The sequence below is a fragment of the Haliotis rufescens genome, unplaced genomic scaffold, assembly GCF_023055435.1.
Source record: "Haliotis rufescens isolate VD_foot unplaced genomic scaffold, xgHalRufe1.0.p SCAF_7, whole genome shotgun sequence".
NCBI classification, from domain to species: domain Eukaryota; kingdom Metazoa; phylum Mollusca; class Gastropoda; order Lepetellida; family Haliotidae; genus Haliotis; species Haliotis rufescens.
In genome coordinates this window covers 15385216-15529394 of record NW_025964361.1, presented here as the reverse complement: position 1 = coordinate 15529394, position 144179 = coordinate 15385216, and the positions used below count along the sequence as shown (strand labels likewise).

Here is a 144179-nt window from a genome sequence, read left to right as displayed (position 1 = left end):
CCGAGACACAAGACATGGTGGTCTAATCAGCAGTATATATCTCACCGAGACACAAGACATGATGGTCTAACCACCGGTATATATCTCACCGAGACACAAGACATGGTGGTCTAAACACCGGTATATATCTCACCGAGACACAAGACATGGTGGTCTAACCACCGGTATATATCTCACCGAGACACAAGACATGGTGGTCTAACCACCGGTATATATCTCACCGAGACACAAGACATGATGGTCTAACCACCGGTATATATCTCACCGAGACACAAGACATGGTGGTCTAACCAGCAGTATATATCTCACCGAGACACAAGACATGGTGGTCTAACCAGCAGTATATATCTCACCGAGACACAAGACATGGTGGTCTAACCAGCAGTATATATGTCACCGAGACACAAGACATGGTGGTCTAACCAGCAGTATATATCACACAGAGACACAAGACATGGTGGTCTAACCAGCAGTATATATCTCACCGAGACACAAGACATGGTGGTCTAATCAGCAGTATATATCTCACCGAGACACAAGACATGGTGGTCTAACCACCGGTATATATCTCACCGAGACACAAGACATGGTGGTCTAACCACCGGTATATATCTCACCGAGACACAAGACATGATGGTCTAACCACCGGTATATATCTCACCGAGACACAAGACATGGTGGTCTAACCAGCAGTATATATCTCACCGAGACACAAGACATGGTGGTCTAACCAGCAGTATATATCTCACCGAGACACAAGACATGGTGGTCTAACCAGCAGTATATATGTCACCGAGACACAAGACATGGTGGTCTAACCAGCAGTATATATCACACAGAGACACAAGACATGGTGGTCTAACCAGCAGTATATATCTCACCGAGACACAAGACATGGTTGTCTAATCAGCAGTATATATCTCACCGAGACACAAGACATGGTGGTCTAACCAGCAGTATATATCTCACCGAGACACAAGACATGGTGGTCTAACCAGCAGTATATATCTCACCGAGACACAAGACATGGTGGTCTAACCAGCAGTATATATCACACCGAGACACAAGACATGGTGGTCTAACCAGCAGTATATATCTCACCGAGACACAAGACATGGTGGTCTAACCAGCAGTATATATCTCACCGAGACACAAGACATGGTGGTCTAACCAGCAGTATATATCTCACCGAGACACAAGACATGGTGGTCTAACCAGCAGTATATATCTCACCGAGACACAAGACATGGTGGTCTAACCAGCAGTATATATCTCACCGAGACACAAGACATGGTGGTCTAACTACATCTGATGCAGTGTTGCACCCTCAGGGCAGACAATAACATTGCAGTTCTTTCAATTATACACGCTTCGTGGAACCTGTAAATGAAATCATTATGGCAATTGTAACTGTCATCATAGGGCAAACAGTGGTAATAACAGCGCCATCGTGAAACAACTTGAAATTGACCTACATATTGACTTGAAATAGACAAGTAGCCCGGGAGCAATGGACATTTTTGGCTGGGTACAACGACTTGTGTTCCCTAAAGGGGGTCAGCCCAAACAGACGCCCGGCACAACCCTTGCAACATGGGGGCCAGTGCCTTGAGAGCTTTCCAAAAGGAGATGAAATCAACGTCAATTAGGCATAATACGAAGTGGAGCACATGCGATGGAGCAGACATACCACATGCAAGCACTGATTATAGGTGATGATCGAACTGTTAGCGACTGATGGGGAGGTATCGATTCCTTGAAGAAATAGCTGTGCTACTTGAAAGCGTATGACCGCTCTGGAGAAGTCTTAATAACTGCAAATTGGAGTTTAGGATTCGGGGCAGTGTATGCTGGGCAGGCTTTAGAGAACGGTATATTGTCTTGAAACCTCGACATTACAAAGTCAAATGAAATGAAGTCGTACATAACGATCAAACAGACCCTGATTTTATTTGGATTTTATGTCTGGATGTATTTGACGCTCACTGATGCTTTATGAGTTTATCATCATGGCGTGGAGATATGAAGTAATAGACTAGTTATTTATGGTTATTCGCGTTAATAACATTAAGAAATTGGGAATATTCAAATTCATAGCACTCTATAAAAGCAGTTGAGATTGGATATATTGCTCTGGAAATGACTTTGAACGATTATGATATCAATACAGAAAATAAGGTTAAAAAGGACGAAAGCTGCTACATGGACTTTAGTTTGCAAACTGGAATTGCATCACGCATTAACAGTATATTAATGATCTCGAGTCACATAGAACAAGCAGAGAAAGTATCAGTCACTGTCTGTTAATGCTGAACAAAATGTAGATTTAATGATCTTAACGGCGTTTACATTGCCTCCTGTCTACATGAAGTTTTAAATGTCTAATGATCACAGTTATGACGTCAGACTTTTTCAAATTACATAATGAAGCGATTCTGCTAGATCACCTTACATAGAAATCAAATCAAATCAATAATACACGGAGTGTCATAGTTACGCTACTATATCAATCCTACATTTTTCACAATAATTTGACCCACATCCGACATCAGGGACGTAATAATCAGATCAACATTGGCGGACTCGGACGTCACCACGACATAGATCCGAGCCTGTTTCGACCCAAGCAACTGCGTGAAAGCGTTTCAAATACGCCAGAACATGATTGAGTGAATTTGGTTATACGCCGCCTTTTGCAACATTTCAGCAAATGACGGCGACGGGTACTCGAAATTGGCTTCACACATTGTACCCATGTGGGGATTCGAACAAGGGAGTGAGTGAGTTTGACTTAACGCCGCTTTTAACAGTATTCCAGTTATATCACGGCGTGTCAGCTTAATGTGGGAGGAATGCCTGAAGTGATGCAGGTCTCAGACGTTTACCACTTCGGTGAAACCCACGAGCACGGGTATGTTCCGACAAACCTAGAAACATAATCGAGGCGAAGCGGGATTCGAACCCACAATCATTGGTTTCTGGCGTGCCTAAGGGACGCAACTCTGCACAGCGAATCGCGGCGCCTTAGACGACTGGGCCACCCGTGCCCCCTCGAACACGGGACATGGACGTGGTGGGCGAACGCTTTAACCACTTGACTACCCAATCGCCCCGAGAACATCGAGGATTTCGGATTTATTGTATCAATTTACTTTGAAACATTCTTGTGAATTTGGTCATTGTTTTTTCAATTTTGTTTTTGAAGTAACTTGGCTAATACAAGAATATGAGTTTACTCGCATACACGTACATTTCTAACTGAATGGAGTAATGGGATTTCACTGTTGAATGATTGCACGCTTCAAATCTCTTCTGTGATCTGGACCAATGCAACGAGTTAACAAACACATGCTAGCAATCTGCTTCTGTGTATATGTTCTCATGAGTACAGTTACTCACGGAAGTCAAAGTGAATGAGTGAGTATGGTTTTACGCCGCTTTTAGCAATATTTCAGCATTATCACGGCGGGGGACACCAGAAATGGGCTTCACACATTGTACCCATGTCGGGAATCGAACCCGGATCTTCGGCGTGACGAGCGAACGCTTTAACCACTAGGCTACCCGACCGCCCTGGAAGTAAAAGATACGTATTGTACGTTGCATGATGTCAACGAAAGGTGAGTGTTTCATCTATTCAGGCGTGCTTGTAACTGTTTCAGTTTCAACATAAATCTCAAGTTGGAAAGGTTGTCGTACCAAAGAAAAGTAAGGCTGTATATGGATGCACGTACAGCTAGACTAACCCATAACACGACTATCTCGTAGAAAGGCAACCAACATGGCGGGATGATTTCAACAGAAGCCAGGACATGGACGGATATATACTTCTCTAATGGACAGGGGTGTGTTTGATTCAGTTTGTGATAAACTGTCGAAGTATCTTAAGCCAAAGGGGAAAAGGGATAGCTTGCCATTGTAATCAAGAAAACGATTGGCGATAGCCAAGTACCTAAAGGTCGACAAAAGCAATGTGGACAGGCTCAGAAGCGGGTAGCAATGATCGATTTTGTCAAGACTTACAAATGGAATGGCACAATGTGGAATTTGAAGTATTAGGAATTATGTTTAATGCAAACTTAAGTAAACTCTGGGTAATCAATACAAAAAGAAAGCTAGAAGAAAGAAATATATTGCTACCAAATTGGAGAAAAAGAAATATAACGCTAATAGGGAGAAATTACAATCATATTATTTTTAGCATTTTAGACACTACCAAACCCTCCTGAGGACTTTGTTTTATCACTTGACAAAATATTTTACAATTTTATTAAAACGACCACTTTGACAAGAAAATATGAGGAAGGTTGATTACGCATGATTATCCTAAGAGCCTACATTGACGCACTAAAACTACTTACCCTCACTACTACTTATAACACATATAGAAACCGTGTAATATCTTTATCAAAGATACACTCTCTGTGGGTGCTAATGTTCACAAGCAATCTTATGTGAAAGAACGCCAACTGGGAAGATGTATTGAAAGCTTGGAACAACTTTTGTAGAAAAAATATTATTAGAGTTGATAATTTAGAAGACATTTTCATCCTTGCTCTCTGTTGATACATGCTATGTTTGAGTCTGTTTGTGTGTTGCAACTTTTTTAGTATGAAATGAGACAATGTTTGTTTCCAAACGTTTTAATTTTAAAGAGTGTTTTCTGTCTTTTTATGCAATTCGAAGCATGTTTTGACGGAATACTGTATTACTCTACGACCCTGGGAACAATAACTATAAAATAAAGCACTTAAAGGTCAAACACAAATACACACGTGAGTAGTGTTGCGAACAGAGATTAAAGAGCTTCTGTTTAAAAAATACTTTTGCAACCTCTCCTAACTAGGTAAGTAATCTCGCATGACAAATGTACTTAACCAAAACAAACACTTACTTACTTGAATAAAGCGGTCCATGTGTTTGGGGCATACATACAATACCGTTAGTTGTCAGCTTGACAAAAGGTTGGTGTGGGTGGTAGGTACGTTTGTAAAAAGCAAAATATCGTCGGGTTAAGCCATTGGCTTCCAGTATTTCGTCAAACGGCCAACCACAGCCTGATGGCGCTGTAACCACGCTTACCTCTATTACATTTTCAAACAAAAGACAGGCAAGTTCAGGCGAGCAATTTTGTAAATCTATTTTGTGAGAGTGATTGATAACAGTATCAACCTATCATGTTATCAATCTACTCTGTCACATCACATGATCTCCGATGAAAGTCGTTACTTCATTTAGTGACATGCCATCGTGTGTAAGCCTTCACTACATGACCGAACCAAACATCGTTAGCTTTCAGGACGGCTGCCCAGAGAACTACAGCAGATCGCGAACACACTGAGGTGCTGAACCTTTGTATAACAAATAACTTCACGGTCAGTAAACTCCCACTATAATCGTTCACAGGTACCTATTGAGGTTTACACGAACATTGTTTTCTGGAAGATAATTAATGTTAACGACTCGAACCATAGCGATCTGTATATTCCATGAGGGTCAAGACAGGATTGTCATCTACTGCGCGCGTTTGTGTGTAGTTTCGCAGTGTGGCGCACGATATGTCACGTACGACATGTTTTTTTTATTATGTACGTCATATATACTGTATAAAAAGACCAATAAATCGACGAGGTTTAATGCTGCTTCTTTATATGATATATCTGAGCATGCGATATATTGTACTGTTGGTATTCTCATTTCCTTCCTACTTTGGTCCACATGGTGTTTGTTTAAGGCCTCGTCGACCATACCATTCGTATATATACATAAACCAGAACCAAATTAAGTCTCTGAATGGCATTTAGAAGTGATACACATAAGGAAGAGAATATAATTCATAAACCCATAAAGATCCATAAATTCTCTTCCTCAGAACCAAATAAACCTAAATAGGAAGGAAAATTAAGAATACCAACACTATGACATATATTATGCACGTATCTCTGTCCCGTCGTGATATTGCTAGCATACTGCTTAAAGCGGCGTAAAACCATACTCACTCACTTGCTTATCTGACTGCTTCATTGTCGGCACAAGTTATTCTTCTGAAGTGCCTACAAGAATCCGCTCACATGGACCCTCGTGTGTTCTGCGACGGTATTCGAGTTATTTAAAATGCACTGACAACATTACAACACGTCTTGGGATAAGGCCATGCAAATCACTTAAGTACAATTGTTCTGGGAGCGACATTTGGCGGGAAGAGGACGAGGGATATTAACCTTTGCAATAATGTGTGGAAGCACCATCACAGAAATGAGGTGATCCGCCTGTATGACGTTGTTGGCAAAACTGCTGCTCACAGATTCACGCAGGCCACATTTACTGTGATGTACCAGGGATCTCGTGAGTGACAGCGGGTAATGGATTCAATAAACCAACTTTAGGGAAACGCAGCCTCGGGAATCTCTGTCAGAAAGATGAGCTTTAGGGCCTCAGCCCGCCTCGCATCAACCAAGCATATTACTTTGTGCGACTGTAATTGTTCGTCTCAAAGCCTGATATTTGTTGTATGGGTTTTCACTTCTGTGTTTCTGAGCTGACTCGTTTCAAGGTGATAGATACATGCAGATTTTTTCTAAATACTCCGCGTCTTTTTCAATAATGAAATGATATGTACATGCCATATAACGTCAATTCTACCATGAATTTGAAATTTACTCGATTCTGATCGGTCAGTCAGAGGCTATTAAATCACAATAAATCCCCTCTGACTGAAACAGCTGGTTTGACGGCCGCATCACCGCGGGAGCTAATATTCATAGAATAGAATTGGGATTAATGTTTTTCAAGACAACTGTATATCTCCCGTCTACTGTCACATATGTATGTCACAATACAGATGAAAAAACTTGAAGAAGCAGCCAATTTTATTCCATTCATATAACATATCCAGATAAACATACTGACCCCTGAGTAATCAGTAATATTTCACAAGAATTGATTTCACACCGAGTGTCAACTACATCCCCCAAGACCCACCAGGGACGGCGAGGAGATCACCCGCGCCGTGGCAGGGTCGTAAATTGGAATATTCAATGGAGTGAATGGTCTAACGGCACAACCAGTAATGCTTCATGTGCAAAGCGTAATCAACTGAACGGAATTAATGGTTGGACTTGCTGCATGTCTTTAAAAAAATTCGTTTGGGCGTGAAGCTACATGAGGTGGAGCTGTTACAGTTTGGTGCGGGGATGTTTCCAGGACATATGGACACGTTGTCACCTGGCTGCCTTCAGAGGGAGAATCAGGCAGAAAAACTTGCACTGAAATGTACCTTCATCTAATTCATGATTACAGGCTAAGACAATATCAGTTAGGTTAGGTATATTTGTTCTAGTTGGGAAAACCGTTTGTTTTAATCAGTAATTAACGTCAAGATCTGTCTTATTCCGAGGGAGAGAGAGAGAGAGAGACAGAGAGAGAGAGAGACAGAGAGAGAGAGAGAGAGAGAGAGAGAGAGACAGAGAGAGAGAGAGAGACAGAGAGAGAGAGAGAGACAGAGAGACAGAGAGAGAGAGAGAGAGACAGAGAGAGACAGAGAGAGAGAGAGAGAGAGAGAGAGGAGGGGGGGAGGTGGTCAATCTTATGCTAATCTGCTTACTCACTAAAGTTGCGTTGTTCCATCAGGACAATACACCTGTGCACAAGTCGGTTGTCACCAAGGCTGCAGCGCAAGACTGTGAACTTATTGACCATCTTCCGTATTCACCAGACCTGTCACTGTCCTATTTCCACCTCTGCCCAAATTTACAGTTGGTGTGTGTGTGATGGGGTTGGCGTGTGTGTGTTGATGGGGTTGGTGTGTATCTGTGTGTGTGATTGGGTTGGTGTGTATCTGTGGGTGTGATGGGTTGGCGTGTGTGTGTTGATGGGGTTGGGGTGTGTGTGTGATTGGGTTGGTGTGTATCTGTGTGTGTGATTGGGTTGGTGTGTATCTGTGGGTGTGATGGGTTGGCGTGTGTGTGTTGATGGGGTTGGGGTGTGTGTGTGATTGGGTTGGTGTGTATCTGTGTGTGTGATTGGGTTGGTGTGCATCTGTGGGTGTGATGGGTTGGCGTGTGTGTGTGTTGATGGGGTTGGGGTGTGTGTGTGATTGGGTTGGTGTGTATCTGTGTGTGTGATAGGGTTGGTGTGTATCTGTGGGTGTGATGGGTTGGCGTGTGTGTGTGTTGATGGGGTTGGGGTGTGTGTGTGTGATTGGGTTGGTGTGTATCTGTGGGTGTGATGGGTTGGCGTGTGTGTGTGTTGATGGGGTTGGGGTGTGTGTGTGTGATTGGGTTGGTGTGTATCTGTGGGTGTGATGGGTTGGCGTGTGTGTGTGTTGATGGGGTTGGGGTGTGTGTGTGTGATTGGGTTGGTGTGTATCTGTCGGTGTGATGGGTTGGCGTGTGTGTGTGTTGATGGGGTTGGGGTGTGTGTGTGTGATGGGGTTGGTGTGTATCTGTGGGTGTGATAGGTTGGCGTGTGTGTGTTGATGGGGTTGGGGTGTGTGTGTGATGGGGTTGGTGTGTATCTGTGGGTGTGATTGGGTTGGTGTGTATCTGTGGGTGTGATGGGTTGGCGTGTGTGTGTTGATGGGGTTGGGGTGTGTGTGTGTGATTGGGTTGGTGTGTATATGTGGGTGTGATGGGTTGGCGTGTGTGTGTTGATGGGGTTGGGGTGTGTGTGTGATGGGGTTGGTGTGTATCTGTGGGTGTGATGGGGTTGGTGTGTATCTGTGGGTGTGATAGGTTGGCGTGTGTGTGTTGATGGGGTTGGGGTGTGTGTGTGATTGGGTTGGTGTGTATCTGTGGGTGTGATGGGGTTGGTGTGTATCTGTGGGTGTAATGGGTTGGCGTGTGTGTGTTGATGGGGTTGGGGTGTGTGTGTGTGATTGGGTTGGTGTGTATCTGTGGGTGTGATGGGTTGGCGTGTGTGTGTTGATGGGGTTGGGGTGTGTGGGTGTGATTGGGTTGGTGTGTATCTGTGGGTGTGATGGGTTGGCGTGTGTGTGTTGATGGGGTTGGGGTGTGTGTGTGATGGGGTTGGTGTGTATCTGTGGGTGTGATTGGGTTGGTGTGTATCTGTGGGTGTGATGGGTTGGCGTGTGTGTGTTGATTGGGTTGGGGTGTGTGTGTGTGATGGGGTTGGTGTGTATCTGTGGGTGTGATAGGTTGGCGTGTGTGTGTTGATAGGGTTGGGGTGTGTGGGTGATGGGGTTGGTGTGTATCTGTGGTTACAGACGGTAAATAGCAACACGTGGTGTATTGATGGTGATGTGAAACATGGTGCCGGGTAAATAACAACACGTGGTGTATTGATGGTGATGTGAAACATGGTGCCGGGTAAATAGCAACACGTGGTGTATTGATGGTGATGTGAAACATGGTGCCGGGTAAATAACAACACGTGGTGTATTGATGGTGATGTAAAACATGGTGCCGGGTAAATAGCAACACGTGGTGTATTGATGGTGATGTGAAACATGGTGCCGGGTAAATAGCAACACGTGGTGTATTGATGGTGATGTGAAACACGGTGCCGGGTAAATAACAACACACGGAGTATTGATGGTGATGTGAAACATGGTGCCGGGTAAATAACAACACGTGGTGTATTGATGGTAATGTGAAACATGGTGCCGGGTAAATACCAACACACGGTGTATTGATAGTGATGTGAAACATGGTGCCGGGTAAATAGCAACACACGGTGTATTGATGGTGATGTGAAACATGGTGCCGGGTAAATAGCAACACGTGGTGTATTGATGGTGATGTAAAACATGGTGCCGGGTAAATAGCAACACGTGGTGTATTGATGGTGATGTAAAACATGGTGCCGGGTAAATAGCAACACGTGGTGTATTGATGGTGATGTGAAACATGGTGCCGGGTAAATAACAACACACGGTGTATTGATGGTGATGTGAAACATGGTGCTGGGTAAATAGCAACACGTGGTGTATTGATGGTGATGTGAAACATGGTGCCGGGTAAATAACAACACACGGTGTATTGATGGTGATGTGAAACATGGTGCCGGGTAAATAACAACACACGATGTATTGATGGTGATGTGAAACATGGTGCCGGGTAAATAGCAACACAAGGTGTATTGATGGTGATGTGAAACATGGTGCCGGGTAAATAGCAACACGTGGTGTATTGATGGTGATGTAAAACATGGTGCCGGGTAAATAGCAACACGTGGTGTATTGATGGTGATGTAAAACATGGTGCCGGGTAAATAGCAACACGTGGTGTATTGATGGTGATGTGAAACATGGTGCCGGGTAAATAACAACACGTGGTGTATTGATGGTGATGTGAAACATGGTGCCGGGTAAATAGCAACACGTGGTGTATTGATGGTGATGTGAAACATGGTGCCGGGTCAATAGCAACACGTGGTGTATTGATAGTGATGTGAAACATGGTGCCGGGTAAATAGCAACGCGTGGTGTATTGATGGTGATGTGAAACATGGTGCCGGGTAAATAACAACACACGGTGTATTGATGGTGATGTGAAACATGGTGCCGGGTAAATAGCAACACGTGGTGTATTGATGGTGATGTGAAACATGGTGCCGGGTAAATAACAACACACGGTGTATTGATAGTGATGTAAACATGGTGCCGGGTAAATAGCAACACAAGGTGTATTGATGGTGATGTGAAACATGGTGCCGGGTAAATAGCAACACGTGGTGTATTGATGGTGATGTAAAACATGGTGCCGGGTAAATAGCAACACGTGGTGTATTGATGGTGATGTAAAACATGGTGCCGGGTAAATAGCAACACGTGGTGTATTGATGGTGATGTGAAACATGGTGCCGGGTAAATAGCAACACGTGGTGTATTGATAGTGATGTGAAACATGGTGCCGGGTAAATAGCAACGCGTGGTGTATTGATGGTGATGTGAAACATGGTGCCGGGTAAATAGCAACACGTGGTGTATTGATGGTGATGTGAAACATGGTGCCGGGTAAATAGCAACACAAGGTGTAGCATTGTTATGCTGTACAAATCGTGACACTCTAATAAAAACATCTTCTTCTTCTTCTTGTTCAGGTATAACCAATCGGAATGTCGTCGATCCTAAATGGGAAGGAGTAATATGCTTCGGTATTCGACACTGACTGTCATAATCGAGCAATATAACACATCGCCAAACATTATTTCGGTTATATTAGGATAAAGCCCCCGACCACTTGCACATGTACCGTTCTCCACGTGGACACCCATGTAGCATCCCCTGTGTTGTGTAAATCATCCGTGTTAGTGTTTGATGTTTGTCAAACAAGGGATACACATTCACAATATAAGATCGTATTTGTTATAAGATTTGGAACAGCCGAGTTCGATTCATATCCTTTGGGAGAAGTGAATGCGACGTTTGTAAATCAAAGAAATTACTTGCACATATTTGGAAAATGTAGACGTTACAAAGTGTCACTTCTAAAGGAGTAATTATTTTCTAATTTGAAAAAATATATATTTCACCAAAAAAAAACCAACTGACATATAAAACAAGCTCTAACACTCTGCTATCATCTGAGTCCGTATGAGACGACCATGCATTTTGAAAACTTCACAAAGTGGGGTGAGAAGGGTGGTACGCCGCTTTTTGCAATATTCCAGCAATATCACGGCGGGGAACACCAGACATGGGCTTTACGCATTGAACCGATGTGGGGAATCGAAGAGTTCGGTGTGAAGAGCGAACACTTTAGCCACTTGGCTACCCCACCGCCCCAGCATCACAAAGGACACACCACATAGTGTGAGCGTGTGAACTCTAAGCAAACTGTAGACTACATATATCTCAGCTGTTGGATCTGTGCCAAGTCAACAAATAACGTACACATTTTTATATTCTTCGGACACGCCTGATATAGACGACTGATAAGTAAAACAACTTTCACTCACACCTTCAAACCTATATTTACACATTAACCTCTGTTATCTCTCTATATGTACATGTTTATGGTCAGTGTGTCCTATACATCTATATAGTTCTTACAAAGAACGTTATTGTTTTGTTACCTTTTCACACGCATCAGTATAATAGTGTCAAACACGAGTAGAGCACTTATCATGAAACGAAGCCGAATCAATGGAATCAGTTATGCATAGAACACAACATTGTCCCCAACAGTTGCAGAGCAATAGGTGATAACTTGTTCACACGTCTTTCATAGGTGAATAGAACGCAAGCAGACACATGCACTTCGTCTGGCAAAGCGCTGGTAATAAAGCTCAGTTATAAACGTTCTCAGTATACCGACACCCACAATAACTTTAAATGCCGTCTGCGAACTTTGTCAGTGCGAGTACCACAGCTATGCACGAGGCCCCGGGTTAAGTACATCAAACACGACTTTAATATGTATAGGATGTTTGAGTATATGTATACGGGTTAAAGCGGGTTGTGTATGGACGAATGCCAAATCTTCACAATAGACGCCGTCTTGTGTAAATAAACCTTTAACAGGCATTAAATAGAGGGATAATGCCATAATGTGTTTTCGCCAGGGCTTATGTTTTCTGGAGATTGTCATGATTTGACATATGACAGATATACTATTTATGTATACCACGGGCCATAGTAAGCCATCATGGGCGGTCTCGGGAACCACGGGCCATGGTAAGCCATCATGGGCGGGCTCGGGAACCACGGGCCATGGCAAGCCATCATTGGCGGTCTCGGGAACCACGGGCCACGGCAAGCCATCATGGGCGGTCTCGGGAACCACGGGCCATGGCAAGCCATCATGGGCGGTCTCGGGAACCACGGGCCATGGCAAGCCATCATGGGCGGTCTCGGGAACCACGGGCCACGGCAAGCCATCATGGGCGGTCTCGGGAACCACGGGCCATGGCAAGCCATCATGGGCGGTCTCGGGAACCACGGGCCATGGCAAGCCATCATGGGCGGTCTCGGGAACCACGGGCCATGGCAAGCCATCATGGGCTGGCCCGGGAACCACGGGCCATGGCAAGCCATCATGGGCGGTCTCGGGAACCACGGGCCATGGCAAGCCATCATGGGCGGTCTCGGGAACCACGGGCCATGGCAAGCCATCATGGGCGGTTTCGGGAACCACGGGCCATGGCAAGCCATCATGGGCGGTCTCGGGAACCACGGGCCATGGCAAGCCATCATGGGCGGGCTCGGGAACCACGGGCCATGGCAAGCCATCATGGGCGGTCTCGGGAACCACGGGCCATGGCAAGCCATCATGGGCGGGCTCGGGAACCACGGGCCATGGCAAGCCATCATGGGCGGTCTCGGGAACCACGGGCCATGGCAAGCCATCATGGGCGGTTTCGGGAACCACGGGCCATGGCAAGCCATCATGGGCGGTCTCGGGAACCACGGGCCCTGGCAAGCCATCATGGGCGGGCTCGGGAACCACGGGCCATGGCAAGCCATCATGGGCGGTCTCGGGAACCACGGGCCCTGGCAAGCCATCATGGGCGGGCTCGGGAACCACGGGCCATGGCAAGCCATCATGGGCGGTCTCGGGAACCACGGGCCATGGCAAGCCATCATGGGCGGTCTCGGGAACCACGGGCCACGGCAAGCCATCATGGGCGGTCTCGGGAACCACGGGCCATGGCAAGCCATCATGGGCGGTCTCGGGAACCACGGGCCATGGCAAGCCATCATGGGCGGTCTCGGGAACCACGGGCCATGGCAAGCCATCATGGGCGGTCTCGGGAACGACATGCATTATCAACGTAGAGGCAAACACTGAAGTGTATGTATGACTATTAAAGTATAGTATGCAACTCAGTACTATGAGGTATATGCTATATAGGGCTTTAAGGGGCGTGTTGACAAAGACTTGTACACGGAGTATACTAGTATATGAACGTAGGCGTCACCATCCTGAATGCCCTCAGAAGAAATTAATGTCAACGGGTATAGGCAGAATATGTCCAGTGGAAGACTTACAACCCCGATATGGATGGCCATATAACATGGCCTCTCTCAAGGTTCTCTTTCATGACACTGGAATCTGAGAACAATACATCCAAATATATTGCATGCTTAGTCCTCAACTAACTAAAGAGCCTCTAGATGCACACGAGACTCGCATGACAGAGTTTGACGAATGACGCCGACCATGACATAGTTTCCCGTTATTGTCCCGTGTGTGGTGCTAGTCTCCATTGTCTATTGTTAAGGACCGATTTCATGATGAGCGGCTATAATCCCCAATGTCCTTGAACTAATTATTTCTGCTTCAGTAGACTGAAGTAGTGGATGTTTACATACACTGCCTCTAAGTCAGTGTCCCTACCCTGCAGTGAAGCCCGGCAATGTGTACATTAAAGCGAAGGGTTATTTCACATTATAGTTTCGATTACAAATGTAGGATTGTTGTGAAAATTCTAAAACCAACCAAACTGCGACTAATTTTAAGGCATCGTTCACTGTACGTTCATTTAACCTGTGGAAGTTGTAATCGACAACAAACCATGTTTACAAACACATCCAATTTATACTGTTTGGGTTAACTTGATTATATCTCCAACCTGTTATCCGTTAGAACCGGATACAAACTGTAGGTGTTCTGTAAATATTGTCACAATCCAATATTATAAACACAAATCTGTTCCTTATTCTTAATAACGTTCTGAACAGGGCAACTTGCATCATAAAACACACCATGGGTACGTTCCTTGAAGAAGAAGTGACTTACCCTTATACCAAAAGGACGCCGTTTCCTATACAACCTCCGGTACATGGTTTACTTTAGTTTGGAAGACCTGTGCTCCCAGGTGTGTGTCATGTATAGCTAGGATCCCGGGTAGGTCTGGCACAGCGCCGCCACTTTACTAGGGGTACTGGAGATTATTTGATATGCAGATATGGCTCTTTGAGTCAACCGTGAGAGGAGTTATTTAGTGAAGGACCGATCACGCAAGCAATCCGCGTCAAGCTTAAGCTTTGTATGAAGGACTGTAATCCATTTCACTCTATCTTGACACTTGTAGGTAATCAGGTTATCTCCAAAGTGCTGACAAATTCTGATCGGTATTAATTACAATCAATATGAAATCACTTGCAAAAAAGTGAAATCTGTATGTAGCTTCTCAATGCCTATGTTACACGATGCCTTTTTACAGTTACATGTAATCTGTAAGTAGCTTCTCCATGCCTATGTTACACGATGTTTTTTTACAGTTACATGTAATCTGTATGTAGCTTCTGCATGCCTATGTTACACGATGCATTTTTACAGTTACATGTAATCTGTAAGTAGCTTCTCAATGCCTATGTTACACGATACCTTTTTACAGTTACCTGTAATATGTATGTAGCTTCTCCATGCCTATGTTACACGATACCTTTTTACAGTTACCTGTAATCTGTATGTAGCTTCTGCATGCCTATGTTACACGATGCATTTCTACAGTTACCTGTAATCTGTATGTAGCTTCTCCATGCCTATGTTACACGATGCCTTTTTACAGTTACCTGTAATCTGTATGTAGCTTCTCCATGCCTATGTTACACGATGCCTTTTTCCAGTTACATGTAATCTGTATGTAGCTTCTCCATGCCTATGTTACACGATGCCTTTTTACAGTTACCTGTAATCTCAAAGTATCCCTCAGAAAGAACCCTTCACAAACTTTGAAGCGGGAAACTATATACATGCCTCAATAGTCTAGGTAACAAAATAACGACGACGATTAAAGGGTGTAGGAAACATCTAAAAGATTCCACATATGGTATAAACAGATTCCTATAATTACCTATTGATTTGAGAACAATGGGATAATCTAAAACTAACACGCTTTATACCTAAAATATAACATTTGTTGACAAAACGAAAATCGGGTGGAAATTTCCGCTGCAAGTATATTTACTTGCTCATTGCCCTGAGCAATCCATCTGACAAATTCAGTAGTGTAAATACATCGATAGTGGAGACATTGCTGCCTCATTACGTCTCTCACGCCGTCTCGGTTAGAGTCCCATAGGGTCAGAGGTGTTCATTATAGAACATAGAGGTATAGATCATACACAGATTACACAAACATGCAAACAGTTCCAGTGATAAAGATGGTAGATCTTTACACTGATCCTGTATCGCTAACGGGGCTTTAGAAAAAGCTGAAATTGTCTTCATCAACCAAACTGTTTCAGAAACAAAAGAGACAAAACGTTGTATTGAGTACAAAGATCTTGTTGGTCATTGAAATGAACGTATCGTTATGCTGCCACACATGTCTCCGAAATTGACGTGACAGGCCTGTGACGAGCACTGGTATTTCAGACGTGACAGGTCTGTGACGAGCACTGGTATTTCAGACGTGACAGGTCTGTGACGAGCACTGGTATTTCAGACGTGACAGGTCTGTGACGAGCACTGGTTTTTCAGACGTGACAGGAGCACTGGTATTTCAGACGTGACAGGTCTGTGACGAGCACTGGTATTTCAGTCGTGACAGGTCTGTGACGAGCACTTATATTTCAGACGTGACAGGTCTGTGACGAGCACTGGTATTTCAGACGTGACAGGTCTGTGACGAACACTGGTATTTCAGACGTGACAGGTCTGTGACGAGCACTGGTATTTCAGATTGATGATTAAAGCCTGCTTGCACTCCGCGAGGTGTAAGTGAGTGAGTATGGTTTTACGCCGCTTTTAGCAATCTTCCAGCAATATCACCGCAGGAGACACTAGAAATGAGCTTCACATAGTGCACCCTTGTGAGGAATCGAACCCGGGCCTTCGGCATGACGAGCGAATGCTTTAAATCACTAGGCTACACTACTCCCTCACCCCCGCACCCCACCACCCCTCCCACCCCAGAGGGGTGAGTGGTCTGGTAATGATTTTACTGTGTTGGAATATTGAGTTAATAAACTGACGTCCAAAAGAAACTTTACCAGAGTTTGAAATCACCCTTGCTCAAAAACAACAAAACATACATGCATGAAGTAAAGTGTATTGAGAAGATCAATATATCAACATAATCAACACTGAAAATGAAAATCATACTGCGACCGAGAATGACGTCAGAGCCCCCCAAACTTGGGTGTAGTACAAAACTCGAGCTTTCAGAATCATGGACAATAGGCAGAGTACATAAACAATCGCTCACGTTCAATAACAAGTCATTAGTAGCGTGTGTGACCACCAAATGCCTCAATAAATGCAAAAACTCTTCGACGCACAGAAAAAGTCAGTCGTCTGATGAGGTCACGTGGGATTTGACGCCATTCTTCTTGGAGGGCCAAGATCAGTTCTTGCCGGTTGGCTGGAGAGTGTGGTCGTTGTCGAACACGACGATCCATCAAGTCCCAGAGGTGTTCTATGGGTGTTCCACGGCAGGGCGTTGACGTTGTTGGCTGCGAGGAAGTTAGTGACAATTCTGGCTGTATGGGCTCTAGCGTTGTCATGCTGATAAATGACACCACGTGGCTGCTGTTGGAGAAATGGTAGGACAACTGGACGAAGAATGTTATCCATGTTACGCTGAGCTGTCAAGTTTCCGTCAACGATGACCAGCGGTGTCCTCTCCTGTCCACAGATCCCACCCCACACCATGACACTCCCTCCACCATATGGTACGACCTCCTGCACGCAACACGCCGCCGTTTGCTCACCCCTTCGGCGGTAAACACGTTGTCTTCCATCAGCCCTAAACGTACAGAATCGACTTTCGTCAGTGAAGACAACCCTCTGCCAGTCACGTCGTTGCCAACGTCGTACTGTCCGGGCCCATCTCAATCGCAGACGACGATGTTGCGCTGCCAATAGCTGTCCTCTGTATGGTCTAAAAGCCCTGATTCCATGAGCCCTGAGTCTCCTGGCCACTGTCTGTCGACTAACCCTGTGACCTAAGGCATTTGTCGCCGATGACGTCACTGTCAGGAAGCGATTTCGGAGGTGCAAGGTACGCAAGTACCGGTCATCATGGGGCGTGGTCACCCTGGGTCTGCCTGTTCTTGGCCTGTCAGCGGTCCGCCCTGTCTGTCTGTAACGTTGCATCAAGTTGGTAACGGCAACACGGGAGCAACCTAAGGTTCGTGCAATATGGGACAGGGTGGCTCCCATCTGTGCCACACCCAAGGCTCGTTCACGTTGTTCGACTGTGAGTCGTGGCATTTCTTTTGTGTTTTTTTTATCACTGTGGATGTCTGACTTGCCGTTGCAATCGTTTTATACCCTTAGCCGCACGTGCATTTGCAGTTGTCCGTGGTGCACGTGTTTTTCACTTTTTCGGTGTTATCTCGCAAACATGTAACAGACGATTAACGTTTTCTGCATACACTATTGTTGTATTTAGGTTATGTATTTTAGATAGACTTCATCGAAAAACATTTTATACTTCGTCTGAAATTTATATTTTCAGTTGGTAAAGTTTCTTTTTGACGTCAGTTTAGATAAGTATTCATTGTTAATTGACATTTTCTGAACATGGATGTGTTCCCCATAATATTTGCAGCTTTTTAGCAGATGCTTGGAGAGAAATATAGTACATTGCATGTAATATCATCTACACATTGTGTTGACATGTAATATTTATCCCGACAGTTTAGTCTTTCTCATCTGGACTCGAGAAGCTGACCGTTGTATAAATCCAGTGATTTCAATGCCCTGTGCCCTGACATCTGATGAGTCGTTATACCTCGTCAATGTTTGTCCAAACAAATATCTGCACCCCTGACACAGTGGGTATAAAGATACCGACACGATATCGGTATATCGTAACGTTTGAGAATGTTACTATAACGAGATCTGAATGCAACCAAACCATTGTACCAAACTAAATCTATAACCAACCACATCAGAGGAATTATTGACTACCTCTTACGATGAAACACTATCTATTTCAAATGAACTTCCACTAGGTACATATATTTCCACGCACAAAAGTGAAGCAATCTTGACGATATCCTCCAGGTTTCATTTCCGCTGTACATATGAGATGGGCCAGCGTGGCGCCGCGCCAGTCAGGTTTGCACAATCAGACCCGGACAGTTCTAGCCCTTCCCCAGTCTACCGGCTAAATCTCCTGAGCTCTTGGGACACGTCAAATGTCAAAATACCCCAGCCCCAAAGAATCCCTTGAAAACTTTCAATTGATTTTTGCCCTAGCATTCGTGCTAGACAGCTTCAAGTTGGGTTGGTTGTGATAAGCGCTCTTTGATGTTCTGCTCCGGAGTTGCACAGCTCTCAAGAAGGCTTTCTGGCAAGAACATTCACATTGTACTCATCTGAAGTTGACAATTACCTTTAATTGTATTCCTGAAATATGCTGCTCGTCCGACTGGTCTATGGATTAGCGGTTCTGTAACATGTACCATTTGTAGTTGTTGGATCTCCAAGGGAGACCAAACATGCGAAATGATAAGATCATGCAATCCATTCAGCGTTACAGGAAATTGCATTGAAATTGTCTTAATGAGACATCTTTTGTGAAGAAACAATCTGTATCCAAGGCCCTTTAATACAAACAGATTGAAAAGAATTTTAATAGGTTTCCATTAATTGTTGATTGAAGTATAATTACAGCTCACATATGAAACAATGCCCACAAGATAGCCATGACTTTACATGCACGAAGATTGGAAACAGTGAAAGTAAAGCCATAGCGGGTTCCATGTGGGGGTGTGTTGGGAGGGGGAAGGGGGAAGGGGGAGAGGGTGGTGGTGGTGTTTGTGTGTTTGTGGGGGGGGGGGGGGGGGGGGGGGGGAAGGGTGGTGGTTGTGTGTGTGTGTGTGTGGGGGACGGTGGTGGTGTATGTGTGTGTGGGGGGGGACGGTGGTGGTGGTGTGTGTGTGGGGGGAGGGTGGTGGTGGTGTTTGTGTGTTTGTGGGGGGGGGGAAGGGTGGTGGTTGTGTGTGTGGGGGGGGGAGGGTGGTGGTGGTGTTTGTGTGTTTGGGGGGGGGTGTGGGGGGGGGGGAGGGGGAGACGGGTGGGGGTGGTGTGGGCTGACATTTTGTATTGAGGCATATATTTTCTCAACTACAGCTGCAAAGCCAGATGTTTTTTTTTTATTAAAACTAAAAGGCAAAATATTTTTTCTAAAAAGCACATTGCAACAAGGTAATTTTGGTGCCAGACAATTTCTTTTTTCCCAGCAATATGAAACTACATGCAAATATTTTTTTAAAGATTCTTCGGGGATGATTTATTTTTGGGGATAAAATCTCAGCATGTGGTGTAACACATACACGGTACAGGCTGGCAAATGAAAATGAAAAATGTTTTTATGATAAAATAGAGTTAACGACGGCTTTGTGTCGTACCATAAAGCAGTTTCATGTTTGGAACCGGGACTGTATTTTCAAAGTCTTTGAGTTAAAATGACAAATTGTAGCATGTGAGTGTACATCCTGGCATTGTATGAGCGATGTCGACAGTGATTGCGCCAAATTGAAACTGATACACCGCCTGTAGCGAATGAATATTTAGACGCACCAGCTAGGATGCTGCTGGTGTTGTTGAGGAAGATAAAGAAGATGCACGCCCTGAACCACATCAAGATGAAACACAAGCGCATCCTTCACATCATGTTGATAATTTATTACGCACATATATTCAGAGTCTGACCCATTTCCCTCAAGCGTCTCCGATTTCGTATAAACCCCAATTAAATCTAGTAAATCGCTATTTTCTCTGAATAATTGATTTTGTTGAAGTATCAGAGGAAGTGCACTGGTAGCGTGGAGGATGCAGGTTTTAAACAGAGGAACAATTACACGCAGCATCTGCAACCTTCTTCTTTATGTCCAGATCTGTTCATGCAGATTTGACTTTAATGATCCATCCAACCAACCATCCATACATACAAACACTTATCTGATAATAGTTCAACTTGACAGTCTCACATGAACAATCCCGTGCTTGCGTTCGTTCGCAAAAAAAAACTACTGCTGCGTGCTTATGACTCCATTAAACCAGTCTACCCTGGTCAGTATTCCTAGTTGCCGTGACCTTGTGTCTGGCGTTCTTCGACAAAGTGCGTGTTTCACATGGAGACCTTGGTGCCTTGAATGTAAAAACGAAATATGGTAAAGGTTCATTTCAAACTTAATAAACATAAATAAACAATGTATGATGTCACGATGGTAAACTGTCCTTAATCTGTGGTCTATTTCCTACATGACGCGTCAAGAGCGGGGTTAGAATAGGTCTTCAGCAACCATGCTTGTCGCAATAGGCGACTAACGGGATCGGGTGGTCAGACTCGCTGACTTGGTTGATGCGTGTCATCGTATCCCAATTGCGTAGATCGACGTTCATGATGTCAGTCACTTGTTTTTCTGGTCCTCGATTATTAACAGACCGCTGTCATATAGCTCTAATATTGCTGAGTGTGGCGTTAAACAACAAACAAACAAACTACTTCATACATTATTATTAGCATCTTAAGGTTTACATATGATCACGTGAATATAAGGCTGCATTTACTGAACAATTTAGTTGACATAAAGTATGAATAATCTATGAAATTACGTCACTGTTGGTATTTGCTTTCTGGAGCACTAGAAACTCCTTTGAATTAGCACTATCAAATAAACCGATACGATTGATGTCGTCTGTGGTAGAGTTTTGTAAGGTCGTCAAAGATGATTCCTAAAAGTTTCTCAACTGGTTCAACATTTCGCCATGACGCAGCAATTTCCTCTGATGACAAACCGTGACGATAAGGAGTGAGGATACCACGTTAGGATAAGCATTATAACTAGGAAACGATGGCTTTAGTGAGTCACACCTATGCGTGAATACAGTGTATGTATACAGACAATGTGTGGAACTATCGCAGACTTGAAGGTTGTCAGAAACATTGCACAGTAATCTGACTCCTTGTTTATTCCGCGCATGATAACAACAACAATATACGAGGGGATATCAAAAAGTTTTGAGCCTCACATAGTATTCCTGGTCGAATGGTACAATGCGCTACACCTGATGTACATGAATGTCTTAGCTACTGATGCAATGTAGAAACATATTGCTGGCTGCAATTATTTTGTCACAACACTTCGTGGAAGAGACCTAGCCCTAGTGAATTGGCAAAATGGACAAATCTGAGTACAGAGCGGTGATAAAGTTCCTTGTCCTAGAGGCTCAATCTGCCAAACAGGTGGAAGAGCGATTGACTGCAGTTTATGGAGAGTCTTCCCCATCGTCTGCAACTATCAAACGGTGGGTGAAGGAATTTCAGCGAGGCAGACAGAGCTTGGAAGATGATGCTCGGTCCGGACGGCCATCAACCAGTACCAGCCCTGAAAACATTGACACTGTACACACACTAGTGATGGAAAACCGCCGTATTACTCTCCATGAGCTAGAAGAAACAACAGGCCTATCATATGGATCCATTCATAATATAATTCATGGCAAACTCCACATGTCCAAAGTGTGTGCCAGATGGGTCCCGAGAATGCTTACAGATGACATGAAGCTATCAAGGGTCACCATCAGTGGAGCCTTGCTAACTCGGTACAACGCCAACCCAGATGATTTTCATTTTAGGATTGTAACCAGTGATGAAACCTGGGTTTATCATTATGATCCGGAGAGCAAACAGGAGTCGATGAAATGGAAACACGCCACTTCTCCAAAGACAAAGAAGTTTAAAGCCACCAGATCCACCAAGAAGGTTATGATGACCATCTTCTGGGACAGCAAAGGAGTGATTCACATCGACTACCTGCCCCATGGCACCACAATGAATGGGGAGTATAACGCCAAGTTATTGAAGCAGGTGCGCCAATCCATCAAGGTGAAACGCCGTGGAAAAATCCGTCGTGGGATTCTGCTTCACCAGGACAACGCACCAGTACACAGGAGCCGTGTTGCAATGACAGCTGTGCAAGAATGTGGCTACGAACTCCTCCCTCACCCACCCTATTCTCCAGACCTAGCCCCCAGTGACTTCCACCTCTTTCCCAGGCTGAAAAAACACCTCCGGGGCCGGAGATTTGAAGATGACGATGAGCTAACTGCTGCTGTGGAGGGTTGGTTATGGGGACCAGAATGTTGACTTCTACCGATCTGGCATCAGTGACTGGCAAACTAGGTGGAACAAGTGTGTGGAGTTGGGAGGGGACTATGTTGAAAAATAAATTAGTAACAATCCAATTCTTTTACTTTTTCTGTGTGAGGCTCAAAACTTTTTTATATATATATATAGTGGCTAACGGATCAAACAAACGCTCCGCCGATCCTGGAATCTGGGAAGATGCATGTCGAGTTGCGAAGTACTATGTTTTTCCCATGTCATATCTATATACATATGGTCTGTGGGTGGTGCCGCCGTGGAGATATAACCCATACATAACCCGACTCGGCAGGAACATCTGCTTTATTCTGACGTCAGCAAGTATGGATGCTAAAACCCTGTCATGTCCTACCCAAATGAATGAACACTTCCAGCATGACACTGTGTAGTTCACCAGGGTTATTCACTTCGGAGGGTGGATGAACACTTCCAGCATGACACTGTGTAGTTCACCAGGGTTATTCACTTCGGAGGGTGGATGAACACTTCCAGCATGACACTGTGTAGTTCACCAGGGTTATTCACTTCGGAGGGTGGATGAACACTTCCAGCATGACACTGTGTAGTTCACCAGGGTTATTCACTTCGGAGGGTGGATGAACACTTCCAGCATGACACTGTGTAGTTCACCAGGGTTATTCACTTCGGAGGGTGGACATGGAGGCACCAATGGGTTCATGTTTAACTCAGTTTTAAGGTCAGTGCGAATCTCAACTCTTGCCTTACGAAAGAAGTTTGAAGTTGTCTGACACATCATGTACCAAAGTTTTAGCAACTCTCGCACGCTGCTCTATTCATCACCATACAGTATTTGTTATATAGCTTTCAACGCATTAATTTTCAAATCAGAGAGAATTGTTCATGTACTCCAACATGTCATCAGTTGTGAAATGCCAAAGCGCCCAGGGGTTGCTGGAGGGAAGATATAGCTGAACAGTTCCGTTCAGAAATTCCGTTCGCCATATGATCAGATATAACTGCTAACCGTGACCCCACCCCCCATACACACAAAGGAGAAGGTGTAAACTTGGCCAGCACAACAACGAATTGAAATTTATAACGCCTATCACTATCTACAAAGCTGCCATGAATAGATTGTCATTAAACATAGTTAAATAATTCAACGGTGATTCTGATAAGTTCCTAAAGATCAATAGCACTACAATGATGACGCGTGGCGATGTTTCAAGGGCCCCGTTACAGGAGAGGCATACAGTGTGTGACACGCCCACACAGCAGAGTCGTAGTTTTCAGGACACGCTCCAAGCAGACTTGAGGGTTTGTTCACCCGCACAAGTTATGAGGTCAAGAAACACAAATTGCAACATTCGTCTTGTTCTGTGGACTTTAATCAGCCTTAGGCTGGCATTATCACGCCAGATTCCTGTAGAACAAACCGTGGAAACTGATTGGTGTAAATTACATTGAGGAGTCTGACAAATACATGTGCTACATTGCCAATCATACGTCCGTCACTGTTGACATTCCGTGTGACGGGCAGGTGAAATACACATTACAACAGCTACTTCAGTAGCTGGCATACAAAACCTTAATGCAATGTTCAGGGGAAATCAATACTGAGTATAATGACGTGTTTCTCTCAATTCTGCAAATTACAAAGTGACGAGATTCTAAAGAATAACGTATTCCACTGTTTGAAAACATCAGATGATATTCGCTGGGGAGATAAATTGAATACAGGTATAGGAATATCGCCCTCGCAACATTACGAAGAAAATAACAACAATAATAACAACAACAACAACAACGACAACTACCCTAACACCACAAGGTCTGTCCACGGCACTAGAGTGCACGAATACAATCAGGTTATCGATCTGTGAGAGGGAACGGATGTGAACGATTCCACGATATGATGCAAGATAGATTTAGATTGATTTTCATCATCAGAGTCTGCATCCGCACCACTTCCGTGGGCTAACGACCGTGTTGTTCAATACCCACGTAACTCGCATTATTGGGCGAGGTCGAAGCGTCGTATGAGTTAAAATGTGATGTTGTACTGCTGTGGTGAAACTCCCCGAGCTCGGGTAGGGTGTTGACAGATCTAGGGTGTTGACAGATCTAGGGTGTTGACAGATCTAGGGTGTTGAAGCAGGACTGATAGAGACATATGTAGGTAGTACTTCATGATTCCAGCCCAACCGTCTGAGACACTGCAGCCATGAATATTCGTTATTTATCATAAAATACTTATCTCTCCCTTTGTTGGATATGCTTAAAAAGACGACTTCACATAAGCGATCTCTGTTTATGGTAATAGGGTTGTTTTTTATTTAGTTATTACAGACTCTTGACGTTTACCTATTTAGCTAAAAACAACTGGCGTTTAGCCACGAGCAGTGCGCCGACCAAGCTTGTCAAATGGTAGCAGCGCCATCACAGGGAGCAGCGTCGTGCACGGCACGGGCAGCTCGGAGGCCTTGGGTCACACAGATATCGATCCCCCTTACAAAGATTGTCTTCACTTCCATCTGACCTTCCCTGTCACATCTACATCACACGACCTCTCAGCGACACCACACACGACGACTCGCAGCAGTGTAGTACATGTTCAACAGTGTGAGGAGAGTTGACGCAATATGATACAAACAGCTTCACTTCCAGTAGTTTTAGCGACGCCTCGCAGGAAAAGTCGCATCATTGTCAGTAGAGTGTAACAGTGTTTGCAGAGTTAGTGCAATGAACAACGAGTTTTACCTCAAGTTAGTATTTCCGAGACTCGATTGATAACTCGCAGCAGTGTCAGTTGCTTTGTAACACTGTAAAGAGTCGTGGTGGACCACGCATTGTACTTTATGACAAGTAGTTATAACGATGAAATATAACTCACAGCAGTGTCAGTTGCTTTGTAACACTGTAAAGAGTCGTGGTGGACCACACATTGTGCTTTATGACTAGGAGTTATAACGATGAAATATAACTCGCAGCAGTGTCAGTTGCTTTGTAACACTGTAAAGAGACGTGGTGGACCACGCATTGTACTTTATGACTAGTAGTTATAACGATGAAATATAACTCGCAGCAGTGTCAGTTGCTTTGTAACACTGTAAAGAGTCGTGGTGGACCACGCATTGTACTTTATGACTAGTAGTTATAACGATGAAATATAACTCGCAGCAGTGTCAGTTGCTTTGTAACACTGTAAAGAGTCGTGGTGGACCACGCATTGTACTTTATGACTAGTAGTTATAACGATGAAATATAACTCGCAGCAGTGTCAGTTGCTTTGTAACACTGTAAAGAGTCGTGGTGGACCACGCATTGTACTTTATGACTAGTAGTTATAACGTTGAAATATAACTCGCAGCAGTGTCAGTTGCTTTGTAACACTGTAAAGAGTCGTGGTGGACCACGCATTGTACTTTATGACTAGTAGTTATAACGATGAAATATAACTCGCAGCAGTGTCAGGACACGTACAACTGTGAAAAAGAAATTCGATACAGCATGCAAAGAGATATAGGAAATAGAAGACAAAAATTAGAAATGCATTAATGTAATATTGCCAAAATACAAAGTGTGCAAACATTCAGTAATTGGCAACACCAATATGCATATAATTTGTTATGTCAACAACATTCACTGACAAAGTACAGTAGTGTTCCCCCAAAACACACTGCTACCAAACCTGAAACTTAATTTCATCAACATTGTATCTATGAAGTGACCCCTTTTGTCGACATACTGGTTCAGCTGAACCCAGGTGGCAAATTGTTCGGTTGGTGGGACTTAAGCAGGTCTGCCGTCAGCATCAGGAGAGTGAGTGAGTTTGGTTTAACGCCACTTTGAACAGCACTCCGGTTATATTAAAGGTGGGAGGAAAGTCCGAAGTGATGCAGTTCTCAAACGATAACCACTTCGGTGAAACTCACGACATGGGTATGGTGCTAACAAACGTGGAAACATAATCGAGGCGAACCGGGATTCGAACCCACGATCATACAGTGATCTACTGTGGCCCCGGCATCAGGAAACTTTATTCAAGGTGTACATACAGTTGAAGAACAACAACTCATTCACTGACCACTGGCCAAAATAAAACACCCTTTCCATGTAACGTCTCAAAGACCCGAAGTTAGATTCATATAGTTATTCATATATTAAAGTAATTTTCACGGAATGTGATGGGTACACTGCAGACAAATACAATAACGCATATGGACGCAACGCGTTGACCTATGTAATAATATTTGAATATTAAAATATGGATTTAGGTACACGTCGTTTTCTAAATACTTTACATCGACGCTAGAGAATAACGTCTCTTTTATTCGCCGAAACAGATTCTTTGGGCGTAAAAAGCAAAATCAACAATTCACACTTTCAATATGACATGCTGTTCGTCTCTTACATTCTTTTTCACATGTTTTTCAGTAAGTTCTAATTTAGAATCAGCGAGACTTTGTTGACTGAGTTCTGAGTACGACATTGCAATTCTAGCTATAAAATGAATGTATTTCCTGTTGTGACGCACATTCGATGACTCTCACCGTCACGAGGGTTGGTCAAATCGATTGGTCTCAAAGAGAAGTTTATACATTTCCAAAGGAAGTCAAATCATTTGGTTACACCAGATGCAAATCGAGAAGAAATCCAATTGGAAGAAGAAAAGGGAGTTTAATTGAAACTGAGATCACAACCAGGTAATACCCCCAGAGTTATATCACGTGACTTCATTGCTCTCCGGGATCGTGAGCTTGCCGCGGAAGTGGCGTGGGAGTTCGGTTTCAAAGACGGATCTCGAGAAATGGTAAAGGTGCCTTAAACTCCTACCCCAGCGTTCTAATTACATTGTGAACATAAACACACCAAATGTCATCTCTGATAGTGAGTGTAGGTAACCAGGTAGATGAAATGGTTTGGCTGCTCTCTGTTTTTTATTTGACCTCCATACGAGTCTTAACGATTCTCTCATAAACAATTGAAATGACATTGGCAAATTCAGTTGTATTAGCGTCACAAAGACACTTGTGTAATAAGCGAGTTAATTGGGATTCACGCCGCTTTAAACAGGAAGGCAGTTATATCATGGCGTGTCAGTTAAATGAGGGGTGAGAGCCCGAGGTGATGCAGCTGATGATAACGCTAACTGATGCGTAAGCCGCAGACAGGTATGGTGCTGACAGACCAAAGCCCCTAATCAGGGTTAAACCGAGACTAGAACCTAAGACCACCTTGTCACACCATCTCAGCTCCGCGTAGCGACTGCTGGCGCCTTGACGTTGACTGCAGCTACTGGTGGCTATCAGTGTATGTAGTTAACACGGACGTTGGATCAGATATAGTTTCTCATGACATTTTATCTATTCATTTATTTAAATAAACATATAATAATCTATGGATAAGGCTGGAGGTATTTTCGGTAAGTTCATGAATACTTAAATTAAAATTTGAACAAGTAGTCCTCCAGATATAAGTGACACGCCACACACAGTCACGGGACGCTTCCTTATGACCTTAAATACATCTCTTTCCTCGTGCAGACATTGTAATTAGTGCTGTGTGTGAAACATGGTCAGTATCTCTGTGTAATCAGGGTAAAAAATGTCTGCCAGATTAATCTACATCATGATAGTTGAGCTAGCAGACTTGGAGTGACTTGAGTATATGTTAACTGAGGGATTATTTCCCTTTCTGAACATTAATAATTTATGTACATGGTTTCACGAACTGAACTTTATGTGATGCAAAAAGTTGGAGGCACTGCGTGATATGTTTGATGTGTCCCTGCAGCCACTGAGGGCATGTCTGACTGGCTGACTGAGTGGGTGTTGTACCTGCAACAGGCGCTGCTACAATCAGGGTCGACGTACACACACCCTTGATTCGGATTATGTCAGTTAATTGTTCAATAGTCACACTTACGCCTTACAGGTGATACACGAGCGAGGGCAGGTGATAGCTGATGTGTCAGTGTGTCGCCAAAGAGCACAAATGTCTGGGAATATGGTTTTACAAAATACGCTGGGACTTGCTCTGTATGGGAATATGGTTTTACAAAATACACTGGGACTAGCTCTGTATGGGAATATGGTTTTACAAAATACACTGGGACTAGCTCTGTATGGGAATATGGTCTTACAAAATACACTGGGACTTGCTCTGTATGGGAATATGGAATAACCAGCCTGATAATTCAGATTTCTTTCAAGTATTTGTTTGTATCCATTGTACACTTTCTTTGGGAATGATAACTGAATGAAACCACCTACTATTGAGGAAAGGTATGCCAATCAAGAACTTTAGGATAAAAAAAAATGTCCGTCGTATGCACCATAAAAGTCTGGTTGCCATATCTACAAAGAATTTACACAGTCGTAGAATATGAATTATTTACTCATAAGCAAATATAATTTCAGCGAAACAGTTTAAAATTACATTAAAGTGACTATTTTTAATTTTATCAATGCAAAACGTCTACCGCAGAATTCGTAATGATCTCAAAGCGCACGAAGTACTGTTCACCTCAACACAACGATGACAGTGAGATTACCACGAAGTACTGTTCACCTCAACACAGCGATGACAGTGAGATTACCACGGAGTACTGTTCACCTCAACACAGCGATGACAGTGAGATTACCACGGAGTACTGTTCACCTCAACACAGCGATGACAGTGAGATTACCACGAAGTACTGTTCACCTCAACACAGCAATGACAGTGAGGTTACCACGAAGTACTGTTCACCTCAACACAACGATGACAGTGAGATTACCACGGAGTACTGTTCACCTCAACACAACGATGACAGTGAGATTACCACGGATTTCTGTTCACCTCAACACAACGATGACAGTGAGGTTACCACGAAGTACTGTTCACCTCAACACAACGATGACAGTGAGGTTATCACGAAGTACTGTTCTGCTCAACACAGCGATGACAGTGAGGTTACCACGAAGTACTGTTCACCTCAACACAACGATGACAGTGAGATTACCACGGAGTACTGTTCACCTCAACACAACGATGACAGTGAGATTACCACGGAGTACTGTTCACCTCAACACAACGATGACAGTGAGATTACCACGAAGTACTGTTCACCTCAACACAGCGATGACAGTGAGATTACCACGGAGTACTGTTCACCTCAACACAACGATGACAGTGAGGTTACCACGAAGTACTGTTCACCTCAACACAACGATGACAGTGAGGTTATCACGAAGTACTGTTCTGCTCAACACAACGATGACAGTGAGGTTATCACGAAGTACTGTTCACCTCAACACAACGATGAGAGTGAGGTTACCACGAAGTACTGTTCACCTCAACACAACGATGACAGTGAGATTACCACGAAGTACTGTTCACCTCAACACAACGATGAGAGTGAGGTTACCACAAAGTACTGTTCATCTCAACACAACGATGACAGTGAGGTTATCACGAAGTACTGTTCACCTCAACACAACGATGACAGTGAGGTTACCACGAAGTACTGTTCACCTCAACACAACGATGACAGTGAGGTTACCACAAAGTACTGTTCACCTCAACACAACGATGACAGTGAGGTTACCACGAAGTACTGTTCACCTCAACACAACGATGACAGTGAGATTACCACGGAGTACTGTTCACCTCAACACAACGATGACAGTGAGGTTACCACGAAGTACTGTTCACCTCAACACAACGATGACAGTGAGGTTACCACGAAGTACTGTTCACCTCAACACAACGATGACAGTGAGGTTACCACGAAGTACTGTTCACCTCAACACAACGATGACAGTGAGATTACCACGAAGTACTGTTCACCTCAACACAACGATGAGAGTGAGGTTACCACGGAGTACTGTTCACCTCAACACAACGATGACAGTGAGGTTATCACGAAGTACTGTTCACCTCAACACAACGATGACAGTGAGGTTACCACGAAGTACTGTTCACCTCAACACAACGATGACAGTGAGGTTACCACGAAGTACTGTTCACCTCAACACAACGATGACAGTGAGATTACCACGGAGTACTGTTCACCTCAACACAACGAAGACAGTGAGGTTACCACGAAGTACTGTTCACCTCAACACAACGATGACAGTGAGATAACCACGAAGTACTGTTCACCTCAACACAACGATGACAGTGAGGTTACCACGAAGTACTGTTCACCTCAACACAACGATGACAGTGAGGTTATCACGAAGTACTGTTCTGCTCAACACAACGATGACAGTGAGGTTATCACAAAGTACTGTTCACCTCAACACAACGATGACAGTGAGGTTACCACAAAGTACTGTTCATCCTCAACACAGCGATGACAGTGAGGTTATCACGAAGTACTGTACTATCAGCATGACGATGTTCACCTCAACACAGCGATGACAGTGAGGTTATCACGAAGTACTGTACTATCAGCATGACGATGTTCACCTCAACACAGCAATGACAGTGAGACTAGAACATGTTATTATGCTATCAGTCATACGTGGGTTTATGTCATATGTAGACTTGGACATGTTCTTATGCTATCAGTAATACGTGCGTATATGTAACATGTAGACTTTATCATATTATAATGCTCTTAATAATATGAGGGTCTCGTGTAGACTGTGCCAGTACGTGAGTATCTATTCCACACTCGGTTAAATCGGACGATGCCATTGAATGATGCGTAAAAAAACAAAGTGATTTTAGTATTTGTTTTTTTCTTCAAATATGACCACATGATTTTTTAAAATTATTTCCTCTCGGGTCACCTACACGAAATATACGTTGCTGTCGCATGTCGAGATCTAGGCATGAAATGGACACGTCTATGTTTCAGTAACAGGTTGAAACAGCGTATATCAGCTGCCCAAGCAACACGAGACGTGCATTGCATGGACAATCTACGCGTGTTCATGCCATCATACCTGGTACACAATGTCGATACACATATCATCCGATGCACGTTCACATAAACACCTGCTTGTGAACATACACTATGTGTGCTATATACGCTGTACGGGAAGCCACAGACATGACTGGCAGTTGGAGATGGCCACTTGAAGCCCCCTCAGTCGTTATACTTAATGCATTCTTCAGGCTACCGTTATGTTGTATTAATATTCCTATGTGCTCTGGATGGCACTCTCATATAGGAAATCAATCGTGGACACAGTTTGAAGGAGGCTGACAGTCTGGGAGGGTTGTCAATAACATGTAATGACATGTAAATAGATAAAATTTACATCTCTAGTCCGCAAACAATATGTGTCTGGTCGTTAAAACGTGTGAGATTTGTAAATACAAAAGCGAGAAAATCTCATTACGGTCAACATAATGCTAAAAGTTAGTAAACAGCACAAAGTGATCCCGCAAGTTGGACCCTTCGCGTCAGCGTTAGGTCACGAAATTAATGTAAAATTTCGTTTTAGAAGGCTGTCAATTTCAGGCGCTTGTTGAGGGTGAAATCAATTCAGGAATCTCGATGCTTGGGCATCTATTGATATTCGGGACAGGACGTGATCTTTCGATATTTGAGATCAATTTTACCAACAGAGTTGTCTCTCTCAATGGGAGTGCTTGTCTATTTCCCCGAGAGATGACAGGAACAAACACTGTTGCTTACGTAAAGGCACGCTTGATCTTTTCTGTGGCACATTATCCTTTGACTTGGGTACCGAAATGTCAGTGATTTATGATCAATGGAAGCAGCGGTACTTGCTTGTCTATTTCAAGCCTGGTACCCGCTGTTTATCGAAAAACGATCCAGGAATTTAATTTCTCCCACAGTTGGGTTTAATTTCACGGGATACGGCGTTCTGTGTGATTATTGCATCTTTAATTGAGGCAATAGTCCATTAATCGAAGGCAGAACGACGTCAGAGGGTTCCGCTACGTTAGAAGTCTCTCCATGTCGTGCTGACTGTCATGTTGCCATACATTATGCATATCAGATAGACACATTTTCCCTTCATTTTGTCTACAGCGTTGAAATACGCAACAGATGTCACATTCATATAGTCCATGGACACCGATAGCATGCGTTTTGCAGGACCGTTGACATTCAGTATAGTATTTCATGCATACCTACATGGCAAAAACATACAGATATGCTATACGACATAGTGAATCGACATCTAACCCAACCCCAAAACATGAAATCTGCAACTGTACACTCATAATGAAATGTGCCCTCGGCTACGGATGATCATATTTCAATGAGCAAACTGTCCATGGAGTAACGCTGGTCCGTTCGGAACCAACGATAAGTGAAATAACAGCTTGAGGTTGAAATAGACAAGCTTGAGGTTGAAATAGACAAGCTTGAGGTTGAAATAGACAAGGCTTACCGTGTGTTGCCCGGAGAGTGACGGGATATCCATACTTATAGTCCTATACACAACCGACACGAGGACCAGTCGGCGACAACTGCCCTGGGTGGAAGGCAGAGGCTTTTGATAAGAGTTCAATGAAATTCCTCTGGCTGAATGAGCCTGGGTTGAAGGCAGCGCTACAACCGAGCACGGACACAAGCTGCCTGGCACAGAGATGGGATGTGTATTCAATAAATTAGAGAGCGGGGCTTCACGAAATGTGCGAATCAATACTAATAGCGGCAACGAGAACTGTATGCCATCACAAAACTATATCGGGTTGGCAGGAGGATTAATGATAACATTCACCACTGATAAAGTATTTAGAAGTACACAGTTCGCACTGGTGTCGGTGGTGACGAATGAATATTAATGCAGAATCTTCCAGGTTTAACTCATATGTACATATTCATGGTGGTCACTGTTTATCGCTATATGCAACTGTTTACAGCGTTTGGCTTTCATCAAGCAGCACATGTTATTGCTGTCTTTGCTGCAGATACAGATCATTTGGAAATCGAAGAGCGCTACATGTCTTAATACATAATGTTCCGTGTGGCCGTGCGCCGCGATATTCCAAAAAGCGTTTTGAATAGTCGAGCTGTGAAATAGTCACTTCACGCGCATACACCTGATGATAATACACTTCCTGTGTATGAATGAATTCAATACAACTGACAGACGTTTCGATGTAGTAACCATTTGTTTGTGATTTGAATTCAAATTAATCCTTTTGAATCTCCGTGTGTTCTGTCCCGCTCGCCTGCTGGTCCATGGTGGTAGCTGGTGATTCGTGGTTTATCTTATTACTGCACATGATCTACAGGGACGTTACTATGGTACATCAGTGAACAATCTGGTAGTGGTGATAACCACGGTCGACACTACGGTACGGCGCCCACCCTGCATCTACTGTTGTTAACAAGGTCGACACCACGGTACGGCGCCCATCCTGCATCTACTGTTGTTAACAAGGTCGACACCACGGTACGGCGCCCACCCTGCATCTACTGTTGTTAACAAGGTCGACACTACGGTACGGCGCCCATCCTGCATCTACTGTTGTTAACAAGGTCGACACTACGGTACGGCGCCCATCCTGCATCTACTGTTGTTAACAAGGTCGACACTACGGTACGGCGCCCATCCTGCATCTACTGTTGTTAACAAGGTCGACACCACGGTACGGCGCCCACCCTGCATCTACTGTTGTTAATAAGGTCGACACCACGGTACGGCGCTGACCCTGTATCTACTGTTGATTACAAGGTCGACACCACGGTACGGCGCTGACCCAGCCTCTACTGTGGATTACAAGGTCGACACTATGGTACGGCGGTGAACCAGCCTCTACTGTTGATTACAAGGTCAACACTACGGTACTACGGTGAACCAGCCTCTACTGTTGATTACAAGGTCGACACTATGGTACGGCGGTGAACCAGCCTCTACCATTGATTACAAGGTCGACACCATGGTACTGCGGTGACCCAGCCTCCACTGTTGATTACAAGGTCGACACTGCGGTACTGCGGTGAACCAGCCTCTACTGTTAATTACAAGGTCGACACTATGGTACGGCGGTGAACCAGCCTCTACTGTTGATTACAAGGTCGACACTATGGTACGGCGGTGAACCAGCCTCAACTGTTGATTACAAGGTCGACACTACGGTACTGCGTTGAACCAGCCTCTACTGTTGATTACAAGGTCGACACTACGGTACTACGGTGAACCAGCCTCTACTGTTGATTACAAGGTCGACACTATGGTATGGCGGTGAACCAGCCTCTACCGTTGATTACAAGGTTGACACCATGGTACTGCGGTGACCCAGCCTCCACTGTTGATTACAAGGTCGACACTGCGGTACTGCGGTGAACCAGCCTCTACTGTTGATTACAAGGTCGACACTATGGTACGGCGGTGAACCAGCCTCTACTGTTGATTACAAGGTCGACACTACGGTATTGCGGCGAACCAGCCTCTTCTGTTGATTACAAGGTCGACACTGTGGTACTACGGTGAACCAGCCTCCACTGTTGATTACAAGGTCGACACTATGGTACGGCGGTAGATATGTAATATTATAGTGTAGTCCTCAAGCTAGATTCTAATAGTTTTACAGTGCGATCCAGTTTGTCCGGACGTCCGCTAGCCGTCCCGCCTCCATAGATAAAGAAAACATCGTATACTGTATTAATTTCTGAATACAGAAACAGAAATCCACTGACATGTTATGTAAGTGTGGAAATAGGTATTTGACTTCGGGTTTAATTGCTTCTCTGCTGCCTTGCATCATATGGCGTGATGCAGCTCATCCTGGCCGCGAATTGCTGCAAGAATGCTGGTGCGCAGTTTAACAATAATCACTCACTCATCCTTGCATCCAACTTTGAGAGTGTATCGATGGTATGTTACACATATATCAACATGGATCAATGTCATATGTATATATCTGTAAACGATACATCTAGCTTCGGGATATACGAGAACAGATTCAGATTCAGGCCCATAATACATGCTTGATTTTATTAACATGTACTGCGCTTACGCTAATATAAAGGCAGATGTACAATCATATGCAAGAAAGTGTGGTACATGTTTCAAATGTTGACAACAGTTGTTTAACATTGAGACCGTATGTTTCATTGAACTATAAATATCACTCATCAGTTAAGAGTGCAGTTCCGTGTTTATAAACTTTATGTAAATACTGACAAGTATCATGAATAACATAATTATCTGATGACCTAATACTTTTGCAAGAAATGGTGGTACATGTTGTGTAACATTATAAATAGTGTGTTTGAATGAACTATAAATATCACACATCCTTTAAAAGTGCAGCTCTGTGTTTATAAACTTTATGTAATTACTGACAAGTATCATGAATAACATAATTATCTGATGACCTAATACTTTTGCGAGAAAATGTGGTACATGTTTCAAATATTGCCAACAGTTGTTTAACATTATAAATACTTTTTTAGTATGTTTGAATGAACTATAAATATCACTCATCCTTTAAAAGTGCAGTTCTGTTTTTATTAACTTTATGTAAATACTGACAAATATCATGAATAACATTATAGTTATCTGATGACCTAATACTTTTGCAAGAAAGTGTGGTACATGTTTCAAATATTACCAACAGTTGTTTAACATTATAAATACTTTTTTAGTATGTTTGAGTGAACTATAAATATCACACATCCTTTAAGAGTGCAGCTCTGTGTTTATAAACGTTATGTTAATACTGACAGGTATCATGAATAACATAAGTATATGATGACAGAATACTTATGCAAGAAAGTGTGGTACATGTTTCAAATGTTGACAACAGTTGTTTAACATTGAACATTATGTTTAAATGAACTATAAATATCACTCTTCCTTTAAGAATGCAATTCTGTGTTAATAAACTTGATGTAAATTCTGACAAGTATCATGAATAACATTATAATTATCTGATGACATAATACTTATAAACGCCTGTAATGAGGCTGATCTAAAGTACTTAACAATGTACATACTTCTTAAGGTATCATACTGTTTACACACAAGTAATACATGATGTTCATCTTCAATAGATGAAATACCTTCCTTGAGACAAAAAGGGCACAATCGCATTAAGTATTCAATATTATTATAACGTCCCGTTTCTGTTGCAAGTCCATAATTACCGCATCTAAATCTTGACATGGCTGTCCTGATAGATAAAGGTAGATTATAGGATAGATGCAATTCAACATTGAGTAATGACCTAAACTGCCTATAATAATATGTCTTTGAAGAACTACCTAGTTCTGCAAGCCATTTTTGATGGAGATTATCAAACAATCTCTGCTTGAATGTTGAAATAAATGTACCAACATTACCCACATACTGTGCAACCCAAACAAATCCAAACAAATCCAAATCCCGAACAAATATTAATGAACTTATTCCCAGATGTAATTGGCAATAAAAAAATAGAAGGCTCATTCATCCGGAAAATGCGATTATATCCGTCAAAAATAGACACATGTATGTTCCTTACGTTTTACACTGTCGTATAGACCCTGGCATACCAGCTGCTTTTAGGGGTTAGTATATGCCTACCCTTTTGAAGTTCACGTGTCGATCTTTGCTTTTCAGTAGAAAACTCCGCCAGCACACACCCACAGTTTATTGTAGTAAAGATTGGAAGCAAGGAATGTACTATATTTAGCCACTTTTGAACCTTACGATACCCGAAGGACTTGGCAAAAAGTGTTCAGAGACAAATAGCTCATCTGCTAGCATCGGCTAATGAGCGCTGAGGCTCAAAAGTGGGAAATACCCTCCCACAAATTCATGTCCAATCATTCTACATCATCATCATCATCATCATCATCATCATCATCATCATTACCATCAGCCTCATCAGCATTAGGGGGCGCGGGTGGCCCAGTCGTCTAAGGCGGCGCGATTCGCTGTGCAGAGTTGCGTCCCTTGGGCACGCCAGACACCTATGATTGTGGGTTCGAATCCCTGTTCGCCCCGATTATGTTTATAGGTTTGTCAGCACCATACCCGTGCTCGTGGGTTTCACCGAAGTGGTAAACGTCTGAGACCTGCATCACTTCGGGCTTTCCTCCCACATTAAGCTGACACGCCGCGATATAACTGGAATATTGTTAAAAGCGGCGTTAAACCCAACTCACTCACTCACTCATCAGCATTAACACCATAATATTCCTGTACTATTTCTATCAAACTTGCTGCAATAGATACTGTGATAGAAACGCATATTCATCAATAAAATAGAATTTTCTCAATAATTAATCAAGACAATATTGATATGCGCATGTGTGTTTGGACTATAAGCAGATTATCATGATTTATTTATCCTTGCCTACGTCAATACGGGAATATGTGTGTTCGCCAGTGTAGTCCCTCTTCAGTGCGCGACAAGCGTCAGTCTGATGCCAGCATGGCTATTAATACCTCTGGTTCAATACCCTTTTCATCACGGTGATTGACACGTGTCAATTTCAAGTTGATCTTGAAAATTTTCTTGTGCCTTCACTCTTAATGAAAGCATCTGCCCTTTTTGGTGGGCGAAATGTCTTCATTGATTTCACTGTAATCAACATGGTTTAATTCGCGTCTAAACTGACGAGACCTCACATCGTAACGTCAAAAAGGATTTTTTTAGCTTTGCAAGCTGGGGCAAACTGATAGCGGCAGGAGTTTTTTTTCAGAAATAAGACCAAGATAACCCACGTTTCAATTCCAAATTGTCTAACACGAATGGATGTTTACTGAAGTGGAAATGTATCAACACATTGTACGTCCAGTTAATGGTATTGATCATTGATACCCAGAACCTGACCTTAAGTCACGAACAGCAAAGATGTGGATATTGTATCATTCTACTATACGGTATAGAAAAAGCATGTTAATTAAAACCAAGATTGCACTGTTGCTGGTATTGTTTATATATTCACATAATCGAGTTCAATGCTTGTATTAATTCATACGTAGCATAAGTATTAAATTCTGAGTTTTTTTCGAGACGCTGCTAAATGTATACACATAAATGTGGCAGGGCTATCTATATACGAGGGAACGCCGTGCCTCATCGAGGGGCAGCTTCTGACATCCACTCGAAATCTCAAGCAATGCTTACACCAAAGTCGGTCACGTGTCTACGTACATATATATGGCATTAGGTGATGATATAGCTATGGAAGTGTTGTATGGCCGGTAACCTGTCAGTCACATGTCACGTACATATATATGGCATTAGGTGACGATATAGCTGTGTGTAGCTTGTATGTCCGGTAACCTGTCAAATATCCGATTTATTCAAGTATTGAAATCTGTTTTTGTGAAAACGATTAAATCTCCCTTTCCTTGCATCTGGGACTGGATGTTGTGTGACTGGATATCACGATGACGTCATCTCGGCGCTGGTTGAGCACACATCAGTGATGTAGCAGCTGGTGTTTATTCAGACTATAAAGTATAGACACAACTCTCTACTTATTTCCCATGACGCAAATAGTGCCGATATCAACTGTTTAATACCACCTGTCTATTTGCATTCCACAGAGACTACTGGTGCCCCAACCGTCACTGTCTGATCAACAGTATAATGTAAACGCTGGGATCTGTGACAGGTGGACATCTCCCGTGTCTACCCGCTGGATTAGGTTTTTGTGTCGATTCGGATTCTAAACTAACCAGCGCTCAATGCTATCTGCCATCAATCTTGTTGTTTCTGACACAAACTGTCGCTTGCATGATATCTGCATTAGGATTAGTGCAAGGCTTTGTCGTCTTCATCTCCGCCTTTCATTGTCGGCTTCCGGCTCCTCATGGAAATCACAGAGGAAGAACCCTCCATGTTGGCTGTTATCTTAGATGTATACGAGCTGCCATTGGTCAACACGGGAATGCCCTACTGGCCGCCGTTGTTGGTGGTTGTGGGGTATCGACCACACGGGAATTTAATGTGTTGTTTCTGATTGAGGGTGTATCGACCACACGGGAATTTAATGTGTTGTTTCAGGTTGTTGGGTATCGACCACACGGGAATTTAATGTGTTGTTTCTAGTTGAGGGTGTATCGACCACACGGAATTTAATGTGTTGTTGCTGGTTGTTGGGTATCGACCACACGGGAATTTAATAGGTAGTTTCTGGTTGTTTGGTTTCGACCACACGGGAATTTAATAGGTAGTTTCTGGTTGTTGGGTTTCGACCACACGGGAATTTGATGTGTTGTTTCTGATTGAGGGTGTATCGAACAGACGGGAATTTAATGTGTTGTTTCTGGTTGTGGGGTATCGACCACACGGGAATTTAATGTGTTGTTTCTAGTTGAGGGTGTGTATCGACCATACGGGAATTTAATGTGTTGTTTCTAGTTGAGGGTGTATCGACCACACCAGAATTTAATGTGTTATTCTGGATGTGGGGTATCGACCACACGGGAATTTAATGTGTTGTTTCTAGTTGAGGGTGTATCCAACACACGGGAATTTAAAAGGTTGTTTCTCGTTGTGGGGTATCGAAGACACGGGAATTTAATGTGTTGTTTCTGGTTGTGGGGTATCGAAGACACGGGAATTTAATGTGTTGTTTCTAGTTGAGGGTGTATCGAACACATGGGAATTTAATAGCTTATTTCTGGTTGTGGGGTATCGAAGACACGGGAATTTAATGTGTTGTTTCTAGTTGAGGTTGTATCGACCACACCGGAATTTAATGTGTTGTTTCTGGTTGTGGGGTATCGACCACACGGGAATTTAATGTGTTGTTTCTGGTTAAGGGTGTATCGACCACATGGGAATTTAATGTGTTGTTTCTGGTTGTGGGGTATCGAAGACCCGGGAATTTAATGTGTTGTTTCTAGTTGAGGGTGTATCGATCACACGGGAATTTAATGTGTTGTTGCTGGTTGTGGGGTATCGACCACACGGGAATTTAATGTGTTGTTTCTAGTTGAGGGTGTATCGACCACACCGGAATTTAATGTGTTATTTCTGGTTGTGGGGTATCGACCACACGGGAATTTAATGTGTTGTTTCTAGTTGAGGGTGTATCGACCACACCAGAATTTAATGTGTTGTTGCTGGTTGTGGGGTATCGACCACACGGGAATTTAATGTGTTGTTTCTAGTTGATGGTGTATCGACCACACCGGAATTTAATGTGTTGTTTCTAGTTGAGGGTTTATCGACCACACCGGAATTTAATGTGTTATTTCTGGTTGTGGGGTATCGACCACAATGGAATTTAATGTGTTGTTTCTAGTTGATGGTGTATCGAACACATGGGAGATTAATAGTTTATTTCTGGTTGTGGGGTATCGAAGACACGGGAATTTAATGTGTTGTTTCTAGTTGAGGGTGTATCGACCACACCGGAATTTAATGTGTTGTTTCTAGTTGAGGGTTTATCGACCACACCGGAATTTAATGTGTTATTTCTGGTTGTGGGGTATCGACCACAATGGAATTTAATGTGTTGTTTCTAGTTGATGGTGTATCGAACACATGGGAGATTAATAGTTTATTTCTCGTTGTGGGGTATCGAAGACACGGGAATTTAATGTGTTGTTTCTAGTTGAGGGTGTATCGACCACACCGGTATTTAATGTGTTGTTTCTGGTTGAGGGTGTATCGACCACACGGGAATTTAATAGGTTGTTTCTGGTTGTGGGGTATCGAAGACACGGGAATTTAATGTGTTGTTTCTAGTTGAGGGTGTATCGACCACACCGGAATTTAATGTGTTGTTGCTGGTTGTGGGGCATCGACCACACGGGAATTTAATGTGTTGTTTCTGGTTGAGGGTGTATCGACCACACGGGAATTTAATGTGTTGTTTCTAGTTGAGGGTGTATCGAACAGATGGGAATTTAATAGCTTATTTCTGGTTGTGGGGTATCGAAGACACGGGAATTTAATGTGTTGTTTCTAGTTGAGTGTGTATCGACCACACCGGAATTTAATGTGTTATTTCTAGTTGTGGGGTATCGACCACACCGGAATGTAATGTGTTGTTTCTGGTTGATGGTGTATCGAACAGACGGGAATTTAATGTGTTGTTTCTGGTTGATGGTGTATCGAACAGACGGGAATTTAATGTGTTGTTTCTGGTTGTGGGGTATCGACCACACGGGAATTTAATGTGTTCTTACTAGTTGAGGGTGTGTGTGTTTGTGTGTGTGTGCATGTGTGTGTTTGTTAAAGCTGGTTGTGGGGTGCGGGGCACACGGGAATATATTTGTTTTTGTTGACTGTTTACGGCACAGGGAGTATACGTGTAGCTACTGGGTGTTGGGTCCGTGTTTCTGATAGTCTGGAGATCCCAATGCTTCACCTGGTTGACTGTTTATCGCTGTACCTCGAGGTTTGGCTCGTTATTCATGCCTCATAAATCCTTATATCGGATTGGTGTACATAAATCGTGTTTGGATGTTTGCGCATCGACCCATGCCTGATCACCCGATACATTCGGGGCATGTCTGAACTCAGGAGTGGATTTCTAGACCAGTAGCCCTAGCACTGCTGAATTTATTCCAAATTGAGCTGTCGGTGAAGCTGTATCATACGTCAATGACGGTCCTCGTCCAGGTGGACACTTGACCAGTGCCAAGATTAGCCAGTCTGAATCACCGATAAATGATGGATGGATGAGAAACTCGATGCAAAGCCTGGAGTTCTTAGCAACTGATCGCCCCGCTTAGAGTCACATTATAACACTAATAGGTGACTGTTGTAGTTATCCAATCATGGGACGTAACTATATATTTATTTATCGGACTGCTGACAGTAGTAGTATAAGTGACAACACAGATTGTAGCAGTATGAGTGTCAACACTAGTTTAAGACTATCGGAATCAGTGATAACAGTAACGGTAGCAGTGTCAGTTGTATTAGCGATGTGTATAGATGATGTATGCGGCAGCTATCAACACTCACTGTAGCAGTGTCAGTTGTTTTAGCGATGTGTATAGATGATGTATGCGGCAGCTATCAACACTCACTGTAGCAGTGTCAGTTGTATTAGCGATGTGTATAGATGATGTATGCGGCAGCTATCAACACTCACTGTAGCAGTGTCAGTTGTATTAGCGATGTGTATAGATGATGTATGCGGCAGCTATCAACACTCACTGTAGCAGTGTCAGTTGTATTAGCGATGTGTATAGATGAAGTATGCGGCAGCTATCAACACTCACTGTAGCAGTTTCAGTTGTATTAGCGATGTGTATAGATGAAGGATGCGGCAACCATAAGCACTCACTGTAATTTTTATTCATTATTATCCCCGGGATCAGTTATGTCGCTGCATATATTTGTGATACTTGTGTCGTATATTTGGGACAGGAGCAAATGACAACAAAAGCCTGTAATGGCGGTTCAATCATTTACTGAGGATGGCGTCATCCACATACATTGATGACGTCATGCATGACAACAATACCACGTGCTTCTACAGTACTCAATAGCTCGCAGTGATAATATACGACACTCCTTCTACCCTAGTTAGGAAGTACCACACAAAATGTTATAAATGCAAAGCAACTTGGATTGAGCAATAATGAACTATTAAACCAAAACTATGGTGACTATTTGTAAATGGCTTGCAGCAGATTGTCTCTAGAGTGTGATTATAGTCCACTTCATATCGTTATCACGTTTTGCTGGACATTTGTGTTTTTTAGTCTCTACTGCAAACACCGGAAATAACACGAATTAAAACACACACATGTTGTCATGTCTGTACTGAAACGCTGAACACATCCTCCTCCAAGATAGAGGTGTTATGTAAAGTTATTACACCTATAACCATGATACCCCATCACGTAGATCATCCTGTGACTGTGTGTGGTGTGCTCCTGTACTGGAACAGGAAATCCTCTAGAGCTTGACTGTCAAACTGCTGCCTTGTTTATAGACTCATCTTATGGGCCTGAACAAATCTGCCCGCTGCACCATTTGAAACTTGGTGATATGGCCCAACTCTCAAGTGTTTCACTCCGTCACTCAACATGATTTTTGCAAATTCATCTGATGAAAACTGTGGGCCACTAGCTGACACAATGGTTTCCGGCAGCCAAACGCTTGAGAACATTCAGAGTGTTGGTAGTTGTTATGGTTCTGACCGCGAATACTTTTGTCTGGCCACTTCCTGTGAGCATCCACAATCACAAGTTGATACTGACCCTGTCACTCTGCATAGTCAATATGCACCCACTCCCAGACCCTAGTAGGCTATTTCCATGGATGGAGTGGAGCAGCAGTGGGCTGATTTCTGACCACTAAACAAGACGAACAAGCTTGAACAATCCCTTCTATACTTGTCACACTGTGTCCAATCTAGGCCACAAAGACAACTCCTAGCCAAGGCTTTCGTTCTGCACACACCAGGATGGTCTTCATGTAAGTCATTCAACACTCCCTGTCTTAAAATTGTTGGGATATCTACTCACTGACCCCATAACAAACATCCCTGTTCTGAGGAGAGTTCGTGTCGTCTAACGTGGTATGGTTTGAGACCACTCATCTCTGCTGGTAGTGTCTCGGGCCATGCGTTCTGAGTGGGATCAAGGGCTCTTGCTGTGACAGGATCCTTTCTTGTAGCAGATTCAATTTCTTAAGATGCGAGGGGAAAATCATCCAGAGGCGTGCTTTAAAACAAATCAGCAGAGTCTTCATTATGCGAAACTGATGAAGGTGACCTTAAAATTGCATCTGCATTTTCATGCTCTCTTGCTCCTCGAATTTCTTTAGCACGACTTCACACTGTGGACTCCACTTCCAGACCTTGTCTGCCTGTAAAAGCTCGTGAAGGGGATGAACAGAAAACTCTGCTGAATCCCTGCAGAATTTTGTCCATAGCACACTGGAATATGCTGGGGGCACCCGCAACGCATAATGACAGTTGGTTGTAAGTGTATAACCCACGGTGTGTATATAAATGGTCAAGTATGTTTTTGAATTGTCATCAACTTTCATCTGTTGCTATGCATGACTCAGATATGACTTGGTGAACACTTTGTCTCCTGCCATGGTAGCCAACATGTATTGTGGATTTGGCAACGGATAGGGGCTAACATCAAGGAATCTGTTCATGGTGTCTTTATAATCTCCACAGAGTCTAACTGATTTGTTTCTTTTTCTGACCACCACAATTGGAGTCGCCCACTCACTTTATTCCACCTTAACAATGATGCCATCTTTCGGACGACGGTCCAGCTCTTTATTCACTTCATCCTTAATTGCATAGGGGACAGGACGTGGTCTGCAAAACACAGGTTGTGCATTATCATGTCCCTTAAGCTTAGCAGTCTGATCAGTCATTGTGCCCAATCCTTCTCCAAATATCCACTGAGTACTGTCCAAGCACTGTGTCTGAGTCGTCTCGAACACTCCAAGGTGACATCCAATCTGAGTTTATCTTATATAACCAATTCCTACCCAACAATGGTGGCACACCATGCACTCTAGCTACAATGAGAGGTATTGTATGTTCTTTCCCTTCAAATGGAACTTGTACAGTGGTCCTACCCAGTACAGAAGACTGTTTACAAGCGTCATCTAACTTGAGGTGTCCAGAATTCTTACGGAAATGTTCCTCAGGCATTTTGGTCATTCTTGCTCCAGTGTCAACCTCCATTTCAACAGGTTCACCTTCAACATACACACGAATGAGTCCCGAAGACTCTTCAACTTCTTCGCTATTGGGCTCATTCACTTCACCAACAGAATTTCAATTCAGATCAGGGTAATCTGTACCGACATAATTTGTTCTTCAAAGAGGGGTATCCAAAGAACATAGCCTTGACACATGTCCAATATTTCCACACTTAACGCACCTTGTACTTCTGTAATAGCACTTCATTTCGCTAAGCCATTGATTAACACAGCAAATACATCTATCGTAACGCTTATGTTTTCCACGATTTCTCCCTTCACAAACTTCATAAGACTGACTATGTCCTCCAATATTCCTGATTTCTATCCTTTTCACAGACTCCATGTGTAGATTCCTGAGCCACGTGACCACCACAAACTTATCAGGAAGAACTTCATTCAAAAACGTGCCAAACTCACATGTAGCCGGCAAACGTCTGAGCTCTGCACTACACACACTCAGTGTCCCCTTCCTGTTGATCACGCCTGTGCAACTCCAATCTCTCACCAATCACCAACGGTGTCGGCGATAGATGGCCTTGCAAAGTTTTTATAAGCTCATCGAAGGTTTTATCAGCAGGCTTGTCCGGGGTAAGCAAACTCTTCAACAGTCCATACACAGCTGTCCCAACTATGCTGACAAATATTGCCACCCTTTTCTTGTCTTTGTCGATATCATTTAAAAAATGCCTCAAAATGTTCTTTCGAACTGTCAAGTTCATCAATCTTACCGACCAATGCCATTGTGAAGGTATAACGAACACGCTCGTCGCCAGTGTATTTGCGACAGGAGCAAATGACAACAAAAGCCTGTAATGGCAGTCCAATCATTTACTGAGGATGGCGTCATCCACATGAACTGATGACGTCACGCCATGACGTAGTACACGCACAGTAGGCGTGGCACTGCTGTAATGTCAACAATATCACGTGCTTCTACAGCACTCAATAGCCTGCAGTAAGAATATACTACAATTTGCACAGTGCACTCATATCACTTTTCAGTTATTCTAGGCATTTGATTAGCTGATTGTGTACTCTGACCTTTACCGGGACTACTTTGGCTATGATCATTTATAAACTTTAAATGTAAGAATATAATGCCGCAAGTTACATTTACGATAAGCTACATCCCATATAGTCGTTGATACATGGTCGTTGTCAGCCGACTTGCATACACAGGGCAAAACGGCAAAGTGGATAGCGTCAGATATTTGAGCGTGATTGTAACTTGGTTAACAAATACGATTGACGAGCCGCAGGTATCGTTTGGAACATCTGATAAACTGTCCGTGAAACATTTCCGACAGTACATTTGGTTGAAGTGTGTACTGGCAAGTTTAACGCTTGAAACAATGTATTTCATCAACCCTGACTGTGAGGGCATTTTCAGCAGATGCACTCTGTGACCTCGAAATGGAATGCTAGGAGCCAAACTGGACCTCGCTATCTGCTGCGTATGCTCAGTTATAATAAGGCGTTACTGCGTTGTTGAACCACGAATGGACCTTTCATTTGGCCATGCTATCGTTTACCTCTACTGGTGACATCACTGACTTCTGCTGTGGTTTAGTCAACACACGTTGTAACCTTGACCTTTCGCTTAGTTGCCCGATAGACTGAAATTGTTTCTTTTGTTTACTGTTACATCTGTAGTAATAAATAAAATATAACACTTGTGAAATAAATTTAGGTTACGCTTGAAATAATTTTAAATTTCTTATGGTGTACATAAATCGTGTTTGGATGTTTGCGCATCGACCCATGCCTGATCACCCGATACATTCGGGGCATGTCTGAACTCAGGAGTGGATTTCTAGACCAGTAGCCCTAGCACTGCTGAATTTATTCCAAATTGAGCTGTCGGTGAAGCTGTATCATACGTCAATGACGGTCCTCGTCCAGGTGGACACTTGACCAGTGCCAAGATTAGCCAGTCTGAATCACCGATAAATGATGGATGGATGAGAAACTCGATGCAAAGCCTGGAGTTCTTAGCAACTGATCGCCCCGCTTAGAGTCACATTATAACACTAATAGGTGACTGTTGTAGTTATCCAATCATGGGACGTAACTATATATTTATTTATCGGACTGCTGACAGTAGTAGTATAAGTGACAACACAGATTGTAGCAGTATGAGTGTCAACACTAGTTTAAGACTATCGGAATCAGTGATAACAGTAACGGTAGCAGTGTCAGTTGTATTAGCGATGTGTATAGATGATGTATGCGGCAGCTATCAACACTCACTGTAGCAGTGTCAGTTGTTTTAGCGATGTGTATAGATGATGTATGCGGCAGCTATCAACACTCACTGTAGCAGTGTCAGTTGTATTAGCGATGTGTATAGATGATGTATGCGGCAGCTATCAACACTCACTGTAGCAGTGTCAGTTGTATTAGCGATGTGTATAGATGATGTATGCGGCAGCTATCAACACTCACTGTAGCAGTGTCAGTTGTATTAGCGATGTGTATAGATGAAGTATGCGGCAGCTATCAACACTCACTGTAGCAGTTTCAGTTGTATTAGCGATGTGTATAGATGAAGGATGCGGCAACCATAAGCACTCACTGTAATTTTTATTCATTATTATCCCCGGGATCAGTTATGTCGCTGCATATATTTGTGATACTTGTGTCGTATATTTGGGACAGGAGCAAATGACAACAAAAGCCTGTAATGGCGGTTCAATCATTTACTGAGGATGGCGTCATCCACATACATTGATGACGTCATGCATGACAACAATACCACGTGCTTCTACAGTACTCAATAGCTCGCAGTGATAATATACGACACTCCTTCTACCCTAGTTAGGAAGTACCACACAAAATGTTATAAATGCAAAGCAACTTGGATTGAGCAATAATGAACTATTAAACCAAAACTATGGTGACTATTTGTAAATGGCTTGCAGCAGATTGTCTCTAGAGTGTGATTATAGTCCACTTCATATCGTTATCACGTTTTGCTGGACATTTGTGTTTTTTAGTCTCTACTGCAAACACCGGAAATAACACGAATTAAAACACACACATGTTGTCATGTCTGTACTGAAACGCTGAACACATCCTCCTCCAAGATAGAGGTGTTATGTAAAGTTATTACACCTATAACCATGATACCCCATCACGTAGATCATCCTGTGACTGTGTGTGGTGTGCTCCTGTACTGGAACAGGAAATCCTCTAGAGCTTGACTGTCAAACTGCTGCCTTGTTTATAGACTCATCTTATGGGCCTGAACAAATCTGCCCGCTGCACCATTTGAAACTTGGTGATATGGCCCAACTCTCAAGTGTTTCACTCCGTCACTCAACATGATTTTTGCAAATTCATCTGATGAAAACTGTGGGCCACTAGCTGACACAATGGTTTCCGGCAGCCAAACGCTTGAGAACATTCAGAGTGTTGGTAGTTGTTATGGTTCTGACCGCGAATACTTTTGTCTGGCCACTTCCTGTGAGCATCCACAATCACAAGTTGATACTGACCCTGTCACTCTGCATAGTCAATATGCACCCACTCCCAGACCCTAGTAGGCTATTTCCATGGATGGAGTGGAGCAGCAGTGGGCTGATTTCTGACCACTAAACAAGACGAACAAGCTTGAACAATCCCTTCTATACTTGTCACACTGTGTCCAATCTAGGCCACAAAGACAACTCCTAGCCAAGGCTTTCGTTCTGCACACACCAGGATGGTCTTCATGTAAGTCATTCAACACTCCCTGTCTTAAAATTGTTGGGATATCTACTCACTGACCCCATAACAAACATCCCTGTTCTGAGGAGAGTTCGTGTCGTCTAACGTGGTATGGTTTGAGACCACTCATCTCTGCTGGTAGTGTCTCGGGCCATGCGTTCTGAGTGGGATCAAGGGCTCTTGCTGTGACAGGATCCTTTCTTGTAGCAGATTCAATTTCTTAAGATGCGAGGGGAAAATCATCCAGAGGCGTGCTTTAAAACAAATCAGCAGAGTCTTCATTATGCGAAACTGATGAAGGTGACCTTAAAATTGCATCTGCATTTTCATGCTCTCTTGCTCCTCGAATTTCTTTAGCACGACTTCACACTGTGGACTCCACTTCCAGACCTTGTCTGCCTGTAAAAGCTCGTGAAGGGGATGAACAGAAAACTCTGCTGAATCCCTGCAGAATTTTGTCCATAGCACACTGGAATATGCTGGGGGCACCCGCAACGCATAATGACAGTTGGTTGTAAGTGTATAACCCACGGTGTGTATATAAATGGTCAAGTATGTTTTTGAATTGTCATCAACTTTCATCTGTTGCTATGCATGACTCAGATATGACTTGGTGAACACTTTGTCTCCTGCCATGGTAGCCAACATGTATTGTGGATTTGGCAACGGATAGGGGCTAACATCAAGGAATCTGTTCATGGTGTCTTTATAATCTCCACAGAGTCTAACTGATTTGTTTCTTTTTCTGACCACCACAATTGGAGTCGCCCACTCACTTTATTCCACCTTAACAATGATGCCATCTTTCGGACGACGGTCCAGCTCTTTATTCACTTCATCCTTAATTGCATAGGGGACAGGACGTGGTCTGCAAAACACAGGTTGTGCATTATCATGTCCCTTAAGCTTAGCAGTCTGATCAGTCATTGTGCCCAATCCTTCTCCAAATATCCACTGAGTACTGTCCAAGCACTGTGTCTGAGTCGTCTCGAACACTCCAAGGTGACATCCAATCTGAGTTTATCTTATATAACCAATTCCTACCCAACAATGGTGGCACACCATGCACTCTAGCTACAATGAGAGGTATTGTATGTTCTTTCCCTTCAAATGGAACTTGTACAGTGGTCCTACCCAGTACAGAAGACTGTTTACAAGCGTCATCTAACTTGAGGTGTCCAGAATTCTTACGGAAATGTTCCTCAGGCATTTTGGTCATTCTTGCTCCAGTGTCAACCTCCATTTCAACAGGTTCACCTTCAACATACACACGAATGAGTCCCGAAGACTCTTCAACTTCTTCGCTATTGGGCTCATTCACTTCACCAACAGAATTTCAATTCAGATCAGGGTAATCTGTACCGACATAATTTGTTCTTCAAAGAGGGGTATCCAAAGAACATAGCCTTGACACATGTCCAATATTTCCACACTTAACGCACCTTGTACTTCTGTAATAGCACTTCATTTCGCTAAGCCATTGATTAACACAGCAAATACATCTATCGTAACGCTTATGTTTTCCACGATTTCTCCCTTCACAAACTTCATAAGACTGACTATGTCCTCCAATATTCCTGATTTCTATCCTTTTCACAGACTCCATGTGTAGATTCCTGAGCCACGTGACCACCACAAACTTATCAGGAAGAACTTCATTCAAAAACGTGCCAAACTCACATGTAGCCGGCAAACGTCTGAGCTCTGCACTACACACACTCAGTGTCCCCTTCCTGTTGATCACGCCTGTGCAACTCCAATCTCTCACCAATCACCAACGGTGTCGGCGATAGATGGCCTTGCAAAGTTTTTATAAGCTCATCGAAGGTTTTATCAGCAGGCTTGTCCGGGGTAAGCAAACTCTTCAACAGTCCATACACAGCTGTCCCAACTATGCTGACAAATATTGCCACCCTTTTCTTGTCTTTGTCGATATCATTTAAAAAATGCCTCAAAATGTTCTTTCGAACTGTCAAGTTCATCAATCTTACCGACCAATGCCATTGTGAAGGTATAACGAACACGCTCGTCGCCAGTGTATTTGCGACAGGAGCAAATGACAACAAAAGCCTGTAATGGCAGTCCAATCATTTACTGAGGATGGCGTCATCCACATGAACTGATGACGTCACGCCATGACGTAGTACACGCACAGTAGGCGTGGCACTGCTGTAATGTCAACAATATCACGTGCTTCTACAGCACTCAATAGCCTGCAGTAAGAATATACTACAATTTGCACAGTGCACTCATATCACTTTTCAGTTATTCTAGGCATTTGATTAGCTGATTGTGTACTCTGACCTTTACCGGGACTACTTTGGCTATGATCATTTATAAACTTTAAATGTAAGAATATAATGCCGCAAGTTACATTTACGATAAGCTACATCCCATATAGTCGTTGATACATGGTCGTTGTCAGCCGACTTGCATACACAGGGCAAAACGGCAAAGTGGATAGCGTCAGATATTTGAGCGTGATTGTAACTTGGTTAACAAATACGATTGACGAGCCGCAGGTATCGTTTGGAACATCTGATAAACTGTCCGTGAAACATTTCCGACAGTACATTTGGTTGAAGTGTGTACTGGCAAGTTTAACGCTTGAAACAATGTATTTCATCAACCCTGACTGTGAGGGCATTTTCAGCAGATGCACTCTGTGACCTCGAAATGGAATGCTAGGAGCCAAACTGGACCTCGCTATCTGCTGCGTATGCTCAGTTATAATAAGGCGTTACTGCGTTGTTGAACCACGAATGGACCTTTCATTTGGCCATGCTATCGTTTACCTCTACTGGTGACATCACTGACTTCTGCTGTGGTTTAGTCAACACACGTTGTAACCTTGACCTTTCGCTTAGTTGCCCGATAGACTGAAATTGTTTCTTTTGTTTACTGTTACATCTGTAGTAATAAATAAAATATAACACTTGTGAAATAAATTTAGGTTACGCTTGAAATAATTTTAAATTTGCCCTCGGTAAACATCGGACAAACTGAATATTCTTGGGACATAAACGTCACTCGTGTAGTATCCTATAATCATAGCAATGGTAAAGTATTCATGTATAATTCCAGTGTGCATTACCGCAACTACAGCTGGCGACATCTTCTGGAAATGGAAATGACATGAGGGAATCGATAGATGTCAACCGGTACTGAAGGATACCATCGAAACAAAACGTGTCCGTGATAGCCCCAAGTTTGTGACAACCGGCCCTGAGATGGTTATGAAATTATCTTCAGTGCACAGCATGTGATTCAAGACCCTTGTTGCTTAACAAGACCTGATATATACGTGCTCATTGACATCGCCATCTGCCACTTTCCTGGACCCCTTTCACAAGATGCTGTGTGAGCAGATCATGCGTCTGAAGAGTCTACATGCACCCATCAGCATTGTTGTTTATTGGTTTACGATCACCTGAATGCAGAACACTGAACCGCCACAGTGGGAACCGACCGCGTGGCACACTGGGGCAACATAGCTGCTTTCTACATACGTCATCAAGTCTTGCTGGGCGGCCCTGATTGACACCAATAGACATCGAAATGCTGATGGGCTGTGAAACCGACACGATATGTCACTTACGCTCGTGGTGTTCCCATGTGGATCTATTGATGAAACAAAACAGTCATTGTATTCTCTTTGCATACTGGCAGTCGGCAGTTCTTCAATTTTATTGCTCTCTTCAAAAATAAAGTTATCAGAATTATAACAATATCTGTTGAATATTTGTGAATGCACATTTGCCCACGTCTTAGAAATATGTAATTGATTTTTTAATCTTTTTTTATCGTCGAAATGAAAACATCGGGTTCAAATGTAACGACCAGCCTTGTAGCAATGACTCTCGGAGTCGAGACTTTGATGTTCTCTGTTAATATTCTTTTAAAAAGGACCATCAGCGGACCTTTATTGAAATTCAGCAGATTTGCTTTTGGAAGGCAGGAATAGCGCCATACTTACGTCAACAGGCGCAATGTAATTTTACTTTTCATTCCAAATGGATTATATTACATGCATGTGTGACGATCTGCTACAATCAACTATGCACGGCTATCTATGTCAATATTTCATAACTGACGTATTGTTATCGAGCACGTACAACCTCAAGATGTCAAACAGATATAAAATATAGATGAAGTTATTATCAACAGTTAAGACACTCTGATTACAATATCCTATATATATCCCTACATAATTTCATTTAAATACGGGGCGGTCGGGTAACCTTGTCGTTAAAGCGTTCGCTCGTCACGACAAAGACCCGGGTTCGATTCCCGACATTGGTACAGCTTGTGAAGCCCATTTCTGGTGTTCCCCGCCGTGATATGGCTGGAATATGGCTAAAAGCGGCGTAAAACCATACTCACTCACTCATTTAAAAAAACGAGAGGAGTTGAAGAAAGAGTGAACACACATAGACATATATCTGTACAATGTATTTTGTACCGCTGAACTGTATTGTTTCAAATACCTATTGTGTACAATGCCCCCAACAACAAAACATGTTCATAGTTTTAATGATTTCTTTGATCATTACCACTTATATTATGTCTATATTATGTATATAGACATTTCTCCTGTTTGTTCCCATTCCTCGCGGCGGACCGTATTGTCCAGCTGGTGCGTGGTGTGACCTACTTCCTTGACCCAGTTACAACTGGATCAATAGACTGTATTGGCATCAGTGTTTATATCTAATAACCCATAGTTGGGAAATCGACATTCCCTTAGTGATGTATGTTTCACTGGAACTAACGACTGACAGTACGACGAAGCGTGCAAGGGAGCGCTGTGACATTGCAGTCACAGATTCATAATCTATATAGTTAATTATTTACCACAGAACGACGATTTCCATTATGGAATTAGGCGTGGTGTATGTACAGCGTGAAAGTATATGCAATTTCTATCCATGAAATACAATAAAAAATACAAGAAAGAGTGCGTGAAGGTTGTTTTACACCGCAGTCAGATATAATACAGTTACAAGATGGTGACATGACAATCGTGTCCAGACCGACCAAAGGACTGGTTGACAGCATAAGCAACTGTCCACGGGCATGCTGTCACACGGTCAACGGGGCATGCTGGCACACGGTCAACGGGGTACGCTGGCACACGGTCAACGAGGCATGTTGCACACAGTCAACGGGGCATGCTGGCACACGGTCAACGAGGCATGCTGCACACAGTCAACGGGGCATGCTGGCACACGGTCAACGAGGCATGCTGGCACACGGTCAACGGGGTATGCTGGCACACGGTCAACGGGGCATGCTGGCACACGGTCAACGGGGTACGCTGGCACACGGTCAACGAGGCATGCTGCACACAGTCAACGGGGCATGCTGGCACACGGTCAACGAGGCATGCTGCACACAGTCAACGGGGCATGCTGGCACACGGTCAACGAGGCATGCTGCACACAGTCAACGGGGCATGCTGTCACACGGTCAACGAGGCATGCTGCACACAGTCAACGGGGCATGCTGGCACACGGTCAACGGGGCATGCTGGCACACGGTCAACGGGGCATGCTGGCACACGGTCAACGGGGCATGCTGGCACACAGTCAACGGGGCATGCTGGCACACGGTCAACGAGGCATGCTGCACACAGTCAACGGGGCATGCTGGCACACGGTCAACGAGGCATGCTGGCACACAGTCAACGGGGCATGCTGGCACACGGTCAACGAGGCATGCTGGCACACGGTCAACGAGGCATGCTGGCACACGGTCAACGGGGTACGCTGGCACACGGTCAACGGGGCATGCTGCACACAGTCAACGGGGCATGCTGGCACACGGTCAACGGGGCATGCTGGCACACGGTCAACGGGGCATGCTGCACACAGTCAACGGGGCATGCTGGCACACGGTCAACGGGGCATGCTGGCACACGGTCAACGGGGCATGCTGCACACAGTCAACGGGGCATGCTGGCACACAGTCAACGGGGCATGCTGGCACAAAGTCAACGAGGCATGCTGCACTCAGTCAACGGGGCATGCTGGCACACAGTCAACGGTGCATGCTGGCACAAAGTCAACGGGGCATGCTGCACACAGTCAACGGGGCATGCTGCACACAGTCAACGGGGCATGCTGCACACAGTCAACGGGGCATGCTGCACACAGTCAACGGGGCACGCTAGCACACAGTCAACGGGGCATGCTGGCACACGGTCAACGGGGCATGCTGCACACAGTCAACGGGGCATGCTGGCACACGGTCAACGGGGCACGCTGGCACACGGTCACTTAAGTCACACATTGTCACAACCCGATCTTGATGTTAGTGTTTACGTCCAGCATGGGTTGTGCAGGGATCTTAACTGGGGAAATAACGTGATACAAGTAAAGCCTCATATAATAGAGACAAAAGTTACATGTTTCTCATCTCAAAGGAATCAGATATCTGTTGTGTTCCGCCATATGGAGCATTATTTCAATTTTTATCACACCCACTACATCTCCAGAACTCGTATTTCGGTTAACCTATATTAACCCTTGGATCCATTCCCGTGGTTCTCGCGATCTTAAATTACACACCCTTAATTTCCATTAGCCAATTTGATTTGCTACGCTACTCAGTCTAACTGACCAATGAGAATGCGTGTTACAAACCAGCGTCAACGTTAGGTTGGCGGCCATCCCCTTGATTCCGATAGAGTTGGCGAAAAATGAAACATTGAAAAATTGGCTGAGGCGCAAAAGAAAGCCCTCTAAAATCTTTTTGATGGAAAGGCTGTCATCATGTCCACTAAAACTGGCGGTGGCAAGTCTTTCCCTACCCATTTCCTTTTTCCTTATTTCAACGTTTGATTGGTCGATGAAATGTAAATGAAAATCAAGAGGGGATAATTTGAGATCGCGAGAACTACGGGAATAGATCCAGGGGTGAGTTTAGGTTAACCGAAATACGAGCCCTGGACATTTAGAAGATGGCTTTATCACTGCCGTCTGTAAACTCCCCAGGGTTTATATTTGGATGCTAACGCTGTACACACAATGACACCATGACCTCTCATTCAACAAAAGTCTTAAGCCAAACCTTAAATGGATGTTGGTCCGCGTACAAATTAAATAATATTATAATCCACATTCCAGCTGTCCAGAATTTAGGCATGTGGCGGGTTACTTGTGCAACTGTTTAATACACGAATACATGTAACTGGTAAATTGAAAAGTTGCACAATTCACGTTCTTACAAAAAAGAACTACTTAGTCTGTAACCACACACAGCAGCAGATCTTAGCCTTCCTTGGTACACGAACCACGTCCTGGACAATCCTACCACCTTTCGGCGTGCACTGACACTTTAATCGTGTACCGTCACAGACCTAGACAGTGCCTCGAGTTGAGTACTGATTATTCACGTCATGGAGTCAAGTTTATAACATGTCTACCACATTAAACAGGAAAACGTGCTACTGTACATTGTGACTTTCTGATTATGTCTAGCACACAGGGCACAACGGTATCACAGCATACCTGGAGTCATTCATCACAGCACCTGTGGAGTCAGGTCACTACAGCATACCTAGAGCCATTCATCACAGCACCTGTGGAGTCAGGTCACTACAGCATACCTAGAGCCATTCATCACAGCACCTGTGGAGTCAGGTCAACGCAGCATACCTAGAGCCTTTCATCACAGCACCTGTGGGGTCAGGTCACTACAGCATACCTAGAGCCATTCATCACAGCACCTGTGGAGTCAGGTCAACGCAGCATACCTAGAGCCTTTCATCACAGCACCTGTGGGGTCAGGTCACTACAGCATACCTAGAGCCATTCATCACAGCACCTGTGGAGTCAGGTCAACGCAGCATACCTGGAGCCTTTCATCACAGCACCTGTGGGGTCAGGTCACTACAGCATACCTAGAGCCATTCATCACAGCACCTGTGGGGTCAGGTCAGCGCAGCATACCTGGAGCCATTCATCACAACACCTGTGGAGTCAGGTCAACGCAGCATACCTAGAGCCTCTCATCACAGTACCTGTGGGGTCAGGTCACTACAGCATACCTAGAGCCATTCATCACAGCACCTGTGGGGTCAGGTCAGCGCAGCATACCTTGAGCCATTCATCACAACACCTGTGGAGTCAGGTCAACGCAGCATACCTAGAGCCTTTCATCACAGCACCTGTGGGGTCAGGTCACTACAGCATACCTAGAGCCATTCCTCACAGCACCTGTGGAGTCAGGTCAACGCAGCATACCTAGAGCCTTTCATCACAGCACCTGTGGAGTCAGGTCACCGCAGCATACCCAGAGCCTTTCATCACAGCACCTGTGGGGTCAGGTCAGCGCAGCATACCTGGAGCCATTCATCACAGCACCTGTCGAGTCAGGTCAGCGCAGCATACCTAGAGCCATTCCCCAGCTATCAGTCATACCCAGTCACGCTTCCATGGCTCTTACCTGTTCCCATGGTTTTACCTGACAGTATCTAACAGCAAGCCCCCAAAGCAAAATAGTGTTGAGTTGTAGCAGGAGCACTCAGGGAACATGGGGTTTAATGCGTTTCTCGTTAGGACATGGGGTTATATGCGTTTCTCGTTAAGACATGGGGTTCTATGCGTTTCTCGTTAGGACATGGGGTTTTATGCGTTTCTCGTTAAGACATGGGGTTCTATGCGTTTCTCGTTAGGACATGGGGTTTTATGCGTTTCTCGTTAAGACATGGGGTTCTATGCGTTTCTCGTTAGGACATGGGGTTTTATGCGTTTCTCGTTAAGACATGGGGTTCTATGCGTTTCTCGTTAGGACATGGGGTTTTATGCGTTTCTCGTTAAGACATGGGGTTCTATGCGTTTCTCGTTAGGACATGGGGTTTTATGCGTTTCTACTTAGGTTTTATATCATTCCCCTGCGGCTCGTGGTATAAAACCTAACCTCGGGACGCATAAAACCCCTTGTACCCCGAGTGATCCTGCTGCGACGAATTTATCTTATCGACATGTTTTAATGTGACATTGTAAAATAATTAACGGAAATAGAAAACAACTGTTCGATTGAGCTCAGGTTAACTTGTGCTTGTCACGTGACTTCCATTGAGCTTGCGGCTTTTTGCTTTGAAGCAGGTATAAGGGATTTATTCTGTCTCTCAGAAATGCACATGCAGCCTGTAGTGCTCGTGACCTGGCATAATAGATTTATTTACCCGCTGAGAATTTTATGACCTGTCTTGTTCGTAGCGGGGTATAAAGGATTTTTCTCTCCCCTCCAAGGCCTAATACATAGTATTTTATCAAGATCACGTAGACCAATCAGATCTCATTCTGACATGGAGGTATGATAAGCAAATTTTACCATACCATAATACCTCTATCTAAAGTACTGACATCTAATTAACATAAACAACATTATCTGTGATCTTGACAGTGTTCATACAACTGAATTATGCTTGAAAAATGTCCTTCTGATCAGCATACTGATGCAAATATCAAAACCTTATGAAACTACTCCTATCACCATGCATACTCCTGCTGAAATAATCCGGTCAATACAGTTAACAGTTCAATCACATCTTCCCCAGTGTAGGAATTAGTATCCCCAGTTCACTGGCCAGGGGAGCTTGTTAACAAAACCCTCATCAAAATGTATATGAGTAGCCCTACTTTATTGAGGCCGCCATTTGAAATATGTACTAAATAGTCTTGGGATTATTTCGCTAAACAACGACTAAGCTGATATGCTGCTTGATGCTATACGGTTGTCGTGGTTCGTAGACTTTCACACGCATCACTAATAACTCACGTACATGAATATCAGTCATAATCAGTATACAGCCCAAAGCAGTTTCCGATAAATTAAGAAATGGAAACAAACTGATAGCAGACTTTGACATTAAATGACGACTTAACTGACGAGATGATTCATAGAAAACACGAGTAAAACGTTAGTATGTAATAAGTAAGTATGGACTTGGATTTTCACCTAGACAGTCGGCCCAAGTTCACGGAAATGTTACTAGCCCAGTTTAAAAGTCACTGGCTTTTGGCTAGTCAGATCTTAACATCTAGTCACATCACATGACGTCATGCTGTAATGCATATACTCTGATCCTGGTGCATACTTGACGGTGAAAGTGTAAGGCTGTTGCCTGAGCACCCATCTCTCTATCCTTGCGGACGACTTGGAACATTTCGAGTAAATAGCTTCCAACGTATGATCATTTACAAGTTCAAAATCTATTGCGTACAAGTACTCAAGTAATCTTCCACATGCTCAGACCAATGTTCTGCTTCTTGTGCTGTTTGTGACTGACGCCCCTCGACATTGTCAGACTCCTGCTTGTAAAACTGGTAATGCGCTCTTCTCCATTTTGATCATGAAACCACGCTGCCCCTAATCCAGCAGGACCCGCATCAGCTATGACTCTTATGTTGGCTCGCTATCAAAACAAGGGGTGTGTTTGCATCAGCCGATAAGTCTTTTTCTAATTTCTGGCTTGTTCCTTTCCCCACAATAATGGAGTCCCTGTCCTAGTTAATTTTCTGAGTGGTTCTGCAGTTGTTGCTAAATTTGGTATGAATCGAGCATCACAGTTCACAAGTGCAATAAGACTTGACGTACCTCTGATACACGTGAGGTTCTGTAACATTCTGGTGTACTATAGCATCCAGTAGACCTAGTTCTCCTACGCCTGTGCAAGCATCCCATGAATTCCAGTTGTTGCATCCTAAACCTACGCTTGTTTGATATTAATGTTCAAGGAATCTTGTCAAAACCTGCTCTAATCTCTCATCATGCTGTTTCATATCCAATCATGAACAATGATATTCAAATACTGTGAGCTTAGCGATGACAAATACATCATTATTTCTATCTTAGTTGTAAACTTCCCCAAACATTCTCTAGATTCCTCTGACCCAAAAGCAAACAACATGTTATAATCTTTCTCAGATTTACACTGAATATTATGATCATTGAGAGATGAAACTCTGAACATATGAAGCTGGAACACTACCCAAACTAACTACGATCAACGGTGAATCTGATGTAGGATTTAAATAGAGTCGACAACGCATCAGAGAAAGACTATGCTGATTTGAATCCTATATCAGTCTTTCTCTGATGCGAAGTCGACTCTATCTGTAGCTTAAGGACGTGGAGCTGATTGTCTTGTCTCCTTGGTGGTACACGTGTGTGCGAAAAGTGAGAAGAGACTACGCTCCAATCTTTGGATGTCAGTGATGAAAAACGATTCTGAAAGACATTTACCCACGAATTTGAAAAAAAACCATGTGCATCATTTCTGTGGCGTTTAAAGCCGCATCGGATTCTCAAAAGCCTTTAACAGAAATATCCAGCCTTTGTCATATCTGACAGATAAAACAGACATGATAATACGCACTCTTCCTTGTTGCCCTATCGTCGGATTGCAAGCATTGCAGCCAATCAAATTAGCCTGTAAATTCAATGGAACTTTTTCACGTTAGCGACGCCTTTAAACACATTTATTTTTTAATACGCAAGTATCTCCCTCAATCATGTAATTTCAGCTTTCAGCAGCATCGTTAGAGTACACAACATCACATACTCAAACACCTCCGAGACATACTAGAATACCCTAAAGTAATTATCGATCACAATAATGCATTTTTTTACTCCGCCTTTCCCAGGAAATAGGCCATGTTCTAGTATTCCAATGCCAGTCCGAACACTGGTGCTTATCTAACCATGAGAATAGCCAATGTAATAAAGACAAGATTTACACGCCAATGCCGTTTAAGCTGGTGAGCCTGTTACATTACTCACAAAGGGGACAATGCAATAGTTGTGTTTAAATGTCAATCATTTTAAAAGTTAGGGAATGTCCTGCTTTTATCTTGTGCATCTCCTTCCAGCAAGAGATCAGCTTAAACTGGTAATCTATTTGCTACGTGGACAGCATAGAGAGAAAATGGCGTCTCTGATTGCAGTAATCATATCACTTAACGTGAATCGGCGGTTAAGTGGTGGCTCATCATGGTAACTTTTTAGTAAAGCTTTGAATGGAATGTCATGAATATTAAGAAGCATGGTCGCTATATATAATGCCTGACTATTTCCAAGAATATGATACAGCGAAACCCCGTTTAACCGGATTGTACCGATCATAAGAACAGAGTTTATTGAAAATTTGAAACGGTTCCTTTCACTCGCCAGGAAGGCACGTTCCGGACAGGTTGGCTGTATGGTAGATCTTGGTTACAACACTCCACGGAAGGCACGTTCCGGACAGGTTGGCTGTATGGTAGATCTTGGTTACTACGGATAACGTTATGTTGTAGCACATTCAAATGTGGAATTGCCTGGCACGGTCCCCAGGCGGAGTACGTCTGCTGTCAACCCGATGTAATGGAGTTATTTTTCTGACGAGCAGTAGCGTTGTCTGGTGAGACTCGGTCAACTTTCACTGTCACACAAACATGTGTTATATACAACACTCCACGGGAACGGCAACAACACTCCACGGGGACGGCAACAACACTCCACGGGGACGGCAACAACCCTCCGCGGGGACGGCAACAACACTCCACGGGGACGGCAACAACCCTCCGCGGGGACGCAGCAACACTCCACGGGGACGGCAACAACCCTCCGCGGGGCCGGCAACAACACTCCACGGGGACGGAAACAACACTCCACGGGGACGCAGCAACACTCAACGGGGACGGCAACAACACTCCACGGGGGCGGCAACAACTCTCCGCAGGGACGCAGCAACACTCCGCGGGGACGCAGCAACACTCCGCGGGGACGCAGCAACACTCCACGGGGACGGCAACAACACTCCACGGGGGCGGCAACAACACTCCACGGGGGCGGCAACAACACTCCGCGGGGACGGCAACAACACTCCACGGGGACGGCAAAAACACTCCACGGGGACGGCAACAACACTCCACGGGGGCGGCAACAACACTCCACGGGGGCGGCAACAACACTCCGCGGGGACGGCAACAACACTCCACGGGGACGGCAACAACACTCCACGGTTACGGCAACAACACTCCACGGGGACGGCAACAACACTCCGCGGGGCCGGCAACAACACTCCACAGGAACGGCAACAACACTCCACAGGAACGGCAACACGCTCCATATAAAAAATGTAGGTAAGATACATGCGTTGCAGCAGGATCACTCAGGGTACGTCGTGGTACAAAACCTAACACGGGACGCATAAAACCCAATGTACCCCTCGTGATCCTGCTACAGCTTATAGTGTCTACGTTGACCTTACTACCAGCTCATAAGAAACAGTTAAACACTGAAAGTGCATTATTACTGCCAAGAGTCCCACTTTACCGCCGGTGCTGATAAATGTGGAAGAGATAATGAGAAAAGATGACACTCGTCAGTATTAAGAATTCCTCTACGCATTACAACAATATGGTCCAGTAATGAAGGGACGCACGTGCATGGACTGGCCATCCACGGGTGCATAGTCAATGGAATGCACTACTCTAACGGATCAAAGAAGAATATCCCCTCGATGAGGATGCTATTAGTGCTGGTTGATGGGATAACGGTGATATGAAACCAAGTGGTGTTGAGGCAGATGATGGCCCATAGATCAGCCTTGGTTCCCGCTCTCAGGAAGTCCATGTGTTGGAGAGCGGGCTGCTGGTTCTCGTATGGAATAGAAATCTCGCTATGGGAATCTGCAACCAAGGATTCAGGTGGTTTGCCATGTCCATGATGTTACTGCTAAAACTGTATCACTATCCTCCAAATGTCGGGAGTTGTTCATGGCGCCGCCATTAGCTGCATAGAGTTGCGTACCTTCCGTGAGCCTCTTCATCGTAGGTTCGTATCATAGTTCGCCCTCACTGTGATTATTGGTTGTCCGCACCATATTAGGGCTCAACCTGCTTCACTTCACGTGTTTTCCTCCAACTTGTAGATGCCGTGCCAGGGTATAACCGAAGTACTGTTAACCAAACTCATTCGTTCAATATGTTTCATTTCATGTTTCAAAGGCTTGACTGGCTATTGTTTTGCGTAAATTGTGCTATATCATGATGTCATGTTTAATAACCACTAACTGATCAAAGCAGCGTTCATGTCGAAGTCACTCACGATCTACCTCAAATATAGAAACGTCAGATCATGTACCTTGTATCTGCCGTATGTACCTCCATAGCACATCATCAGTACTGCTTGCTGGGTATCTGGAACTGTCTACATTTGATCTTCATGGACAACATGGGTAAGGGGAACATCTCGTGACTCGTTGTTGAATCGTGATCGATATCAACGCCCTAGTTAGGGTTCGTGCTGTCACAGAAACAAAGAGCAGTCCTGGTCATTATAGCAGGATACTCAGGAGGACACAGCTATCGGATTTCAGATTTCATTGGCAGCACTTGTTTTAACAAATAAAACTGAACTTTTTGTAAAAAAACGCGTCGGTTGTGATCGTATCCTACGGGAGTAATTTCACTGCAGATTATTTCTTGCAAAGACTTGCGGGAATGGATCGTCAGAGGGTTGTAGTCACGCCTTTATGCAAATGTGGCTCCCTCGTGACATCATTAACTGGAACTACACTTTACAACAAAGGAACTAGTAAAGACACATACAACCCTCAAAGTAAGTTAAATCAATAACAGTGTTGTCGACTGTTCCCATCCACTGATCCCTGCAGCTCACACAACACACCATCCGTCCTCATCAGCTGCTACATCTCAAGGTGAATCACTGCACGCAACGGGATGTCTCTGAACCAAGCGATTGGGTTGGCCAAAGTTTGTACACGACATAGCCATCCAGAGGTCAAGCATGGAGCCATTTTGGCGGTGATGAAAAATTAAGATGAGCTTTGGAAGGGACAGCGAGTCATATATGTGCATTGACTCCGACCAGGGTCATGGATGGTGGTCAAGTACACGTTGTGATTCAAGTGCAGGTCCGACAGCAGAGAACTCGATCCTCTATTGGTTTTGTTATTGGGCTGTTCTTTAAATGATTGAATTTATTTTGTGCATTAACAAACACCTAAGTAGATTATAATGGCTGGACTAAACATGGGAGGTTGTTGAACTTGAGTGTATGTTAATATATGGTTTATTATAACTAGGCAATTATTAAATGTGAGTTGGAAAAAGGGGGTTTAATTTCATTTGAACAAAAAAATACATTTTCTATTTGGACATCAATCTGAGTCATGTGTGGACTGTATGCATACAGTCGATACATAAGCCGCATCGGAACTGACGATGGGATGTCATTACATCATGTTAAGTTGCTATACTGAGTAGAACATAGGCAGACCAATTTATCACTCCTCGTAGAGGATACAATTATCTTTACCAACGTGATATACGCGCAAATTCCAAAACCGTTACAAAACGCCACCGCAGAACGACTAGCGAGCCAGAAGACTATGCGCGACATATCATTTGTCAATCAAATTTAACCTCGAGGGTATGCTTGAAATCGCCGACGGTAAGATGACTCTATTTGATTGCATTTTCTACATCGTTACGTCAGGCAGTTTTTCCACACACTAATGTTCGCAGATGCAATATATTATGACTGCAAATCGTGGCTTTTCTGTCGCTATCAATGCCAGTTTAGCCACGAACATGTTCCGCCTCAACCAGATTATCCACGGACAGAATGAATCGATCAGACGACGAGTGGCTTGCATAAACATGGCCTTATAATTCCTCGAACTAGTTACCTCCCTTGGACCTTACCGTATAGATTACAGGTTCGGGGTGTCGGATCGTCTTCTGGTTGATGCTTGTTCCGTGAAAAATTGAAGGAAGCTTCAACTGAATTTCTCCGCGGACCATTAAAACGTACGTCACAAGCCAGGTCACATGATCTGTCAGTGAAGGCTAGTGTTACTATGACATGGCCACACTTGGTCAACAGGACAATGTTACGTGGAAATAGGATTTCGACCGAGTACTGGACGTGAATGTAATATCCACTCTCGAGTCCCTGGTTTACTGTGTTTAAGGAGCGAGTAACGGTACAATATGCACAAGTCATCCCTCAGTACACTTGTTAACTGTAGTTTCACCTGCCTGTTGTGTGTTAGTTTGAACAACCCAGAACAAGACAGCAGGATCTAGGTTAGAAGCAAGGTTGAATTGAGGGACAGTTATGTAGGTGTTCCAGACTTGTCACCTTGTCTTAAGACGAGTTCTAATCGAAAAGCGATTCGATGAATTCAGCTTTGGGCATGGAAAGAATAATTGCATATTGACAAGCCGGCACGAGGCGCTATAATCCGCCCGGAACCGATCTACTTCCTGTATTTGTAAAGAACCACATTCATGTTAGTGTAGACCTGCGAGTACCAAAGATATTGCAGGAAAAGATGGCAGGAAAAGATGGCCAAACCACTGATGATGTATTGTCAATGCCCTTGGGGTCAACCCTGTTGCGGGAAACTGAATGTTTTTTACACCGCTATATCGGGAAGGCCGACATGATCGAGTCAGGTCAAGCAGACTAGTGGTTGATAGCATGACAAAGATCCAGGTAGTCGGGGTACGATGGCACACACTGTCACCAGCCTCCATGGCGGGGCATGGTACCATCTTGTCTGATATCCACACGCATGACATCATAGAAATACTGGCATGTTTCATTGTATTAAGCTTTCTGTAAATACTCAAGCAACTAAACTGTGTAGCTGTACCGACTCCCTCAGTTGCATCTTCCAAAGACAGAAAACCATCATTGTTTGTACCTCTGTGTGTGGGACATGCTACACGTGGCATGTATATTTCTCTTTCTGAAATATATTCTCCATCAACTCTCCGCGATATTGTCACTGTAAGAATGTGTCAACCTGGCCATAAATAACACTGTCCCTAAACATAACTTGATCTATGAAGAAAGAAATGTCCAGTAGTTTTAGTCTTCAAAGACAGAACTATTGGCATTTCTGTGATGACAATTTCAGCTTTGAACTTCAAGGTACACTTTACAGATTTGATTAGAGGTCAACCAGCTGATGTGAGTTGCATGATTAGTTCCTAGTCTGGAGACAACCGAGACGCATCATGCTGTGTTGGCAAAAGACGCTGTCTTTATCTCATTCACTGTGGAGGTCTTTCATGCTCTCAAGGGGAAAGACAGTAATACATTCTCTACAGGCAATATAGTCGCTAACGTCTGAGCCAGAAAATGTATATTCATATTCTAATTCATGTTGAAGGACTGTCATAATGCTTGTGCAAAATCATATTCATGAGAACCTAACATTGGCCTGATGTTGCAATCAGGAAAGTTTTAGAGTTGTAATCTTTTATGTTACATTTGTACATATAAAATGAATTTCAATAGTGTATAAAGATGCTATGAATTTCTTATAAAGACAATACAAACAACTTATTAAGACAATACGAATATCTAATTCATGATATACAGGAGGGTGAAAATACGTCTGGTATTATAATGGTTACAAAATCATCCTCAGTTTCAGGAATCTGTATCTAAACATGATTTCGAAAGTTGAAGATGGCCAGAATATCCACACTGTGCGAGGTCACGTGGAACTTAATACTGCACACAACCTACTGAAGATGATCTGCAATCTGACCTCTATTTCGTTGTGATAGTAATTCAAACCATGAAGCTTCATCAACCAACTCATCTGAGACATCTTCAAAGGTAAGCAGTGTGAAAACCATATCCAAAGTGTCGTTATTGAAACATTTTCCGACTAAATGTAGGTTAGATCTTCGATTGAAATAATATTTTTCCGCCATCACAGACTAATCGCAAAGTAATCATTAAGTTTTGTCATAAGAATGTCATTGATTATTGAACGATTTAACAGTTTTACCGTATCATGGCACCCAATTGCGTTGAGTGTATTGACATAAGCCTTGTCATTCAACTCCGGAACCTACTGCAAACTCTAGTATGACGTCTTCGTACGATTGAGTTACAGACCTCGGAATGCCTCCAATGCGCTTGTCCCAGAGCTTTGTTTTATTTGCACATATCGACAAATGGGTTTGGTTTCGGGGAGTCAATAATTCTTTTCTCGCCAAGATCTCGACAGCAGTTAACGAGTTAAGTCCCCACGATCACCTCCCGTTTGAGTTAGTGAATAAACGGGACTAGTCCTAGACGCCCGCAAATAAAGTACTGACTGATGGTTGGATTTGGAGTCCCCGGGTGACGTCATGGCTCTTAAGTTTTTCGATTAATGTCCACCATCAAAGCACGATGCTACTCTTGTCATCCTTCTATTGCCAGGTATATTGAATTTATATTCACGGAACTAATAAATCCTTTCAGAACCCAAGTCTTTCACTACTCCTCAAATGTTTCCCATTACCAGATTTCTGTTCTGGTCGTGGAAGGTATGGTCCCTGAAGTACACGTAACTACCTCGGAAGCAGATACATTAGAGACGATCAATCTACTCGTGCGCATGCCATGCAAGAATGATACTAACTTAAGTTTAGCATATTTGATTTGACGAGATGACGACAAGACACAGTGTATTTAATCAGAATAGTATGTTCGCCGAATTACGCAAAATCAATGACAACAGTACTTTCGTACAAACAATGTGATAACGCGTTTATGAGCCATAGTTCCAAAAGGAATAATCATTTACACTGCATCTCTAGATATCATATACCTTCATGTATATCGTTGAATGTAAACCCATAAACAGACTAACAACAATCTGTAGATATCTTTCTAAAAGTCCAATATATCATGACAAGTTACATTCCAGGAACACCTACTGGTCGTAGTCTGCGCTGCTGAAACTCTTATATTCACATCAGTGAAAGTGTCTCAGGGCTGTGTTTTATGACCATGATACAATTTGTGTGTACGAATCCAATCCTTGTTCAATAATCCCTTGCGTCAGATTGTCAATTGAAAGGTAGTGTTCGGTTATCGCTCAAAGACTATATCACTGTGTAATATGGACGGTTAACAGATCAATCCCTGGACTGAAGGCGCCCAATTCGTTGTGTTGATGTCCCCGTCTGGGGCAGTGTGACACCACCGTCAAGTTGCGTGATCCCTGCCTTGTTCGATGGCAAACCCGACGTTTTTTTCTCCCTTGGAATATTGAATTGGCTCAGCGGCAATTGTGCAACGTGCTAGTCGATTGAACCGTTTGATTGGATCCTAAAATGAAAAAAAAATATTCCGAGAAAAGCAAGATTTGCATAAATGGTTCATGACAAGATCGGTGATGAGCATGGTGATGTATGTGTATGTGCGAGACAGCTAAAGTGGTGAAATGGCAAAGTCACATCCATATTCATTTGAAACTAAAGCCATATATTTCCTGCATGACACATTATACAAGCAGGGGGGAAGGATGAACCGTCAAGACATGGAGAACTTTCTATCTATGGTGTAGACAGCGACGTTACGAAATAACACACATTAAGACAATTACATTATGGATTACTAGATATGCTTCATGAATAACACCAGTAACCTGATAGCCTGAAACCCGGTGGAGATACGGGGTCAGGGATAGATTCAGTGACTGGTTCAAGGTGTTGTTCAAGCTTCTTTCAGACGCCAAATTGAGTTCACTTGTTTCTCAGGCCAGTCATGGATTGTTAACAGTTTATTTTTTAAAATGTATGTTGCTACGTTGGAATTGGACGTACCATGGTGCATCTGTCTTCAAACATTCTTGTCTTCCTTTTGAATGCGATGCATCTGTATTATGAAATAGACACATTTCACACGCGTACATGGGTGAGTCATGCAGATTCTGGTTAGAATAGGTCTTCGGCAACCCATGCGTGTCGTCAGAGGCGACTAATGGGATCGGGGGGTCAGGCTCACTGACTTGATTAATGCATGTTTTCTTATCCCAATTGCGTGGATCGATGCTCATGATAACAATCACTGGATTGTCTGGTCCAGACTCGATTATTTACAGACCGCCGTCATACTAATCACGGTCGCTGCCAACAGGATTGACTCACATTTACGACATCACATGAGCTGTATCTCTCCGCTGCGCCCGATATACAGCCTGTGGTATACGTCTACATAAGAGGTTAATCTAACAAATCCATGAACAACCAATCACACAAGCACCATCTAAAGTGAACTCCAAACAATCCCCATACCAACAGTAAACAAAACCCCCAAAATTTTCATGTTCTGATGCAGTCTCCCGTTCTTCGCAACAGGCAATGTAAGCATATTTGTAGCGTGCTTAAGTACACATATTTAGATATAGCCATTCGACGTTTGTTGTTTAATTGCTCAGTTTAACTGTCTCTGTCTCAGAGGGAGATAATATTTAATGATGGAGCCTTTCTTATAATGATATTGGGCGTTAGTTACAAACCAGGAAACCATTTGTGCTGCAGTGTTAAGGACTCTGTCTAGAGCTGACGATATTCATTGTTCTTCCTCTTAGACAGGCATTAATGCTCATGATATCAATCACTGGATTGTCTGGTCCAGACTGGTATATTTACAGATCGCCGTCGTACTAGTCATACAGCTGGAGAGAGAGAGAGAGAGAGAGAGAGAGAGAGAGAGAGAGAGAGAGAGAGAGAGAGAGAGAGATTCATCATTGCAACCCGTGCACTATAGGCGCCACCATGCACAAGTTGACAGTTGACAGTTCCACGATTGGATTGATATAGTGATCACAATATGCTTTCATGTCATCCAAAGCAGCACTCCAGTCATGGGGGTACGTCACAGACACTGCACCGATTCTTTACCTGCGCAGAAACCACCTGACAATAGACTCCTGTTCAACCATATTTAGAAGACATTCGTTATGCGCGGTAATAAAATCATTAGTATATATCCAGCAAAACCTGACTTTGGGTGGTTTAATACTGCATGATACACCCCCAAGTACAACACCTTCGTGTGCTGGGGCCCCCGGGCAGTCGCAACATCAACTGCTGCATTCGTGCCCCATCCAGCCCAGTACAGTAAGCTGCAGCCCGCAGCCAGGTGCTTCCCGCTATGCAAGTGTTTACAGTAATGCAGTTATCAGGACCGGTCTGAGATAATGATCCACAGCGCGAACCGAGTACATGTCTGACATTGTTAACATTTATAACTTGGCCGTGATAGCCCATTTCTGAGATAGTATAACTGCATTTTTGTCAGCAACGGTCAACCGCCGTCAGCCGCCTACAATCAATTGTTAGCATAAAGCAAGATCGGTTTGTTTCAGTTTAATGCTTCACACGTTCCCTATAGGAAGTGTGCGATCAGACTGGACCACGGTCAATGTAAAATGAGTTTAGACGAAGGACGGTTGGACATTGACCACCGCAACGTGACGTGCATCCAGGAGACACGTGAACCCTCAGAGGTAGCGTCATCGTATGACTTCGTTTACTTAAGTAGGAACATACAGGTACTAGCAATGTGTGGACGTTACGGCACTGTCCTTTTTGCATGATACAATAGTATTAAAGTGCATCAGCAGATACATGCTAGGGAGGACGGGGCCCTTAGGGCTGGCTTTGAGTTACACGAGTATGCGGGAAGTGGATATGCTGATTGTTAGCGATCATTAAGGAGATCTTGCCGACCGCCTGGGGGCACTCAACTAATCACGGTCGCTGCCAACAGGATTGACTCACATTTACTACATCACATGAGCTGTATCTCTACGCAGCGCCCGATATACAGCCTGTGGTATACGTCTACATACTGAGTTAATCTAACAAATCCATGAACAACCAATCACACAAGCACCATCTAAAGTGAACTCCAAACAGGGGGACACAATCACCACACCAACAGCAAACACAAAACACCAAAAACCTTCATGTTCGGATGCGGTCTCCCGTTGTACGCACCAGGCAATGTAAGCATATTTATAGCTTAAGTACAAATATTTAGATTACAGCCCTTCTACGTGTGTTGTTTAATTGCCCAGTTTAACTGTCTCTGTATCAGAGAGAGGTAAGATTTAATGATGGAGCCTTTTTTATCTAATAATGAGCGTTAGTTACAAACCAGGAAACCATTTGTGCTGCAGTGAACGATGTTCATTGTTCTTCCTCAGACAGTCATTAATAGTTTGTGTTTTCGTATTTAAGTACGTGTAAAAAAGTATATTTTAAATATCGATGTTTGATAGTATTCGTAACAGTGGTCAGAATTTGTATATCAGTTGCACTAGGTTATTTATCCAAACGCTGAGGCGCCCTCTGACCTTCAACTACCATGCGTTGATTAAACTGAAACCAGTTCAAAGCGACGTTAAAACAAAGCTCACTAATTGAGAAATGAGAATTTGAGAAAGTATAGGCTCTTAGACAACGGCAGTGTCTGAGCAGTGCCTATGAAATCTGAAACAATCTGTAAAAACACCTTGCAAGCACATGGCTCCGTACGGCGTTCACCATCAGATCCACCACAATACTTATACATGTGATCATCACAAGGCCTCTATGATTATCTCTATAGTAGCTGAATCTGAGCCCCAGTTCCAGAGATAATACTTTATTAGATATGTAGGACTCTGATCCGTAGCGGATTCTCAAATCTATGGCATCTTCCGCAAATAGGGCAGATCTATGGCCGATTATCATATAATATAATTAATAATTGGCAATTTCTAAAGCGCTAAACGTCGTATAGATTCCTGTATAGCGACAGACTTTCGATGATCAATGTGATTTCTCCTGCTTATTTTTATCACCCTCCTTTGGAACAGCACCGTCAGGTGCAGGGATTGCATATCGGTACTATTCTTAAACATGCTCCCCGGAGTGTCATCGTAGACATAATTATCTACGACCTTCCACACCATCCTTTCATTTACCGGAGCTGATAAAATCCTGAATATTTTCACGCTTCCCTACTTCGGATTCAGAGCCTTGAAACGAGAAACTTCTTGGATTATTTATTTTTATTAAAAATGATTCGGCATTAGGATCTTCCAAAACTGTTTTTTTTTCTGCCGGCATGAATCCCCATAAGGAAACATTCATTATCTATGGTGTCCAGCTCCAACGTTTTCGACTGATCGCTGTGACTAGCGGTATTAGATGTTAAACCTACATGACGTCATCAAAGGCAAGGAGTCGAGACGTCATCTCAACATCATGACGCCATATAACAATTGAACTTGTGCCGTTGAACAAAGCGATCTTAGCGCTAAGGTGATCGTAATCCCCATACCTTAACATAGACTTACTACAGTCATATTGCTAAGGTTGCTTTGTACAACGGCACCCTGATCGTCTGTATCACTGCAAACGTGACGTCATATAGATATGAGAATCTGCAACGGATCTGAGAATACACTACAGTTTGAGTCCCGCCATGGATCTATAAGTCCTACATTTATCACCCAAAACTGGCTCCCTGGATAACGAGTGGTGGAATGTTGGATAATGACAATCAGTGGTGGAATGTTGGATAATGACAATCAGTGGTGGAATGTTGGATAATGATAACGAGTGGTGGAATGTTGGATAATGACAACCAGTGGTGGAATGTTGGATAATGATAACGAGTGGTGGAATGTTGGATAGTGACAACCAGTGGTGGAATGTTGGATAATGACAACGAGTGGTGGAATGTTGGATAATGACAACCAGTGGTGGAATGTTGGATAATGACAACCAGTGGTGGAATGTTGGATAATGACAACCAGTGGTGGAATGTTGGATAATGACAACGAGTGGTGGAATGTTGGATAATGACAACCAGTGGTGGAATGTTGGATAATGACAACCAGTGGTGGAATGTTGGATAATGACGAGTGGTGGAATGTTGGATAATGACAACCAGTGGTGGAATGTTGGATAATGACAAATCAGTGTTGGAATGTTGGATAATGACAACGAGTGTTGGAATGTTGGATAATTACAACCAGTGGTGGAACAGGCGTCAGGTTTATTGGACCAGTATTCTTGCCATCGGTGATATTGTTGTCCGAAATGACCTCAACAGTGGTCAAACGAGCGTTGTCAACGTGACAGTGATGGATGACCGAGCTGGACTGACCACGACCTCAACTGTACATCTGTATAACTTAAACTGCGCTCGATGGTCAAAGATGAGAAGTGGTTGATTACCAAGCGCACAGTTCACCTTCTGGCCTTTTAGGACAATCTGACTCGAGTTGTGGATGTTGTACATAGCTGAAGGAGCACATATCATAACCATGGCGACCCGTGAAGTTCTCCAGCAACCCACACTCTTCGTAAAAGTCGACTAACGGGATCGGGGTGGAGGGGTGGGGGGGGGGTCAGGCTCACTGACTTGATTAATGAATGTTTCCCTATCCCAATTACGTGGATCGATGCTCGTGAATATCAATCACTGGAATGTCTAGTCCAGACTCGATTATTGACAGACCACCGTCATATGGCTGGAATATTGCTGGAATATTGCTGAGTGCGGCGTTAAACAACAAACAAAGGCTGAAGTGATGCACATCACCAAGCCCGCGGGTATGCGAAATCAAGGCGATCATCGCGATCCTCATCTCTGCACAGCGAACTGTTGTAGCGCCATAGACGACCCACACTGCAGTGTTTCCTGTGGGAAGATATATTGTATGAGCGCGCTTTAGATCAGTACTGCACCTCGAACACCAGAAGATTAACGCCGGTTTCGACGCCGTTCCTGAGACTCACAGTCATTGCCTGACTGATCTGTTGTCGCCCCTGGGTTGATGGTGTGCTGGTTGGACTCCGATATGACAGACACGGTATCAGTTGTGGCAGATCGTCGTTGAAGTAAAGCCACAGTCATTTATTTCAGTCATACCCGACGCTTCGTGAGACGACGACATATCACCTCTGACATCAGATGACAGTGACAGTATTAGACTATATGTCTGCATGCAGCAAATGAATTTAATATGTCAGCGTCATATATGGTATTCATGTATGAAAGGTGCAAGATAAAGGTTGGGGAATGTTGTATGTTTCATAGTGAGAATGGATAAATGAGTCTGTATGACAATGTATGTGCAGCACCAAGGCCAGTCTGTATGACAATGTATGTGCAGCACCAAGGCCAGTCTGTATGACAATGTATGTGCAGCACCAAGGCATGTCTGTATGACAATGTATGTGCAGCACCAAGGCCAGTCTGTATGACAATGTATGTGCAGCACCAAGGCAAGTCTGTATGACAATGTATGTGCAGCACCAAGGCATGTCTGTATGACAATGTATTTGCAGCACCAAGGCATGTCTGTATGACAATGTATGTGCAGCACCAAGGCAAGTCTGTAAGACAATGTATGTGCAGCACCAATGCAAGTCTGTATGACAATGTATGTGCAGCACCAAGGCCAGTCTGTATGACAATGTATGTGCAGCACCAAGGCCAGTCTGTATGACAATGTATGTGCAGCACCAAGGCAAGTCTGTATGACAATGTATGTGCAGCACCAAGGCAAGTCTGTATGACAATGTATGTGCAGCACCAAGGCCAGTCTGTATGACAATGTATGTGCAGCACCAAGGCATGTCTCTATGACAATGTATGTGCAGCACCAAGGCCAATCTGTATGACAATGTATGTGCAGCACCAAGGCAAGTCTGTATGACAATGTATGTGCAGCACCAAGGCAAGTCTGTATGACAATGTATGTGCAGCACCAAGGCAAGTCTCTATGACAATGTATGTGCAGCACCAAGGCAAGTCTGTATGACAATGTATGTGCAGCACCAAGGCCAGTCTGTATGACAATGTATTTGCAGCACCAAGGCCAGTCTGTATGACAATGTATGTGCAGCACCAAGGCAAGTCCGTAAGACAATGTATGTGCAGCACCAAGGCATGTCTGTATGACAATGTATGTGCAGCACCAAGGCAAGTCTGTATGACAATGTATGTGCAGCACCAAGGCCAGTCTGTATGACAATGTATTTGCAGCACCAAGGCCAGTCTGTATGACAATGTATGTGCAGCACCAATGCAAGTCTCTATGACAATGTATGTGCAGCACCAAGGCCAATCTGTATGACAATGTATGTGCAGCACCAAGGCAAGTCTGTATGACAATGTATGTGCAGCACCAAGGCAAGTCTGTATGACAATGTATTTGCAGCACCAAGGCCAGTCTGTATGGCAATGTATTTGCAGCACCAAGGCAAGTCTGTATGACAATGTATGTGCAGCACCAAGGCCAGTCTGTATGACAATGTATGTGCAGCACCAAGGCCAATCTGTATGACAATGTATGTGCAGCACCAAGGCAAGTCTGTATGACAATGTATGTGCAGCACCAAGGCATGTCTGTATGACAATGTATGTGCAGCACGAAGGCCAGTCTGTATGACAATGTATGTGCAGCACCAAGGCAAGTCTGTATGACAATGTATGTGCAGCACCAAGGCAAGTCTGTATGACAATGTATGTGCAGCACCAAGGCATGTCTGTATGACAATGTATGTGCAGCACCAAGGCCAATCTGTATGACAATGTATGTGCAGCACCAAGGCAAGTCTGTATGACAATGTATGTGCAGCACCAATAAAAGTCTGTATGACAATGTATGTGCAGCACCAAGGCCAGTGTGTATGACAATGTATGTGCAGCACCAAGGCATGTCTGTATGACAATGTATGTGCAGCACCAAGGCCAGTCTGTATGACAATGTATTTGCAGCACCAAGGCATGTCTGTATGACAATGTATGTGCAGCACCAAGGCCAGTCTGTATGACAATGTATGTGCAGCACCAAGGCAAGTCTGTATGACAATGTATGTGCAGCACGTAAGTAGTCGGCAGACACACTCAGATTACCCTCTGTGTATGAATAACACACCCTGGTCTCCAGGATACATATGTTTTATTGACCTCGGCCGAAGAACTGGGACTTCTGTATACGGCATGTTCCTGTTCTCACCATGGAGGGGCGGATCTTGTCCCAATGTGGACAATATACGAGACATTTCCCCCGTAGAATCAGTGACGTCATTAGTTGGAAGATGCCATTCAGGATGATAATGAACGTGGAGCGTCTGTGCCACATCAGCCCGACACACACGCGATAGGGGCATTACGTCAGGGGAGATGATGACACTAAGTATCTTTAGAATAACACGCACTACGCACTTCATGTGAGGACTGTCCGTACTTACTGCTGCTGGTGCCTAAACCTAAATGAGATGTTGATTCCGAACAAGTATTTTCCCTGTATTTTATCTCAGTGTTTAAACTTATATATTTTTCCTATGCTCTTGCTCTTATGTATGCGTATACTATAACTGTCATTCCGTAAAGACAATGTAAAACTAGTTGTCTCGGACAGAGAATGTTACTTCTGCAGAGAATTGGTGGAAAGTATTAACACATCCCTGTGGTGCAAACATCGCGTATCGGTCTATGTGGGCTATTTCTTAGTCTTCCTTCTATAATTACTACAGTGTGTCAGTTGGCGAGGAACGGCGGCACGGTATAAATTAGTGTTGGTGTAAGGGAGGTAACTCGTCCTGATTTCCTTCTCTATGTCCTCGTCTGCAAATCGTGATTCACACACTGCGAATTGAGACACGGACATATTGACAACTATAAACGTTTTTCATCAAGTGTACACTTGTTAGTTTTCATTTAGTAGGTTCAAGGACCTGTTGAAAATATGTGACATCCACACCAGTGTGACCAGTTCGTTACTCACGTAAATATATTTTTGTTCAGGCTTTTGTATGGAATACTGTAAGAGGCATTCTCGCGATATCGCAATCAGCTTGTTTCTAAAGGTCGAGATCGCGAGAATGTCCCTTACAGTATTCCATACTTTTGACATATAAAATATTAAGTAAGGATAAGAATTTATCGATGAACAACTTCTTTATTACAATTAAGAGCGACGTTGTTATTCCGAACCCCGAAAGAATTTATTCATCCGTAAATTCTTATCCTTACTTAGTACTCCAACTTCTAAATGTCTATCAAAGAAGATATAAAATGTTTTAAAGTAAAGAAAAATGGTATTTTATTAATAGTGTAGTTACAGCTGTCAGCATGTCATGTTCATGCTCGTTATAATCTGGTTCTACTGTATTTGGATCGTCTCTCAATACACTTGTCACTTCGATACAATCGGGGGGCGGTCGGGTAGCCTAGTGGTTAAAGCGTTCGCTCGTCACGCCGAAGACCCGGGTTCGAATCCCGACATGGGTACAATGTGTGAAGCCCATTTCTGGTGTCCCCCGCCGTGATATTGCTGGAATATCGCTAAATGCGGCGTAAACCCATTCACTCACTCACTCACTGTCAAGCCGTATACCATTCAACAGGCTTGTCCTGACCACGGCAATAACCAGTTTGAACAATCTACTTCAAATACATAAATACTAGAATATCCTACGGCAAACAATCTGTTGGTTTTGAGAATATAACGCGGGGTATGTGAGATGGGCAAGGTGCGACCACGAGTGCTGATAGAAATGAAGCATTATCGGGGAAAGTTTTTATCCGAACCCCGATTAGCGGATCCTTGCATGGAAAGGGATACAACTTTGCACGGGGAAAGTCTTTCAAAGTGAGGCTCTGACCTTCCCAGCCAGTCCTCGCACGTGTAAGCAACATTTGTCAAAAACAATGTTTCGAATAACAAGAAAATGTTGTGATCAGTTCATGAGCTTTCATAACATTACAAGAAGTATTCACAGTGCATGTGTTATGTACAAAGTAAAGGTACGAGGGTATAGCCATATATATTGCTTTGTCATAACAGATATGTTTTCAGTAGAAATTATGAGATTGTGTTTGCTGTAATGGTATAAGACTGTGTTCATCTCACCAACGCACATTGCCATAATCCTAACATGAATACATCGAATGCCCTCTTGTCATCACAAACACGATTTATTAAAGAATCATAGATATGAAAAAGACAACAGTTTGTAAACAGTACCCTGTTATGATCAAACTGGTAAGAATTGCATTGAATTTGTATTGTGCATAGTCTTGTGGTACACAGCTTGTATACAGACTGAAGGACAGGTGCCACTGGGGACAGGACATAGAACATGATGCCATAGAGCCATTGAATCCAACATGTTTGACCTTCACTGCAATGAACGTAGACTAAAGTATGCACACTTCAACAAATAAATAAAATGTCAACTCAAAATACGTTCATAAAACATTAACAGGAGAATCTGCGTCAACTCAAAATACGTTCATAAAACATAAACAGGAGAATCCGCGTGAGTAATGTATTTCAAGAAGCATCTTCCCGTTAGGCACCTTTCACTATATATATTTATCCCGAAATCCATTGATTAATTGGTGACACGATGTTTTTTTTGTTTCTTTACGCTCCAGATTGAGCCAAAGTGCTTAATTAAGACACATTTTTAAATGGAAGAAAATGTATAGCGCTATTTCTATATATGTTGTACGTATCTATGTTCTCATCTCCAATTAATACTACCTTAGGTTCAGAAGTATGTCCCTATCACTTCATCCGTTTGGCATCCTTGAGCAAGATTGAGCAGGTTATATATTTGTGCAAAACATAAAAATACAAGTCAATAAAATGGAAAAAGCCATGCTAATCTAACTTTCTAAACATTGCTATCCAATGAATGGATATGACAAACGCTCTGATGTTAGTTCAAAACGGGTGATGACAGTATTTCCAACATGTGCTATGAGGCACCGTAATGCTGTCAGGGTTACTTTGCGTCAGCTCTGCATTCTGAAGCACTTGTTAGTTCATGAGTCGTTGTTAAAAGATACATCCTAGTGAGGAATATGACCTGTCTGGATAAATTTCATGAACTTCAAAATCTCGAACTTGCTAAATTTGAAGTCCTCTTTTAAGATCGTGTCATCCAGTTCCAGTGCCAACTGTCCGTCGACCCCCTGCTCCCTGAAGGCTTTGGCGTGTTTGTCCAATTTCAGTTCCTTCAGTTTTTGAACAATTTCATCGATTGACAGCTTCTCAACGGGTTTGTTCTCCTCCAGATCAGCATATTCTGCGAACTGAGCTTGGCTGACGGCCTTGTCCAGCTTGTACTCCCCCTTGCTTGCCTTTTCAGCTGCAGCTTTTGCCAGCGCACTGAAGGGACTAACGATGGCCCTCCCAATGTCGTTCACGTACTGGTTCGACACGGCGCCTGCGTCTTCGGAATGGCGTCTCACTGTTTTTAGCTCCGATCTCCTTGGTAGCTGAGGAGGTTTGCTGTCTGTCTCCTTTTGTGGCAGGGGTTTTGGGGGTTTGGGAGGTTTCCTGGTGGTCACCCTTGTGACAGGACGGGTGTCTGTGTCTGCCTTCCCTTCCCAGTCGGCGATGATGTAACTGCTGGGTTCGATGTAGTCGTAGATATTGTCGGAGCCCTGAACAGACTGGGGCGAGTACAGTGCGATTTCTGAAGACGAGTAGGAGATATAAGATACGGGCATTATATACCTTGTTACAGTACATTGTCGATGTTAGACAGAAAGTGTGAACAGCATGAATTCTGGTTTCACCCTTATTGCCCCAAATACATGGTCACCGTGTACTCAGTTGCTAAGGCATACATCAGCTGTGCAGTGTCAGACTTTGTACCTACGCCTAGATACTGTTATCTGTGATTATTGATGACAGAGTCATTTAAAAAAATTGTAACTGTCACGTATGTTAAGATATATTGAAGCGCAAAAGAAACGCACTTCATGAAAGCTCCCCATTGAAATATCAATATATTTTTTTGGGTATCTCGTTTTTGAAATTAGTCTGTATCCAAATGTATCCAAATGTAATGTTTACGGCCACAAAGTGCCACAGATAGGGATATATGGATCACCAAAACGCAGATTAACAAACGACCATGGTACAAAGTCCGAATGCTTTCCATGACAATCAAAATGCCAATGCGTGTAATGTCCGTGTGTGAACCATTTACAGATCACAGCAATGATACCAGGTCGGCATCAGCATACAGTCTCCCTCCTGTACATGACGGTGAGAGGGTGTGTTACACTTACCCCTGAGACCCGTGTCAAGGGGGATCTGCACCTCTTGTACATGGTGTTGTGTGGGTGTGTTACACTTACCCTTGAGGCCGGTGTCAAGGGGGATCTGCACCTCTTGTACATGGTGCTGTGTGGGTGTGTTACACTTACCCTTGAGGCCGGTGTCAAGGGGGATCTGCACCTCTTGTACATGGTGTTGTGTGGGTGTGTTACACTTACCCCTGAGACCCGTGTCAAAGGGGATCTGCACCTCTTGTACGTGGTGTTGTGTGGGTGTGTTACACTTACCCCTGAGAACCGTGTCAAAGAGGATCTGCACCTCTTGTACATGGTGTTGTGTGGGTGTGTTACACTTACCCTTGAGGCCGGTGTCAATGGGGGATCTGCAGCTCTTGTACATGGTGTTGTGAGGGTGTGTTACACTTACCCCTGAGACCCGTGTCAAAGGGGATCTGCACCTCTTGTACATGGTGTTGTGTGGGTGTGTGACACTTACCCCTGAGACCCGTGTCAAAGGGGATCTGCACCTCTTGTACATGGTGTCGTGTGGGTGTGTTACACTTACCCCTGAGACCCGTGTCAAAGGGGATCTGCACCTCTTGTACATGGTGTTGTGTGGGTGTGTTACACTTACCCTTGAGACCCGTGTCAAGGGGGATCTGCACCTCTTGTACATGGTGTTGTGTGGGTGTGTTACACTTACCCCTGAGACCCGTGTCAAAGGGGATCTGCACCTCTTGTACATGGTGTTGTGTGGGTGTGTTACACTTACCCTTGAGGCCGGTGTCAAGGGGGATCTGCACCTCTTGTACATGGTGTTGTGTGGGTGTGTTACACTTACCCCTGGGACCCGTTTCAAAGGGGATCTGCACCTCTTGTACATGGTGTTGTGTGGGTGTGTTACACTTACCCCTGAGACCCGTGTCAAGGGGGATCTGCACCCTCTTGTACATGGTGTTGATGTCGGTAACATAGGCCTCCCACTCTTCCTGTGACTTTCCCTGTATCCCCGTGACGGACGCCACCATGATGTCACCCATGTAGAGCGGTATAAGTAGGGGGATGGCATCTGGTTTGCCTAGATAACAGACTCACACAATCACCATGACAGCAGGGAGTGTGAGATCATGAATGTATCTCAAGTCAACAATATGTGTTTCAGGTGATTCGGGGGAGCAGGGTGACTATTCAAAACTTCTGTAGGAAGTGACTAGAGGGAGAAGGTGACAACATCTGTGTATGAAGTGACTAGATGGACTGAGTGACAAAACCTGTGCGTCACGTAAATAGAGGTGGTGGGTGACAACACATGTGTGTGAAATGACTAGAGAGGATGGGTGACAACATCTGTGTATGAAGTGACTAGATGGGGTGAGTGACAACACCTGTGTATGAAGTGACTAGATGGGGTGGGTGACAACACCTCTGTGTGAAGTGACTATAGAGGGTGGGTGAAAACATCTGTGTATGAAGTGACTAGATGGGGTGGGTGACAATACCTCTGTGTGAAGTGACTATAGGGGGTGGGTGACAACATCTGTGTATGTAGTGACTAGAGGGGATGGGTGACAACACCTGTGTGTGAGGTGACTATAGGGGGTGGGTGACAACACCTGTGTATGTAGTGACTAGATGGGGTGAGTGACAACATCTGTGTATGTAGTGACTAGATGGGGTGAGTGACAACACCTGTGTGTGAGGTGACTAGAGGGGATGGGTGACAACATCTGTGTATGTAGTGACTAGATGGTGTGAGTGACAACATCTGTGTGTGAAGTGACTAGAGGGGGTGGGTGACAACACCTGTGTATGAAGTGACTAGATGGGGTGGGTGACAACACCTCTGTGGGAAGTGACTATAGGGGGTGGGTGACAACATCTGTGTATGAAGTGACTAGAGGGGGTGGGTGACAACACCTGTGTGTGAAGTGACTTTAGGGGTGGGTGACAACACCTGTGTATGTAGTGACTAGATGGGGTGAGTGACAACACCTGTGTGTGAGGTGACTAGAGGGGGTGGGTGACAACACCTGTGTGTGAGGTGACTATAGGGGGTGGGTGACAACACCTGTGTGTGAAGTGACTAGAGGGGGTGAGTGACAACACCTGTGTGTGAAGTGACTAGAGGGGGTGGGTGACAACACCTGTGTGTGAGGTGACTATAGGGGGTGGGTGACAACATCTGTGTATGTAGTGACTAGATGGGGTGAGTGACAACACCTGTGTGTGAAGTGACTAGAGGGGGTGGGTGACAACACCTGTGTGTGAGGTGACTATAGGGGGTGGGTGACAACACCTGTGTGTGAAGTGACTAGAGGGGGTGAGTGACAACACCTGTGTGTGAAGTGACTAGAGGGGGTGGGTGACAACACCTGTGTATGTAGTGACTAGATGGGGTGAGTGACAACACCTGTGTGTGAGGTGACTATAGGGGGTGGGTGACAACACCTGTGTATGTAGTGACTAGATGGGGTGAGTGACAACACCTGTGTGTGAGGTGACTATAGGGGGTGGGTGACAACATCTGTGTATGTAGTGACTAGATGGGGTGAGTGACAACATCTGTGTGTGAAGTGGCTAGAGGGGGTGGGTGACAACACCTCTGTGTGAAGTGACTATAGGGGGTGGGTGACAACATCTGTGTTTGAAATTACTAAATGGGGTGGGTGACAAGATTTGTGTGTGAGGTGACTATAGGGGGTGGGTGACAACCTCTGTGTTTGAAATTACAAGAAGGGGTGGGTGACAAGATCTGTGTGTGAGGTGACTATAGGGGGTGGGTGACAACATATATGTGTGTAGTGACTATAGGGGGTGGGTGACAACATCTGTGTGTGAAATGACTAGATGGGGTGAGTGACAACACCTGTGTGTGAGGTGACTATAGGGGGTGGGTGACAACATCTGTGTATGAAGTTACTAGAGGGGATGGATGACAACATATATGTGTGTAGTGACTAGAGGGGGTGGGTGACAACATCTGTGTGTGAAGTTACTATAGGGGATGGGTGACAACACCTGTGTGTGAGGTGACTAGAGGGGGTGAGTGACAAGATCTGTGTGTGAAGTTACTATAGGGGATGGGTGACAACACCTGTGTGTGAAGTGACTAGATGGGGTGGGTGACAACATATATGTGTGAGGTGACTTGATGGGGTGAGTGACAACACCTGTGTGTGAAAAGACTAGAGGGGGTGGGTGACAAGATCTGTGTATGAAGTGACTAGAGGGGGTGGGTGACAAGATCTGTGTGTGAAGTTACTAGAGGGGGTAGGTGACAAATCCTCTGTGTGGGGTGACTAGAGGGGGTGGGTGACAACATCTGTGTGTGAAATGACTAGATGGGGTGAGTGACAACACCTGTGTGTGAGGTGACTATAGGGGGTGGGTGACAACATCTGTGTATGAAGTTACTAGAGGGGATGGATGACAACATATATGTGTGTAGTGACTAGAGGGGGTGGGTGACAACATCTGTGTGTGAAGTTACTATAGGGGATGGGTGACAACACCTGTGTGTGAGGTGTCTAGAGGGGGTGAGTGACAAGATCTGTGTGTGAAGTTACTATAGGGGATGGGTGACAACACCTGTGTGTGAGGTGACTAGAGGGGGTGGGTGACAAGATCTGTGTGTGAAGTTACTATAGGGGATGGGTGACAACACCTGTGTGTGAGGTGACTAGAGGGGGTGGGTGACAAGATCTGTGTGTGAAGTTACTATAGGGGGTGGGTGACAACACCTGTGTGTGAAGTGACTAGATGGGGTGGGTGACAACATATATGTGTGAGGTGACTTGATGGGGTGAGTGACAACACCTGTGTGTGAAATGACTAGAGGGGGTGGGTGACAAGATCTGTGTATGAAGTGACTAGAGGGGGTGGGTGACAAGATCTGTGTGTGAAGTTACTAGAGGGGGTAGGTGACAAATCCTGTGTGTGGGGTGACTAGAGGGGGTGGGTGACAACATGTATGTATGTAGTGACTAGAGGGGATGGGTGACAAGATCTGTGTGTGAAGTTACTATAGGGGAGTGGTGACGACATCTGTGTATGTAGTGACTAGAGGGGATGGGTGACAAGATCTGTGTGTGAAGTTACTATAGGGGAGTGGTGACGACATCTGTGTGTGTAGTGACTAGAGGGGATGGGTGACAACATCTGTGTGTGAAGTTACTATAGGGGAGTGGTGACGACATCTGTGTGTGTAGTGACTAGAGGGGATGGGTGACAACATATATGTGTGAAGTGACTAGATGGGGTGGGTGACAACATCTCTGTGTGATGACTAAAGGGGAAGGGTGACAAATCCTGTGTGTGAGGTGACTATAGGGGGTGGGTGACAACATCTGTGTGTGTGAAGTGACTAGTGGGGGTGGGTGACAAATCCCGTGTGTGAAGTGACTAAAGGTGATCATTGTGCTGAGATGGTAGAAACTCAAATCGTAGGGCTAAGATCGCGTTGTGGAGCAGGGCCCTTGTTGTTTGTTTTCCACAAGTTAACATTCTAACCCCAGATTAGCAAGTACGTACGTACCATGAAGAATGGCGTTGGCCAGGAAGTACGTCTCCTCGTATACGTCAGTGATGGTGAGTTGTCCCATCGTCTGGACGTTCTGCTGGCTGTTGTTGAGTGTGAAGCACACGTTCCTTGGGTCCGAGATCTGGACTGTGACGGGCAGAGGCTTCCTGCTGAGGATGTTCGCCAGTATATCCTCTTCCTTGCCAACTGACAGGCACAGTGATTATTAGCGAACATCCCATATCGTATATCATTTATAACGGATTATACAAATTGTAATATTCGAGCCGGTACACGCAGAGTTGGGCATTTAGGCGTGTGGTGGCATTGTTCACCGGCTGTGAAGGGATGCCCAGAGATGGAAATGTGAATGTACAACCATCTAGCGTCAGTTCGGCGGCTTGGGTTGTATAGTCCACAGGGAGCTGAGAATTCCATACGATTATGATATTAATAATGGTTCGCGTTATAACATGCATTGTAGTAAATATAACACTATAAACCGCCTGCCTTTTCTGGTTTACTTAATTAAAACAATGCAGCAGTATATTTTCTCTAAACCATTGCATGCCCTGTTCCATACACACAGGCACACACTACATCCCCCAGAGCATCAACTAACCTTCCCTTCTTTAACGAAAGTCCTCTGCATAGTTTAGAACCGAACATTTACAGTTTGTATTCACTACTTCAAATTAATAGGAAGAGTACCTCCACAACTTACCTCGAGATAGCATGTCATGATATAGATTTACACACAGATGATAGTCAGCCAATATTCACGTTTGCGACGCATCGCGTGTTTAACATTCATAGGAGACAGTGGCTTTAGAATAGTTTTTGAACATGCTATTTGTAAAGTCTAGATCTAGCGTACGATGGCTTAGCTGATCCTGATTGCAGACTACACCGTGTATACAGATATGCTACGATAGCCGGTGAATGCCCCGTGGTTGAACACACGTGAAAGCCCTTTGTGCTGACTTTGTGAAATGCACCCAACTCCCGAAGAGAGCAAGGTCATGGACGTGTACTCGAGTCTAGTCCGTGGGTAGAGGGAGAGTAGCGTACCCACATGGAGGGAAGTGTTGGGTGGGTTGTAATTTACAATTTGCGAGATGGTCACACTGTCATTACATACTTCACTGTTAAAACACTGAGAAATGCTAACTAAAGGCTTTCAAACAATTCAAAACTTTCAAATCGACCGCCTCGTGTATGCGCATGCTAACATGACTTTCATTGATTCATATTGTGGGTTACACAGTTCGTTACAACATTCATTGATTCATAACGTGGTTTACACAGTATACCACGACGTTCACTGATCGAGTGGGTTACACGGTGTCTAGAGTACCATATACAGAGGCTCTGTTGAAATAAGCATTCTCTTCAGACAGGTTAAATTTACGATCGTGTTTATAATATACTGCTGGGCAAAAGAAAGTATACATCCATACTTGATGGAGGCTGAAAACGAAACATATAAGAAATGGTTATTCGACGGTGATGTATTTGCTACTGGTGTTGCAGACGATATCGTATGTATCATAACCTCGCCATTTGTATTTATTTAACACATTGAGACCTGTACATTATGCCAGCCAGGAGGCGATATATGTAGGACCTTGACTCAAATAGCAATCGACGTAAGTGTACATATGTGAATGTAAGCGTGATGTAAGTGTATAAATGTAAGAATATTTCACGGTATACATGCAGATGTATGTGTATGTGTGTAGTTGTAAGTGCATGAGTGGGCGTAAAAGTGCATGAGCGTAAGTATAAGTGCATGAGTGTAAGTATAGGTGCATGAGTGTACGTATAAGTGCATGAGTGTAAGTATAAGTGCATGAGTGTAAGTATAGGTTCATGAGTGTACGTATAAGTGCATGAGTGTAAGTATAAGTGCATGAGTGTAAGTATAGGTTCATGAGTGTACGTATAAGTGCATGAGTGTAAGTATAAGTGCATGAGTGTAAGTATAAGTGCATGGCTGTAAGTATAAGTGCATGAGTGTACGTATAAGTGCATGAGTGTAAGTATAAGTGCATGAGTGTACGTATAAGTGCATGAGTGTAAGTATAAGTATATGAGTGTACGTATAGGTGCATGAGTGTTAGTATAGGTTCATGAGTGTACGTATAAGTGCATGAGTGTAAGTATAAGTGCATGAGTGTAAGTATAAGTGCATGGCTGTAAGTATAAGTGCATGAGTGTACGTATAAGTGCATGAGTGTACGTATAAGTGCATGAGTGTAAGTATAAGTGCATGAGTGTACGTATAAGTATATGAGTGTACGTATAGGTGCATGAGTATAAGTATAAGTATATGAGTGTACGTATAGGTTCATGAGTGTACGTATGGGTGCATGAGTGTACGTATAAGTGCATGAGTGCACGTATAAGTGCATTAGTGTACGTATAAGTGCATGAGTGTAAGTATAAGGACATGAGTGTACGTATAAGTGCATGAGTGTAAGTATAAGGGCATGAGTGTACGTATGGGTGCATGAGTGTAAGTATAAGTATATGAGTGTACGTATAGGTGCATGAGTGTAAATATAAGTATATGAGTGTACGTATAAGTGCATGAGTGTAAGTATAAGTGCATGAGTGTAAGTATAAGTGCATGGCTGTAAGTATAAGTGCATGAGTGTACGTATAAGTGCATGAGTGTAAGTATAAGTGCATGAGTGTACGTATAAGTGCATGAGTGTAAGTATAAGTATATGAGTGTACGTATAGGTGCATGAGTGTTAGTATAGGTTCATGAGTGTACGTATAAGTGCATGAGTGTAAGTATAAGTGCATGAGTGTAAGTATAAGTGCATGGCTGTACGTATAAGTGCATGAGTGTAAGTATAAGTGCATGAGTGTACGTATAAGTGCATGAGTGTAAGTATAAGTGCATGAGTGTAAGTATAAGTGCATGAGTGTACGTATAAGTGCATGAGTGTAAGTATAAGTGCATGAGTGTACGTATAAGTGCATGAGTGTAAGTATAAGTGCATGAGTGTACGTATAAGTGCATGAGTGTAAGTATAAGTGCATGAGTGTAAGTATAAGTATATGAGTGTACGTATAGGTGCATGAGTGTACGTATGGGTGCATGAGTGTACGTATAAGTGCTTGAGTGCACGTATAAGTGCATGAGTGTACGTATAAGTGCATGAGTGTAAGTATAAGTGCATGAGTGTACGTATAAGTGCATGAGTGTAAGTATAAGGGCATGAGTGTACGTATGGGTGCATGAGTGTAAGTATAAGTATATGAGTGTACGTATAGGTGCATGAGTGTAAATATAAGTATATGAGAGTACATATAAGTGCATGAGTGTAGGTATAAGTGCATGAGTGTAAGCATAAATGAATGACTGTTAATGTAAGTATATGAGAGTACGTATAAGTGCATGAGTGTACGTATAAGTGCATGACCGTAAGTATAAGTGCATGAGTGTACGTATAAGTGCATGAGTGTACGTATAAGTGCATGACCGTAAGTATAAGTGCATGACTGTAAATATAAGTATATGAGAGAACGTATAAGTGCATAAGTTTGATCAGTGCATGGGTGTGAAGAGGGAATGTTTTTGTCATGAATGATAAATGGTAATGTTTTGCCGTTTGCTAGCTGGGGTATCGGACTGCATCCCTAACTTTGTGTTATTGGAATATAGCCTGTGAATTCTTAAAAAAAATATGGAACAGTTTTCGGATCACATCTCCTATAGATTTAGCTGTTATACAAAATTGCTCCCTGTGTACGTGCAGCCATGTAAAGTTTCAATTGGGCTGATCGGTATTACAGTATGGCGAATCTATGAATCTGTGTGCATTCCGGAAAAGAGGACATTTTCACTGAGTCGTCATAATCGCTCAACTTTAACATGTGATAACAAGTGTGGATGTTGAGGACTCAACAACTTGGTATCTGCGTAAATAGCGTTATTATACCACCATGTCCGAATGATGAGATTTGATTGGCCCAAGTGATCTTTTTAAAATACTGTGTAACCCACCTTGGAGGGTAATACATTTCTCAGCGGGGGAATAAATCTCTTGTACCTGGACACGGGTACTACATGCCCAATGGATGTCACGTGACATAGCGAAAGCTAACCTCATCTCAATCGAGCAGCTGTTTTTTCACTTTGGAATTTATTTCAATTATTTTACAATGTCATATACAATGGCTGTATACTCCCCAGGGAGCTGAGAATGAAACTCGAGTTGAAAATTGACCGGGGTAATAATAGTGTAGCGCTATGAGCATCCACTTGGTGAATGGAATCAGGCTCATTATAAATGCACTAGTTTACGTCATCCAGAAGGAATTGTGACGTCAATCGAATCTTATTGTGACGTAAGGTCGGAATGACATTATACTAGAAACGACGTCATAGCTGAAGAGGTGACGTCATTCTACAATTGTGGTTTTCCAAGACGGCAGTCGTTTTTCAGAAGGGGGGATTGATTACACTCGCATGTATGTCACACTGATTTTATTAACTCGAATAAGACTTCATGTATTACACTCGAAATACAAGAATTCGGACACTGGTTTATCAAAATCAGTATGACAAACATGCGAGTATGATACTCTCGTTATAGTATTATTTGGCCAATCAAAGAAACATATTTTGTCATGCTATTATTCCGCAGAATGAGTGTGAGCATGCACACACCATTGCAACTGGTGACGTCGCCTTCCTCCAGCATACCTTTTCGTAAAATTGCAGTCGACAGTTGGACATTGTAAGTGTGTAATAGTGTAAATGTGTAATTGCGTACATGTAAGTGCGCAAGAGTGTAAATGTGCAGTATTGTACGTGTGCAGTAGTGTATATGTGGATGTGTAGAAGCGCAAGTGTGTAAAAGTGGAAGTGTGTACAAGATAAAGTGTATTATTGTAATTTTACAAAAGTAAAAGGGTGTAAATGGCTAAGTGTGTAAAAGTATACTGAACCGCAAAAGAAACGTCACACCAAGTAACATTGCATGAAAAGTTGTCATTTAAATATCTGGGTAATTTTTGTCAAAGTTTCTAAAATTTAACATTACCTTGTCACACGCACACGCGTTCACCCATTTCTTGCCCTATAAAAATCCACCAACATCGGATAACATTCATTCGTTATTGAATTGCTACCACATGCCAAGATTGACTAGAAATCAGTGACACCAAGCCCTTGGACGATTGCAAGCTGGACAAACCGCCTGGCAAGTAGCCAATGCATTTCAAGTTTCTGTAAGGACCATATACAGGCTCCAACAACTTTACCAGACCACCAACACTACAGATGACCGACCACGCAGTGGAAGACCAAGGGTCACCATCCAACGTCAGGATCGTCAGATTGTGCGACAGCATCTTCAAGATCGCTTTGTTACTGCTGCGGGACCGGCGACACATGAGTGCGGACATCGTGCGTCGACGATTGAGTAGCAGACACCTCCACTGTCACAGGCCACACCGAGGACCCATTCTGACACCACGTCATCACCGGGACCGTCTTCAGTGGGCAACACAGCACCAACATTGGCGCCAATATCAGTGGAGAAGAGTCTTCTCAGACGAGAGCCGTTACTGTATCCCAACAGCAGATGACAGAGAGAGAGAGAGACGCCGTGGGAAACGTTATTCGGATGCTTGTGTTGTTAAGAGAAGCTCGTGGAGTGGTCCGATCATCATGGTGTGGGGTGGAATTGGTCTTGCACAGAGGGTCGGCCCTGTGGTCTCCGAGAACATCGGTCCAGGGAGGGGGAATGGTGTCACAATGGTGTGGGCTCAAGTGCCTATGGCCTTCATCAACCTCCTCATCCATTCCATGTATGGACGTTGCACGGCAGTCATCAATGCCAATGGCGGACACACGAGATACTGACTTGTGATGCCATTTTCTCAGAGACTGGTGTTGTGTTTCACTTTAAGAACAATATGACACTTTAATTTCATCCTTGATGATCGGTTGTGCCAAGTTTCATCTTTTTTCATATGCCTCAAAGTATGTTTATAGTGTTTGGACAAATAAGGTTTCTCATATATCTATCCATGGTGACGTTTCTTTTGCGGTTGAGTATATAAGCGTGTAAATGTGAGAGTGTGTAATTGTAAGTTGGTAAAAGTTAAGGGGCGTAAAGTGTAAGTGTAGCGGGCTGCACTCCTCGCGCTCATGTCTACCTCCACACTTTGTTCATCGTGTCAGCTGTGTATTACCTTTATTGTTGGCGTTGATGACCCGGAATTTCAGTGCATAGTTTGTGGGGATGCTCAGAGTTCTTTTGGTGGTGTCCACCGCCACTGCGCGTCTCTGGTGTACACACGAATGTACCCGCAGTACCTGCAGGCAGATACACAGACTGTATACAGAAATATACACACTGTACAGGTCAAATACAGACACCGTATAGGAGAAATACACACTCTGTATAAGCGACATACAAACACTGTATAGGTGAAATACACACACTGTATACACGATTTACACACACTGTATAGGAAAATTATACACACTCAATAGGAGAAATACATACACTGTATAGGGAAAGTATACACGCTCAATAGGAGAAATACACACACTGTATAGGAAAATTATACACACTCAATGGGAGAAATACACACACTGTATAGAAGAAATACACACAATATGTAAGTGAAATACACAAAATGTATATTTGAAAAGCACACCTTTATCGGCAACACACACACACACACACACACACACACACACACACACACACACACACACACACACACACACACACACACACACACACACACACACACACACACACACACACTGTACTAGAGAAATGCACACAGTATATAGTAGAAATACTGTATAGGTAAAATACACACAGTGTATAAGAGAAATACACACACTGTATAGGAGAAATACACACACTATATAGTGAAATACACAAACTGTATACACGAAATACACTATATTTATACGAGATACTCACTAAGTTAATTGCCATATTGACTGAAACTGTCCAAGGTTTAATAAATTACAATTTTCTAATGTTTTTGAGATGCATTTGTACCTTATAACAGTATAGACGAACTACACGCAATAATGGGAGTGTGGGTGACAAAGCCGTAGACGTGTTATACAAACTGAACATCTGACACGCCAGAGCAGTGGGCTGCACATGGATTGTCTTGACCAATGAGACAGCCCAGTGGAGCACAGCCCTGCAGGGCAGGGCAGGGCAGGGCAGGGCAGGGCAGGGCAGGGCAGTGTCACGAAAACCTGATGGTATCCTTGTTATGTTTTACTGATTCACGAGTGTTTCACCCGAACTGTTATCACGTGAAAGAGATACAAGTAATATGACATTGTGTTTCAAATTGCCTGGTTGTGTGGAATAACCAACCATTGTAGCTTATCATCCGCCTACGTGGTAATTAGCAAGGATACTCTGCATTCACTGGGGTGAGAGCCTATCAATACATATGGAGACGCACCTGTCCGTTACCAAGCACCTCCATCTCGTTGCCTCCATAGTAGCCCTGTGTCACCGAGATGAAGCTTGGTAGAGACATCTTGTACATCTCGTAATACTGGCGCAGGGTCAGTGGTTGGTTGTTGTGTTTGAACGCCATTTCCCCTGGAACATTAATGCATGCATCTCTTTTAGTATACATGTACATTAACTGAAGAACACAGTGTTGCGTCTAAGGCAACAATTACAAAGGGGCACTTAGGATAGCAGTGAAATTAAAGTTTTTGAATTCAGAACCTCAGTATTCTAGATACATGAGCTTGTCGTTAGAGGAACGCCCACAGAAACGCAGCCTGACACGGCTAAGGGACGCAACTCTACATACCATGGCCACTGCGCCACTCCCACAATGATGGGTAGGTCTGTACATGCTGCTGTGTATTTTGTTTGTGACACACCTGTTTACTTTCACAACAACATAACTGACAGTAAACACGAAACAGAATAAAGACGGTATCAATATATTGGAGACAATGTTATAAATGTAAGCAGAACAGGAATACTTTGACATTAGAAACTTTTCACCATGACATTCATTTCTTACAAATAATTGTCCGACAAACTCCACGCTCCCTGACATAACCCCTCAATAGTTTGTAAAGGCTGAATGAATGGTTGAGTCTGGTATAACGCCGCTTTGTACTGATAGTATACGTGTACCATTTTGTTGGGCCTATGGTGCCCCGGAATCCCCAAATAGTCCAGTCTCGAGTGATAAGCTGAACCAGAAAATACCAAACACAATGTGTGTGGCATCATACTTCACTGTCTTATGTCGGTACAACAACGTCTGCCGTGAAACTACATCCAACAAATGCATGTGTGTGTGAACAGTGCAGAACATCTGAATACCAGTCATCCCGTCGGGGTATTTATATGCACAATGCTCAAATCAATGTTGTCATTTGAATGCCGAGTAAATAAACAGACAGGGGTGCTATATGGCATCACTCGTGTATAATATGTTCATCACTGCACCCACATGCACATCACCCATTTAATACACAGAGCCTTTCCCAGCTGCAGTAGATCACATTGTGACATGTAAGCGTATGGTTGAGTTACATTGTATAGTATATTGCAATCCATGTTATTTATAACCTGTTATATGTTCTTCCCTGTCAGTCAGCCCACAGATACCCAGTCCGTACAGTATGTGACACAGGACAGCAGGGCCGCTCCTCAGAACTTTATATTCTGACACCCATTCACAGCTTACTTAACCTGTACCCGTTACGTAGATAATATTGTAATATTTATAGTGTGTTAACGCTTTGTGTCATGTATATTTGTAGGTTGTCTGGTACACCGATCAGGGCGACAGATAGTTCCCTTGAGACGTCACGGTCTCCACAGAAAGAATAGGTAACTACTAGTATGTAGATGTACGTAGATCACCGATGAACTCAAGTGAACATTGTACTTCCCCGCACGTTAGAAACATTGGCCTCGATTATCCAGTACATTATGTCACTATTCCATTGTGATCTTCATAGGGTGGTACTAGTCTTCCGGTCATAATAGAATGACGATATTACACACTGGACAGGACAATCACAGGAGAAACATGAACATAATGCTCTTAAATAGAATATTATTGAATTCTTAACTTCCTGGTGTATACAAACGGTATTCAATGAAGCCTTTACACGACTTGTCACGCATTTCGTCTGAAATTTCCACTCAATATTAAAACCTCTCATGTTTATTCACGATATTTCGTCTTGGTCATAAAAAACCTTTGTGCATGTCGTTGCGTTGGCCAGTATCAAAAGGCAAACTGTTCAACATACCTGGTCACCCGGAGGTAAAATGGGTGTGAAACGTAATACTAACATATATAATAACTGCATTCATAAGATACGTCCCGAGTTGAAGCTGGTTTATAAATAACCTGCTCCGTTACATTGCTTCAAAATTAGTTTTGGGCACAGGTGATGAAATTGTATGGGGGGCGACAGATTGCGTCCCTTGGACGTGCTAGGATCTGGGGACCATGGCAGCGAATCCAGGATCGCTCTAATTATTGCCCTCGGTGTATCCCCGCTCCTGCCGGGAACCACGTTACAAGACATCTACAACCTGTGTGACTACCCACAATACTCCCACTTTACTGAAATAACGATCAAACTCGAATGCTGATTAGGAGATAAACATACTGTGTTTTCAATGTAGAGCTAGGTTACCTGTAGATTTAACCCCGCTAAATTGAATTAAATTGAGCCAAGGCTCGCTAAATACAATGTTTATTCCTAATGCAGGATATTTACCATCCCCAAACACACTCGCGTGATAACCTCTATTGATCTTGAAAACTAAACAAATGCAAGAGAGGAATGTAGTGCGGATCAAAGATCCCTAGCCTGTTGTCTGTCTACACTCGCGGTCCTTGTAGCTGGTGTCGTGTGGTAAACTCAGACATTCTCTGTGTATAAACCAAGTAAGCCTAACTAAGTATGTATTACGTACTGTGTATGAATTAATTAATCATCGGCAAACAATAGGTAAGGCAATGTAAGTTTCCCCACATATCTACAAATGATGTCACGACGAATTTGGTTCAAAGATTGCAGTCAAATGTGATGTCCTTACTGCAATGCTGCACAGGTAAGGTTGCGGAACGAGCCGAGTTTTCCCGAGTGTACAACTCGTGGTATGTTTGAGTGACATAATAGAAACATTACCTTGGCTCAACAGGGTGCGTCGTGGTGTGAATTACAACAATATGTCATATGGGTACACCGAAGAGAAGCTTAAACTTATCTTAACCTGTATATTTACACGTGTATATGTGTGTGAAGCTGTTCAAACCTACCTTTAGCCAGAGCCATGGCTGTACTTCCACCACCCGCTCAACACCTGTAGTCAGAAGAAAACTGAATGTTATCTATCAGGCGTTTGTTGTCTCGTCACGTGACGGGTTGTGTAAACCAGGAAGTATATACACTGAACAGATATTCTTTTGCATACCTTACCATATTTGCTCCAATAAATGTTGGGATTGTTTAACTTGTTAGACAGTATATTGTATGCATGTGTATTCAGTCTGGTAGTACAACATCGGAAATTGTTGGAATTTTAAAATAACGTATATACTCACCGCCAAAAGAAACGCGAACTATAGAAACATAGAGAGAAGTATGCATGTATGTTAAGAAGAGATGTTTCCAACGTATACCAATTAATGACAGAACTAACAACCAGTCAAGTGTTACCACAGTGACTATATTTTTATCACAATATCTTGCACGTGATTTCCAAACTTTACACGCTAATCCTGCACGAGAAAAATTGTGCATCTCGAGTCATGGATCTATGACGTCGCATTTGATGCGTTCATGAGCGTCGGTTCACACATCATGCCAGTATGTTCGTTTGTGCATCGAATATCTGTTGAGTATGAGTAATTCTTCAGATATAACCAACATGTATCATATAATGGTATTCACGTTTCTTTTGTCGGTACGTTTATCATACTCCTGATGATAAATCAAACACCACATAACAACAATATTTACATTGATTACGTGTGTTTTGTCTTGTGGTAAGGGCTTCTCTAACACAACTGTAATCTAGTAGTAAAAGCAAATACCCGTGTTCGATTCTCATATGGCTACACTGTGTGAAACTATGTTTCCCACTGGAGTTAAACTTGCTTTTGTGACAGTCATAGTTCATATGGAATGGGAATGTACTTCTTGATTCTAAAGTCCACCAAGACGTAGTTGGTATCCTCTCGGGGGCAATGCTTGTTTGTTGTTGAACGCTGCACTCGGCAATGTTAAAGCTATTTGACCGCGTTCCATACATAATCGAGTCTGGACTAGATATACCAGTAATTGATATCATGAGCATCGAACTACGCAATTTGGGATACGATGCCACGCATTAACCATGTCAGCGAGCCTGATAACCCAATCCTGTTAGTCGCCTTTTACGACAAACATGGGTTGCTGAAAACCGATTCTAACCCGGGTCTCTACGGGACTCGGAGTTCTGTTAATGTTTTGTCAGGAGTGTTTCACGCACATTTCGTATGGTACCGTACTGAATGTTTCTAAGGGACACATGGCCTGATATTATACATCTACAACACGTGACATGTCAAAAAACGTGACAATAACAAACTCAGTGTGACACCTCCATCAGGTATCTTCCAGCAGTAGACACAGCGATTCCGTGACCACATGCTTTATGCTGTTTGATGAGTCTTGGTTCAACATCTGTGTGTCTAAGACAGTAATAGCCAGACACGTACACGCATACTTTGCCATGACGTCAATGTGTTGATGGAAACAGCGTTAACACGATTGACCTTGTCTGAAATGTTTGCCCTTTATTAATTTAAGAATAATTTCAAGTGTAAATGAAGGCGTAGGAAAGTGCTAATCGGTGTTGATAATATGATGATCCTTCATGAGTAATCATGACAAGTTAATAAAATATATAATTACACACATACGCACATCTATATATTGATATATTGCTCAACATTGCATTACTATGTGCAGTTGTTTATGCGTGTAAGTGATACATACATCACTTGGTGGTAAGCAGAACTGCATACACCGCAGCCAGACGACTCTTGCTCAGAAGTTGTTTGATCAAGGTATGACCAAGTTTTATGGTAGACATGTGGAGGACAGTTCCATTTTTCCACTTTTTGATAATGATTCATACACAAATGCTCTTAATATAGTCGGAATCGTACAATATACGTACACTACTTTCACCAGGGATTTCTTAGGAATATGGAAATGGTTTTGTCGCTTTTATTGTGAATTGTAATTGGTCATTCTCTATCTCTAATTTTACATTTTGGGACAGATTTGGATCAGTTTTAGATTTATTTGTATTCTATTTTGAGAGTCATTACAACGGCTATTGTGAACGTTTCGGTAAACATACATATCTGTTACATCCATGTCAGAGGGACCTTGCATACACGAAGCTAAACACACATGCACAGAAGCTACGCAGTTAACAAAACAACTTCAAAGGACGTCATTGTCCTAGTATTTGTCAAGCACAGTGTTTAATGTCTCTACTTTGTGATGGCATGCCGGGGTTAGTATCTAATATGTAGCGTCTATACTTGCATGTCAAAGTCAGACATACGTAGTTTCTGTAGAAGTCTCACCATCAACCTCACCAGGAGGAATATACAGCGGACTGGGATCTTCGTTCGTGGTAAAAACACTCACCCACGCCTTGAAGCAACAGTAACATAAACATGAGATGTGGCCTTCAGTTACAGCGATATACATAATCTGAAGACTGAAGTTGTAACGTAGTTGTCATAGAGACAGTGTCTATCGATACGCCGAACTACAATATAACTTCAGGCTCGGGGCGATGAGGTATTCATGTGGTGAAAGGCGGTCACTTGTCATGCGGAACACGGTCTCGGGTCCATACTGGAGTAATAACGATGCTCTCCAACATTCATCATTCACGAGGAAGGAAAGTTTACATATAGAAACGAATCAACAATTACTATTCATGGGTGACTAATTTTTCCGTAAGCTAATTGTAATTGGACACCAGGATGTGGATAGTTGGTGTCACTACAGAAGGCTGATCCAGCACCAATGCGTGTATTGGGGGTTGGGGCTTTGGGGGTGGGGGAAAGGAAGGTGTGCAGTTATCATGACGGACAATCTAACTATACTGAACCGCAAAAGAAACGTCGCCATGGATAGATATATGAGAAACCTTATTTGTCCACACACTGCAAACATACTTTGAGACATATTAAAAAGATGAAACTTGGCAAAACTGACGCAGTTCAGTTGCAGTTGTCGGCCTTGGTCGGACGCCATTCAGCCATCTTTGAATCTCGTCCCACAGGTGCTCAATGGGATTTAAATCGGGACTGACGCCGGGACCACTGCATGGTTCTGATGCCATTCTGCTGGAGGAACTCTCTTGTTGCTCTCGGAGTAGGCACGGGCGTTATCATGCTGAAACTCGTGGTTGCGGCGACGTGCCAAATGAGGTCTGGCGTGTGGTCTCAAGACTTGATCAATGTACTGAGTTGCTGTGACACCATTGCCCCTCCCTGGACCGATGTTCTGGGAGACCACAGGGCCAACCCTCTGTGCAAGACCAATTCCACCCCACACCATGGTGCTCGGACCACCCCACGTGTCTCTCTCAACAACACAAGCATCCGAATAACGTTTCCCAACGGCGTCGCAAGACTCTCTCTCTGCCACCTGCTGTTGAGATACAGTAACGACTCTCGTCTGAGAAGAGAACTCTTCTCCACTGCTGGCGGCGCCAATGCTGGTGCTGTGTTGCCCATTGCAGACGGTCCCGGCGATGACGTGGTGTCAGAATGGGCCCTCGGTGTGGCCTGTGACAGTAGAGGTGTCTGCTCGTCAATCGTCAACGCACGATGTCCGCACTAATGTATCGCTGGTGTGTCCCAATGGTATGTCGTGCAGTTTCCGCAGCAGTCACAAAGCGACCTTGAAGATGCTGTCGCACAATCTGACGATCCTGACGTCGGGTGGTGACCCTTGGTTTCCACAACGTGGTCGGTCATCTGTAGTATTGGTGATCTGGTACCGTTGCTGGAGCCTGTATATGGTCCTTACGTGGGCTTGAAATGCATTGGCTACTTGCCAGGCGGTTTATCGAGTTTGCAATCGTCCAAGGGCTTGGTGTCGCTGATTTCTGGTCAATCTTGGCATGTGGTAGCAACTCAATAACGAATGCATGTTATCCGATGTGGGTGGATTTTTATAGGCCAAGAAATGGGTGAACGCATGTGCATTTCAATTTGCACGGAACTCGGGTTACCATGCTTCGGTGAACGTGCTTGGGGTTACCATGGCCGTTTCCGTGATGCGTTTGGGCGATCGGTTTTATTGTCATCTGCTTTGTTTTTGTATCATCAGATTTCATTTTTCCGGACTAGGTAATGTTAAATTTTTGAAACTTTTCATGCAATGTTACTTGGGGTGACGTTTCTTTTGCAGTCCAGTATATTATAAACAACTTGTCCCTCTTCACATTAAACATTAGTGTTTTCCAATATTCGATTAGCAAATCTCCCTTCTTTCAATGCACACATCGTGGTGAAAGTGCAACAGGAAAAAACAGACATGTTTCACGCGCTCTCCTCCCATTCTCTTTCTGACGTACGTTTGCATGGCCCCAGAACAGACACAAGATCTTATCGAAAAGATTTTCCCGAAAAATCATTCCCCCCAGAAAATAAAAAATGTTTACAGTAGCTGTAAAGTAGGTAGTCTCCAACAGTTAATCTGCAAAAACGTACAGCAACGTTTTGCCGAAAGGGTTTCTCTGCATGTGTGTTAGAAGAATGACATTGCCTTCCAACAAGTCTAGGTTTTATGTTTTTCGCTACAAACCACATCTGCACGTTTAAGGGCGTTTGAATAAATGATGTGATAGTCTTTTCAATGTTTTTCTGACTTTTTGTAGCCAACGATTAGGGGTGTCAGTGAATTACAGTTGTATAACAACTTGGCCTAATTTTTTAAGCTTAACTGCCAATGGCTTTACAAACATTTTTTTACCATAAGGAACTCAGTGAGATGAGTGACGGACTACAGTGTGTGGAAGTCTTGTGGTGTGTAGCAAGTTTCGCTATCCCATGACAAGTCATCTAAAAACTCCCATCCATATGTATCTCAAACCCTTTTTTTAAAGAAAAAGTGTCTCAATAGAGTTATTCAGTTTTCTCTTTCTGATACAGCAAACATTTTCATCAGTGCTTTGTAAGATACATTGATAAATCTGTCTGTGTGACTATTTAATATTTTCAACCAATGTGTTAGGACTCTCCCAAGTCTGGATACTACCAATGGGTACAGCCCCAATTCCCCGGCGTGGATAACGTAACATGTAACAGACGTGTCATGGACCATCATCATAAATAGACACACTCTGCGGCTTTAGCTTCTCTAAATCTCCAAACCTCACATTCGCACCATACAAAAAGAACAATCTTAGCTTTTAAACAATTGTAAGTGAGTGAGTGAGTGAGTTGGGTCGATAGTGGCGTGGAAAAGTGGACTTACTGCTTGGTTGACTTCAGAGGATAAACACGATACGTGGGCTTGTGGCCGCTGTTGCTGGTACATGTACATGCTCCATCAACGCACATTGTGAGGCCCGTCTCCTGTTTCAAGAATCTTAAGTGCATCAGGTGATAACACTGAAGAACTAGAATCTTCGTTGATTGGTTAATTGTATGATTAGTTTTTACACCACCTTTTATTCTCTCCGTGGGGAGGTAACTCTGATCGGTATAGCATCACCACCATCGGTAAAGGTCAACAGGATTATTACCCCCAGACCGTTCCCTAAATTACTAATACAATAGCCATCAGAACAAAGTTACATCAATTCTAACTAAACTACGCTAGTAACATAACCAGTCCACGTGAGAATGTGAACGGCCACATGTTCAGCAATAAGGCGATATGTCGTCACGTGCGCAGCTGACTCGTATAATGATCGTCAGAGACCATACGTGTCTCTTGCACAGGTCCGCGACGTAAATTGCGTTTTTGCAAATAAATCATATCAGTGCATCAAACGCATCTGAGCCCCTGGACCCCCTTTCTAGATCTGCGCATGCCACAAGAGGTCTATGACAAATGAGTATTTTCGCTATTGAAACAGATCGTTTGCCTGTACTGAACACGCCTGTCTGAACAACGGCGCGCTCTCTGAGCATCAAGTTGTTTGAACCATTCACATTCTTAAACTCACTTGTAAACCGCAGAAAGACAAACCTTTGATTGCTTATTCGTCTGTTAAAATAATTTCATTCACAAATGATGGAGAGCGATCGGTCTCAGGAAGGTTTTAAGCATTGTGACAACTGACTTCTTTGAGGGGCAGTGAGAAGTTGGAGTACTAAGTAAGAATAAGATATATGGATGGACAACTCCTTTATTAAACATAACAGGCTACTCCATTGTAACTACATTCTCATCTATTCAACTGTATAAACACTGCCTCCTACCTGTATATATTCTTGTCAACCATACTCTGTACCTCACTTGTTGATAACAGTGTTAGAACCTACACCGAAACGTCACTCCTAATTGTAATAAAGAAGTTGTTCATCCATATATCTTATCCTTACTTAATTGTTACAACTGTATCGTACGTTTCATGTACATCGATACGGAGACCAGGCCGTGAAGCTCTGTGCCGGTGTGGGTACTGTCAACTGTCGTGAGATCATCTCGGACACAACAACATGTCTTCCTCAGGTCAAGACCTATGTGAGTTTATGTTCGGCGCATAAACGTTATATATAACTGAGTTTAGTTTAATAGCTCAATAATGCTATTGTTTCTATTAGATATGTACAAATGTACACAAGGGAGTGTTAATAGTATATTCAATATATTTTACTTTTAGATAAAACCAATGTGCTGCTAAATGCAACAATGTTTCTTTCACTTGATGATTTAGTGAACAGCACTGTATATTTCTTTTACGAGCGGTTCACTCACTTTGTTTTCGTTAGAGTCACCGTGACATTGAGTGTCGAGTTTTACATCTTTCAGTTTTAATTTATAGTTTAAATTGTTGCTTATATTCTTTGATGTCTAAGCTAAAACCTTTAACATGAAAGAGGTATTAGGTGTAGCGAAATAACGAACACAATTGCTGTCCTAAAGGACAACGTGCCAATGTTATTCTTGATCCAAGACACGCACAGTATCCTTGAGGAAGAACTTTTTTGGAGATCCAGGTGGAAAAATGAGATTTTATTTTCTCATGGCGAAAGTGACAGCTGTGGAGTCGCCATGTAATCAATAAATCTGCAATACACATATCAGACAAGGAGACAGAAACGGGAGAACGTTTAATGTACCTCAAGTGCCAAGTATATAACACGTTGTATCAGATAATGATTCTGTACACCCCAAACCTGTTTGATGAAAGAGATAACTTCTTGTCGTAAGCTTACAACTTTAATTGAAGCCATAACCACACTCAGTTGGGCTGAACACGGGGAACGAAGAAACATATTTCTTTTATGGACTAGATAACGGTAGACGATGTGAGAAAGTGATTTCAAAATTACAACAGCTGGAAACTGGCGTTTCCCAAACCTTTAAAACTTAAGTAATGCACGAAAGTGAAGTTTTTTAATACATCTCTTTTAATCATAACTTAACAAAACAGATACTCAAATTCTCTAATTTTTTAGATATTTTGAGATAAACGAGCTAAGTATATGACATATAAGAAACTAAGTTATTTAGAGCTTTAAGACATATGAAATGCAACAAAGGTTTTGGCAAATAGATAGAAAGCTGTTCTTCCAAATTTGATAGACGAGTCTCAGACTGGCTTCATGAAGGGACGGGTTATTAATGGAAATATCACATTAGTTTCTCATCTGATTGACGCCTGTGAAGAAAAAAGCTACATTTTAGTATTATACTCTGACAATGCTTTCAATTCCGTAGAATATAAATTTATCCTAAATTCATGTGTAGTAAATGGTAAAAATCTCTCGTCTAAAATATGAAACAAGCGGTATATGTTTTCCAAACGAAAGTGTCATAGTAATCAAAAGGAAATTTTAAAGGTTATTTGGAATAGGTAGAATAGATTAACAAAGCATTGAAATTAGTTTGGCTGGCAAGATATTTAAGAAATGATAGCTGTTCACTTATAATGCATCAGTTTGACGCCGTCGGTTCCCTTCCGTTCCAGCCCCATTGTTACTATTACAATTCAAAACTTCCGACACAAATTCCAAAATTCTAAACAGACATCTGGGATATATAGAACAGTGTCAATATGAAAAAAGAAAATGATCTTTGTAATGATGTATGTGTGTGTGTGTGTGTGTGTGTGTGTGTGTGTGTGTGTGTGTGTGTGTGTGTGAATGTGTGTAAATTCGGTGTTATTTGACATCAGGTGCACGTTGTTTTCTAACGCCTAATAAGCTATTGTCTTAAACATTGAGTACAGTTAATATCATTTGTCATACCAAGAAGTGGTGAGTTTCGAAAAACCCTCGCCATATAACCTCACTTGCAGTAAGTAGCATCGCCGCAAAAAGAAAGTATTTAGATCTAGCTCCCCTTCCCGAAACACAGGAGGTAGGTGTTGTATCGTTCATACCATGTAGCTCGTGTCTTGAAGTCGTCGCCTTGCTGTCACGTCATTTATTTCAACATTAATATTTTTCGCATTCATGTTTAATGTTAAAACCTTCTTGTCACATTCCGTGATGTCATGTAAACGTGGCGTTCAGTGATGTGGTTAATGATGGGATGTACTTCTTTGGGGCTGCGTATATCTTGCAGGATGTGCGTGGTGTTTTCCCCGTCATCCCCGAACATCTCCAACAACCTAATTACTAAGTATTCAACACGTAGCTATCTCTATCACTTGGCAGTTTGTCAAGGTAGAATGGAGAAATGTGTGTACGTTTTGAGGTCTCGTTAATCAGATTTTTACGATGGTACAATTGGATATTAATCACATATAGACACCACTGGCTATACAATATGATGCAGCGGGAGCGACGGCAAGCTTTAGGTTGGAAGCATCAGACATTCTTGGTGTGATTTCAGCTGAGCTAAATAAGACGAATGCATCCACTGGAACATCCGTTAAACTGTCAGGCAAGTTGAACGCTTGACACTGTTTGTTATTACGCAGACTTAACCGTGTTGACATTTTCAGCGGATGCACTCTGTGACCTTTAAATGGTATGGGTATGATATTAAATCGGATCGCGTTCATGTGCAGTGTGTTGAGATCAGCAACCCTGCAGAGTCCTTCGCTTGGATGAAGACGGCTGCCCTGAAAAGTGAAACAGAAGGCTTTCTGTTTGCTAATAATAATATATACATTCTTTGGAATAGGCCCGTATACAGCCTCAGGCGTACCAGGCCAATATATCTGACCTTGTTCTTTTTGATAAATCCAATGAAATCATTTATATTATTGAATTTTCTGTCCCATTTTTACATTAATGTGATTGACAAGATTCAGGAAAAACAGGGCAAATATGGAGACCTCGATTTAAGTGTCGCGCTTGCATACCAAGTACCAAGTTGTCCGACTCCCCATCGTTTCGGTTTGGTACCTCCCAATCTGTTGACTGACATTGGGAGAGTACCCGGGTTTGCTACCAGGAATACAGCCCTTCTGACAATCTGGGTAATGCAGAAGGCTGCAGTCCTCGGTGGGTTTGACTAGGTAGCGCTCCCTTTGGGGGAATACCCATTCGCTGTTGGGTTGCGTGTAGCGAGGGCAAGGGCCTTGAGCCTAACCAAACTGACTGTTCCAGGATCACACAAACTCTCTTTGCTGCATTTCGTATTTTAATCTGTAAGCTGCGATATCGGGCTCCAATGGCACTCTTTTTACTGTATTATCAAGGCCCTTACTTCTTTAGAACTTTGTCAGTTTCAAAGTGTTGAGTATTTCAGAGTTTGATTTTGTCACTTGTGGTTTCGAAAAACAGATGCTGACTACATTAGAACTAAGGCGAGAGATATTATGGTTGTAACTTACTTTTGAATTGATTCTTAATACTTCCTGTTTTGATTAAGTACCGGTATCGAAATATAGGCTGCCTGCCTATCATTTTTCAACCGAAAGTTCAATAACTGTAGCCCAGTTTATTGCAAACCTTATACTTCTGGCTTTACGTATACCACTTCCTGTTTCGGAAACATAAGAACCTTATAAGAACCCACCCCTAAAACACAATCAGCAAGATTACAAATTCAGCGCTGTGGGTGAAATAGGTACACAGATAATGATAATGGTACTGTAGTATGCCCCACTATATCCTCAGCCTTACATGAAAATCAACACACGGGGAGTAACTGCATATAGATATATATACTTCCGTCAACAGAAACGTCAAATTGGCTGTTGTTTCCCGATTATGATACGCCATTAGCGTATTTACGAACTCATTTTGTTTCCGTTAACTGTGTAGAAAATCATATCTCCCACCAATGCCGTTTCTTTTATTCGGTATTTCACTCATGAGGGGGCGGTCGGGTAGCCTAGTTGGTTAAAGCGTTCGCTCGTCACACCGAAGACCCGGGTTCGATTCACGACATGGATACAATGTGTGAAGCCCATTTCGGGTGTCCCCCGCCGTGATATTGCTGGAATATTGTTAAAAGCGGCGTAAAATCAAACTTACTCACTCACACTCACTTATAAGATTCAATTTTAATAACTTAGTGTAAATAAAAGCGACAAAACCCTTCCATATTCATAAGAAATCTCTGTGAAAAACAGAGTCGATTATACAATTCCGACTATATCATAAACATTTGTTAATGGATCACTTTGAAATAGTGATGATACCAGGTGTTCAGGAAAAACATGAGCGTATCCTGTCCTACCGATGTCACAAACACATGCAAAGGCAAGTCGATTGTTCACCTTAACAACACGGAAACATATTGTACAAGTCAAAATAGGGAATTGCATCGGACATCGTTATTGTCACTGATGCGTCAAATTTGGAATTGTCCTTCACATGTCTACAAGAAGACTCTTTGAAAGCTTCATTGAGGCCTTGAATGTCTTGATCAAACGGCTTCTGAATAAGAGTTATATGATGCTCTTTGGAATCTTGGTAGAAAGAAAAAATGGTTATAACCAATACATACAATTATGCGTTGTCTTCAGATAAAAACTTACGAAGAGGTCGGGTTGCTCTTGCTTATATTCCAATTAGTTATACACCCATTAGTTAGACAGCTTAAAACAACACAAGTTATGGTTGAGTGAACAGCAACTCAACTGACTGTTATCTCAGGGGGATAAAGGGCTAATCTAGCTCATAAAGGTTAAATTATGTATTTTGATGTTATACAATGACATTTTCAATGAAGGTTGATTCTGTTAGGATTTAAATTAGGAGTTAATATGGAATTAGGTCTTCTCGGTATAATTGCAGAGATTATGCTGATGAAAAAGTTTACGAAATAAGTTCGTATTGCAATACAGTGGGGAGCAGTTGTTATGTCTAGGCCCCATCAATTCTTTTGTAGTTGACTCATCATAATTTAAACATCGACCCAGTTCAAATCAATATAATACGTCAACGCCAGATAATAGCAAGTCTCCATTCCCACCGAAACAGATTCTATTTGACGTAAAAGGCAAACTAGCGGTGAAAAACAACAACACAACACGTGTGTCATCGTACAAACCTATGTTATATATCATCCTTCCTGTAAACATAGCTATGCAATACGGCCACTTGGCACACCTGATGATCTCTTGTTCTCAACGGAGTTGCCTAATGCCCATAGAGGTTCAGTGGTTTCTGAAACCCACGCATTCTGGATCGGGCTGATTATATGTCAGTGACTCATGTGAATCTCCTTGGTCGCTTGTCACAATGATTTTAATTATTCAAGTTCAGATCTAATCGATGTTGATGTTCGCAGCTGACACTGCAGTAATGTAAGGGATGTCTTTTATGTCCTGTGCTACTACACTAGTTAAACAATCAGTCAATCAGGCCTTGTGTAGAAAAACACATTTTTTTATGCCAATTGATTGACAAGTTTTGGTTAAACTGCAGAAGAAAGTCGATGGGTTCGAGTCGGAATTTTATCAATCTATGTACATGACATTTCAGTACTTACAAATATGATATCATTTTGGATACCATACCCCTTCAAAAATAACGACTGATTAATATTGATGTTCGTATGGCTATCTTTCTAAATACTTAGATTACTAAGCTGAATATCAAACTTACAGTTTGTTCATGGTGGCGCATTCGTCGCCAGCTCAGACAATAGAAATAGCACACGGTCTGATCTGCTCAGACAATAGAAATAGCACACGGTCTGATCTGCTCAGACAACCAATATGGCGCATGGTCTGATCTGCTCAGACAACCAATATGGCACACGGTCTGATCTGCTCAGACAACAGAAATTGCACACTGTCTGATCAGGCAACCATTATGGCACACGGTCTGATCTGCTCAGACAACAGAAATTGCACACTGTCTGATCAGGCAACCAATATGGCACACGTTCTGATCTGCTTAGACAGAAATTGCACACTCTCTGATCAGGAAACCAATATGGCACACGGTCTGTCTAGTTCTGACAACCAATATGCCAAATAGGCTGCCTCACTAGGACAACCAATCTGTCACACGGTCTGCCTCACTAGGACAACCAATATGTCACATGGTCTGCCTAACTAGGACAACCAATCTGTCACACGGTCTCCCCAGCCAGGGCAACCAATATTAGTATGTCACATGGTCTGCCTCTCTAGGACAAACAATATGTCAAACGGCCTGCCTAGTTCTGACAACAAGTATGGTGCATGGTCTGCCTAGCTAGGACAACCAATATGTCACATGGTCTGCCTAGCTCGGGCAACCAATATGTCACATGGCCTGCCCAGGTAGGAAAACCAATATTTGAAATGGTGTGTCTTGCTACGTGAACCAGTATGTCAAACGGTCTGCCTCGTTCTGACAACCAGTATGTCACATGGTCTGCCTGACTAGGACAACCAATATGTCACATGGTCTGCCTAGCTAGGACAATCAATATGTCACACGGTCTGCCTAGGTAGGACAACCAATATGTCACATGGTCTGCCTGACTAGGACAACCAATATGTCACACGGTCTGCCTAGCTAGGACAACCAATATGTCACATGGTTTGCCTAGTTAGGACAACCAATATGTCACATGGTCTGCCTAGTTAGGACAACCAATATGTCACACGGCCTACCACGCTAGGACAACCAATATGTCAACTGTCTGCCTAACTAGGACAAACACTATGTCAAACGGCCTGCCTAGTTCTGACAACAAGTATGTTACATGGTCTACCTAGCTAGGACAACCAATGTGTCACACGGTCTGCCTACCCAGGACGACCAATATGTCACATGGTCTGCCTAACTAGGACAACCAATATGTCACACGGTCTGCCTAGCTAGGACAACCAATATGTCACATGGTCTGCCTAACTAGGACAACCAATATGTCACACGGTCTGTCAAACTAGGACAACCAATCTGTCACATGGTCTGCAGTGCTAGGACAACCAATATGTCACATGGTCTGCCAAACTAGGACGACCAATATGTCAAACGGTCTGCCTAGTAAGGACAATCAATATGTCACATGGTCTGTCAAGCTAGGAAAACCAATATGTCACATGGGCTACCACGCTAGGACAACCAGTATGTCAAACGGTCTGCAGAGCTAGGGCAACCAATATGTCACACGGTCTGCCTAGCTAGGAAACCGATACTAGTATGTCACATGGTCTGCCTCGCTTTGATAACCAATATGTCACACAAACTGTCACATGGTCTGCCAAACTAGGACGACCAATATGTCAAACGGTCTGCCTAGTAAGGACAATCAATATGTCACATGGTCTGTCAAGCTAGGAAAACCAATATGTCACATGGGCTACCACGCCAGGACAACCAGTATGTCAAACGGTCTGCAGAGCTAGGGCAACCAATATGTCACACGGTTTGCCTAGCTAGGAAACCGATACTAGTATGTCACATGGTCTGCCTCGCTTTGATAACCAATATCTCACATGGTCTGTCAAACTAGGACAACCAATATGTCACATGGTCTGCAGAGCTAGGACAACCAGTATGTCACATGGTCTGACTAACTTTGACAACCACTATGTCACACGGACAGCGTCGCTAGAACAAAACAATCTGTCACATGGTTTGTCTAGCTCAGACAAATATGTCAAACTGTCTGCCTAATTCGGACAACCAGTATGTCACATGGTCTGCCTAGCTAGGACAACCAATATTTCACACGGTCTGCCTAACTAGGGCAACCCATATCTCACACGGTCTGCCTAACTAGGGCAACCCATATCTCACACGGTCTGCCTAGGTAGGACAACCAATATGTCCAAGGGACGCAACTCTGCACAGCGAATCGCGGCGCCTTAGACGACTGGGCCACCCGTGCCCCCTATCACATGGTGTGTCTGGCTAGGACAAAAAATATGTCAAACGGTCTGCTTTGTTCTGACAACCACTATGTCACGTAGTCTGCCTAGCTAGGACAACCCATATGTCAAATAGTCTGCCTAACTAGGACAACCAATAAGTCACAAGGTCTGTCTAGCTCGGACAACCAATATGTCACACGATCTGCCCAGCTAGAACAACCAATATGTCACACGATCTGCCCAGCTAGAACAACCAATATGTCACATGGTCTGCCAAGCTAGGAAAACTAATACTAATGTGTCACATGGTCTGGAAATAAATCCTCTGTAACTTCCCAATATATATCAGGTGTATCAGTATTAAATATACAAAAGATAACAGTGTCCAGATATTCGCGCTTGTCAAAACTCCACACAAGACATTTCGCCGTTCAACGGCTCTTCAGGTGTAATGGAAACTTTGCTATTGCTATCATGTACGTGACCGTCGTGGATGTACTTTCGAAGTGAAAATACATGCGGAGTGGAGTAAAACGCGTTTGAATTCCGATAATAGTTATTTTTAAATGAAACTTTTTTTATTTCAGCTTTTTGACGAATGACATGCATTTATCAGTGGCAGTAAAGAATTTAAGTAAGTACTTTTCGTGACTAGTAATAAATTGTTATTACAATATTGATATGCTGATGCCTGTCGCATTGTAATTGACTTCAGATGACATAATTCATTACAATCTTACTTCTAACACATTCTCAGTAAGAATATGATGAAAGACAGAACAAAAGCAGAAAGCAACAAAACTGATATATTCATATCAATATACGTTCAATAAAAAGACAGCAACTGCATACGTAAAGTAAAGTATTTTATTGTAAGACTTCGACATCTTTAACACAGGATGGTGATATAATCAAACCAACATGACACAACAAACATAGGCATACCCGTACAAGCCATCTAATACATAGTGACGTATAATATAATCAAACCAACATGACACAACAAACATAGGCATACCTGTACAAGCCATCTAATACATAGTGACGTTTAATATAATCAAACCAACATGACACAACAAACATAGGCATACCTGTACAAGCCATCTAATACATAGTGACGTATAATATAATCAAACCAACATGACGCAGCACACATGGGCATACCTGTATAAGCCATCTGAGATATTTAATATCGTTTTCACTGGAATGACATATGCAGTTTTTAGTAGCCAGATTGTGTTTGTCACTCATTCTAGTGAAGAGGGCAGTTGCACACCTGCCACATCAGCCCTTTGTTTCACACGTCACAGGAACAGCACATTAACATGTTGAAGGCAAAATAGAGATCACTTCCACAAATAAAGGGGGAATCATATGAAACGATTAAATTAATTCTTATACTAACACACACAAAACCCAAAACACACCACACATCATAAACATAATCTTTATACACTATATTTAACTTAAAATTTGCAGGTATCAAAATCTCTACTTAAATCAAAGAAAAGAAGACTATCTTGTAAGATTAGATAATTTTGTCACTGCCCCACCCACAGAGATGGGAAATACACGTACGTTTATTTTCAATACGTTTGGTCGAAATCATTTAAAGAAGTAAATTATCATATTTTTTACATCTCTATGTATTTAATAAAATGTGCCCGACGAGCGTAACATACCATGTTACAGCATACTTTCATCAGTCATTGATACATATGGATTTCCTTCAGTTCAATGCCATTCATAAATCTTAGCTTGTCTATGGACTCAACTGGCACCACGTGGACGTATGTGAAAACCACCTTACCACCCACAGATAACTGAAACGGAAACAGATAATGCTCTTGGTACACATCGGTATCATTTGTAGTTTGGTTGCAACAAATATATTCAAATTTTGTCTAGATTTAAGATTTAAAGGTCTAACTGATCAGAAACAACGTTTTCCGTTTGTATTCCGGCTAGGGAATTGCCAGGCGAGAGAAATACTAGGGGTTTCCACAGGACGTTTGGAAGTAGTCCGTCACTGTTTCTGTCATTTCAAGAAAACAGTCTTGTGAATAACGTATGGACGTCAAGAGGTGTCGTTCATACACTTGTGAACGTCAGTTTCGCGGCCATGTGATCGGCCTCTCGTCCAATGGAAAAGTCGTATGCTCGTATTAAATTCACACACGCGTGTGTGTGTGTGTGTTTGCGTATATGTGTGCGTGCGTGCGTGTGTGCGTGTGTGCGTATGTGCGTGTGTGGTACTAGTCCGGGCTAATGCCTGTTTAATAGTGCTATCCCTCTGAGATACCATGCCGCAGTTTAACAAGAATACCCCACACAGACACAGCATACTGTCTCCGAGCCGCCCCGTCATTGTTATAGCCCCTTAATGCCGAGCGCCAGGCGGGTAACTGTTAATACCTTCGTCTTTTGGTATGACGTGGTCGGGGATCGAACCCCGGACCTTCCGCTTTACGGTCGGACGCTCTACCACCAGACCACTGGAAGCGGGTCACAATAAAAGAGTATATTGATGTAACAGCTGAAGCCAATGTCCCCAAACTCTACGGGCAGACGCTCTATTCACTAGACCACGGAGGCAGTCAGAAAAACAAGTTTTAAATAAAGCGTTGTAAATACAGCACAAGGGACAACATCACTATCACGTGTCATGAATATATTAGACCATAAAATGGAATGCACGGAGCTTAACATAACACATTCTCTATACCGGTAATTATAAAGTTATGTACTGTAGAAAACTCTTACCGTGAACTCGGTGCTGGATATCTTCACATTGCATTTAAATTCTTTTGCAGGTTTGTAGAACTCCGACGTCGAGAGGCTGATGAGGCCTTCTTTATTGCCGCTTACAATGGACGCCCGATCCAGGATGCCGTCTTCACTCGCCATCAGGTAGAGCGCAACGTCGCTCCCAGCGCCTATTTCCATCTGTAACCTAGAACACGGGAACTTTATATCACTGAAAGTGGTCAGGTAGTAAAGTTATTCCTTCCCACAACGTCAACACACAACTCGACTTTTGATTTGAAATGTCAAGGCGTTATCTCACAAATTCCACAGATCAAGGTTGTGAAGTGGTAGCATCCTGAACGTGTGTCTTGTTATAGATTGCCTGTTACATGTGCTCTTATAACAACACTGGTCACGTGTGGCACAATTTTACATCAGATCAGCATCGTTAAGGTCGTGTAATGATTTTCACTAGCAACTGTACAGGTAGTAGTTACGCTCACACTACTAATTGTGGCAGTGGGTCATTTATGTGAACATTCAAACGTGTATCTGATCCTGCCACATTCTATCTATATATAAACTGCTGTGTAGCAAACAACATGTTGTTGAGGCAATATGTGTTATGTTTGGTTACTTACTCTTTTCCAAACGAACGGCCAATGATGTCAATCGCTGTCCCAGCCTTGGTAGTGAAGGGGATTGCTTCACTGAATGGCACTGTCTGAAATACATGCTCATATTTACATCACGTGATATTATGTGATGCACTGTGCTGGGTGTGCACGCAGAGAGGAACATTTATGCCAATTCGAAATAAAAAAATGGTACGGCGAGCACATTGGATGGTACCTTTTCAGTAAATGGCAAATATCAGCAATGGTTCAGTTATCTCGGATGTGAATGAGATAGTTTCATATTTGGAACGCTTCGCAAGATAATCTTGTCAAATAATCACCCGATTTAGAGTCGCATCCTTAATTTCAACTCTATCAGGTTGAGAGGTGAAAAAAAACCTCCTGTTTCGTACAATAAATCCTAAAATTATGTTTCAATTGTTCTGACTGGTCTTATTTTGAAAACCATCGTTTTCATTCTTTAATGCATTACACAGTATCTTTGTCCACTACTTTGTAGAGCTCCTAGCTACTCATTATCATTCATTGGCCGGTAAATTAAATGAAAAAAACTTCTCACAAGCGTTTTGGATAACAGACGGTATTTATACGGGTTTATTTAGATTTGAACTGTTGAAAAGGCCATTTTAGAAGCGACCAAAGCGGTGTTAGAAGAGGCGGTTATAGCATCAGAGGAAAGGGCCAAATTGTACTGTATTGAGAAATCAGCAACTAATATCTGCAAATAATATCCTGAATTTAAGTGAATCAGTGAATAGTAAGTATGATTTGTAAGTTGAAAGAATAATCTATTTTTGTTTAAAGTTTTTATAAATATCGATTAGCATATTACTACAGTAAAAATGTATGTGAATAAGTAAATTTAAAGAAAAAAATGATTGTATAAACGGATTAAGATAACCCGAACATCATTGTAAGTTGTTAGTGCAAATGTAATTGAAAGGAGAGATCGTCGACACCACTAGATCCACAGAGGATTAACTCAAACTGATAGTAAATGAATGACCCATGAGAAGACAACTTTCTGTATGAGGACTCTCCTTTATGATTTCCAACCAATTCTATACGGGGAATCCTTATTTGAAATACTCGTATTAGAAAAGCTATTCGAACAAGTTGGCACTAGGCCCCTATCAGTGAAAGATCGTTCCTTGTAATGTCATAACGGTAACGCCTCAAAATGTAAACAACTATGTAAACACTATATCGGTTCACCCCAGTACGTGATACATATTCACATTGGCAGTTTAGTCCTGCACCATGACCGTGGAATAAATTTATTTTATTAAAAAAATATAATATTATCTAGAAACGCATACAAAAGCAAGTCTAGCCAGCCCTAGCTAGCTTTATTCCACAGCATAGGGATTTTTTATTTTATTTTTAGAGTCGAGAAGGATATTGTGTGATATAAGATTTCAGAGACTAAATGTTAGTCTAATTGGCAGTTATATACTTACTGTTCACTGATGAAATTTCATTCAAATTGGTCGCCAATTTGGTTCTACTCACTGCCTGTTTTCTCAGTAGGGCACGCTTTTTTTATTCTTGCCTGAAGCATTGGCCCTTTTCTCTCACTCTGTAGCCGTTGTCTCTAACTTCGTCTTGACGCTTTCTACAATGGCCAATTTCCTTGGACCGTTTCAGAATATTTTTTACCTGACATTTTACCTGAAGGGAAATATATAGTTTGAGTGACGTACCGGGTGCGACCAGCGCGTCAAAGCACATGACCCCATCTGCGGCCAAAACCCGTCAGCGTCACATTTGACGGTTTCAGATGTTCCAATAAAGATGGCGTCGCTTTCACATGACACACGTGCAACCATGACACTGCCCTCAGATGAGACGCCTGTTGTCCCGCTGGGTATAATATATTTTGCAAGTTGAGGGCAAAAAGCTGCAATGAAAGGCAATACATTTCACCTCTCAGGCCACAAGCCAAACGTTGGGCGAAGATTCACAAATTTGGTATTCCATTTGAAAAGACGCAAATGTTTACTTACATCTTGACGTTCATTCTCACTGAAGTGAGGCTGGCCCAGGTTGTTTTAAATAAGTAATGTAGGATTTTATTGAGACACTGATCCACTACTTTGATTTTGAGCACTGTCTTCTTAGCACCTTGTAAAACCAAATAGGTCATCGCCCAATTCCAGTTTAGATATTCTTCCCAATTTAATACATGACGTAAGTGAATTACCGTGAAAGCGGCGTTATATCATCTCATGGGTTTCTACTTCAACTTACGTTTACGGTACGTGTAGCCAGGAGCTGCTTCCAGAGACGACTCTGAAGGCTTGAACATGGTGGAGTGAAGCCTGCAGTTGCCCTCAGCCTCGTTGTAGAAGAAGGACAGGCAACCTGTAGCCTGCACACACTTGATGCCACACTCCTCATCAGTAGTGATACCACTCAGCGTCCACTGAGCTGCACTATTACTTATTTTGTCCACTATGACGTTGTCGACAATAAACTCTACTTTTAAACAAGCATTGCAACATTGTATTGCGCTGTATGCAAGCACGAGAAGATGGTACACCGTCATACTTACTGGAGATCTGTGTAAAATGTGTCATTGCTGTACGCCTCTGAATGACTTACATTCCGGACCAAGGTAGAAATCATGTTGTCTATCGATGTTCAGGCTAGGATTCAAGTTTCCCATGTCGGGACAAAGGGGAAAGTTAACTTTCGTCGTTCGTGTATTGATCAAGATATTAACGATTCACCATTAATGTGATCAATAATTCCTGCTTCCTGACTGAACCGTTAGCGTTATGGAATCATCTTTAGCTTATGATATTGATGGCCATATTACTGAGAAAAAACCCTTTGAAAGGAGATCTTATTCAAAGCTGGTGAAAAAAGCCGAAAATTTGGAGAGCTGCGGTCCATAGCTGTGCCTGTAATTGTGTGATTGATTCCAAGATTCTTAATTTGTTTATCTGAATCACACCCGCGCTGTCTGGGTTCACATCAAAGACCTCCAACATTAGGCTGTCACGAATTGATAAATTGGAATAGTGTTTCAACCACATATACAATGTTTGCGTTTGATGCTATCAATATAATGCGGCATATATTGCTGAAATTTTCTACCACTTACACTTTGCAGGTAATACGTTAAAACAAATATTACTGACACGCAAACACGAACCCAAAGAATACAATTAGGTATATTAGATATTCTACCATGAATTTGGAAATTACTCGATTCGGATTGGTCAATCAGAGGCTATTAAGTCACGATAAACCCCTTCTGATTGAAACAGCCGATTTGACGGCCGCATCACCGCGGAAGCTTATATTCATAAAATAGTACCTTTTTTCAGTCATCGTCGGTAGGCATATTTAAATAAGTATATCTGCAATTATAGATTACACAATGCACAGTTGCAGTTACTACAATATTTAAACGATGTGTGGCAATACATCTCGTGTAGAAAACACCATTTACTAATCTACAAAGAGTATTATTTTAAGTTTTAGGGACAACAGAGTGCTTGGAATTTTCTATATACGACTGAAATGTCATTGGTTTTGCTTGTTGTGCGATATGGCGTCATAATGGTGACGTGCGGTGGAGAAGGAAAGATTTGCAAAGCTTGCTTAGTTTTCTGTAGGGGTGCCCCCATCATGTTAGATTTCAAAGTTGCCGTGCACATATGCTTTCAAAGCCTGTCACATGTCCAAGTGAAGTATTACGGTATAAACAAACTGCCTGAACATACAGCGCCATATTTTGCTTAATGGCTGTTGTCGGTAAGTCCGCTATTCAGATCGACAACCCACTCAAGTCAATGGGTACCATTTCACAAAGCAGTCGTAAGTCTTACGTGCTTGTAAAACTGGCGTCACTTGGAAATACTGAACCAGGGGCGTTTCACAATTCTAGTGTAATATTACGTCGGTGTAAAATTGGCGTAAACTCTACGAGCGTGTAAATTTACGACTGCTTTGAGAAACGATACCCTGGACTCAAACCATGCCGCTTCACTCAAAGTATTTGTTAACACCAAAGAGTTCGCGTTTTTTTAGTCATGGTAGAATGGAGATAAATATACTGTGTTTTCAAAGTTGAGCTAGATTACCTGTAGATTTAACCATGTTTAACTCACAAATACACTGGTTCATTTGTTGAAATTTGAACCAGTAAAACCTATTCATAATGTTTACCATAAACTCGTACATGAGTAATTCTTTTGTTTCTGGTACAAATTACATGTATGATAGCTACAACTGAAGCCAGACGCCGCTGTTGGTCTTTGACGCAATGAGTGTATTGCAAACATGCCTTAAGGCATACAAAGAGAACTTTATAACGTTACACTCATTCATAATCACATGATCTAAGAGTATTTTGGTTGTGAATATGTAAGTATGGATGTATTCCCTCTCGCTAAAGGTTATGATAATCGACATGGGGTAATCAATCAAGCTTTGCATGAACAGAGGTGTCAGCTAGGAGCAGTGACATTCACATATTCAAATGAAGCGATGATAGTGTGCCATCTCATTCGTCACATCTAACCTTCGTATTACGTAAATCAGTCTTGATCGGTCATTTGATGAGGGTCCTGGTGGGCATGATGTTGCAGAACCTTCCACGAGAAGATATTGTACGAAATTGCAGTTTACTAAACATTAGTTACTGCAGACAATAGGTACATTCGAGATAATTAAACACCCCTAAAAATCGTCTTTAACAACGTTTGTATATGTGAGGTGTAAAGTTTTCCCCTACGCAACATGGTATGTTTGGAAGTGAACATCACAAGACGTAACGCACGTTCCTGTAAAGCCAGAGAGTGTGTTAAAACACAAGACTACTGTTCCTACACTAAGAACATATAAAAGGTATACCTGCTAATTGATTGTTCTTTTGTAAATATTTGCCTGGCGAAGACGGGATTATTCAGCGACGGACTTGAAATAGCTTGACTGCTAAAACGAGTCTTGCCTACTATTTTTCCTCATTCCCTCAGGTATGCATTTGCCAGGTCCATTTATGAATGGCTTCTGTAACAAAGTCGAGTCCGGTTTGCTCAGAATTTTGGAGTTGTCGCCTGCCTTTACTCAAAGTAGTGTCTCAACACTTTAAGAGAGAGTTAGCTCGCAGTGTAGGATGGGCTGAGCAAGTTCCTTCAAGATCAGTCAACTATGAGAGAGAGTGTGTGTTACAAGGTGTTCTGATTGCAGTGTAGGATGGACTGAACAAGTTCCTTCAAGATCAGTCAACTATGTGAGAGAGAGTGTATGTTACAAGGTGTTCTGATTGCAGTGTAGGATGGACTGAACAAGTTCCTTCAAGATCAGTCAACTATGTGAGAGAGAGTGTGTGTTACAAGGTGTTCTGATTGCAGTGTAGGATGGGCTGAGCAAGTTCCTTCAAGATCAGTCAACTAGGTGAGAGAGAGTGTATGTTACAAGGTGTTCTGATTGCAGTGTAGGATGGACTGAACAAGTTCCTTCAAGATCAGTCAACTATGTGAGAGAGAGTGTATGTTACAAGGTGTTCTGATTGCAGTGTAGGATGGGCTGAGCAAGTTCCTTCAAGATCAGTCAACTAGGTGAGAGAGATTGTGTGTTACAAGGTGTTCTGATTGCAGTGTAGGATGGGCTGAACAAGTTCCTTCAAGATCAGTCAACTATGTGAGAGAGAGTGTATGTTACAAGGTGTTCTGATTGCAGTGTAGGATGGACTGAACAAGTTCCTTCAAGACCAGGCAACTACGTGAGAGAGAGTGTATGTTACAAGGTGTTCTGATTGCAGTGTAGGATGGACTGATCAAGTTCCTTCAAGATCAGTCAACTAGGTGAGAGAGAGTGTGTGTTACAAGGTGTTCTGATTGCAGTGTAGGATGGACTGAACAAGTTCCTTCAAGATCAGTCAACTATGTGAGAGAGAGTGTATGTTACAAGGTGTTCTGATTGCAGTGTAGGATGGACTGAACAAGTTCCTTCAAGACCAGGCAACTACGTGAGAGAGAGTGTATGTTACAAGGTGTTCTGATTGCAGTGTAGGATGGACTGATCAAGTTCCTTCAAGATCAGTCAACTAGGTGAGAGAGAGTGTGTGTTACAAGGTGTTCTGATTGCAGTGTAGGATGGACTGATCAAGTTCCTTCAAGATCAGTCAACTAGGTGAGAGAGAGAGTGTGTTACAAGGTGTTCTGATTGCAGTGTAGGATGGACTGAGCAAGTTCCTTCAAGATCAGTCAACTAGGTGAGAGAGAGAGTGTGTTACAAGGTGTTCTGATTGCAGTGTAGGATGGACTGATCAAGTTCCTTCAAGATCAGTCAACTAGGTGAGAGAGAGAGTGTATGTTACAAGGTGTTCTGATTGCAGTGTAGGATGGGCTGAGCAAGTTCCTTCAAGATCAGTCAACTATGTGAGAGAGAGTGTATGTTACAAGGTGTTCTGATTGCAGTGTTGGATGGACTGATCAAGTTCCTTCAAGATCAGTCAACTATGTGTGTGTGAGAGAGAGAGTGTATGTTACAAGGTGTTCTGATTGCAGTGTAGGATGGACTGAACAAGTTCCTTCAAGATCAGTCAACTATGTGAGAGAGAGAGAGTGTATGTTACAAGGTGTTCTGATTGCAGTGTAGGATGGACTGAACAAGTTCCTTCAAGATCAGTCAACTATGTGTGTGTGAGAGAGAGAGTGTATGTTACAAGGTGTTCTGATTGCAGTGTAGGATCGACTGAACAAGTTCCTTCAAGATCAGTCAACTATGTGAGAGAGAGAGAGTGTATGTTACAAGGTGTTCTGATTGCAGTGTAGGATGGACTGAACAAGTTCCTTTAAGACCAGTCAACTACGTGAGAGAGAGTGTATGTTACAAGGTGTTCTGATTACTCCAGATGGCGAGATGAAGGTTCATAATTATCATTGAGTATCAGGTCTTTCTCATCACTCACGAGTCTGAGATACCAGTTTATGTATTTATGTCGATTTCGAGGAGTACTATCTAATAACATCTCCTTAGTGGAGTTTATTGCACTTATATAGCGACGTGTATGCATGCGTGCGTGCGTGCGTGTGTGTGTGTGTGTGTGTGTGTGTGTGTGTGTTTGTGTGTGTGTGTGTGTGTGTGTGTCTGTGTGTGTATGTATGCATGTACTTGTCATATGAAAGTGTTCAAAATATTCCAGTGTGTACCCATATTCACCTCTCCTCCTTCAAGTACAATGCAACGATTGGCGTTGATACTGATTGTCCTAAACAATTGACGTAGTTTCCCTACTTTTTAGTATGGATCTCAGACAAAGGTCGTAAAGACGTCATGTGTCTGTTTACTGTTATTTCCCAATCACAGACGGTAACAATAATCAATAATTTCGATCAACAAAATATAAAGTGGGGAGAGAAAAATAACTAAATCCAAATCTATAGTTTGGCCTATTTTGATAATTGTGATTGGAGTGTAATATTGATCTGTGTTTTAACAAACACTGTCAATTTCTCCCCAGAGACGTTTCAGCTCGCTAACGACCGTGATGTATTGAAAGACACCGAGGATCAAAGTTCAACGCTCACTGACGATAATGTCTTAGAGCTAACCTTGAGCGGATATTTACAAAATGTACAAACAGACTTACATAACTTATAAGATGAAACAATATGTTTACCCAGAAATCTGTACTTAAACGAACTTAGTGGAAAACCAACCAACAAATGGTAAACAATCAACAATTGTATTACACGATCAACAAGGTTTACACATCAATGCAAATGACTACACAGCAATTACAATAACAACTGATAACTAATCATTGTCCAAATACAATGCAGTGAAATTCTACTGAATCTCATCAGAAACAATGTGATACAGTTACAATCATTGTTTAACAATAAATTTCACTGCCATATAACAAAGCATAAAGAAATATAAAGTTAAAACAGTTACATCATTAAAGTAAAACTTCTAGACGTCACACAGTAAAAGCCTGACCTGTCTGTTCTTTGTAAATAAAGAATTGCTGATTGACGCTCCGAGTGACATGCCACCTGTCACGCATGTTGAGCCTCAGCTTCATTGGAGATAGAGAAGCATCAATGTCAATCAGGCAAATCTTAATCTATTCATGACCATTCATACAAAATTGTATAATATTCATTACTCATATTGCCCAGTCAGAATGGAGTACGTACTTCTGTAAATGCCTTCACTATCATGTATGGAGCTGTATGTTTGTACTGAGCTGGACCCACGATCACATTCTTGGTCGACGCCTACCAGTGTCCGTGTAGTTATGGCTCAACATACAATAATAGTTATGTCATATGTTCGATCCCACATGGCCAGTCTGTGACCTTGTAACGCCGTTACTTCCTTACCTTTACTTAGTATAAGTACGTGGCATAAGTAATATCCAGCTGGTGTGAGATCCGGGTGACATGAACGTGGAGGAACTACAATCTCCAAGTACGACAGTTTCATCACCTTAAGCGTCCGTGGTTGCCAGATGTCGCCACCTGTCAGCACAACATATGCTGTGTATTGCCTGCGTACAGTGCATCTACAGAGTATTCACCGGACCTCAAGTCGCCGCTCATTCATGGGTAATGCATAGCCGACAGCTACAACGTAAAGAACGACGACAAATCTCCCTGTTCCAAAATCTAGATAACCCAACTTGCAGAAGCATGTATTTCACGAAACTCAACGAAGTCACATGGCCTCCAACATCTCGTCAACATTCATCACGTCAATATCACAATGTCCACCAATCGCTGATTGCCCAGCTGATGATGGTGTCGCTTAGCCGTCCTAACAAAATATAGTTATTATTAGAATTACGTGATTAAGAATCATGCCTTGACTATTCTTGAAAAGTTATTTTTATGTATTGTTGTTACCACGAAGTTCCAATTGGTGTATACGTAGTGTTGATGAGAACATATTGATGTATGTATTTAAGGAATGCTGAACTACGAGGACAATAACGTGCAATGGGTAACAATCCTTAACTAAAATTAGGAAAGGTTCGTGGCTTAAATAACAATATGATAGCAATTGCATGTGTTGTGTTGTGTGAACAAACGAGCCTCAAATTGCTGCAGTTGTAATCAACCCTATGTGATCTCACAATAAGTATAGCCACCAGTTAACAACCTGAGGCGATCTCACGACACCTATACCAGTGAACACCCCTAGACGATCTCAAAACACCTATACCAATGAACACCCCAAGACGATCTCACGACACCTATACCAGTGAACACCCCTAGACGATCTCACGACACCTATATCAGTGAACACCCATTGCGATCTCACGACACCTATACCAGTGAACACCCCTAGGCGATCTCACGAAACCTATACCAGTGAACACCCCTAGACGATCTCACGACACCTATACCAGTGAACAATCCCAGACTATCTCATGGCACGTATACTAGTGAACAACCCTAGACGATCTCACGACACGTATACGAGTGAACAACCCTGGCCACTAGTGAACACGACACGTATAGCCTAATGTGAACAACCCGAGACGATCTTACGACACGTGTAGCCTCAAGTGAACAACCCATGACGACCTCACGACACGTATAGCCTCAAGTGAACACCCCAAGACGATTTCACGACACGTATAGCCTCAAGTGAACAACCCAAGACGATATCACGACCGGCCGCTAATGTAGACAGGAATCAAAATTAACATCAAATAAAATATTTCGATCGAAACCCGTGATTGTTTAGCAGGGTTAAGAAGCTCACAAAACATCTTTGTCCCCAAACTGTTTAACTGACAGAACTCAGAGCTGACATTATTTAAAAATACAACCAAACCGATGTGATGAAAATCTACAAATACAGTTGGAGTCAGACAGTAACATAGACACTGCCAGCTTACGATAACCATTATGTATCAAGTATTTGATGGGCATTTAGAACTTGGGTTCAACGCCGCTCATAACATTATTGCAGCTATATCACAGCGTGTCAGCTTAATGTGGGAGGAAAGCCCGAAGCGATGCAGATCTCAGACGTTTACCACTTCGGTGAAACCAACGAGCACGGGTATGGTGCTGACAAATCTAGACACATAATCGAGGCGAACCGGGATTCGAACCCGCAATCACAGATTTCTGATGTGCCCAAGGGACGCAACTCTGCACAGCGAATCGCGGCGCCTTAGACGACTGGGCAACCAGTTCACCCCTTTAGAAGAACATGCAGTCACGTGATGAAGGAGTAAGAAGTAGTACTGAAAAGTCGTAACAAAGAATAAAAGAAGATGCTATCTATAAAAAGCTTCATGTATACACCATATGCATTGACCTGCTCTGGCTACAATACCAGAACTGTTCCACTGTTCTCTTATCCACCGAGCATTACTTGTCTTAGAAAACAGCCTATTTCCATCCCCAGTTAAAACTGGCACATGTTGTTAACATAGACAATGGTGCCACCTTTGACACATGTACAAACCTGTGCCAAACACATACTACAAAAGTGTGCAACACTAAACAATGCAAGCAAAGTGACTTGGAGATACTTTCATCAATCCTGTCAGGACGGGATTTTGTTACATTCTGTGACGAGAGTGATAATAAGATCGCGAACTTTATATTATGTGGAGAACATAATGAACTCAACCACTTGGACCTTCACATTTGGATTTAAGCCATTTTAAAAATCTGCAAATCCAACACAAATGTGGGGTATATGTTCAGCCCTCAACTAGTCATTCCATCAGTACCAAGTAAATATAGAAATGTATATATCTGTAATATGTTTGTTCATCCAAACTTTATGACTGACTAATTAGTATGTGTTTCGTGCTGTTCACCTTGTGTACTGCTCTTTATAAGAAGTGAGATAATTTAGTATAACTATCTTCATTGGAATGTATATTGTGTATTGCTGTTGATCTGCATGGCCTGATGGTGAATGTTGTTGACTAGACTACAGTGTCTGTGTACGTGTTGTCTGGTACTGGCCTGATGGTGAATGTTGTTGCAACTAGACTACAGTGTCTGTGAACGTGTTGTCTGGTACTGGCCTGATGGTGAATGTTGTTACAACTAGACTACAGTGTCTGTGAACGTGTTGTCTGGTACTGGCCTGATGGTGAATGTTGTTGACTAGACTACAGTGTCTGTGAACGTGTTGTCTTGTACTGGCCTGATGGTGAATGTTGTTGCAACTAGACTACAGTGTCTGTGAACGTGTTGTCTGGTACTGGCCTGATGGTGAATGTTGTTGCAACTAGACTACAGTGTCTGTGTACGTGTTGTCTGGTACTGGCCTGATGGTGAATGTTGTTGACTAGACTACAGTGTCTGTGAACGTGTTGTCTGGTACTGGCCTGATGGTGAATGTTGTTGACTAGACTACAGTGTCTGTGTACGTGTGGTCTGGTACTGGCCTGATGGTGAATGTTGTTGACTAGACTACAGTGTCTGTGTACGTGTTGTCTGGTACTGGCCTGATGGTGAATGTTGTTGACTAGACTACAGTGTCTGTAAACGTGTTGTCTGGTACTGGCCTGATGGTGAATGTTGTTGCAACTAGACTACAGTGTCTGTGTACGTGTTGTCTGGTACTGGCCTGATGGTGAATGTTGTTGCAACTAGACTACAGTGTCTGTGAACGTGTTGTCTGGTACTGGCCTGATGGTGAATGTTGTTGACTAGACTACAGTGTCTGTGTACGTGTTGTCTGGTACTGGCCTGATGGTGAATGTTGTTGACTAGACTACAGTGTCTGTAAACGTGTTGTCTGGTACTGGCCTGATGGTGAATGTTGTTGCAACTAGACTACAGTGTCTGTGTACGTGTTGTCTGGTACTGGCCTGATGGTGAATGTTGTTGCAACTAGACTACAGTGTCTGTGAACGTGTTGTCTGGTACTGGCCTGATGGTGAATGTTGTTGACTAGACTACAGTGTCTGTAAACGTGTTGTCTGGTACTGGCCTGATGGTGAATGTTGTTGACTAGACTACAGTGTCTGTGTACGTGTTGTCTGGTACTGGCCTGATGGTGAATGTTGTTGACTAGACTACAGTGTCTGTGAACGTGTTGTCTGGTACTGGCCTGATGGTGAATGTTGTTGACTAGACTACAGTGTCTGTGAACGTGTTGTCTGGTACTGGCCTGATGGTGAATGTTGTTGCAACTAGACTACAGTGTCTGTGAACGTGTTGTCTGGTACTGGCCTGATGGTGAATGTTGTTGCAACTAGACTACAGTGTCTGTGAACGTGTTGTCTGGTACTGGCCTGATGGTGAATGTTGTTGACTAGACTACAGTGTCTGTGTACGTGTTGTCTGGTACTGGCCTGATGGTGAATGTTGTTGACTAGACTACAGTGTCTGTGAACGTGTTGTCTGGTACTGGCCTGATGGTGAATGTTGTTGACTAGACTACAGTGTCTGTGAACGTGTTGTCTGGTACTGGCCTGATGGTGAATGTTGTTGCAACTAGACTACAGTGTCTGTGAACGTGTTGTCTGGTACTGGCCTGGTGCAGCTGTTCATCATCACACCACGAGGCTGTTGACATCTATTACAGTTGCATGTCAACCTCCAAGAGCTCGATCGAGTCTCCGAATGTTAAGGCGTTGATGGTCCACAGCTCCGATACCACGTGGTTGTAGGTCACGAAAGATACACCATTCACCAACAACTGCAATAAGTACAGCAGTGTAAACATTCGCATGGCAGTTCGAGATCAGATTTTAGAGAACCGCAATTGTCAGATCAGCGATCCGATATTGTAACATTGTATCTTAATTTCTTGTAACGAAGCACGAAGCTAGGTGGGTTTGGTGCGAATGCGAATTTTTGTTCGTTTTAAAACGGGAACCGTTGTTCTGAATTTTCTTTGACTAACGCAAATGTAGCAACGGTGTATTTCAACGCCTATCTATATATCGAGGAGAAAAAATGTTCTAATTTGAAGATAAAAAAATATGTGACTGGTAAAATGGCGTACGAGTACAACACTTGTAGTTGGTGATTCGACCATGTTTTTCTCAACCTGGCAAACAGTTTCAGGAACACATACATTTGAAAACTGAAACATTGTTAGCACACATTTACAACTGAAGCACTCTCTACGGTCGTAATATATACCTCGGCTATATATATTGTATTATTGCGACCAAAATTTTTTTGTTTGTTGTAGATGCTCTGAACCTATAAAATGTATCATGCCACGTTTCCACGATTACTACATTACAATAATAATATTTCTCGAATTAATCATTGTTCGCGAGTGATGCGATATCGATGCATCTGTGGTGATTCGTGAAAATAAGAAGGGTCTATTGAGAGGAGAGGATCTCTGTGTAAGCTGGGTAGACGTGGTGTAGAGCTGCACGGGGCTGCCGGGGGATGACAGAGTAGACACGGGGTGTTGTGTAATGAGCGACCTACTGACCGTGTAACTCGCCTCCGTCACCTGCACACTACAGGTGAACACACTGGGGTGGGGAGGGAAGGGCACAGTGGTTGTGTCGAGGTGATTGTGTGTCCAGTGGTCTGTGAAAGTATCCCATAATACCCAGCCCGACAAGCCGACCTTGAGATGGAGAGCAATAGTACCCGTCTCGTTGTATAGATTCATTACCCATCTGAAAAGAAATGTCTTCACATATAGAAAATATGTGCATGTAATTGATTATTATTGATTATAACTACTAACCGTGGAATCTCTTTCATTCCATGGTTAGTTCAAAATAACCTCATTTACGACAACCAGTAAGTAATGCTCTATATTGTCACGGGTGGCCCAGTCGACTATGGCGCCGCTATTCGCTCTGCACAGTGCCATGTCCAACCAACCACGTTGCGTCCTTTAGGTATGTCAGGCGTGAGTGAGTGAGGTGGGTTTAACGTCGCTGTGAACAGTATGACAGTTATATTACGACGTGAAGGGTATGCCAGAAACACATGATTGTGGGCTCGAATTCCGGTTCGCCCCCATTATGTTTATATGGTGGTCACCACTATGCTGGTGCTTGTGGGTCTCACCAAGGTGGTAAAAGTCTGAGACCTGCTTCACTTCCGGGCCTCCTCCCACATCAAGCTGACACGCCGTGACATAACTTAGATACTGTCCAAAGCGTCGTTAAACCAAACTCACTCACTCACACTATTGTGTCTAACAGTGATGGTCTGAAATGCAAGATTAGGAGTAAAAGTGCCTAAATTCTTGTGTGCCCCAATGGTAATATTCACCGTAATTAGCATTCTTATCTCGCACGACAGGAGCACAGTCCGAATTAGGAATTGCATAACTTGATATGCATAATCATGATATTTAGTATATGTACAATTTACTACACGTCAGTATAAACAAACCGTTTGTTTTGAGGTTAGACAATAAACCCCTTGAATGTTAAACTATAACATGAAACTAGAAATTCCTTCTCGCACTTACAGGTCGCCCGTGGCATGTTGCCGCGCAGTGAAGCTGATGTTGACTCCCGCATGTAGTCCCCCCGGAATGGGTTCCGCAAACTGTAATATTAAATATCAAAACATACTCTGTCATCATCATAATTTATAATTCTACTTGTTAGAACTGGAATGTTTATATTAGTTTTTTGTACCATTAATACTTGGATACAGAAACATCAAGCATTGTTTCCACCTGTCATACCTTAACTTATGTTAAATATCTAAATATTTAAATTTTTATTTAAATCAACATAGTTTGCATGACAAAAAACAAAACAAAATATTTTTGACAATACAGGGTCATTGATAGGAACCTGCACTGAGTGAGTGAGTGTTTTGGGTTAAACGCCGGTATTCGAACACGCGTTCATGGGTTTCTGGCGTGCGTGCTTCTGCACAGCAAATTGTGGCGCTCAGGCGACTGAGTCAACCGTGTCCCCGAACGTGCATAATATTATCTAAACGTGCATATAATTATCTAAAATATTTCTAAATCTTATTAAGAAATGACTCGCACCGTGTATTAAAATATAAGAGTATGATCATTCATCCTCAGCTCATGCCTTTTTTATTATCAATATTTAATGTATTGTAGTATTTATACACAATTGCATTCTGCACGTGACCTAAAGTGTACTCTGAAAACGACTAGCCATATCGCGGCAATACTAATAATCTATAATTACACATTAATAAATTAAATCTATAATTACACATAAAGAAAATTACGATTTAAATGCATTGCAGTTTCATTCTTTGTAAATTGGTTACAAAATGATTGGAAAAATATCGGCATTAGATCGACGTGAATCTTTGTTAAGACCTACCGCACATGTAAGTTACAATTCGTGGTAGTTAGTATATGACATCGTTATCTTTAACTTTGTATTGCAATGTTTGACTGCATGCCCGTAATCGAATACCCTCGCTGTGGCCCATTCCAGAAACAACTCTAGAAATGCACTTGGAAACTCTCGACTCGATCCGTGCTGAGGCTGACAGTGACGGTTGTCAACATTTCACAGTCTTTTCGATTCATCTTAAAAATGCATATAGGTGACAGTTATCAGTGACGAATGACACCACAGGTTCATTGACAACTTTGGAAATCATGTTTTATTTTGGTCATGTACTTGATGGAAATGTATGACGACGAACTGTCGCGGTGACTGATTTAGACATTTCTCATCCTATTACGATATTATTGAAATGTGTTGGTTGGTTACAAACGATTGAACTGTAGAACGAGCATATATAACAATACACTCATGTCATCTCTCCTATTTTTCCGCGATAAAGTTGGTTTTTGTATAGTGAAAACATAAAGTCTCACATACCAAATGAAATTGAGTTTACATCTTTCGACGTACAAATAGGGATATACAAAATATTAGGAAATTCTTACAATTTGGCCCCAACTCTGAAGGTTCTTCTTTATTGAACTCACACTCGCATACTCAATTTAACTTACACAAAGTATGAAGCTTTGCGGTAATACAACCGACCTCTGCATGGTTAACATGTAGGTCGTGTGAAAGTCACATTAAAAGGTGAGGTGAGGTAAAATGGGGTTTAACAGTCGCGTCCAAGATAATTGCACTTATATAGTCACTCGCATACACGTCTGTGTGTGGCTCCTCGTAACAAGTCCGGACTGATGCACTGAGACACCATGCCGCAGTTAAACATGAATACACAGTATACCGACTCCGAGCCGACCAGTCCTTCTTTTAGCCCCTTAATGCCGAGCGCCAGACAGGGTAAGAACAAGTACCATATTTTACGTCTTTTGGTATGACGTGGTCGGGGATCGAACCCCGGACCTTCCGCCTTACGGTCGGACGCTCTACCACTAGACCAATGGAGGCGGGCCACATTAAAAGAGTATATTGATGTAACAGCTGGAGCCAATGTCCCCTGTTTACATTATAGCTACACAAAAACTTACCGGATTAGGGTTAAGCCAGTGAGTACGACTGCAAGAACCCACAATCTGAGGCCAGAGCCCGTCTTCGTCACACTGCAGAACATTGCTCTGCCCGATGAAGCTGTAGTCGGTGCTGCAGGTTACGTTCATGGTTACGACACCATCGACTTCGGAAGTCTCGATGTGAGTAGATGTGAGGGTATCCGTCTTGATGGTTGGACAAGGAACTGTGACGTTGACATATTAATGGTTTGACACTAACTGTGGCATTGACATATTGATGGTTGAATGCAAACTGTGACATTGACATATTGATGGTTGGACACTAACTGTGACATTGACATATTGATGGTTGGATGCAAACTGTGACATTGACATATTGATAGTTGGACACTAACTGTGACATTGACATATTGATGGTTGGACACTAACTGTGACATTGACATATTAATGGTTTGACACTAACTGTGACATTGACATATTGATAGTTGGACACTAACTGTGACACTGACATATTGATGGTTTGACACTAGTTTGACACTAACTGTGACACTGACATATTGATAGTTGGATACTAACTGTGACATTGACATATTGATAGTTGGACACTAGCTGTGACATTGATATATTGATAGTTGGACACTCAATGTGACACTGACATATTGATGGTATGACACTAACTGTGACATTGACATATTGATAGTTGGACACTAACTGTGATATTCACATATTGATAGTTGGACACTAACTGTGACACTGACATATTGATGGTTGACACTAACTGTGACATTGACATATTGATAGTTGGACACTAACTGTGACACTGACATATTGATAGTTGGACACTAACTGTGATATTGACATATTGATAGTTGGACACTAAATGTGACACTGACATATTGATGGTTGGACACTAACTGTGACACTGACATATTGATGATTGGAAATGATACTGTGACACTGACATATTGATAGTTGGACACTAAATGTGACACTGACATATTGATGGTTTGACCCTAACTGTGACATTAACATATTGATAGTTGGACACTAACTGTGATATTGACATATTGATAGTTGGACACTAACTGTGACACTGACATATTGATGGTTTGACACTAACTGTGACATTGACATATTGATAGTTGGACACTAACTGTGACATTGACATATTGATAGTTGGACACTAAATGTGACACTGACATATTGATGGTTGGGCATGATAATGTGACATTGACATATTGATGGTTGGACATGATACTGTGACACTGACATATTGATAGTTGGACACTAACTGTGACATTGACATATTGATAGTTGGACACTAAATGTGACACTGACATATTGATGGTTGGACACTAACTGTGACACTGACATATTGATGGTTTGACACATACTGTGAAATTGACATATTGATAGTTGGATACTAACTGTGACATTGACATATTGATAGTTGGACACTAACTGTGACATTGACATATTGATGGTTGGACACTAACTGTGACATTGACATATTAATGGTTTGACACTAACTGTGACATTGACATATTGATAGTTGGACACTAACTGTGACACTGAGATATTGATGGTTTGACACTAACTGTGACACTGACATATTGATAGTTGGATACTAACTGTGACACTGACATATTGATAGTTGGATACTAACTGTGACATTGACATATTGATAGTTGGACACTCAATGTGACACTGACATATTGATAGTTGGATACTAACTGTGACATTGATATATTGATAGTTGGACACTCAATGTGACACTGACATATTGATGGTTTGACACTAACTGTGACACTGACATATTGATAGTTGGATACTAACTGTGACATTGACATATTGATAGTTTGACACTCAATGTGACACTGACATATTGATGGTTTGACACTAACTGTGACACTGACATATTGATAGTTGGACACTAACTGTGATATTGACATATTGATAGTTGGACACTAACTGTGACACTGACATATTGATGGTTTGACACTAACTGTGACATTGACATATTGATAGTTGGACACTAACTGTGACACTGACATATTGATAGTTGGACACTAACTGTGATATTGACATATTGATAGTTGGACACTAAATGTGACACTGACATATTGATGGCTGGACACTAACTGTGACACTGACATATTGATAGTTGGACACTAAATGTGACACTGACATATTGATGGTTTGAAATGATACTGTGACACTGACATATTGATAGTTGGACACTAACTGTGACACTGACATATTGATGGTTTGACACTAACTGTGACATTGACATATTGGTAGTTGGACACTAACTGTGACACTGACATATTGATGGTTGGACATGATACTGTGACATTGACATATTGATGGTTGGAAATGATACTGTGACACTGACATATTGATGTTTGGAAATGATACTGTGACACTGACATATTGATGGGTGGACGTGATACTGTGACACTGACATAATGATAGCTGGATGCTAACTGTGACACTGATATATTGATGGTTGGACATGATACTGTTACACTGACATTTTGATGGATGGACATGATACTGTTACACTGACATATTGATGGTTGGACATGATACTGTGACACTGGTATATTGATGGTTGGACATGATACTGTGACACTGACATATTGACGGTTGGACGTGATACTGTTACACTGACATATTGATGGTTGGACATGATACTGTTACACTGACATAATGATGGTTGGAAGTGATACTGTGACACTGAAATATTTATGGCTGGATGCTAACTGTGACATTGACATGTTGAAATATTTATGGCTGGATGCTAACTGTGACATTGACATGTTGATGGTTGGACATGATACTGTGACACTGACATATTGATGGTTGTATATGATACTGTGACACTGACATATTGATAGGTGGACAGGATACTGTGACACTGACATATTGATGGTTGTATATGATACTGTGACACTGACATATTGATGGTTGGACATGATACTGTGACACTGACATATTGATGGTTGTATATGGTACTGTGACACTGACATATTGATGGTTGGACATGATACTGTTACACTGACATATTGATGGTTGGACGTGATACTGTGACACTGACATATTGGTGGTTGGACATGATACTGTTACACTGACATATCGATGGTTGGACGTGATACTGTGACACTGACATATTGATGGTTGGACGTGATACTGTGACACTGACATATTGATGTTTGTATATGATACTGTGACGCTGACATATTGATGGTTGGACGTGATACTGTGACATTGACATATTGATGGTTGGACAAGATACTGTTACACTGACATATTGATGGTTGGACGTGATACTGTGACACTGACATATTGATGGTTGGACGTGATACTGTGACACTGACATATTGATGGTTGGGTGCGAACTGTGACACTGACATATTGATGGTTGGACATGATACTGTTCCACTGACATTTTGATGGTTGAACGTGATACTGTGACACTGACATATTGATGGTTGGACATGATACTGTGACACTGACATATTGATGGTTGTATATGATACTGTGACACTGACATATTGATGGTTGGACGTGATACTGTGACACTGACATATTGATGGTTGGACATGATAGTGTTACACTGACATATTGATGGTTGGACATGATACTATGAAACTGACATATTGATGGTTGGGTGCAAACTGTTACACTGACATTTTGATGGTTGGACGTGATACTGTGACACTGACATATTGATGCTTGGACGTGATACTGTGACACTGACATAATGATGGCTGGATGCTAACTGTGACACTGATATATTGATGGTTGGACATGATACTGTTACACTGACATTTTGATGGATGGACATGATACTGTTACACTGACATATTGATGGTTGGACCTGATACTGTGACACTGATATATTGATGGTTGGACATGATACTGTGACACTGACATATTGATGGTTGGACGTGATACTGAGACACTGACATATTGATGGGTGGACGTGATACTGTGACACTGACATAATGATGGCTGGATGCTAACTGTGACACTGATATATTGATGGTTGGACATGATACTGTTACACTGACATTTTGATGGATGGACATGATACTGTTACACTGACATATTGATGGTTAGACGTGATACTATGACACTGACATATTGATGGTTGGACATGATACTGTGACACTGACATATTGATGGTTGGACGTGATACTATGACACTGACATATTGATGGTTGTATATGATACTGTGACACTGACATATTGATGGTTGGATGCTAACTGTGACACTGACATATTGATGTTGGACGTGATACTGTGACACTGACATATTGATGTTTGGACGTGATACTGTTACACTGACATTTTGATGGTTGATCGTGATACTGTGACACTGACATATTGATGGTTGGACATGATACTGTTACACTGACATATTGATGGTTGGACGTGATACTTTGACACTGACATATTGATGGTTGGACGTGAAACTATGACACTGACATATTGATGGTTGGACATGATACTGTTACACTGACATATTGATGGTTGGACATGATACTGTTACACTGACATAATGATGGTTGGAAGTGATACTGTGACACTGAAATATTTATGGCTGGATGCTAACTGTGACATTGACATGTTGAAATATTTATGGCTGGATGCTAACTGTGACATTGACATGTTGATGGTTGGACATGATACTGTGACACTGACATATTGATGGTTGTATATGATACTGTGACACTGACATATTGATAGGTGGACAGGATACTGTGACACTGACATATTGATGGTTGTATATGATACTGTGACACTGACATATTGATGGTTGGACATGATACTGTGACACTGACATATTGATGGTTGTATATGGTACTGTGACACTGACATATTGATGGTTGGACATGATACTGTTACACTGACATATTGATGGTTGGACGTGATACTGTGACACTGACATATTGGTGGTTGGACATGATACTGTTACACTGACATATCGATGGTTGGACGTGATACTGTGACACTGACATATTGATGGTTTGACGTGATACTGTGACACTGACATATTGATGTTTGTATATGATACTGTGACACTGACATATTGATGGTTGGACGTGATACTGTGACATTGACATATTGATGGTTGGACAAGATACTGTTACACTGACATATTGATGGTTGGACGTGATACTGTGACACTGACATATTGATGGTTGGACGTGATACTGTGACACTGACATATTGATGGTTGGGTGCGAACTGTGACACTGACATATTGATGGTTGGACATGATACTGTTCCAATGACATTTTGATGGTTGAACGTGATACTGTGACACTGACATATTGATGGTTGGACATAAAACTGTTACACTGACATTTTGATGTTTGGACGTGAAACTATGACACTGACATATTGATGGTTGGACGTGATACTGTGACACTGACATATTGATGGTTGGACATGATAGTGTTACACTGACATATTGATGGTTGGACATGATACTATGAAACTGACATATTGATGGTTGGGTGCAAACTGTTACACTGACATTTTGATGGTTGGACGTGATACTGTGACACTGACATATTGATGCTTGGACGTGATACTGTGACACTGACATAATGATGGCTGGATGCTAACTGTGACACTGATATATTGATGGTTGGACATGATACTGTTACACTGACATTTTGATGGATGGACATGATACTGTTACACTGACATATTGATGGTTGGACCTGATACTGTGACACTGATATATTGATGGTTGGACATGATACTGTGACACTGACATATTGATGGTTGGACGTGATACTGAGACACTGACATATTGATGGGTGGACGTGATACTGTGACACTGACATAATGATGGCTGGATGCTAACTGTGACACTGATATATTGATGGTTGGACATGATACTGTTACACTGACATTTTGATGGATGGACATGATACTGTTACACTGACATATTGATGGTTAGACGTGATACTATGACACTGACATATTGATGGTTGGACATGATACTGTGACACTGACATATTGATGGTTGGACGTGATACTATGACACTGACATATTGATGGTTGTATATGATACTGTGACACTGACATATTGATGGTTGGATGCTAACTGTGACACTGACATATTGATGTTGGACGTGATACTGTGACACTGACATATTGATGTTTGGACGTGATACTGTTACACTGACATTTTGATGGTTGATCGTGATACTGTGACACTGACATATTGATGGTTGGACATGATACTGTTACACTGACATATTGATGGTTGGACGTGATACTTTGACACTGACATATTGATGGTTGGACGTGATACTATGACACTGACATATTGATGGTTGTATATGATACTGTGACACTGACATATTGATGGTTGGATGCTAACTGTGACACTGACATATTGATGTTGGACGTGATACTGTGACACTGACATATTGATGTTTGGACGTGATACTGTTGCACTGACATTTTGATGGTTGATCGTGATACTGTGACACTGACATATTGATGGTTGGACATGATACTGTTACACTGACATATTGATGGTTGGACGTGATACTGTGACGCTGATATAATGATGGCTGGATGCTAACTGTCACACTGACATATTGATGTTGGACGTGATGCTGTGACACTGACATATTGATGGTTGGACATGATACAGTGACACTGACATTTTGATGGTTGGATGTGATACTGTGACACTGACATATTGATGGTTGGACGTGATACTATGACAATGACATATTGATGGTTGGACATGATACTGTTCCACTGACATATTGATGGTTGGACGTGATACTATGACACTGACATATTGATGGTTGGACGTGATACTGTTACACTGACATATTGATGGTTGGACGTGATACTGTGACACTGACATATTGATGGATGGACATGATACTGTGACACTGACATATTGATGGTTGGACATGATACTGTGACAATGACATATTGATGGTTGGGTGCGAACTGTTACACTGACATTTTGATGGTTGGACGTGATACTGTGACACTGACATATTGATGGATTGACGTGATACTGTGACACTGACAAAATGATGGCTGGATGCTAACTGTGACACTGACATATTTATGTTTGGACATGATACTGTTACACTGACATTTTGATGGATGGACATGATACTGTTACACTGACATATTAATGGTTGAACATGATACTGTGACACTGACATATTGATGGTTGGACATGATACTGTGACACTGACATATTGATGTTTGTATATGATACTTTGACACTGACATATTGATGGTTGGACGTGATCATGTTACACTGACATATTGATGGTTGGACATGATACTGTTACACTGACATAGTGATGGTTGTATATGATACTGTGACACTGACATATTGATGGTTGGACATGATACTGTGACACTGATATATTGATGGTTGTATATGATACTGTGACACTGACATATTGATGGTTGGACATGATACTGTTACACTGACATATTGATGGTTGGACGTGCTACTGTGACACTGACATATTGATGGTTGTATATGATACTTTGACACTGACATATTGATGGTTGGACGTGATACTGTGACATTGACATATTGATGGTTGGACATGATACTGTGACACTGACATTTTGATGGTTGGACGTGATACTGTGACACTGACATATTGATGGTTGGACATGATAATGTTACACTGACATATTGATGGTTGGACATGAGACTGTGACACTGACATATTGATGGCTGGACGTGATAATATGACACTGACATATTGATGGTTGGACATGATACTGTTACACTGACATATTGATGGTTGGACGTGATACTGTGGCACTGATATATTGATAGCTGGGAGCTAACTGTGACACTGACATATTGATGTTGGATATGATACTGTGACACTGGCATATTGATGTTTGGACATGATACTGTTACACTGACATTTTGATGGTTGATCTTGATACTGTGACACTGACATATTGATGTTTCGACATGATACTGTTACACTGACATATTGATGGTTGGACGTGATACTGTGACACTGACATATTGATAGTTGGAAGTGAAACTATGACACTGACATATTGATGGTTGGACATAAAACTGTTACACTGACATTTTGATGTTTGGACGTGAAACTATGACACTGACATATTGATGGTTGGACATGATACTGTTACACTGACATTTTGATGGTTGATCGTGATACTGTGACACTGACATATTGATGGTTGGACATGATACTGTTACACTGACATATTGATGGTTGGACGTGATACTGTTACACTGACATATTGATGGTTGGACGTGAAACTATGACACTGACATATTGATGGTTGGACATGATACTGTTACACTGACATATTGTTGGTTGTATATGATACTGTGACACTGACATATTGATGGTTGGACATGATACTGTGACACTGATATATTGATGGTTGTATATGAGACTGTGACACTGACATATTGATGGTTGGACATGATACTGTTACACTGACATATTGATGGTTGGACATGATACTGTGACACTGACATATTGATGGTTGGACGTGATACTGTGACATTGACATATTGATGGTTGGACATGATACTGTTACACTGACATATTGATGGTTGGACATGAGACTGTGACACTGACATATTGATGGTTGGACGTGATAATATGACACTGACATATTGATGGTTGGACATGATACTGTTACACTGACATATTGATGGTTGGACGTGATACTGTGACACTGACATATTGATGGTTGGAAATGATAATGTTACACTGACATATTGATGGTTGGACATGATACTGTTACACTGACATAGTGATGGTTGTATATGATACTGTGACACTGACATATTGATGGTTGGACATGATACTGTGACACTGATATATTGATGGTTGTATATGATACTGTGACACTGACATATTGATGGTTGGACATGATACTGTTACACTGACATATTGATGGTTGGACGTGCTACTGTGACACTGACATATTGATGGTTGTATATGATACTTTGACACTGATATATTGATGGTTGGACGTGATACTGTGACATTGACATATTGATGGTTGGACATGATACTGTGACACTGACATATTGATGGTTGGACGTGATACTGTGACACTGACATATTGATGGTTGGACATGATAATGTTACACTGACATATTGATGGTTGGACATGAGACTGTGACACTGACATATTGATGGTTGGACGTGATAATATGACACTGACATATTGATGGTTGGACATGATACTGTTACACTGACATATTGATGGTTGGACGTGATACTGTGACACTGATATATTGATAGCTGGGAGCTAACTGTGACACTGACATATTGATGTTGGATATGATACCTTGACACTGGCATATTGATGTTTGGACATGATACTGTTACACTGACATTTTGATGGTTGATCGTGATACTGTGACACTGACATATTGATGGTTGGACATGATACTGTTACACTGACATATTGATGGTTGGACGTGATACTGTGACACTGACATATTGATGGTTGGAAGTGAAACTATGCCACTGACATATTGATGGTTGGACATGATACTGTTACACTGACATTTTGATGTTTGGACGTGAAACTATGACACTGAGATATTGATGGTTGGACATGATACTGTTACACTGACATTTTGGTGGTTGATCGAGATACTGTGACACTGATATATTGATGGTTGGACATGATACTGTTACACTGACATATTGATGGTTGGACGTGATACTGTGACACTGACATATTGATGGTTGGACGTGAAACTATGACACTGACATATTGATGGTTGGACATGATACTGTTACACTGACATATTGATGGTTGTATATGATACTGTGACACTGACATATTGATGGTTTTATATGATACTGTGACACTGACATATTGATGGTTGGACATGATACTGTTACACTGATATATTGATGGTTGGACATGATACTGTGACACTGGCATATTGATGGTTGGACGTGATACTGTGACATTGACATATTGATGGTTGGACATGATACTGTTACACTGACATATTGATGGTTGGACATGAGACTGTGACACTGACATATTGATGGTTGGACGTGATAATATGACACTGACATATTGATGGTTGGACATGATACTGTTACAGTGACATATTGATGGTTGGACGTGATACTGTGACACTGACATATTGATGGTTGGACATGATAATGTTACAATGACATATTGATGGTTGGACATGATACTGTTACACTGACATAGTGATGGTTGTATATGATACTGTGACACTGACATATTGATGGTTGGACATGATACTGTGACACTGATATATTGATGGTTGTATATGATACTGTGACACTGACATATTGATGGTTGGACATGATACTGTTACACTGACATATTGATGGTTGGACGTGCTACTGTGACACTGACATATTGATGGTTGTATATGATACTTTGACACTGACATATTGATCGTTGGACGTGATACTGTGACATTGACATATATAGATGGTTGGACATGATACTGTGACACTGACATATTGATGGTTGGACATGATAATGTTACACTGACATATTGATGGTTGGACATGACACTGTGACACTGACATATTGATGGTTGGACGTGATAATATGACATTGACATATTGATGGTTGGACATGATACTGTTACACTGACATATTGATGGTTGGACGTGATACTGTGACACTGATATATTGATAGCTGGGAGCTAACTGTGACACTGACATATTGATGTTGGATATGATACTGTGACACTGGCATATTGATGTTTGGTCATGATACTGTTACACTGACATTTTGATAGTTGATTGTGATACTGTGACACTGACATATTGATGGTTGGACATGATACTGTTACACTGACATATTGATGGTTGGACGTGATACTGTGACACTGACATATTGATGGTTGGAAGTGAAACTATGCCACTGACATATTGATGGTTGGACATGATACTGTTACACTGACATTTTGATGGTTGATCGAGATACTGTGACACTGACATATTGATGGTTGTATATGATACTGTGACACTGACATATTGATGGTTGGACGTGATACTGTGACACTGACATATTGATGGTTGGACGTGAAACTATGACACTGACATATTGATGGTTGGACATGATACTGTTACACTGACATATTGATGGTTGTATATGATACTGTGACACTGACATATTGATGGTTGGACATGATACTGTGACACTGATATATTGATGGTTGTATATGATACTGTGACACTGACATGTTGATGGTTGGACATGATACTGTTACACTGACATATTGATGGTTGGACGTGCTACTGTGACACTGACATATTGATGGTTGTATATGATACTGTGACACTGACATATTGATGGTTGGACATGATACTGTTACACTGACATATTGATGGTTGGACATGATACTGTGACACTGACATATTGATGGTTGGATGTGATACTGTGACATTGACATATTGATGGTTGGACATGATACTGTTACACTGACATATTGATGGTTGGACATGAGACTGTGACACTGACATATTGATGGTTGGACGTGATAATATGACACTGACATATTGATGGTTGGACATGATACTGTTACAGTGACATATTGATGGTTGGACGTGATACTGTGACACTGACATATTGATGGTTGGACATGATAATGTTACACTGACATATTGATGGTTGGACATGAGACTGTGACACTGACATATTGATGGTTGGACGTGATACTATGACACTGACATATTGATGGTTGGACATGATGCTGTTACACTGACATATTGATGGTTGGACGTGATACTGTGACACTGACATAAAGATGGTTGGATATGATACTGTTTCACTGACATATTGATGGTTGGACATGATACTGTTACACTGACATATTGATGGTTGGACGTGATACTGTGACACTGACATATTGATGGTTGGACATGATACTGTTACACTGACATATTGATGGTTGGACGTGATACTATGACACTGACATATTGATGGTTGGACGTGATACTGTGACACTGACATATTGGTGGTTGGACGTGATACTTTGACACTGACATATTGATGGTTGGACGTGATACTGTTACACTGACATGTTGATGGTTGGACGTGATACTGTGACACTGACATTTTGATGGTTGCACGTGATGCTATGACACTGACATATTGATGGTTGGAAATGATACTGTGACACTGACATATTGATGGTTGGACGTGATACTGTGACACTGATATATTGATAGTTGGATGCTAACTGTGACACTGACATATTGATGTTGGCCGTGATACTGTGACAATGACATATTGATGTTTGGACGTGATACTGTTACACTGACATTTTGATGGTTGATCGTGATACTGTGACATTGACATATTGATGGTTGGACATGATACTGTTACACTGACATATTGATGGTTGGACGTGATACTGTGACACTGACATATTGATGGTTGGACGTGAAAGTATGACACTGACATATTGATGGTTGGACATGATACTGTTACACTGACATATTGATGGTTGATCGTTATACTGTTACACTGACACATTGATGGTTGGACGTGATACTGTAACACTGACATATTGTTGGTTGGAAATGATACTGTGACACTGACATATTGATGGTTGGACGTGATACTGTTACACTGACATATTCATGGTTGGACGTGAAACTGTGACACTGACATTTTGATGGTTGTATATGATACTTTGACACTGACATATTGATGGTTGGACGTGATACTGTGACACTGACATATTGATGGTTGGACGTGATACTGTTACACTGACATATTGATGGTTGGAAATGATACTGTGACACTGACATATTCATGGTTGGGTGGAAATTGTGACACTGACATTTTGATGGTTGGACGTGATACTGTGACACTGACATATTGATGGTTGGACGTGATACTGTGACACTGACATATAGATGGTTGGGTGCGAACTGGTACATTGACATATTGATGGTTGGACGTGATACTGTGACACTGACATATTGATGTTTGGACATGATACTGTTACACTGACATATTGATGGTTGGATGTGATACTGTGACACTGACATATTGATGGTTGTATATGATACTTTGACACTGACATATTGATGGTTGGACGTGATACTGTGACCATGACATATTGATTTTTGGGTGCGAACTGATACACTGACATATTGATGGTTGTATATGATACTGTGACACTGACATATTGATTGTTGGGTGCGAACTGTTACACTGACATATTGATGGTTGGAAATGATACTGTGACACTGACATATTGATGGTTGGACGTGATACTGTGACATTGACATATTGATGGTTGGGTGGGAACTGTGACACTGACATATTGATAGTTGGACGTGATACTGTGACACTGACATATTGATGGTTGGACGTGATACTATTACACTGACATATTGATGGTTGTAAATGATACTGTGACACTGACATATTGATGGTTGGGTGCAAACTGTGACACTGACATATTGATGGTTGGACGTGATACTATGACACTGACATATTGATGGTTGGACGTGATCCTGTGACACTGACATATTGATGGCTGGATGCTTACTGTGACACTGACATATTGATGTTGGACATGATACTGTTACATTGACATATTGATGGTTGGACGTGATACTGTGACACTGACATATTGATGGTTGGACATGATACTGTGACACTGACATATTGATGGTTGGGTGCAATCTGTGACACTGACATATTGATGGTTGGACGTGATACTGTTACACTGACAATTTGATGGTTGGGCGTGATACTGTGACACTGACATATTGATGGTTGGACGTGATGCTGTGACGCTGACATATTGATGGCTGGATGCTTACTGTGACACTGACATATTGATGGTTGGACGTGATACTGTTGCATTGACATATTGATGGTTGGACGTGATACTGTGACACTGACATATTGATGGTTGGAAATGATACTGTGACACTGACATATTGATGGTTGGGTGCAAACTGTGACACTGACATATTGATGGTTGGACGTGATACTGTGACACTGACATTTTGATGGTTGGACGTGATACTGTGACAATGACATATTGATGGTTGGACGTGATACTGTGACGCTGGCATATTGATGGCTGGATGCTTACTGTGACACTGACATATTGATGTTGGGCGTGATACTGTTACATTGACATATTGATGGTTGGACGTGATACTGTGACACTGACATATTGATGGTTGGAAATGATACTGTGACACTGACATATTCATGGTTGGGTGCAAACTGTTACACTGACATATTGATGGTTGGACGTGATACTGTGACACTGACATATTCATGGTTGGACGTGATACTGTTACACTGACATATTGATGGTTGGACATGATACTGTTACACTGACATATTGATGGTTGTATATGATACTGTGACACTGACATATTGATGGTTGGACATGATACTGTGACACTGATATATTGATGGTTAAATATGATACTGTGACACTGACATATTGATGGTTGGACATGATACTGTTACACTGACATATTGATGGTTGGACGTGCTACTGTGGCACTGACATATTGATGGTTGTATATGATACTTTGACACTGACATATTGATAGTTGAACGTGATACTGTGACACTGACATATTGATGGTTGGACGTGATACTGTTACACTGACATATTGATGGTTGGAAATGATACTGTGACACTGACATATTCATGGTTGGGTGGAAATTGTGACACTGACATTTTGATGGTTGGACGTGATACTGTGACACTGACATATTGATGGTTGGACGTGATACTGTGACACTGACATATAGATGGTTGGGTGAGAACTGTTACATTGACATATTGATGGTTGGACGTGATACTGTGACACTGACATATTGATGGTTGGACATGATACTGTTACACTGACATATTGATGGTTGGATGTGATAGTGTGACACTGACATATTGATGGTTGTATATGATACTTTGACACTGAGATATTGATGGTTGGACGTGATACTGTTACACTGACATATTGATTGTTGGGTGCGAACTGATACACTGACATATTGATGGTTTTATATGATACTGTGACACTGACATATTGATTGTTGGGTGCGAACTGTTACACTGACATATTGATGGTTGGAAATGATACTGTGACACTGACATATTGATGGTTGGACGTGATACTGTGACATTGACATATTGATGGTTGGGTGCGAACTGATACACTGACATATTGATAGTTGGA

General features: G+C 42.5%; 7 protein-coding genes across 9 annotated transcripts; 4 read left to right on the top strand and 3 right to left on the bottom strand.

Annotated features, from left to right (window-relative positions):
• Positions 1–12647: 12647 nt before the first annotated feature.
• LOC125376109 (filaggrin-2-like) lies at positions 12648–13751 on the top strand. Its single transcript, XM_048387731.1, has one exon. The coding sequence runs from the start codon at positions 12648–12650 to the stop codon at positions 13749–13751; it is 1104 nt and encodes a 367-aa protein (XP_048243688.1).
• An 8296-nt stretch (positions 13752–22047) lies between these two features.
• LOC125376108 (histone-lysine N-methyltransferase SETMAR-like) lies at positions 22048–23016 on the top strand. The gene has a single exon (XM_048387730.1). It carries the CDS (start codon positions 22048–22050, stop codon positions 23014–23016), a length of 969 nt encoding a protein of 322 aa, XP_048243687.1.
• Positions 23017–29492: 6476 nt separating this feature from the next.
• On the top strand, positions 29493–31340 carry LOC125376107. The gene has a single exon (XM_048387729.1). The coding sequence runs from the start codon at positions 29493–29495 to the stop codon at positions 31338–31340; it is 1848 nt and encodes a 615-aa protein (XP_048243686.1).
• A 29682-nt stretch (positions 31341–61022) lies between these two features.
• Positions 61023–112131, top strand: LOC124114992. The gene is made up of 7 exons (XM_046475762.2): positions 61023–61037; positions 61450–61525; positions 61667–62402; positions 66731–66924; positions 93504–93573; positions 109767–109813; positions 111993–112131. The coding sequence occupies exons 1-4, from the start codon at positions 61023–61025 to the stop codon at positions 66867–66869; spliced, it is 966 nt and encodes a 321-aa protein (XP_046331718.1). The 3' UTR covers positions 66870–66924; positions 93504–93573; positions 109767–109813; positions 111993–112131.
• On the bottom strand, positions 77179–95163 carry LOC124115006. 3 transcript variants are annotated; one of them, XM_046475780.2, is made up of 6 exons: positions 95024–95163; positions 92171–92313; positions 90917–91040; positions 84713–84904; positions 81089–81256; positions 77179–79589 (listed from the first exon to the last, which is right to left on the bottom strand). In XM_046475780.2, the coding sequence occupies exons 1-6, from the start codon at positions 95037–95039 to the stop codon at positions 78961–78963; spliced, it is 1272 nt and encodes a 423-aa protein (XP_046331736.1). In that variant the 5' UTR covers positions 95040–95163; the 3' UTR covers positions 77179–78960. The 3 variants fall into 3 exon arrangements, with proteins under 3 accessions (XP_046331736.1, XP_046331737.1, XP_048243309.1); XM_046475781.2 differs by lacking the exon at positions 81089–81256; XM_048387352.1 differs by lacking the exons at positions 81089–81256; positions 84713–84904; positions 90917–91040; positions 92171–92313; positions 95024–95163 and adding an exon at positions 80191–81072.
• On the bottom strand, positions 110066–116165 carry LOC124115007. The gene is made up of 5 exons (XM_046475782.2): positions 114816–116165; positions 114269–114465; positions 112569–112651; positions 111943–112132; positions 110066–111002 (listed from the first exon to the last, which is right to left on the bottom strand). The coding sequence occupies exons 1-5, from the start codon at positions 115111–115113 to the stop codon at positions 110886–110888; spliced, it is 885 nt and encodes a 294-aa protein (XP_046331738.1). The 5' UTR covers positions 115114–116165; the 3' UTR covers positions 110066–110885.
• Positions 116166–124705: 8540 nt separating this feature from the next.
• On the bottom strand, positions 124706–127043 carry LOC124114991. The gene is made up of 3 exons (XM_046475761.2): positions 126972–127043; positions 125970–126162; positions 124706–125213 (listed from the first exon to the last, which is right to left on the bottom strand). The coding sequence occupies exons 2-3, from the start codon at positions 126153–126155 to the stop codon at positions 125094–125096; spliced, it is 306 nt and encodes a 101-aa protein (XP_046331717.2). The 5' UTR covers positions 126156–126162; positions 126972–127043; the 3' UTR covers positions 124706–125093.
• Between the last annotated feature and the right edge of the window lie 17136 nt (positions 127044–144179).

Coding starts and splice junctions, on each gene's coding strand:
- LOC125376109 (XM_048387731.1), top strand. CDS start 12,648: ATGGGCGGGCTCGGGAACCACGGGCCATGGCAAGCCATCATTGGCGGT.
- LOC125376108 (XM_048387730.1), top strand. CDS start 22,048: ATGGACAAATCTGAGTACAGAGCGGTGATAAAGTTCCTTGTCCTAGAG.
- LOC125376107 (XM_048387729.1), top strand. CDS start 29,493: ATGATCTCAAAGCGCACGAAGTACTGTTCACCTCAACACAACGATGAC.
- LOC124114992 (XM_046475762.2), top strand. Junction 61,526..61,666: donor GGAAGGCACGTTCCGGACAG/GTTGGCTGTATG, acceptor TCTGACGAGCAG/TAGCGTTGTCTGGTGAGACT. Junction 62,403..66,730: donor GCTCCATATAAAAAATGTAG/GTAAGATACATG, acceptor AATCATCCTCAG/TTTCAGGAATCTGTATCTAA.
- LOC124115006 (XM_048387352.1), bottom strand. CDS start 81,061: ATGTACAAGAGGTGCAGATCCCCTTTGAAACGGGTCCCAGGGGTAAGT. Junction 79,590..80,190: donor CCTTGACACGGGTCTCAGGG/GTAAGTGTAACA, acceptor ACTCGTCTTCAG/AAATCGCACTGTACTCGCCC.
- LOC124115007 (XM_046475782.2), bottom strand. CDS start 115,113: ATGACGGTGTACCATCTTCTCGTGCTTGCATACAGCGCAATACAATGT. Junction 114,466..114,815: donor TGGCTACACGTACCGTAAAC/GTAAGTTGAAGT, acceptor CTTTCATTGCAG/CTTTTTGCCCTCAACTTGCA. Junction 112,133..112,568: donor GGCCGTTCGTTTGGAAAAGA/GTAAGTAACCAA, acceptor CCCGTGTTCTAG/GTTACAGATGGAAATAGGCG.
- LOC124114991 (XM_046475761.2), bottom strand. CDS start 126,155: ATGAATCTATACAACGAGACGGGTACTATTGCTCTCCATCTCAAGGTC. Junction 125,214..125,969: donor TGACGGAGGCGAGTTACACG/GTCAGTAGGTCG, acceptor TACTTATTGCAG/TTGTTGGTGAATGGTGTATC.